At 48.2% G+C, this 144179-nt stretch overlaps 1 protein-coding gene and 2 long non-coding RNA genes across 7 annotated transcripts; 2 read left to right on the top strand and 1 right to left on the bottom strand.

Moving 5' to 3' along the window:
• Nucleotides 1–13271: 13271 nt before the first annotated feature.
• Tbx5 (T-box transcription factor 5) lies at nt 13272–70069 on the bottom strand. Of its 5 annotated transcripts, XM_039089491.2 has the most exons (11): nt 69925–70069; nt 69310–69730; nt 67037–67211; nt 65539–65723; nt 63795–63889; nt 61708–61827; nt 60703–60850; nt 57370–57522; nt 49826–49917; nt 31239–31462; nt 13272–19424 (listed from the first exon to the last, which is right to left on the bottom strand). In XM_039089491.2, the coding sequence occupies exons 4-11, from the start codon at nt 65683–65685 to the stop codon at nt 18850–18852; spliced, it is 1554 nt and encodes a 517-aa protein (XP_038945419.1). In that variant the 5' UTR covers nt 65686–65723; nt 67037–67211; nt 69310–69730; nt 69925–70069; the 3' UTR covers nt 13272–18849.
• Nucleotides 70070–70181: 112 nt separating this feature from the next.
• Nucleotides 70182–71327, top strand: LOC102549962 (uncharacterized). The gene is made up of 2 exons (XR_358701.5): nt 70182–70465; nt 70579–71327. It is a non-coding gene; the product is annotated as an uncharacterized LOC102549962 (long non-coding RNA).
• Nucleotides 71328–88947: 17620 nt separating this feature from the next.
• LOC134481193 (uncharacterized) lies at nt 88948–91056 on the top strand. Its single transcript, XR_010056538.1, has 2 exons — nt 88948–89271; nt 90778–91056. It is a non-coding gene; the product is annotated as an uncharacterized LOC134481193 (long non-coding RNA).
• Nucleotides 91057–144179: the final 53123 nt, after the last annotated feature.

Here is a 144179-nt window from a genome sequence, read left to right on the forward strand (position 1 = left end):
ACTCCTGGGCATAGGACCTGCCCTTAAGGGCAGTTTGTATACCTAGCGAGACTCCCCTGGAGAAACTAATTTCCCTCTTGTCAATGGGTGTCAATTACAGATAGCTTCTTGGTTAGCTCGCTCCGCTTCCTCTACTCAGTACTGGAACCCCATTTAGCTTGAACCTGTGCAGGCTTGTGTGTGTTTCCACAGCCTCTGTGAGTTCGCTCGTTTCCTTGGAGTCATCCGTCCTTTCACGTATCAGATTAGAACCCCCCCCCCCCCCCCGTGACCTCATGCCTCTCATTGTTGCAAAGGCCTGTGAGATGAGGAACTCACTTGTTCTCTGCTTCAAGCACTCGGGACTTACAGGATAGAGAGTTACAAGGAAATTCACCGGAAGTTGCCAGTATCCCCCAAGGACTACAAAGATCTTCAAAGTCCCCACAAAAGAATTGGGCAGCTCATGTCTGCGATCCTAGAGCTTGGGGGGTTAAAGCAAGAGAGTATCCTGAGTCCAAGGCCAGCCTGAGCCACACAGTGAGACCTTGTCTGAAAACAAAACAAAACAAAACAAAAAGCAAAACAAAACAAAAGGCACTTAGAAAGAAGAGCGGGGTGCAAAAAGCCCCAATTCCGGGAGTCTCGGGAGTCTTGATCTCTCAGCAGAGCATGTGTGAATTAAGCCTTTGGCACGGATTTGAAACTAGATAGACATTTGCTGAGGCCAAAAGGGTGGACCGGGGCGAGCGCGGAGGCCTCCTGACACGTGATCTCACACAGGAGACCGATCATCCACATGATGAATGTGAGGCGTGGACATTCAGATCCCTAGAGAAGAGCTCCCACAGTCTTGTTGCCAGCTCCCACTCCTCTCTGTGGGCTCCTCCCACTCCTTCCAGAATGGAACCCTAAGTACGTCCCTAGCCTTATGCGTTCCTCCCAAGCAGTCCACACACCTTGGTCACAATAGCTCTACTCCATAAATCACACAGCCGCCTTAGCTGTCTCGCAATCAATCTCTACCAGGTGTTGGCTCCAAGGTCTCTTAAGAAGAGCATCTCGCCCCTCAGAGGCTTAGGCGCTAAGAGCCTGCTGTCTGGGAGCGGTTTAAAGCCAGATTTTCTCTCTCTCTCTCTCTCTCTCTCTCTCTCTCTCTCTCTCTCTCTCTCCTCTCTCTCTCTCTCTCCTCTCTCTCTCTCCTCTCTCTCTCCCCTCTCTCTCTCTCTCCTCTCTCTCTCTCCTCTCTCTCTCTCCTCTCTCTCTCCTCTCTCTCTCTCTCTCTCTCTCTCTCTCTCTCTCTCTCTCTCTCTCTCTCTCTCTCTCTCTCTCTCTCTCTCTCCTCTTTTCTCTCTCTTCAGACCCAATACCGCCCTGCTCTAGCCAAGACTCTTCAAATCAGAGGGTGCTTTAGAAAAATCTCCCCATGTGACTGAACAGATTCCGGGACTGTAGACGATCAGGTTAGCCCACCCCAAAGCTTGATAAACACAACCAACGTTTGATTCCCCCACAGCCCATACTTCCTACGGACAATCTAACTCCCAACAGGAACATGTAGTGAGAGTATTGGGTCTAACCCATCTGTGAATAGATTTGTTTCAGACAGCCATTTCATGTGGACCATCAGCCCCGGTATTGATTGGTTGCACACTTTGGTGTCAGAGATAAATCTCGAATTCACTGGGCGGCAGGCAGCAGCACGTCACTCCTGAAACAAACCGGTTCTTACAGTTAGACCCCAAAGTTTTTTTCATCCTTGCATGGGGTTACAGACTGACCATGACCTTCTGTGACTTTTCCTTGGTGGGGGTGGGAGGGGCTATGTCCTCTGGGTAGAATAAGTCTGGATTATTCTATTCCTGGTGTGGAACTGGCAGGCAGGACTACCCGACTTCAGCTGGTCTACGATGAAAGCAAGAGGTTTGAACGACTGAGTTCTAGGGATATCAATCCAGTGCTACCTCACGCACCCTAAGAGAAGACAGTCTACCACCTGTTTCTGCGTGCTGTGCATAGAAGCCATCTTCACTCGTAGAGTCGTGGCGGTGTCAGGAGCAGTAGGTCTGTCTCTGGCAAGAACTTTTCTACCCAGCCATGCACTGAATCCACCTACCCTTCCACCATCCCATTTATCTACCCATCTATACAGTCACTTATCCATCTACCTATCTCTCCACTCCATCCACCTAGCCTTCTCTCTATCATCTGTCTATCATCTATCTATTCAACCATCCATTTATCTATCATCTGTCTATCAATCTATCTATCTATTCAACCATCCTTCCACCCACCTAGCCTTTCTCTATCACCTATCTATTCTTTTTTTTTCTTTTTTTTCAGAGTTGGGGACTGAACCCAGGGCCTTGCGCTTGCTAGGCAAGCGCTCTTCCACCGAGCTAAATCCCCAACCCCTCATCTATCTATTCAACCATCCATTCATCTGTCTGTCTATCTGTCTGTCTGTCTATCATCTATTCAACCATCCATCCACCTACCTAGCCTTCTATTATCTATCTATCTATCTATCTGTCTATCTATCTATCTATTCAACCATCCTTCCACCCACCTAGCCTTTCTCTATGATCTATCTATTCAACTATCCATTCATCTATCTGTCTATCTGTCTGTCTGTCTGTCTATCATCTATTCAACCATCCACCTACCTAGACTTCTATTATCTATCTATCTATCTATCTATCTATCTATCTATCTATCTATCTATTCAACCATCCTTCCACTCACCTAGCCTCTCTCTATCATCTATCTATTCAACCATCCATTCATCTATCATCTGTCTGTCTATCATCTATTCAACCATCCATCCACCTACCTAGCCTTCTCTCTATCATCTATCTATCCAATCATCAATTTATCTATCATTCATCTATCTATCTATCTGTCTGTCTGTCTATCTATCTATCTATCTATCTATTTATCTCTATCTATCTATCTATCTATCTATCTATCTATCTATCCATCCAACAATCCATTCACCCACCCAGCCATCTTTCTCTTCATTCATGCCTTGAATCTATTCACTCATGTATCCATTTATCCATCAATTAGATAAATTACAATTAGCTTTATCACAAAACAACCCACCTGTTCATAGCATCAAGAGTCTTAAACCTCACTGGGAAATCAGAGAACATAGACATAGCATGGGTACTGGGACCTGGGCAGGATGATGACTGAATCATTCACTCGTGTGGACATGGATGAGACTTCCCATTCCACTTTTTCACAGAGGGGTGGCTTCTGTCATGTCTAATGCTGGCTCCATATCACTGTATAGCTGTATGCCTGAGTTGTTTAGGAACTTCCCCTTTAGGAAGGAGAATGAGAGAATGAGTGCCCCACTAAAAACATCCTCGGCTCGCAGCCCTCAGCTGTCAAGCTGTCAGAGATGGCCTCATCAACAGAAAGTCATCTCTTCTTGGGCCAACATCTTTTTATGCAGTGGCTCACATCCAGTGATAGTTTTATGGGGAGATGTGAATGCAATTCTGTCTCCAACGTGGATCAGCTTAGAATAGCCACCCCAGCCTCACAGATGGTAGTGGAGTGATCCTAAGGAGGTCACCCATTATTCCTGTGCTCTTTCTCTCATGTCCTTATAGACTCCCCTTCTCATGAATGTAAGTAGAACCTATGACTACTCTTGGAATGTATAAGAGGGGCTTAGAAGATAGCTCAGTCAGTAAAGTGCCCGATGTGATGCCCAGGAGCCATGGAAGCAAGCAAGCCAAGGGTGCTGACACACATTTGTGATGACAGTGCTGGGGAGGCTAGGACTTGAAGATCCCTGGGCTCACCCACCAGTCCTGTGAGCCTGTTTGGAGCTCCAGGCCAGCAAAAACCCCATCTCAAACAAACAAACAAACAAACAAGTAAAAAGCCAAGGTGGACAGTACCTGAGAGATGAAAACCAAAGTGAGCTTTGGCTCTCACAGGCATTGCGTGTGCACGCACACATGCATTAAGACAGAATGCAGAAGAAAATGATACAACTGTCACTCTGGCATCCTGTCATATAAAACTGGGACAGCCAACCTTCTTAAAGTGTTTTATTGGCTTTGAGGAAGCCAGTGACCATGTTGGGAAACCCATGAACAGGAAACTAAGTGTGACTTCCATCCACGGCCGACAAGAAGCTGCAATCTATAGTTCTGTAGCCTGAAGGAAACTTAATTCTCCCAACAGCACTGGGGTTTTAGAAGTCTACCTTTCCATGGCTCATTCTTAACATGGGACCCACACTTGGATCTGAAAATTGTGAGTCCCTGAATCACAGGATGATCTCTGGACACCTGATCCTCACAAGCTATAAGGTGCTGAATACATGCCAAATTCATAACTAGGTACAGAGATAGACAACTAACCCAGAAATGACTGTGGGGTCTGCTCCAGGGAAGTTTTGTCACAGCCCACCCCTCCTCTCATCTACTCCTTCCTTCTCTCTTTTGTACCCCAGATGTATCCCAAGAACACCCCCTAATAAACCTATCGACACCAAATTATCTCAGAGTCTAATTTCTGAAGAAGCCAGTTTGAGACATAGCCGCTACTTACATATATTCCCTTTTCTGTTTTTGAGGATAAACCACGAGTTTTGATTATTTGACCTCATTCTTCCTGAGAGGCAGATCCTGGCCTTTGGGTCAGTGGGTGGGGTGGGTGAGTGAATGAATGGATGGGTAAATGGATGAGTGGCTGTAATGGATGTGTCTATGGGTAGAGGGAGGGTGGGAGGATGGGTGGATGGTTGGTTATATGGATGGATGGTTGGATAGATAGATGGATGGATGGATCAGTTGATGAATGGATGGATGGATGGAAGGATGGATGGATGGATAGACGAATAGGTGGATGGATAGGTGGATGGACAGACAGATGTTATGTATAGATGTATGTATGTATGTATGTATCAGTGGGTGGACAGATGGAAGGATGGATGGACAGACAGATGTATGTATAGATGTATGTATGTATTATGTATGTATGTATGGATGGATCAGTGGATGGACAGATGGAAGGATGGATGGATGGACAGATGGATGGACAGATGGATGGATAGATGGATGGACAGATGGATGGATAGATGGATGGACAGATGGATGGATAGATGGATGGACAAATGGATGGGTGGATGGATGGATAATAGGAATGGGTGCATAGATGGGTGGACAAGTCAATGAGGGATGCAAGGATTAAAGGTAGATAAATGAATGGATGAGAGATTGGAATGGATGGGCAGATAGGTGAATGGAGGATGGATGGATAGATGTGTGGGAAGATGAGAAATGAGTAGATGGGTGGGGGGTTTACTGGTGGGTGTGTGTGTAGAAGGCAGCACTTCCCCCCTGCTTCCTGCTGTTCTCCAAACACCCACCAGGTGACTTTCCGGCCCTGGTCTGCAGACCTTAGCTAGCACACCTGATCATTTTAGGATGTGTTGTGCACTCTAAGTCAGGGGCATCAAGGCATAGGATTGCTCCAGCTCTTTCTGTAATGTGCCTGGTGTCCATGTTGAGTGGGAGCAGAGGAACAGCACATGTCCCCTGAGCATTCCTGTGACCACCCTGCCAGGGACTTGCTGTGTGATTTTGGTCAAGCCAGCTCCTTCCCTTCTCTGAGCCTTAGTTTTTGCTTTCGAATACATTGAGCGACCTAATTGCTGAGTTTCCATTCTCACTGTTATTCACTATTTTATCCGAGTGTTACACAAATGAGAGAAAGATAAGCATGAAGGGAGACGAAGGAGACAGAGGAAACGGAGGAGAAAGATGAAAGGACAGAAGAAAAGGATGGGAGGGAAGGACAGAGGTCAAAACTGGATTTCTAGATAAAGCCATGGGCCCCACCCCTTCTTGGTCCCCTCAAACCACCTAGAAAGGCACCATTACTAACGTTCTACCAAGTTACATCAGAGCCCCAAGAATTTTATAAGAGGGTTTGTCCTGTTGGGAAACATTCTGCCTCTTTGTCTCTGTGGTTCTAGATTTAGGATTCAGTCTGAAATTGTGAATGTCCCTCTACTTCCCCACTGTCTCCTGCCCCAAATCCAGGAAGGGTGCTTTGCTCTGGAATGCAGTTCTAGAGTATAGAGTCACTGTCTCAGGGGTGGAGGGGAGGGGCTAGCCAGGTAGGAGAGGTGCTGTCATCTCCCCTCCTCTTCCTCCTCTTCCTCCTCTTCCTCCTCTTCCTCCCCCTCCTTCTCCTCTTCTTCCTCTTCCTCCCCCCTCCTCTTCCTCCTCTTCCTCCCCCTCCTCCTCCTCTTCCTCCTCTTCTTCCCCCCTCCTCCTCTTCCTCCTCCTCTTCCTCCCCCTCCTCCTCCCCCTCCTCCTCTTCCTCCCCCTCCTCCTCTTCCTCCCCTTCCTCCTCTTCCTCCTCCTCTTCTTCCTCTTCCTCCTCTTCCTCCTCCTCCTCCTCTTTCTCCTCCTTTTCCTCTTCCTCCTCCTCCTCTTCTCTTCCTCTCCCTTTTTCCCCTCTTCTCCTCCTTCCTCCTTAAAGCCTCTCTTTTCTTTTTCCTATTCTCTTCCCCTCTTTCTCTCCTCTATCCTTCTCTTTCTGCTCCTCCTTGGTCTTCTCTCGATCTCCTCCCCACCCCCTGTCTTCTCTCTCACCTCACTCTTTATTCAAGTTTCCAGAATCTAGTCTCAGCCTCTTCGAAGTCAGAATGGCGTCCTGTTTTATGAGCAGTTGAGAGGAAGGCAGGTTAGCCACTCTGCCAGATGCGAAGAAACTACCTGGGGTGCATGCGTGGAAGAACACACACTGCTGCGAGCCTCTAGAGAGGAAAAGCACAGTTCTCAGGCTAGGATGGAGGACGGGGAAAGCTGTGTCTCTTTCAGCAAGATAAGCTCACCCCATTAATCTTTCCTGACACTATCTACAGGACTGTCTGTCTCCTCCTGGGGGAGGGGAGAAGCAGGGCTTTCGGAGCAGGATGCCCTGGCTAGCCAGCTTCCTCTGAAGAATGGGATTTCCAAGCTGAGAAGGTCATGCTGGTCACTCAGCCCTCCTTAGCCTAGGTACTGGGTGCTGGGTGCTGGGTGCTGGGTGCTGGGTGCTGGGTGTTGGGTGCTAGGTGCTGGGTACTGGAGATGCAGACTTTTCTAGTCCTTTCTCCAAATCTCCTCCTAGGGGACTGGAAGCACTTGAAACTGCAGCTTGTCTCCCTCAAGTGGGAAGGGAAGGGTGAGGCCCAGAGAGAGAAAGTGAGGGAGAGGGAAGTTATGGTGCAGGCAGTCACTCTAGTGATCTCTAGATCTCCCAACATGCTTGCGGCCATTCATACTGCTGTGAAGTGGGTAGACTAATTCTCCCTGTCTCAGAGATTGCAAAGTAGAGACTCAGAGAAGTTGGGTAAGTTGTTTGGGATCACACAGCTGATCTGAAGACTTCACAAGCCAGAAGGAACCTCTGATGACCTTAATAGATCTCTTGGGAGAGATCACCCTGGGGAAGGACTGAGTTAAACAATGGCTAAGTCCAATGAAGGACACTCACCTGTCCACATATCCCTGCCCTCCAATCATCATTTGTGGTCCTCCTTTTTCCCTGGGGGTTGTCCAGACACTGGCTACCTTCAGTAGGCATCCTAGTGGATAGGTGTGTCCAGTGGCCCTTGAGGTTCCATTTTATCCATGTCTGTCCATAGATGCTGCCACCCCTGGACTGATTGCCTGCCTCTGCCCCCCAGCCCCAGCTTGTACTGAGCCCAGCAAATCTGTCATTCCCCACTGCCTCATCCAATCACAGGCTCCCTTGACTATCATTATTGCTTCTACCTTGAATAGAGCCCGCAAGACTAGCCTTTTAAAGTACCATAATTCTAATTCCCCTCTCTCTCCCCTTCTATGCATGTGTGTGCGTACATGCATGCATGTGTCTGAATATGTTTCTGTATGAGTATGTTTGTGTGCGTGCATGCATGGGTCTGAATATGTTTTTGTGTGAGTATGTGTGTGTGTGTGTGTGTGTGCATGCATGGGTCTGAATGTGTTTCTGTGTGAGTGTTTGTGTGTGTGTGTGCATGTGTCTGTTTCTGGGTGAGTGTGTGTGTATGTGTGTGTGTGTGTGCATGTGTCTGTATGTTTCTGGGTGAGTGTGTGTGTGTGTGTGTGGATGTGTCTGTATGTTTCTGGGTGAGTATGTATGTGAGTGTATGTTTGTTTGAGTGTATGTGTACATATATGTGTCTGTATGTTTCTGTGTGAGTATGTATATGAGAGAGAACGTGTGTGTGTGTGTGTGTGTGTGTGAGAGAGAGAGAGAGAGCGAGAGAGAGAGAGAGAGAGAGAGAGAGAGAGGACAACCTCAGCTGTTGTTCTTCAGAAGTCATCCTCTTCGTTTCTTGTTGCTTTTATTTTATTTGAGACACAGTCTCTCACTGGAACCTGGGACTCACCAATTCAGCTAGACCAACTGACAAGTGTCCTCAAAGAATCCACCAGTCTCTGCCTTTCCAGTGCACACTACCATATCCATACCCCCTTTAAAAAACTGGATCAAATTTAAAAAGGGGATCCTTTAAAAAGAAGATCGAATTCAGATCCTCACACTTGCAAGACAAACACTTGACAATTGAGCCTCGCTCACTTTTAATGACACACAACTATATGCCATTTATTGGTGCCACAAAGAGGTCTGGACCTTGCACCTGTGCTGCCCTGGGTGCTGGAGATTGGGTCCTCACTGCTTTCTGTAGCTTCTGGAAAATGTCTTCCTAGATCCAAGCCAAACCTGTGAAGTCTGCAGCGGCTCAGCATCACCGTGTGACCCGCCTGATGTTTGAAATCTCTAAATCTTTACTTGCGTCTTTTAGTACAGCGAATGGACCTCAAAAACACTGTCCTGTCCTGAAGTGAGGGGCCCCTGGAGACACTGTTCTACAGTGGAGGGGGTGGCTAGGAGACACAGTCCTGCAGTGAGGGGCCCTAGGAGACACAGTCCTGCAGTGAAGGACCCTCAGAAGCACTGTCCTGCAGTGAGGACCCTAGGAGACACTGTCCCAAGGTTAGGGATCCTAGGAGACACTGTCCTACAATGAGGGATCCTAGGAGACACAGTCCTGCAGTAAGGAGCCCTAAGAGACACAGTCCTGCAGTAAGGGACCCTCGGAGACACTGTCCCAAAGTGAGGGGCCCAATGCCTCCCTGGACTGAGATCTCTTCATGGGCACAACCGTGAGCTTTGGCTCTATAGCTCATCAGACTGGAAATGCTCCACATCGAGGATGAACGTGACTGAGTTGGTCAACAACTGCCTGACATATGGGAATCCCTGGGTTCGAATCCCAGCCCTGCTGCATAAACCGAATATGGTAGCAGATTCCTATTGACTCTAGCTACTCGGGAGCCTGAGGCAGGGAAATCACAAGTTTGAGGTCAGCCTTGGCTACATACGAAGACTCGGTCTCAAAATTAAAAAGGAAAAAGAGGGTTGGAGGTGTTGCACAATGAGTAGAGCACTTGCCTGGCATGTATAAGCCCTTGGGTTTAATTCCCGGTGTATACACACACACACACACACACACACACACACACACACACACACACACACACCTCCCCTTTAAAAAGCTATTTTTGCCAAACTTTGATCCTCCAAGCCAAGGTCTTTTGGCCAAATGTTGGAGTTGGCAGATCTACTGAAATGCAATCCATGGAGTGCAGAGGCTGAAACCCTGGGAGTCACCCCTCACAAATAGGTGCTGGGTGGTGGTGAGGGTGGCAGAGAGGAATGGAGGCCTGAGGGAAGAGCAGGTGGACTTCTATCTCCCTCGGACTAATTGGCGCTGACTTCTGTTTCTGCCTTTGATGGTGGACGTGGGTGACTCCGGGAGACAAAGAGCCTTGTTATCCGCTCCCTTCACCGCTCTTGGAAATACTCAGAATGCCTGGCCCTCCACTCCAGCCCCAGCTTGGAGCCCGAAAGCTAAATCCAGATATGTCATATATTTATCCAAGGCAGCCATTGGCCAGGAAATGACTATAAAGCACACATTTTGAATAAAACGGGAGATTTATGGGGCTTTCTGAGCCATATCTCTCTGCCTCCCCCAGGCCAAGATCCCCTTAATCACTAACATACCCCCAGCTTGGACGCTCAGTGGGCACAGAATTGCTTCCTTCTGGTTCTGTCCCAGCGAAGGATGTGATGGGATGGCCCTAGTTTAGCTGACAAGTCTGCAAACGTATCGCTGGTTCATTTGCAGCTCTGGCTGGGGCTGGTTTTTTTTTTTTTTTTCCTTAGAGGTCACAAAAAAAAGAGGGGAAAGCCTTTACATGGATCTTTGATCAGGCAGGACTTGAAAAATTATTTTCTAGGAGATTCTCTACCCTTAATGCCACAGGGATTACGGGTGGGAATAGGGGCGGGGAATGGCCTACCAAGAACAGCCTGTGTCAGAAGTTAGAATACAGTACACTACCTTGCCTTGAACACTGTCCCCAACCCTATGTGCCTCCATATTATCCAAGGAAAAGAGGTGGGCAGCAGAGAGGGTTGGAAGAAGGTAGGACAGCTGGACTTCCAGATATTCATCTCAAAGGAAAACAATGACAGACGCTGAAAAAATGACCAACGAGTCTCTAAGGTCTGCCTGCCTTGGCCACCAGCACTGGGTAACAGGCATGTGCCACCATGCTCGGCTGTTATGTGGGCGCTGGGGACCTGAACTCAGGTCCTCACATGTGTGGCAGGGTTTGGCTTTGCAGCTCATCATAATAGGTAGATAATGACTAGCGTCTTCGTGTTTCTGCAGGTAGTTCCAGACTCGGATGGGATCGTTTTTACTGGTGATGCCCTATCTGGAGTGTATAGACATGTCTGTGCGCATGCACACACACACACACACACACACACACACACATGCATGCACACTCGCACACACATGCACACATGCATACTTAGGCACTCACAAACACACACCTGCACACTCACATGCACACATGCACACATGCACACACGCACACTTGCACACACAAACTTGCTCACATACACTCACACACAATCACACACAGACACACACACACACACAGAGGTCATATGACAATAGATAAATCCTAAGACAGACAGAACCCTTCCCAAATGGTGGAATGTGTCCTCTGAGGAACTCATCTGATGTGGGGGCAAATGTGGAATGCTCATGCCTCTGCACAGCCCTCCTGGCCCTAGACACCTGCAGTTCTGGGCAAGAAAGGCCTCCAAACTGCCTTGGAGAAACATGGTAGTGGCTGTGATGATCACAGAGATGGTGGTGGTGAGGGAGAGGATGATGGTAGAGATGGTGATGATGGTGATAGGGAAGATAGGAATGGTGATGGTGATGATGAAGATAGTGCTGATGGTGACGGTGGTGACCATAGTGACTGTGCTGGCGAAGACACCGCCAGTAATGCCGGTGGTAACGGGTAACAAGTGTGGTGTTTCCTCACTCCCACTGGGCTTATGTCTACTGTGAAACCAGTAGACGATCACGGGGTGGATTTCTGAGAACAACAAAGATGGGGAAGAAAAAGGAGGAGGATAAAGAGCCACAATAGCAGAAACCGATTGCTCCTTTATCAACTGAGGGCTCCCTGGCATTTCCTCACCACTGGGCTTCTGTGTTGAGCGTTCCACACTCATGGCCTCACTGATTCCTCACCACAATCAGCACTGTCTGCGATGAATGCCTGGAATTGTCCATCCCAAGGACGATTAACTAGAAGGTCAAAGAGGTTAAGGGTCTTACCCAAGGGGCAGCAAGGGATGGGGCGAATTTAATAATCCAGGCCACGAGAGAAAGGAAAGTGCCCAATACAGAGTGAGTGGGCGAGTGTGTAAATGGATGTGTGTGAGTGTGTGAGTGTGTAAATGGATGTGTGTGAGTGTGTGAGTGTGTGAGTGTGTGAGTGTGTGAGTGTGTAAATGGATGTGTGTGAGTGTGTGAGTGTATGAGTGTGAGTGTGTGAGTGTGTGAGTGTGTAAGTATATGAGTGAGCATTGTGAAGGTATGCTGAGTGTGTCTGAATGTGTGTATGAGTATGTGTGAACATGTGACTGTGTGAGTGGGTAAGCGGGTGATAGTGTAAGTATGGGTGAAGGGATGTGAGTGTGTCAAACTGTGAGTGTATGAGCATGTGAGCATTGTGAAGGGATGTGAGCATGTGTGATTGTGTGAGTGTGTGACTATGTGTGAATGTGGGTGAAGGAATGTGAGCATGTGTGAGTGTATATGTGCATCTGTGAAGCATTGTGAGTGTGGCTGTGAGTGTGTGAGTGTGTGAAGGGATGTGAGTGTGTGAGTTATATGAGTGTGTGTGAGGGGTGTCTGTGTGAGAGAGACTCTAAGTATTGTTGTTAACAAGGAAAGTATATCTCAGCCCAGGACAACAGCTTCCCCTGACTATGAGGACCGAGCAGCTGCACCAGGCAGTGGAAACGCGCATGCGCATCCAGGCATCTCTGTGTCTGAAGCAGAACACTGACTGACAGCTGGGACTGGCTCCAGCTATGGCGCTGACTAGACAGAGCTGCCACCATGAGCATTTCTGCCACGCATGATACAGTCTCGACACAGGTCTGTTGATGGAATAAATGATCACGGTCAATGCCTCCCCCTGTCTACCTGGGTCTCCCACCCGTGTCTCCCTTTCAGCTTAAAACACTAATCGCCAATCGTTTACTTGCCTAGTTCCCATTCATTACTAGACCCAGGTCAAATGCCTACACACAGACACACACACACACACACACACACACACACACACACACTACACATACATGCTCATTCACACACATATATACACACTCAAATTCATGTATACAAACTCACGTGCATGCACACTTTCTCAAACATATATCATACCACACATACACTCACATTCACACACACATGCACACACTCACACATATGCACACACTCACACACATTCAAACACATTCTCACACACATACACACACTCACATCAGACATGTACACACACCCATGTACACACACTTTCTCACACACATGCTCACACACATACATACACACTCACATACATACACATACACTTTCATGTACTTTCTCACACACATGCATACATACAAACTCACACATATGCACACACACACACATGCACACGTGCTTTCTCACACACAACCACCCATTTACACAGCACCGTAGACCAGGTTTGATCCTTGTGCTATGGCTCATGATGTGAACTCTGCCTTCGTAATTCCCCAGCACTACAGTCCACCCATGAAGCAGACTGGTCTTTTTTAGCATTTCTGAAGAAACGTCATGACCACATCAACTCTTTTATTTTTTAAGATTTATTTATTTTTATATAAGCAGACACACCAGAAGAGGGCATTGGATCCCATTACAGATGGTTGTGAGCCACCATGCGGTGCTGGGAATTGAACTCAGGACCTCTGGAGGAGCAGTCAGTGCTCTTAACCACTGAGCCATCTCTCCAGCCCCACAGCAGCTCTTACAGCAGAAAGCATTCCATTGGAGGCTGGTTTACAGTTCAGAGGTTTAGTCCATTACCACCATGTTGGGGAAGCATGGCGGCATGCAGGCAGACTCTGAACCTGCCTGGAGCTTCTGAAATCCCAAGACCCACCCCCAGTGGCACACTTCCTCCGACAAAGCCACACCTCCTAATCCTTCCCAAGTAGTGCCATTCCCTATGAACCTATGGGGACCATTTTCATTCAAAACGCAAGACTAAAAACTCTTTATTTTACTAAGTTATAAGCACTGTGGAGTACTGGGTTCCTATCACCTTATTTGTCCCAATGTTCTCAACAGTTCCAGAGAGCCCAGATCAAAGTGAGCACTCAGTAGATTTAGAATCTGTCAATGTCCTTGTACCCTTGACAGCCACACGGTGAGAAGATTTGGCATCTGAGTATTAGACCCCAAATCTGCTGGTTTAAAGAAAAACTCCATGGTAGTCATCGTTGATGTACAAAGAGAGATTGAGTTGGGTTTTTTGTGTGTGGGTGGGTTTTGCTTGTTTTGTTTTTTTATTTACAAAGCTTGGGAACGTGCTCTTCATTAAAACTCTTAATGATTTTAGGACGGCAGCAAGTGTCCGCGGGGCGAAGATGGAAACCCAAACTCTCCTTCTTGGGCATCCCTAACCAGAACATATGTCACCCAAAATGTTCCGACATCCAAAACATCAGGAGCACTAATCTGAGTAGGAGATTCCCCTTCATACACGCCGGTGAGGCTTAAAGTCAGAGCGCAGGTGCGCTGAAAACAGCACACAAAATTACTTCCACCTGATGTACGTAAAGTGTACAGGAAGTGTACGTTTGTACCTGAGTCCCACTCCGACACCCCAAGGTTCCTGTCCATTGTACCCTTGGCAGCCACACAGTTCAAAGACAGTGGAAAAGACAACTGTCCCCAAAACCAAATTTCCAAAACATGGTCCCAAGCACTTGGATAAAGGATGCTCCTCCTGTGTTTAGATGGTCCATTTGGCCAAATGAATGGGTCAAATGGTCCAGTTTGTCTGAAACTAATGCTTAAGATTAAATACGTATCGCTGGTCAGTATTTATCCTGTGTAACCTTTGTAATTCAGACCCTCGGATCCAGGAAAGCCATGGACCTGGTTTCTCTATTGTAGGTGGGAGACATGGGATTTTGTTTGCTGTTTCTTCATGATTAATTCACACTTCTCAAGAACTCTGTGCTCGGGGCTGGAGAGATGGCTCAGCGATTAAGAACACTGACTGCGGGGGCTGGAGAGATGGCTCAGAGGTTAAGAGCACTGTCTGCTCTTCCAGAGGTCCTGAGTTCAATTCCCAGCAACCACATGGTGGCTCACAACCATCTATAATCAGGTCTGGTGCCCTCTTCTGGCCTGCAGGCGTATATGCAGGCAGAAAGCAGTATGATGTATACATAATAAATAAATGTTAAAAAAAAAAAAAAAAAAAAACACTGACTGCTCTTCCAGAGGTCCTGAGTTCAATTCCCAGCAACCACATGGTGGCTCACAACCATCTGTGATGGGATCCAAAGCCCTCTTCTGGTGTGTCTGAGGACAGCTACATGTACTTATATATAATAAATAAATCTTAAAAAAAAAAAAAAGAACTCAGGAAAAAGTACCAGGTAGCCTGTATTAAATGAATAACATGTGTGTAATTGGCCTGCCAATTGCTCCTTTTCCTGGGTTGGTGAAACACACATTGATGTTTTTGGTCATTTGAAGGGTGTGGAAATCAAAACCTGGGTGTTTGAGCAGTAGGCTTGGGGCATGGCTCATTACCACAGTGAACATGTGTCTAATATTCATGAGGTCCTGCGTTCCAGCCCCCAGTATCAAAAGCGAATTGAAAAACAAACACAAACAAAAAAGCAACACTGGCTTGTTTTTGTTTTTGGTGTTGTGTGTGTGCATATGTATGTGTATGTGTTCCTGTTCACATGTACCTCTGTGCTTGTGGTCGTGCATGCCCGCACGTGCCTATTGAGGCCAAAGGTCAGCATGTGGTATCTTCCTCAATCACTTTCCACCGTACTGTTTTGAGGCAGGGTCTCACACTGAACCTGGAGCTCACTGATTCAGTAGGGCTGGCCAACCACCTACCAGGATCCTCCTGTCTCCACTTCCCACCACCCGGATTATAGGCGTGCATCCCACACCTGACTTTTGATGTGGACACCGGTTGGGGATGGAGGTAGGTCCTCATGTTTGTAGCAGCCACTTTTCTTGCTGGGACAGCCCCCAGACACCGGCCAGCACTAAACTTCTGTAGTGGTTTGAAAGACAATGGCACCCACAGGACCGTAAGAGTCTTACTACTAGGGAGTGTGGCCTTGTGGTGGGTGGTGGGTGTGGCCTTTGTGGTGGTGGGTGTGGGCTTGTGGTGGTGGGCGTGACCTTTGTGGTGGTGGGCGTGGCCTTGTGGTGGGCATGTCGCCGGGGCGGGCTTTGAGGTCTCAAGCGAAGCTCAGTGGCTCACTCTCTTCCTGATGATCGGTCCATACGTAGAACAATCAACTACCTCTCCAGCACCATGTCTGCCTCCCTGCCACCATTCTTCCTGTCATGCTGATAATAAAGCAGACCTCTGAAACTGTAAACCAGCTCCAATTAAATGGTTTCCTTTATAAGAGTTGTCATGGTCATGCTGTCTTGTTACAGCAATAAAACCCTAATTAAGTCAGCCTCCTAGCTAATCCGCCGCTCCATCTATTGTGGGTGACAGACGTACAAAACTGAAATTCCTGGTGGTGTTGTCGATTAACTGCTGGTCCATTTTAGATGCAGGGGCAGAGGCAAGAGGCTCTCTGTAAGCCAGCCTGGTCTACATATGGAGTTTCTATACAGTCAGAACTAAATAAGAAAGAGACCCTGGCTCAAACAAAATATCGACAAAAATACCAGTCCCTAAGCTGTCTACATGGGGAGCCTCAGTGCATCCTATTTCAAAACAGTTCGGGGAAAGACATCTCAGAGAACCCAGGCCAGGATGATATCTACAGTGAGATAGAACCAACTTTTAGACCAGCTCCTGTTATGGTTTGATTATGATGAAACGTCACCCACAGGCTTTCTTTGAGACCTTCTTCCTGGCTGGCTTGCTATCCTGAAAGGGACAGGATGATGGGGCGGGGCTAGCTGGAGGAAGTAGGTCACTGGAGGGGCGGGCCTTGGAAGGTTATACAAGGTGCCCAGACCTCTCACATCTCTCTTCCTTCAGTCCACCATGCACTAAAGGAAGCCTCTTTATCCCAGACTCCAATCACGGCGATATTCTGCTCCAGCACAGGAGGCCAAGCAAACATGGATAGAACCCTGAACGGAAATCAACCCCTTCCTCCCTCAATTTGTTTCTATCAGGCAATAGGCAAAAGGGAACAGGAAGGATTCCTTAAGGCCTTTGATCCTAATGCCCACATAAATTCAGTTTGAAGACGTTGCATCCCAAGGTTCTACTCCTGTGGACCATATTATATTCTTGCTCCACTCTACTTGGGAGTGGTGGGTTTGAAATACCAGGGGGTGAGCAGGACAGAACACATGGTGGGAAAAGTCAGCCACAAGCCTCCTTGATTCCTCTTCCCAATAGCCATCCCTCTATTCAGTCAGAAAGAGAGAGAGAGAGAGAGAGAGAGAGAGAGAGAGAGAGGAGAGAGAGAAAGACAGACAAATGGTATCCACTTCTCATACACTGTTTTAAGCACATGGCATTTATTAGGCATTAATGGGCGCACAAATGTAAGAAACGAGTACTTGATTTTTCACCCACCCACCCCCTTAAGCGACATAAAAAGACGAGATCACATAGGACGCTCACGTGCAAACACACTCACAAGCTTGCGCATTCTCAGCCACATAGATTACCCTGTTCTGTTTATTAGGGTCAGTTTAAAAAAAAAAAAGAAGGAAGCAAAAAGAGAGAAAAAAGAAAACACAAAACTTTAAAAAAAACAAGAAAGGAAAGAGAGAGAGAGAGAGAGAGAGAGAGAGAGAGAGAGAGAGAGAGAACACAAATGCAGTTTTGAGTACCAAATAAAATTAAAAGGTTTTGGTCAGCCCCCAGGCTGGGTTTCATGTTACTACTTAATTAGAATTCCTATTTATAAATAAATAGTACCAGTAAAATATTACATCTGAGGAAACCCTACAATAACGTCGTACTTACACACTTTTTTTTAATACTGTTTTTCTGCTTTTGATGCGTGTGGTTTTGTGTCCCAGGTGAGTGGCGCTGGGGGAATTTCTTGGAGGCCGAGGCACTGGTAACAGTTTCCTTTCCTGTGGCACCTGGAGCTGTTTTGCTCTACATCCGGGGATCACAGAGGAGGTTCGAGCCAGCCTGGGGCTGACGCTGATGTCACTGTTCTTTTTTTCTTTTTAATCACAAAGTGTGCTTATTTTCACTTTCTTTTTCTCCCGGACAACAGGTAAGCGGGGAGTTTGCGCCCCTGCTCTGTGTCACAGTTCTGTTCCTGTGTCACCCAGGGCTCTTTCAGTTTAACGAAGCAAGGTTTCAGGCAGAGGAGTTTAGGTCCCATTTTAGCCGCAGATGGCTGGAGAGACCTGGAGCTGGGAGGAAATGGTGCTGAGGAGACAGGGTGCCAGACCGAGCCCGACATCCTAACTCCATCCGCTCAGTAGAAGGCAACTCGGAATCCCATGATGCTGGGGAAGGCAAAACCAAACCGAAAGGAAAAAAAAAAAAAAAAAAAAAGGCAAAACCCAATCCAAAAACTAGCAGGTTAACTCAACCTTCGTAGACATCTCACATGACGGAGGTAGGTATTTTTGTTAGAGGAGGGTGGCCGATGTACATTTTAGCTCATTTATCGGAGGGAAGCCCCAAAAGTACGTGTTTTGAGACATCTCTGTCTCTGCTCTCCCTCCATTCAAGGGACTGGGTCCCAGTAAGAAAATTTCAAAGAAAAAAATATATTATTATTTATTTTATAACAAAGTCAACATTAACACCGAGACAGAATGCCTCTCACCGTGCGCTGGGGTCAAACACTCAGTGAGGCCATATGGTCTAGAACCCAAGAGAAACAATCGGGGAATGCGTCTGGGGCGCTGTGTGTGTTCCTGTTCGATGAGAGTGGACGCGGGGCAGGATGGGACTCGTCTCTCTTTCTGTTTGTCCTGTCGGTTCTGAGACGCAGTCACGGTTTTGGAATGGTGGCTTCGGGCCACTGATCTCATCAGTGGCTGTAGGAGCTCCGGGTACGGAGGTTAAAAAGGGTGATATGAGCTTCGCAACTGTGGAGTTCTCGTCGCTACTGTCCCTCACTTCTCTCTCCTCTCCAGTCTCTCTCTCTCTCTCTCTTGCTCTCTCTTTCTCTCACTTTCCCACCCCCCAACCATTCTCTGGCATAGGTCGGCCCTTAGCTATTCTCGCTCCACTCTGGCACCATGCCGACGCCGTGTACCGAGTGATACTGGTGGGGAGACAGGGTCCTGGGCACGCCGTGAGTGTAGAGGAACTCAGGGGGCTGGAGGCTGCCTGGAGACTGAAGGCCAGTCTGAGGCCCGCATTGCCTGACCACAGGCTGATGGGTCACTGAGGTCTGGTGCTGGAACATCCCTTCACCAAGCTGGGGAGAACCATGGTTGGCCATGCCAGCTAGCCGAGGGACCAGGGGCCCCGAGGTGAAATGAGCAGAGAAGTGCTGGTAGGGGAGACGGTCCATGGGCTGCACGGTGGTAACTGTACAGCTGCTATAGGAAGGCATGCTGGGCCATGTGTTACAGCTGATGTCCTCCAGGCTAGGCACGGGCTCGCTGGGTGGAGCGGAGCTGGCATACATGCAGGCCTGCCGCTGGGCTGACTCTGTCCTGTACGAGGTACTCAGGCCCTGCTGCTGGGGGTAGCCAGAGCGGTAGAAGGTGTCCTCCTCGCTGGGGGAGGTCTCCATGTACGGCTTCTTATAGGGGTGCTCGGTGCTGGAACATTCTTCATCTGCAAAGACAGGAAGGATATCAGTTACCCCACGCGATGGATAGAACCAGTGGACAGCCACTAAGCCTGAGAGTAGAGGCTGTCGGCTCCAGCCTCCATTCTGACAAAAAGAAGACAAAACAAAAAGTGTCATGGGCACACCCTTGGGCTGTGAGTTTTAAGCCAAAATCTTGACCTTGAATGAATTCAGTTTCCCCATCTGTAAAATGTAACAATGTCCTCTGCAGCACTTCCTACAGGGGGGAACATTGAAAATTAAATGGGAAAATATGTCCAATAACCAGCTGATTCAGAATATGGTACCAAAAGAAAAAAGCTATTAAACACCTTATCATCATCCCTGACACTACCACCACCATCACCACCATCATCATCACTATCACCATCATCACCATCATCATCACCACCCCCACCACCATCATCATCATCAACATGTTCTTATGTAGCTCAAGCTAGCTTTAACATCCATATGTAGCCAAGGAGAACCTTGAACATCTCACCTCCTGTTTCCCCTTCCCCTGAGCCAAGATTACAAACACTCACCACCATACCTGGTTTTTATGTGGTTCTGGGAATTGAACTGAGAACTTTTGGCTATACTAGACAAGCACTCTACCAACTGACTGCATTCTAGCCTTCTTATTAATGATAATAATTGGTAGTACATTACCTCATCCAGCTGTCTATCATTCCAAACCTGGCATTTAGGCAGCAGTAAGACAGATAAACATAGGTCCAGCAACAACAGTAAAATCAAATGCACACAGTGTTGGTGACGCCTGGCTGTGTTCTAACCACATCCCACAAGGTGACCCACTCAGTCCTCACAACAACTGTTCGAAGTGGATTAGTCCCATTTTACACATGAGAGAAAAGGAACACAGAGGTTAAGAAGCTTGCTCAGGGACTCCCACAGTGGCCGATAATGGAGGTGGTGAACCGGCTGTCTCAGTATGAAGTGTCTGCTCATCAATGTCACCATACACGAAGCAAACATTAAATACCCATGTAGTGGGTAGGTAGATGAATGGTGGATGGATAGGTGGGTTAGTGGGCAGGGTCATGGTAGCTATAGGTGGGTAGATACATGATGGATGTGTGGATGAGTGGACAGATGGATGGATGGATGGATGGATGGATGTGTGGAGGAATGGGTAGATAGATGGATGATGGATGAGTGGAGGAAGGGTGGGATGGATGGATGTGTGGATGGGTAGATGAATGGATGGCTGGGTGGGCGGAGGAATGGATGGAGGATGGATAGGTGGATGACTGGCTGGATAAATGATCAATAGATGGATACATGTGTGGATGGATGCATGAATGCATGGATGGGTAGGTGGATAGTTGCATGAGTGGATGGATGAATGACAGGTGGATAGGTGACTGGATAATGGGTGAGTGGGTGGGTGAACAGCTGGATGCCTGGATGGATGAATGCTGGATGGGTATTTGGATGCTGGTGGGGTAATGAGTGGATGGAGAGGTGAGAGATGAATAGGTGGATGTGTGGATAGATGGTTGTAGACTGGATGGGTGATGGATGGTGGACAGATGGAATTTGGAGCAAATCCCCTTCACTAGCTGTTGAGTCAACACTGCCCCCTATGCCACTATTTCCTGTGAATTGGGCCATGCCCCTCTTCTGCCCATTCATTGGTCCTGGTACAGGATAAAAGAGATAACTTCATGGCCAGAAGAGTCTCCCTTAGGCACTCTGGGGCCACTGGCCCTCTTGGGAGCTAACCAGTGTGCTAGGGTAGGTCATTTCACAGACAAATTTCCTGAAATGGGACATTTTGAAAAGTATGCACACAGCCATTTCCTATCACTCTAAAGGGGGACAAAAACTTCCTAAGACCCAGCACCCAGGCTAAGAGCCCTGGGCACGTTTGGACAAGGATTTTTCTGTCACTGTGTTGCCTGTGGGGAATCCACTCTCCCAAGCCATAACCACTGACGCACATTAGCCATGCGGATGCCATTGGATGATAATATTAAATTAAGGAGAAAGTCAGGGAGGGGATTTGGTCAAAACACATCACATGTATACCTGTAAAGCTCTCCACAAAACCAGAAGAAATATCGGTGCGGAAAGTCCTCTGGTAGCCTTCAGAACATCTCTCATTGCTGGGACAACATGGCCCATTGTTCTGATGGAAGACCTGGTCTCTAACTGCTACCAGCTGCTTCCTTCAAGGAGGCCATACTTGGATATGTCTGCCAAGGCATCACCTCACACACACCCATTCCTCAAGGGGAGTTTGACCTCCCCAGGGACTGAAGGTCATCTTTTCTCATTTTCTGATCTCTTCCTAATCAACACATGTAGAAAAATTACATTCGAATCTAGGGATACACTCTAGATATGATCTCATGTGCGTGCGTGTGTGTGTGTGTGTGTGTGTGTGTGTGTGTGTGTGTGTGTGTGAAGAAATGAGAAGGGGAGGGAAAGAAAGGTGGGGAGGAGCCAAAGGGCCTTTGTCAGGAAAAGAAACATCTGCCAGCCCCTTTTGGGAGCCAGAACCACCATAGTTAACATGAACAGTGTGGTTGAGTTTAGCTTATCTGAGCATTAGCTTGTGTCTGTGTGTTTTGACACAAGGTCTCCATTTTTAGTCCCGGCTGGTCTATAGCTTACAATCCTCCTGCCTCAGCCTCCCGAGTGCGTATCTCCTTGGGTTTCACACTTTGTAAATGGGGACAGGTGTCACAGAGCACCTGATACCCCATCAACACCCAGCAGGCTGCAGCTGCCCCGAATAGGTGGCATGTAGTCACTGTGGGTACTGAGCCCCTGGAAGACATGAACAGATGGTTGCTGTGAGGCACACCCAGGGTGGAGATAGCTTTCACCCCACGGCCTTCAGGGTCAGATATCAGGGGTGCAGCTCACCTTGGGAGTTGGGAACATTTTTGTGTATATGGGCTCATTATTCAACCTCTATCCTCTCTGTTTTAAATGAGACTGTCATTCAAGCTCAGGGTGGGCTGTGTCTTGAGGCTTTATGTAAAGGGGCAGGCCGGTGCGTATGCTGTATGCTTGTCTTGAGTGGACTCAGTTTTTGCTTTAGAAGACCTAAAAAGAAGAGAGGAGAGAAGGAGGGAGGGAGGAGGAAGAAGGAAAAGGGGAAAGGGAAGAGGAAGAATGGGAATGGGAGGAAACTATTGCTGTCCTTGTGGAGTAGATATAAAAGGGAAGTCGTCTCATCCATGTGTCTTTCAAGGATGGTCAGAAGTCATGAAGCTGGATGTTGGACTACACATGAGGAATGAACTACTTACTAAACATTTATGGTGCGACCCCCAACTTCATCTCACAGCGACCCCTCAAAGTGTCTGTCCTTGCTCCCATTTCTCGGGAGCAGGCAGTTAACCCCCAGAGGAGGGACAGGGACAGGAAACCAAGCGAGAGTTGACTTCTCGAGCCTATGATGCCTGCTTTGCAATGGCCGGTGTTCTCCACCTGGCTACCCGACTGGTATTCCCTGAGTTCTTCCCAGTGCCAGGCAGTGTGCCAGGGGCTATGGATGGAGCTGTGATAGATATAGGCAGATAGATACATGTCCCCTTAGCCATCTGGGGGCAGCACATGAAGAAAGCTAAGTATCTTGTCACTCAGAGAAAGCACCGGAACATAAGGCTTTGAGTGAGCATTCACACATCCATGAAGCCTTTGAGTTGGTTAATAAGACAGACCCTCAACTGGATAAGTGTAGATCTGGCTTCCGCCACACAGCGACACAGGTAACCGTGTTCCCCGGGCTGACACCCGCCTCCCCCTCCCCCACAGTGTGGGTTGTACCTGCCTGACAACATGCACATTTGTTTTTAGCTGGACATTTCTGCAACACATCTGGGAACCCTATGGGGTACCCAAACATTTATACCAAAAAAAAAAAAAATAAGTCAAAACACCCCCACCCCCAAGAAAAGTGCAGTCACTCTCACAGGTGCCCTGTGCACAAAGTGCCAGTCATGCAGATGTTTGAAGACATCCAGATGTTTTGCGATGTTTTTGTTTTTCTACCACCTTTCGGCTAGTTAAGGTTTTGGGGCTCTTGACAGTGCCGCCCCCAGACCATTTCCATGTCTGCCACCTTGATTCCTTCCCTCCAATTCTTCCTTCTGCCCACCAGACCTTGTACCCAGAGATCTCACTGTTGCTGGGCTCACAGCTTTGGGCTTTTTATTATTATTATTAACTAGGGCGTTCCCCTTTCCGACAACAGAAAGTACAGCTGCAGGGTACTCTTGGCAGGAGAAAATAAAATAAGGAACTTTTTCTTTTTTTTTTTTTTTAAGTTTCTGATCCCTTCCAGATTCATTACAAATTTAAATGGGGGGTGTGGGAGAATGATAAGAAAAAGGTCAGAAAATCGTAAAATTATACATTCCAGTCTGTAATACCCAGAAATATCTGGTCCAGAATGCTCAGACAAACTGCAGGCTGGCTTCCTGATGAAGGCTCAACCTGAGGATCCTCGGATTCCTCCCAGGCCTCATCCCAGGGTCTGACTTGAGGTCAGACGTGATCAACGCACTCCATGTAATCTCTGAGTTTGTCTGGGGAAGGTGCGGTTTTAGTCTTTTAATAGTCTGGGTCGAGGGGTTGGGGATTTAGCTCAGTGGTAGAGCGCTTGCCTAGCAAGCACAAGTCCCTGGGTTCGGTCCCCAGCTCCGAAAAAAAAAGAAAAAAAGAAAAAAAGAAAGAAAAAAAAAAGGAAAAAAAAAAAAAACTCCAATAGTCTGGGTCGAGTTTAGCTTCCCTGGTTGTGCAAAAAGCCATAACCAGGAGTCAAGTGTTCCAGAGGGGCTGGCCAGGGGCCTGATAATTCTGCTTCAGAGCGTGTGTAGGAAAAGTGGTCAGCTACACTCACCACTCTGCTAAGTCTCTTGAGTAACAGGGAAGTTCTTCCCTAAGTCTGGCCACCCAGTCACTGTAGGAAAAACTCTGCTTCTTTGGAATTTTCTAGAAGTATGTGTTTGTTTTCTTTTTTCTTTTTTAAACTGGATAAAAATCATTCAGTGGTGAACTCAGAACACTGGCTTTAAGGCACATGCATCATGGCTCCAATGCTTAGGCTCCAAGTAGCTGTGGATAAAGGCCTGAACCGCTCCAAGCACAGTCCCCTAACTGCACATGGGGACAATCCCCAAACTCCTCCTTAGGTTTAATTAAGGAAATACCAAGTCTGTCTGCCTTGCCCTGTGAGTCAGCTTAGTGCTTGTAATCTCTTACTTCAAATCTTATCTCTCGGCATAACCTACGTCTACTCCCTCTCTCCAGTTTTCTCTCTCAGCAGACTAGGCAGATGGCTCTCTGAAGGTCATCCAACGCTCAGAGGTATTTGGGTGGATTCCAGCCAGAGCTGGAAGCTTCTCAGAGCCGCTTTTTAACTCCCTGATCCCATTGAGCAAATAGGGTCACAGTTCCCAAGTGGGTCACACATCCCTCGCCGGCTGAGTTCACACCGGGAAATGTTGTGGTGGCTCCACAGACAGAGACTCTGGAAGCCAGAAGTATGGAGTTCTCAACGAAGGGGTATGCAGGGAGTCAGCAGATGGCTGTAATTCAGACCTACTGAGTCATGAAACAGTAAGGACGGATAAATGGGTGAAAGGATGGATTGATGGATGGATAGGATAGTTGGGTGGATAAGAATGAAGAGGTTGGTGGGTGGATAAATAGGTGGATGGGTGGGTGGGTGGATGGATGGACAGATGGACAGGTGAATGGATGGGTGAGTGGGTGAATTAACAGGTAGATAGATGAATGGATAATGGATAATGGATGGATAGATGGATGATGGTGGATGGGTGATGGATGGATGAGTGAGTGGGTAGATTAATGGATGGATGGATGGATGGATGGATGGATGGATGGATGGATGGATGGATGGACTGATGGACAAGTGGATGGATGGGCAAATAGGTGGGTTGATAGGTGGATGGATGGATGGATGGATATATGGGTAATGGATGGCTGGATGATGGATGGATGAGTGAGTGAGTGGGTGGATTAATAGGTGGATGGATAGATGGATGGATAGGTGGACAAATGGATGGATGGGTGAGTGGGTGAATGAATGAATAAATGAGTGAATGAATGAATGAGCACATAGATGCCTAAACAGAATGATGGTTGGATAGAGAGATAAATGAATGGATGATAGATCCTGAACACTTATGCTCCTAAATGGAGACACTGGGTCTCATGGGAAGCCCTCAAGTTAAAATGGAAACACCCTGGCTCAGACCCCATGACCACCACACTGCGAGTTACTTGCCTTCCCCATGAGAATACATGTTTCGTAAGAGCAGGTCTCTCTCCTGCTTGCTTTCTCCCTACAGGGCCCAGGGTATAAGTGCTGTTAGTATTTGACGTCTTCACCCGGCTCTGTCACTCACCACTCTAACCTTAGAATCTGATATTAGTACAGAGTACATCATTTGTCCCCTAAGGGGATTGGGCATTCACCAACTCAGGCTGCCCTGAATAATTCAACTAAGGGAAGACCCTGAAGTTGCTTTTAAAAACACACAGAGTCAGGTCAGGTAGGTAAAGGCACCTGTTGACAAGCCTGGCAACCTGAGTTCAAGCCCTGAGACCTTCATAGTGGAAGGCTTGATTGAGTTCACTCCTGCACATCTTTCCTTGAACTTTACAGGCTTAGCTTTACCGTGATATATGTGTACACACACACACACACACACACACACACACACACACACACACACACACACACACAAAATATATGTAAAGTACTCAAAACAAACCTCACAGCCTGGGGAGAAAAGCACACTGTAGAACCATTTCTATTATCTCCCTCTCCCCCTCCCCCTCCCCCTCCCCCTCCCCTTCTCCTCTCTCTATAGATGACCTCCCTTTGATAGCCAGTGCTGTAATGCCTTTGCTACATCTTTATTTGGGTCAGTTTGTTCACTAATGAAAGGATGGTGAGAGAGTCAGGGTAGTCAGAGGAAGGACACTGCAGTGCTCCCTCTGGTCCTCAGATCCTGGGTTTGATTGAGTGCCATTGATAAAAGACCTGCCCAGCTTTTTTCACTCCATCCAGTAGGAGAGATAGGCTGGAGACAGCCTGGTCCTAACAGGAGAGGAGGCCGCTGGCCCACCGGACCCTTTGACATTGCTTGGGGCCTGGCTCCTGGGCTGGCTGGAAGGCAGACAGACAGACAATGAGAGGAAGTCAGATAGCAGGGCAGGCTGGGGCCAGGGGGGAAAACCACCCACAGAGATATCACTCCTAGGGAGTCCCAAACTGGAAGGAAGCCTCCCGATTTGTTATCTCCTCACACCGTGGGGACTGATGATGAATTGCCTTGTGACCCCATTGGCTTCTCTGTCACCCAGGCTCCCTTTGGGGGTGGAAATGTGGAAGGTGGTGAGGAGAGCAGAGGTTTCTGGGAAGACAAGAGGCTTTCTTCAGAGCATACGCGCACACACACACACACACACACATATACATACACACACACAATACACACACATACAAACATGCACACACGGGGTTGGGGATTTAGCTCAGTGGTAGAGCGCTTGCCTAGCAAGCGCAAGGCCCTGGGTTCAGTCCACAGCTCCGAAAAAAAGAAAAGAAAAAGAACAACAAACACGCACACACATACAAACACACACACACATACAAACACACACACACACACACACACACACACACGTGCCCCAAGTCCATTGACTTCACTGTGGATCTTGGGCCAGGACACTCAGTAGTTAGGGAGCTTTGGGGAAACACCTGCATCTGTCTGAGTTCTAGCATCCAATCTGAAAGTACAGAGGGGAACATTTTTTTTCACATTCTCATCTCCAGCCAGTCCCCAAACCCCCTGCTTCCTCTCACTTCTGCAGCTGTGAGTCATGGTGGCAGCCCTCACTACCTACAACAGGTGTCTGGTATCATTTCTGTCCCCTCCTATCACAGCAAAGTGGCACTGCTAAACAAAACCACTAGCCGTGACACTTGCAGGCTGCTGACCCCCTGATGGTCTCCCACGGCTATTCAGATAACACTGGAGGCTCTAATGGAAATAGATTAGGGAGCATCCAGCTAGCCCCGCCTTTCTCTCCAGTCTTTGCCCTTCGGTCTGGGCACCCACATGCTAACCCTTCCCCGAAAAGGGTACATACCCACCCAGTCTCTTACCCTTCTCCTAGCTGCCTCCCACTTTCCCCGATTCCACACCCAGTCTGTTCTTACAATTTGATACTTATTAGCAATTTGTGGCTATGTAGGCGTGTGCGTGCATGCATGCGTGTGTGTGCGTGTGTTTTCTCATATTTGCATGTGCCTTGTACATGGAGATCAGGGGACAGCCTGAACTGTAACCCCCTCAGGTACCATCCATCTTGGTTTTTAAGACAGGGTCCCTCATGAACCTGGAACTTGCTGGCTAGGCAAGGCTGGCTGACCAGCAAACCCCATCACCTCTCCAGCACTGGGACTATAAGTGTGTGCCTGCCCACACACGTGACTCCTTTTATACCTGGATTCTGGGGAGTCAAGCTCGTAAGGAGAACATTTGCCGACTGAGCTCTCTCAGTCCAGACCCCATTCTCTCATCACTTGGGTGATGCTCAGCCTGCTTGGGACAGACAGTGTGCTGCTTGGGACAGCATGCCCCCTGTAGAGGACAGGGAAGGGAATCACGTATTTTGGGGGTGCTCAGCCATGCCAGTAGCAGACCAGGTACTTCCCATGTAGTCGCTCATCATCTCCTCATCAATGTAACTGGTAGGACTCACAGTTATCCTCCAACTGCATCAGAGGTACTCAGGGCTCAGAAAAGTAAAGCTATTCCCCAGGGTCACCTGACTGCAAACTGCCAGGGGTCGCAGCCCTTTCTGTGGCAAGAAGACCCTTACTCCAGCCCTGCCGTGATGATTCTGAATTCACCTCAGGAGTCTGAAGGTCACCTAACCAAGGAGGCTACCTCACTTGGCATTTGTGGCTTTCCCACCACATCTGTACAGAGAGGGCGTGGCTGAGGACCATGCTGTGACTATTGACCCTAAACAGGGTTTTTTGTTCTTTTAAACTCTGCCCCTCCCTTTGGTCTGGCATTAATTTAATCGACAGGGCTCCCTAATGCAAACCTGCTGATCTCTTTATGGCCATGTAGGACCTATCCCTGCCACGATCCCCCGCAGGAGATGACACGTTGAGTGTAGTGACAGTATCACAGAGAAGGACGTGTGGCAGTGAGCATCACAGAGTACAGAGTGCACGAACAGGGCTTTTTTTAGCTTCTGATTCTACCTTCAAGAACCACTGACCAAACAGGTACGGTGGTGTGTGCCTGCACCCTCAATGCTTGGGAAGCTGAGGCAGACGACTGGAGATTCAAAACCGGAATGGCCAGGCGATGAGTCTGAGGCCAGCCTGAGCTACACGGCAAGTTTCAGACCAGCCTGGGCTACAGAAAAAGTCTGAGATAAATGGTGAGGCCCTGTCTTAGAAGGAAAAACCCACGAGTCCTTTTCCATTACACCTCAGTCTAACTCATACCTACATTGGGAGACGACTTGCTCAGAGATCAAGCCAAGCGAAGACCCTTTTAGCTGTCACACTAGGTAGGACATCTGTACAGAAACTCCTCCTTGGATACTCTTTCCCTCTCTGAGAGTTGAGGGAACAGACGAACTTGGCGCATCTGGTATCCAGCCCACCCCGGGGCGGATGTGGGGGGGGAGCCGGGCTGGGGGCTGTTGGGGTGACATTGTTCAGGCCTTGGAGATCCAAGGAGTTTGAATGATTTTTGGGTCCATCTGGAAGTCAGACATCATCCCCAGGCAACGACCAGTGCCAGCATGTCTCTCCTCCCAAACACGGGGATGGGGCAGCCGGGCTAGTCAGTCAAATCTTGCTTCCTCCCTCTGGGAAGCCAGGCTCCTGAGAATTCTACTACGACATTTTTGCTGGTGGCACCTGGGTTGAAGAGCTTAACCAGAAGTCCAGAAACAGGTCACTGGACTTCTGAAGGCACAGAACTGGTGCTTGCGGAATGAGGGGCAACGAGCCAGACTATGACTTAGGTGTTTGAGCATAAAACAATGGCCACGGACTGAGCCCACCCCGGACAAGCAGACAGCATACACATAAGCCTGCACCTTCACACCAAGCCACAAGACACACCTGAGCTTGAATGACAGTCTCATTTAAAACAGAGAGGATAGAGGTTGAATAATGAGCCCATATACACAAAAATGTTCCCACCTCCCAAGGTGAGCTGCACCCCTGGTGTCTGACCCATGTATATATGTGTTATGTGTGGGGTGAAAGCTATCTCCACTCTGGGTGTGCCTCACAGCAACCATCTCTTCATGTCTTCCAGGGACTCAGTACCCACAGTGACTACATGCCACCTATTCGGAGCAGCTCATCTGCTGGGTGTTGATGGGGTATCCGGTGCTCTGTCTCCATTTACAAAGTGAGGAACCCAGGGAGAGATACACACTGGGGAGGCTAAGGCAGGAGGATTGCAAGATATAGGCTGATTGGGGCTACAGATGGACCTTGTGACAAAACACACAGACACAAACAAATGTTCAGATAAGCTAAACTCAATCACACTGTCCATGTTAACTATGGTGGTTCTGGCTCCCAAAAGGGGCCGGCAGATGTTTCTTTTCCTGACATAGGCCCTTTGGCTCAGACAGCTTAGGGAAAAATCATTTTCTCATTTGATAAAGGAGTGTGTTCTGTATGAATGGTATGTGTGTGTTTTGTGTGTGTGTATATGCATGCGTATATGTTTGTGTACATGTATATGTGTATACTTGTGTTATGTGTATATGTTTATGTATATGTATGTGTATATACATGTGTATTATCTGTATGTTTTTGTGTATATATGTGTGTGTATGTATGTGTGTATATATGTGTATGTTATGTGTGTATGTATATATATGTATGTGTATGTATGTGTGTTATGTGTATGTTTTGTGTATATGTATGCATGCATTATATTATGTATGTGTATATGTATGTGTATATATGTGTGTGCTTGTATGTGTGTTATGTTGTTATGTGTATGTATGCATGTGTATATGTATGCATGTATATATGTATGTGTTGTGCATATGTATGTGTGCATGCATGTGTGTATATATGTGTGTGTTATGTGTATATGTATGTATATAATATATTGTTATGTGTGCATTATATGTGTATGTATGCATTATATGTATGTATGTGCATATATATGCCCTTGAATGTCCATGTTATGTGTATATGTATGTATGCATGTATATCTGTGTGTTATGTATATGCATGTGTGTATGCATGTGTGTTATGTGTATTTGTATGCATGTATATATGTGTTATGTGCGTATTATGTGTGTATGTATGCTTATATGTATATATATGTATATGTGCATGTATATATGTATTGTGTGTATGTGTGAGTATACACTTGTGTATATGTATGTACACATGTATGTATGCATGTATGTGTGTATGTGTATATGCATGTATATGTATGTGTGTATGTATGTGTACATGTGCTACATACATGCATGCTTTATAAATAAGTAAAGTAAATCTGGATATTTTACATCCTCTCCAAGGAGAGGCTGCACTGAGAGACACACTAAATAAACCTCTTACTTTTACCTACATGTTTTAAGTTTCTTATCACCTCTATATTTCCGTGTTACTTACTTAAAAATAAATAGATAAATAAATAAATAAATAAATAGCAAGTGGATGTCACTGTTCGCTCCCCTCCCCATAGTGGTGAGCAGTAAGGGCAGAGCCCCAGCAGGCCTGCCACACTCACCTTTCCTCTTGGTACAGTGGTAAATTTGGCTGTGCTCCTGGGCCAGTGGGTATGGGTTAGGTGGGGGCAGAAGGTCCTGGGAGGGGCCGGAGACACCATTCTCACACTGGTACTGGGACCCTAAGTTAGACGAAGTGGAGAGAGCTCGGGTCTCGCTGCTGAAGGGGCTGTGGTTGGCCACTTTGTGCCTCACGGTGCTCCTGGGAACCACAGGATACTCTTTACTGAAAGGAAGAAGACAAATACATATTTGCTGGGCCTTGTGTCCATGAGTCCACCAGAAAAGTCAACAAAATAAAGACCCGAGAGGAGAGGAGTCTTTGATGATCCAGAGACCAGTGACTCCTGGCATCCCAGGTTGTGTATATATCCAGCACTCACTTCTCACATCTTGTACATCAGGCAAGTAGGTCTAAAAACAGCCCTATTACAGTCAGAAAAGCCAAGGGGGTCTCAGACTCCCTCTCCACCATTGTCTCATGTGAAATTATTTCCCCCATCTGCATATCTTTGAACTATCCAAATCAAAAGCCAGAGGCACTGCCTAGAGGTTTAGACTTAACCTCTGAACTTTTTTTTTTAAGGCTGTACTTTTGCCCAAGTAGAACAGACCACTCTGCCAGTTGGGTGCAGCCTTAGGATTAGTCATTCTAATCCAGACAGATTCCCTGATTGTAACATTTTAAGTTGATGTCTTTGTCATGCTACCATATCTAACTGCTTTATGGCTTGGATTTTCCCTCAGGCAAGACGGCTTAGTGGGTAAAGGTGCTAGCTGCACAAACATAGAGACCTGAGTTCAAACCCTGGAACCCATGTAAAGGTGAAAGGAGAGAGCCACCTTTTGAGAGATGTGCTGCTCTGATGTCCACATAAGAGCATACTCCACATACAAATCACATTCACCATGTGTACACACACATGCACACACACACACACACACACACCATCGTCATCATCATCATCATCACCACCAATAATAATAAAAAGAAGAAGAAGGAGGAGAAGGAAGAGGAGGAGGAGGAGGAAGAGAAGAAGAAGAAGAAGAGGAAGAAGAAGAAGAAGAAGAAGAAGAAGAAGAAGAAGAAGAAGAAGAAGAAGAAGAAGAAGAAGAAGAAGAAGAAGAAAAGGAAGAAGAAGAAGAAGAAGAAAAGGAAGAAGAAGAAGAAGAAGGAGGAGGAGGAGGAGGAGGAAGAGGAGGAGAAGGAGAAGGAGAAGAAGAAGAAGAAAAGGAAGAAGAAGAAGAAGAAGAAGAAGAAGAAGAAGAGAAGAAGAAGAAGAAGAAGAAGAAGAAGAAGAAGAAGAAGAAGAAGAAGAAGAAGAAGAAGAAGAAGAAAAGGAAGAAGAAGAAGAAGGAGGAGGAGGAGGAGGAGGAGGAGGAGGAGGAGGAGAAGGAGAAGGAGAAGGAGAAGAAGAAGAAGAAGAAGAAGAAGAAGAAGAAGAAGAAGAAGAAGAAGAAGAAGAAGAAGAAGGAGAAGAGCAACAACAACAACAACAACAACAAGGAATCCTCGAGAGGGCTGGAGAGATTTCTCCATAGTTAAGTTGGGTTCCCAGCACCCACATCATAACCAACTATAACTCTGGCTTCCAGGAAGCCAACGCCCTCTTGTGGAGTTTGTAAGTATCTGCGCTCATGTGCCTATAATCCCCTCCTCCCTCACATATACATAATTTAAAATAAAATTTAAAAATTAAATAATTTTCAAGGGACTATAGTGTTGAGAGTAGAATGAAGGGGTCGCTGCTATTGGGTTAAGTAGGGAGAAGAGAGACAGGGAAAGGGGGCGGGAACAAAAGGAGGATTAAAAAGATGGAAGCCACAGAACCAGATGAGGCAGAAGCAAATGCATGGCTCACACAGCCCGCCGAGCCTCCACCCTTCCAGGTTCTAGGAATCTGGCCCCTCCGAAGCTGAGGATGTAACTCAGTGGAGAGTTCTAGTGTGCATGACGTCCAGCATTTGATCCCCAGCACCAAACGAGCCTGCGTGGTGGGTCACACGTCTCATCCCAACATTTGGGAGGCAGAGGCAGGAGGATCAGGGGTCCAAAATAATAACAACAATGATGATAATAACTTGATAGCCACTTCAACACGATTAGTCTCCTGTCTAGAGTGTGTGTTCTAGGAACTTAATCGCAGTATTTTTTGACACTCGGCCAGAGACCCTTAGCACTAGACAGGCTAGGGACATATTCTGACCCAAGGCACCTATGGATCAGGAAACTCCTAATGTCAGAGTTTGCTTATGCATTATTTATTTCTTTAGTCATGATCTGGAATCAAATATCTTTCCAGGCATTTTTTCTGCAGTGATTTTTTGATCTGAACAGGTTCAGTCCCACTATGAGCAATCACATGCGTAAGACTAGGTGCTTGAGGTGCTAACGCAGCTCCTCTCGTGCAACTAAAATAAGTGTTTGTTGGTGGAAATTCAAGTGTGCAACTGGGACTGGAGGTGTAGCACAGAGGTAGAGCACTCACCTCACATGCATCAGGCCCTCCGTTCGATCTCCAGCAGAGAGAGAGATAGAGAGAGACACAGAGAGACACAGAGACACAGAGAAACAGAGAGACAGAGAGAGATAGAGAGACAGAGAGACAGAGAGAGAGACAGAGAGAGATGGAGAGAGAGGATAAATAGATGATAGAAAGATAGATGATAGAATGATAGATTGATAGAAAGATAGATGATAGATGATTGATAGATAGGTGATAGATATATGATAGATAATAGATGATAGATAAATAGATAGATGATAAATAAATAGATTGATAGATGACAGACAGACAGACAGATGTGGATGTGGCTCAGTAGCAGAGTACCTGCCTGGCAAGCTTAAGGCTCTGGGCTCAATTCCCAGCACCCCAGTTTGTTGACTAACTAATTAATAACAGGGTAAGGGTGCAGCTCAGTAGTAGAGTATTCCTGTGGGACATACATAACCCTGAGTTTTAAAACCCGAATGCCATAAAAAAAATTGAAATAAAATAAAACATAAGGCATACACTACACAAGTCCCCATATGCACTTTCACCAGCAAGAGCCCATGGCACCCTTCCCATGAAGCTGCCATGAGTTTATGATTGCTGTGCCCATTTTACAGACCAGGAAACGGATCCCAGAGTGATTAGACAAAGATCCAGAACTGATCTTTAAGTTCTGATCTTAAGATGCAGCCAGAAAGAATTCTAACCCACCTATTCCGTAAACGCTCCTTTCAATGTCTAAAGCAGGGGCCAGGAATCAAGACCCACTTCTATGCACCAGGGATGTACCCTTCTCTGCTCTCTGCACCTCTGCCTCTGTTATGAGGAAACACATCACAGTGACCAGGCAAGGGACACACGGGAGCTGCCAAGTTTCCATGACACTCAGACCCACCACTGATGACACCCAAGAGCCTCTTAGCTATGCTTCCCCGGGGGCCTATGCCATCTCGGATCCCAGCTGGGATGTGCACCACGCAGCCACCAGTCAGCCAGGAGGCTAAACGAAAAGGCATTAGCTTAGGAGCACTGGCTTTGTGGTTCAATCCATGTAATGGAAAAAAAAAAGAAGAAGAAAAGAAAGAAAGCACAATAATAAAACAGCACCAAAGCCATCAAACCTCACCAGCAATTCAGCTTGAGTCTGCTGAGGTCAAGTGCTGGGCTGTCAGCACTCCAGGAGGAAGGGAGAAATCGTTTGGGGTTTTATATGTTTAACGGTGATGGTTATTTTTTTTAATTAAAGAAAATAAGCTTCCAAAAATATTGGCTGAGGGAATTTACAAGGGAGCGTACCAGCATGCTCCGTGGAATTCTCCCATCCAGCCTTGCCAAACTGCAGAATTACTCACCCCAAGAAAGGCCAAACCCTGTTTTATAAACACTTCCAGAAGTGGAAAAGTGATATTATCCCCAATAACCACATGTCCCTCACAGCTTGTTTCCCTCTAAGGAGCTTCAAACATCTTCTCCAGCATGTATCAAGAACATCTCGTTTAGTGCCTGAGATTCTTTGTCCTGAGGCCATCTGACAGGTGTCAGGCTGTGGGCAAGAGAAGGCGGTGTGCCTCCTCTGTCCAGTGAGGGGAGAGAGGGAAAGAAAGAGGGAGACAGAGACAGAGATAGACAGAGAGAGACAGACAGAGAAACAGAGACAGAGACAGACAGGCAGAGACAGACAGGCAGACAGAGAAAAAGAGAGAGAGAGACAGGGAAGGAAATGTCTGAAGTATACCACAGCAGAGTGGTCCCCACGGAGCTCCTCATGAACCAATCAAAGGATCGATCAGTCAGAGGGGCGTTAACATCTCTCTGGTGGTATCACCATGGTGCCTTGGATGGGAAGGAGTGTGGTTTTCATCTGCAACTTAAAAATATACACGAAGAAACCAGAGCACTGCAGAATTACAGTGAAGGTTGAAAGGGCCTGTGTGTGTGTGTGTGTGTGTGTGTGTGTGTGTGTGTGTGTGTGTGTGTGTTAGCCATGGAGAGCAGGTTTTCACCATGATTAGCACCACCACCATCCCTAGAATCGTCATCGTCGTCAGCATCACTAAACACCACCATCACCAGCAGCACCGCCACCTTCATCATCCACCATCATCACCATCTTCAATGGTAGCAGCAACATCACTACCATCCCCCACCATCATCACCCACCGCCGCGATCCGTGTACCGGCCACCGTACTGACCGCCTTCAATGTCTTCCCTCTTTTGAGCCCAGATCATCCCTCATTTCATGGAAATAGTTAAGCATTATCATACGGATAAGAAAACTCACGTTCAGAGGGGCTGGGCTGAAAAGAGACCACAGTGGGTGTTATTCAAAGTCCATTCTACTCCCAAACACTTGAGGAGAAACTTGGAGGCGGTGAAGCTCCGCCTGCACACTGTCTGTGTGGCAAGCACCTTCCTATAAAGCAGGCTAATGAAGACAGGATTGGGGGCCTGCTACAAGAGGGCAGAGTCCGGGGTCACTGGGCAAGGCACACTGCTCATGACGGCCTGCTGCTTTTGCGGTTCGACTGTCCGTCCATCCGCCATTTCCATCCCTGACCGCACCGACCAGCCTGATCTGAGGCACCAGACACAGCCAGATCTTGAGTTCCTTGGCTCTCCCTGGGTGCTATAACCCACAAACCAGACCCTCCCTGACTCAGGCTCCCTGACATTCTGTTCCCCGCGAGAAGGAGGGTGGTGAATGACGCCATTATCCACGGGTCTGGGTCGTAAAACATTACAAGGGAATATTGAAACCGAGGGCCAAACTGCACCATCAGCCGCCGCCAGCTAATGAACCTTCCCGCTACACCGCAGCGGGTTGAATCGGCCTTTTCACGAAAGCAGGTGGCAGGGAGCTGGTGTGGCGGGGAAGGGAGGGGGGGGGACGCTTTTGTTCAGTTTTGTTTTCTTCACGAGATACTTTACCCAGTTTCTGGCAGCATTTTTTAAACAACCAAAGAGGGGTGAAGGCTGTAAAAAGCCCTGTTCTTGTGGGGCAAATCCCTTTCCTTGGCTCTCCATTTCCCCCGAGACCCAAATTAAAACGGGCCAGGCAAATTCAGTCCCCAAGGAGCTGAATTTTGATCTGACATACGTGGGCACCACGGGACCCAGAAGGGCACACCCCAGGTGACGTGCAGCTAACAAATCCATTTGGGTTCTCATTTCTCATGATGGAAGGGCAGGAAATCCGCTCACTGGAAAATAGGCACAAATACTTCACAATAGATTTCCCACCGGGGCTGTGTGGTTGAGATGGACCAAGACTCTCCTAAGGACTTCTCCCTTCTCTAGTATTAGCCTTTGCTTCGCAGCTGTGAGGCTACGGGGCTATACATCTCTAGAAAGAGTAAGAGCAGCAACTGGTTCCTGGTTCTGACACTGGCCTGGTTGAGTGGGTGCCCTGTACTCAAGCACCCAGCCACAGACCTGGTGGGTAGCTTCTTGGATTCTTCTTTCCTCCTTGCCCCTGTCTCCTTCTGCAGAATGGGATCATAGTGGCAGCTGCCTCTAGGAGTTCAGAAATGGTAGGTGGATGGGAAGGCTTATCGAGTGAGGACACAGAGCAGCTCGGTAAAGGAGAAGAGAGGAGGAAGGGAGCCCAGGCTGTCCTCAAACTCCATATATAGCCAAGGATGACCCTCAACTTTTGTTTTTGTTTTATTTTGTTTTGAATATGAATGGGTGTTTTGCATGACTGCATGTCTGTGTACCGTGTGTGTGTGTGTGTGTGTGTGTGTGTGTGTGTGTGTGTGTGCGTGCGTGCGCGCGCGCGCGCGCGCACGCATGCACGTGCATATGTCTGATCTCTATGGAGGCCAGAAAAGAGCATTGGATCCGCTAGGGACTGAACTATGTTGGTTTTGGGAATTAAACCCAGGTCTTCTGAAGGAGCAGCAAGTGCTCTTAACCACTGAGCCATCTCTCCAGCCCCATTTCATATTTTAAATTTGTTTAAAAATTAGATCTGTTTATTTTAATTTTGTGTGTATGAAACTTCGTGTGTGTGTGTGTGTGTGTGTGTGTGTGTGTGTGTGTATGCCACATCTGTTCCTGGTGTGCAAGGGGTTCAGAAGAGGTCACAGGATCCCCTGGAACTGGAGTTGCAGACAGTTGTGAGTTGTAGGTGTTAGGACCTAAACCCAGGTCCTCCAGAGGAGCAGCTGGCGCTCTTAGTCACTAAGCCATCCCTACCCCAAACCTTCATCTTCTGCCACTCCTTCCTCTGCTTCCAAGTTCTGGGTTGATAAGCTTGCTTGCCAGGCCTGGTTAATGTAGTGCGGGGCATGGAAGCCAGGGTTTTATGAATGCAAATATTCTACCAACTGAACTTCTCCCCAAGTCTCACTTTTTGGAGACTTCACTATATAGCCAAGGTGACTTCCAACTTCCCATCCTCCTGTCTCAGCCTTCTGAGTGCTAGAAGGATAGGTGCACATCACTCCATCCTGGACACATATATGGAAACAGTGCTTTGCACCCAGAAAGATCTGAACGGGCTCTGAGCTGCTACCTCATCTCAAAGAGAAGTACTCAGGCTGTCAGTCTTCTAGGGAGAGGTGTGAACTCCCGCCCACTACCTGAAAGGAGCCCAACGGTCCAAAAGAGGTCTTAGCAAATGCTACTGAGACAGCTCCAATCATGGGGGACCCTGGGCCCTCACAGAATGTCTTCCTTTGTCTCTTGACCCTTTGCTGTATGCATTTATAGGAATGGAAGAAGAAAGCCTACCCTGCAGGGAAGCAACTCCATGAAGAGCACGAACATGGGACATGAATGTGGCTGAGCCTTAGTGAGCTCTGGCTGTCTGTCCCTCAGACAGTCTTCCCTTCTGTCTGACACCCTGCACTGCACAGAACAGACTTACAGTCAATTTAAAGCCTACAAACTTGCCGGCAGGAAGAGATAAATGACAGATGACTCAGTGAGCAACCCACATGCTGGACAAGACGGAGGACCAGACTTTGGATTCTCGGCATCCACATACATAATGTTGAATGGATGTAGCATCCCCACCTGTGACCCCAGTATGAGGGAGACAGAGACAGGGGATCCCAGGAGCAAACTGGGTGCCTAGACTGGCTGAGTCAACGGGCTCTGAGTTCAAGCAAAGGACCCTATGTCAATACATAAGGTTGTGTGTGATTGAGGAAGGCAGCTGACATTAACTTTAAGCCTACACACACACACACACACACACACACGCGTACATACATATACACACATATACACATACATGCACATATACACACACAGACACATACATCCACAGATATACACAACATAGACACATACATACATACAGAGACACATACATACATACTGTCACATACACACATACACACACATACAGACACATACATACACAACACAGATACATACACACATACAGAGACACACACATACATACTGCCACATACACACACATACACACACATACACACACATACATACTGTCACATACACACACATACATGCACACACATATACACATACAGACACATACATCCACAGACATACACAACACAGACATACACACATACACATGCACACATACATACACACAGAGACACACGCATACATACACACACATACACATACAGACACATACATCCACAGACATACACAACACACACACATACGTACACATATACACACACATACATGCACACACATACACACATATGTACACATATACACACACATACATACATACACAACGCACACACATACGTACGCATATACACACACACACATACATACACTCACATACACACCTATATGTGCTAATAAAAGAATAGGCGGACTTTACAGAATGTTCTAGATTTTGGCAGGGATTTAGGTTTCACGGTTCTGCACATTAGTCAAGAAGCGAAAGGTAAACTCATAACGCGTGCGTCTCACTCTGCAAATCTAAGATAAAAGGAAGAAATGTGAGCAAAAATCGGATACCAGTTGATGCTGTGCACACTGAAGGTTTTGAACTAAAATGGCTCACTCCCGTGATTTAGTTTAATTTCGTCTGTTACAGTAATGATTATAGCTAGATGGAGTGGATGGGGAGAGGGTTATGTGGACAGACCAATAGATCGCCTGAAAGAATGGACAGACAGACAGATGAACACGTGACAGGGAAGACACACAGGCAGAAATTTTGGTCTAATTCTTCTGTGTTTACTTGATATCTTAAGTGTTTAGTGATAAAACGCTGGTCAGGGCTTGTGGGTGACTTGAATGCTTAGCCAGACCTGAGCGCAAAACCAAGAAAGAGGTCATCTTTCTATAGAAAACCCACACAGGGGCTCAGTCTTCAGAGATCAGGGTTACGAATCTACCTGTCTGCTCATTACTAAAGGCCAAGGAATAAAGCAGGGCTGGCCAATGAATCCGAGGAAGCTTTTGTCCCATCCTAGAGTCACAGGCTATTGGAGACATGTAGACATCTGCTTTCTAACAAGCTCCCTTGGAAGTATAAATACTGCTGAAAGGTAGATGAGGGTACCACACACAATGATGACGACGACGATGATGGTGATGATGATGATGGGTGATGATAAACATGTAGAAGCCTGGAATTAATTATATAGCTGAGTAGTGAGGCACACTTGGTGAGATCGAAGCATTGAGATCAACCAACAGCACCCCGAAATAATTAACTAAATAAAAATATAAATTCCATGAAGGACCTGAGCAGAGATTTCTCCAAGGAAGGCACCCGTGTGGTCAACAGGCCCATGAAGAAAGAGTCAACTTCACTTTCTGGGGAAATGCAGGGCAATCTCACCCGGGGCTGTCACCTCACACCTGCTCGGATGGCCGCTATCACAATGACATGAGATAACAGGTGCTGGAGAGGAGGTGAAGAAAGGGGAACCCTCTCGGCCTCTGGTGGGGATACGGTTTGGCACAGTCATCATGGGAAACATCGCAGAGTTCCTTCAAAAGCTAAAAATAAAAGCACTGTGTGGCCCAGCAGTCCCTTGCTGGGTCTGTATCCAAAAAGAATGGAATTGGTGACTGGATTCCCATGCCCAATGGGACCAGAGCCTAGAAATTGAAACGACCTAAGCCTGTGGGTGGGTGGATAGATAAAGAGAATGTGGAGTGCGTGTATAGTGGAGTACTATTCAAACTTCAAAAAGAAGAGACATCCTCTCGTTTGAGACACCGTGAGTGAACCTAGAGGGAAAGAAGCCAGACCCAGGAAAATAGACTGTAAGACATCACTTCCTAGGTGGAGTCTAAAATGATCCAACTTCCAGCTGAGAGAATAGAGTGGTGGCTGCCATGGGCTGGAGGAAGAGGAGCAGAGAGATGTTGGTCAATGAATAGAGCATTCTAGACATGCAAGAGAAATGGGCTCTGGAAAGACCCAGACCAGCATGATATAGAGTTGGTGGGAGATGCCCAGGGTGATGGCGATGAGCAGAGGGTAAGAACTAAGTGTTCCTAGGGGATCAAGGGGTGGGGAGGGAGGAGCAGAGAGGGGATGGGTAGAACAAGGGAAGAGGAGAGGAGAGGAAAGAGGAGGGGAAGGGGAGGGAATGGGTAGAACAAGGGAAGAGGAGGGGAGGGGAAAGAGGAAGGGGAGGAGAGTGAGGAACAGAAATGAGAGGATAGAGTAGGAGAAGGAAGGTGGAGGGGAAAAGAGAAAAAGAGAAGAAAACAGTAGTTTGCACAGGCGATGTGTTGACTGTCTTATTGGCCTGTTTCATATTCTATTTATCAAAGCTTTATGTTATACACATCTATATATGAACATCTTGTTAATTGCACCTCAGTGAAGATGGTAAAAGTGTAGATGGATGAGGAACAACTCACAGCGTCCTCTCAAGAAGGCAAGTGCCCAAAGGCAGGGGTAGGGAGACAGGAGGGGGTGATTCTGCAGGTAAGAAAGAGGGGAGCTATCGAAGGATCCCATCTGCTCCCCAACATCCCAGATGGAGTCTCTGCAGACGACCTCTGTTTAACAACATCAGTCGCAGCTTGGCTTTCCTTTCAGAACCTCACTCTTGTTTGAGATAAACATGCTTCCCCCTGGGGCAGCTGGAAATGGAAGGACTGCTGCACAAAAAAAAGTCCCAGGTCCCTTCTCTGTAACCAGGCATTCAGTTGACCTCTAGCCACAAGCAGAGAAAGTAAGAGTGCTAAGCCAGACATGTGTGGTCAGAGGCTGAAAACTGATTTACAAGCAGTAAGAAAAGAATAGAGGCAGGAACTCTCATAAAGAAGAAATGAAACATTGGAAGTGCCCAGCCCAACGAATCCCTTGAAATTGTTGGATTTTCCCCTATGTATATACTGCGAGTATTTCAGATCTTTCTTGGTTTCATTTGAGAGGGGGGGAGGGAGGGAGAGGGGAGGAAGGGAGAAAGGGAGAGAGAGAGAGGGAGAGAGAGAGAGAGAGAGAGAGAGAGAGAGAGAGAGAGAGAGAGAGAGAGACTGATTTTATGTGCCCTGGCTGTCCTGGAACTTGCTATGTAGACCAGGCTGGCCTCAAACTCAGAGATTTGCCTGCCTCTACCCTCAAAGTGCTAGCATTAAAGATGTCCACCTGTCACTTTCATTGGTGACTTTAAGAACTGGTAGGGACACTGGAAAGCACGGCCAAGCAGAGGTGGAAGACAACAGTCCCATATAATGTGACCAGGCTGAGTGCCTCCAAGACTGTCACTGGGATGGGAGCCAGGGGGAGGGTTCTAACTTGTCTACGAAGTCCTAAGCTACAAACTTCCCCACTCTGTCTGGCTGAGGACAGCTCAAAATCTCCAAATGTCTACCTTGGGGAGCACTTCCCATTAAAAGAGCAAAGAAACTCAGGTAGTGTCACTCCTCCAACCTGCTCTCCGAAGACACCACAGACCCCAAAGTGTCGACCCACACAATTGGCCAGCTCCTGGTAAGACTCCATCGACACAAGCTGTGCATCCTGAACTCCCAAATCCAAAATGCTCCACAGCCTGAAGCCTTCTGAGAGCTGACAAGGTGACACCCTGAGTAGAAAGTCACACAGTCCTTGCAATCAAATGTACAAGGTACAAGGCCAGCAAGATGGCTCAGCAGATAAAGGTGCTTGTCAAAGCCTAGAGACATGAGTTCCACCCCTGGAACCCACATAAAGGCAAAAGGGAAAAAATTGGCTTCTAGACGTTGTCCTTAGACCATCACACACAAACATGTTGTGGTATGCACACACACACACACACACACACACACAAATTATTATAATAATGTTTTGAAGTTGGTAGAGCTCAGAGTGTGTCACAATGACAGAGCACTTGTTTAGCGTGTGCAAAGGCCCTGAGGTCAGTCCCCGGGAAACAAACAAGACCAATTATGTAATTAAGTGTGTAAATTAATAATACAAAGAACCCACAGCCACTATGAAAATACTATGCGGTGTTCCCTTCGGGCTACATGGACAAGGCATTGAGACACAAATGAATCTCGGGTATGGAGTTGAAATCTCTTAAATACGTGCAGTAAACCAAAATGCACAAAACCTCCAAGCCTCAAGGGCTTCTGGACTTGAACATTTTGGGTGAGGGATATTCAATCTAGACCTCTGTGGCAGAAAGGCCACCAGTGCTCAGGGACATTCTGTAGAAGAGAAGCAAGAAACACAGGGGTATCGTGCGTGCGTGCGTGTGTGTGTGTGTGCACGTGTGTGCCTCAAGTTCAAATACCTGTAGAAAGGGGTTCCTCATCATCCCATCTCACCCTATAGAGATTCTTCTTCACCCTCACCTTGCCTTTCAGAGCAGGAGTTCCTCTTTATCCCCTGTCACCCTATAAAAGTGGGTTCCTCTGCACCCCTTTCACCTTGTAGGCGGGGGACTCCTCTCCATCCCACTCATCCTATAAAGGGGGTTCCTCTGCACCCTCTCACCCTCTAGAAAGGGGTTCCTTTCCATCCCTCACTCTATAGAAGGGAGTCCCTCTTACCTCCATCACCCTATATAAGAGGACTCCCCGGGGGAAACCTTGGTCACAGAGAGGATTCTGCATCTCAGTCATTTCTGGGACCCTGACAGGTGCAATGAGGCTTCACTGAGGTGAGCACCTGTTTCATCACCCGGCACAGTCAGCCTAGGACATCACTGTGGCTCGGTGCTATGCTGCCTTTCTGTGTGAGTGTACACCCTGGGAGCCTGCCTTTCCTTCCTTCAGTCACGTGCCTCAGCTGCAAACCCGGCCCAGATCCGACCTAGGACTCACATTGCAAGTATGCAACATTACATGTGTTTCCCTGAACTATATGCCCTAGGGTTCCGCCTTGCAACAGGCCCAAAGTGAGGTCTTTAACTGGCTGTGATGGGAAATAAACTTTCTCCTCCCTAAGGTGAGGGAGTTTTGAGAGTGCCAGGTTTTTTTTGTTGCAATACCGCAAAACGGACTTAAAACATTTCACTGTAGCACTGGCCCTGGTCAGCCGCAAATATCTTCCCTTCCAAAGTCAAGACAGGTATTCCATGAGCTAGGGGAGCCACAGGACTACCCAGGGCTCCCCCAGTTTCAGTGTCTGTCATCTATACTTGAGCCCCAATTCCTCTGTATGTTGCCTCATCCTTACTTTAATTAAGGCGGAAGAAGAATAAAACGACAGATCAAAACCTTTCCAGAAAGAGTCCATGGACCTCAGTGTCCTCTTTTGCAATAGGGGAAGGGGGGGGGGAGGTGGACTAGAAGCTGTCCCCCTGCTGTCTCTTCTATCTCAATAGCCAAGCTCCAGGAGCAGTTCTCACGATGTCACTCTGCTCCCCCACCCCCACCCCCCTACTCCTCTCAAGCTTACTCTTCAAGACCCTGCGCACCGCTTCCCTTCTCAAAACACATTCAACCCCTATCCTTCCGGAAGCTACTGTGACCCCCTCCATAAAACCTCCCCTGACCCCTGTCATCCCAGCCCCGGACTCTTCAATTCCCAGAACTTCCCAAGCTGTCTGACTATTCCATGGACACAGAGGCCAAGTTCAAGGCAGGAACCGCAGCGAAAAGCAGGGCATAGGGTTGTCTCTGGAAGCAATGGAGTCCCAACCCTTCTAGAGGCTGAGCTGGCATGCGCAGGCACAGAATAGCTGCTGTCTGTGCACGGTCTCCATCGTATCACTTTTTCCGGAGGCCCAACCAAGTGCTATGTGGCAGTCATTTCTCTTCAGTCACCTGGGAATTAACCAGCTTTCCTCCTTGCTAATCTCCTTCTTTCCTTCCTTCCTTCCTTCCTTCCTTCCTTCCTTCCTTCCTTCCTTCCTCTCCTTCTCTCCTCTTCCCTTTCTTTCTCTCCCCTCCTATTAACTTAATCTTATTCTCCAGCACCAATAACATTTCTGAGATCATAGCACCAGCACCTAGTGTGAGTCCGTGCATCCTCTAAAATCAGCTCCCCAGCCGCGCTCACTTCTTAGGACTTGAGGAACACTGACTGTGAGAAGCTTTTGTTTTGTTTTGTTTTGTTTTGTTTTGTTTTGTTTTGTTTTACTGAAGTCCCCGCCCCTTTCTAAGCCACCTTGGTGATGTGCGCACTGTCACAAGAAGCTGGAAACAGGCAGTTTACATGGTTTAATTTTTTTCCCCAACTCTCCCATATTTATATAAGCGGTGATGGCTCCTGTAACAGGATACCATAAATGAATACCGGGGATCAGCTAAGTCACTGTCCTGTTTTTCCAAACACAGAATCAGAGGAGAGGGAGCAAAGCGGCGTGGGGAGACAGTCCAGAAGCAAGCTTTGTGTTAGAGCTGTGCAGCCCTCCAGAGCCCTGCCTCTCTCTCTCTCCCTTCTTCCAGAATTCATCCCTCCTCCTCCTCCTAGAGTCAGCTGTCACCGGGTGTGTGGAGGACAGGAAACAGAATTACAAGATTAACAGTGAGCCGCCCTTTATCACAGTTGACTCCAAGAGCCACAGTCCTTGCTTGTCACTACCTACTGCGACCTGGGGGCTGGGACAACAGCCCAAAATAAATTCTGAACAAACTTAGAACTGACAGTGCCAGGGAGATTTCCCCTGGATCAGGGAAAGTGTCCTGAGAATAGACTAGGATCCAGATTCCTTGCCTGTATTTTTCTCAAGTAATTTTGGCAAGACCCTTAAAACATGTAGGCTACACTTATTTGTGCCCATTTCACAGGTGGGAACATCGAGTCTCTGGAAGGTTAGCTCACTTTCCCAGAGCCTCACTGTGACTGACACAGGGCCAAGGATAACCCCGGCTTTGATTGACCTTGAAACTGTCACTTCGACCATTTTGCTTCCTCCATCATAGTCCCTAATCCCTCAGAAGGTCTAGCCTTCTCTCAGTTTCCCAGCAAAAGTCCTCATGTGGCCACAAAGACCTGTGGCTCTTAGCTGAGAGACTGGCTCCAACCCAGAGGTGACCAGCCCCTCCTTTTCCCTCCTTACTCCAACCTTTCTCTTCTCACCCTCTCTTTTTCTCCCCCTGCACCCTCTCTTTCCTCCTTTTCCATTTGACAGCTGGACAGACAGAGACCCAGTCAAACAGGAATAAGAGTTGTGATGAGGACTGGTTGGGGTATCCATGTGTCCTAGCTTTCAAACGTCTGACCCTTCCCCCACAGTCTGACACCTGTCCCCACGAGCTTCCAAAGAGTAGGTCCGGCAGGGGAAGATCCTTAAAGGAAGGAAGAGTCATGAGAAACCCACTGATGTTGACAGCTGGCCAAGGGAGGGAGGGGAAGCGTCAGACACAAACTGAGCACAGGTCCCAGGGCTACAAACAAGAAAAAGCAAACAGATTCAGAGCAGACAGAGACAGTGGGGAGCAGAGCCTGAATGGAAGGGTATTGCCTGTCGTGGTAAGAGGGCTGGACCTCCCTCCATGGTGATAACAATCTGGAGAGTCCCCAAGTGTGCAGTGAGATCTTGTGTGTTCATGGTTTCCAAGCGTCTCGGTGGGACTGTCTGGAGAAGACTCCAAAGGAGAAGGGGACTGCATGCAGTATAAGCCAAGAAGCTCCCGCTGTCAAGGAGGACCCAATGAGAAGAACCTGGCCAGAAGGGGAGCTTGCAGTAGAACTGAGCTTTATCATGTGCGAGACCCTGAGTTCTTAGCACAGAAAGAGATACACTTGGTGGACCTGGTGAAGCTGGAGAGGAGGGTGCCTCCTGACCCTTTCAATCCACCGTGCCCCTGTAGGAAGAATGGAATTGGTGGGAGATAGATGCTAGACCCTCTGGTGACCCGTGCTTTACAAGGTAGCCCAGTTTAGACCTTCACCTTCTCAGACACGGCTTCAGCAACGGCTGCGGCTATCTCTACAGCGAAGTCACCATCGGTGTGGAATGTGACTCTGAACTTGGCTCTCGGGGGACCCCAAAGGGTTGTACCATTTCTGCTTCGACGGGATTTTTGTCGGCACTGACTCCTCTGTCCCTAGAACTGCAGGGACTGTCAATTTCAAGATGCATTCTTGAAAATACTGAGTTTAAAAAGCCCTGGGGCTGGAGAGATAACCCGGCAGTGGAAAATATCCATTGCTCTTTACGGAGGACCTGGACTAGATTGAGAGCACCCACATGTTGGCTCACAACCTTTTATAACTCCAGTTCCTGGGGATCTGATGGCCTCTTCTGGCCTCTGAATGTACACAGTGCGCATGCAGACTTATGTGCAGGCCAAATAGCCATGCAAACAAAATAACATTTTTAATTAAGTTAATTTCACAACACAACAGTTCTGAGCACCGTGTTTAGACCCCAAGACCATGGGCTTCCATCTCTTCTCCTTATTTGGTCTCTTACCCTTCTTGGAGGGCTGTATCCTGTATCTATTGACCCTCTCTTTTCCTGTCATCCAGAGCATCATTAATGATTTCATTTTATTTCGAATCATTAAACCCAGAGACAGGGAAAAGAGAGACACACAGAAAAACAGAGAGAGAGAGAGAGAGAGAGAGAGAGAGAGAGAGAGAGAGAGAGAAGAGAGAGAGAAAGAGAGAGAGAAAGAGAGAGAGAGAAAGAGAGAGAGAGAGAATGGGTGTTTCCATGTGTGTGTGTGCCTCTGTGTGTTCATGTGTATATGTGTGTATCTGTGTGCATGTGTGTTTACCTATGTGCCTACGTGTGTTCTTGTGTGTATGTGTGAGTGCCTGTGTGTGCCTGTGTGCATGTCTGCCTGTGTGTGTATCTGTGTGCCTGTGTGTGTACCTATGTGTATGTATGGGTACCTCTGTGTGTGTGCCTGTGTGTATGTGTACCTCTGTGTGTGTATACCTGTGTGTGTGTATACTTGTGTGTGTGTCTATACCTCTGTGTGTGTGCCTGTGTGTATGTGTGGGTACCTCTGTGTGTGTGCCTGTGTGTATGTGTGGGTACCTGTGTGTGTGTATACCTGTGTGTGTGTATACCTGTGTGTGTGTATACCTGTGTATGTGTATATACCTCTGTGTGTGTGCCGGTGTGTATGTGTACCTCTGTGTGTGTATACCTGTGTGTGTATACCTGTGTGTGTATACCTGTGTGTGTGTGCCTGTGTGTATGTGTGGGTACCTCTGTGTGTGTGCCTGTGTGTATGTGTGGGTGCCTCTGTGTGTGTATACCTGTGTGTGTGTGTGTATACCTCTGTGTGAGTGCCTGTGTGCATGTCTCCCTGTGTGTGTATCTGTGTGCCTGTGTGTGTACCTATGTGTGTGTGTGGGTACCTCTGTGTGTGTGCCTGTGTGTATGTGTACCTCTGTGTATGTATACCTGTGTGTGTATACTTGTGTGTGTGTATATACCTCTGTGTATGTGCCTGTGTGTATGTGTGGGTACCTCTGTGTGTGTATACCTTGTGTGTGTATATACCTCTGGGTGTGTGTGTGTGTGGGTACCTCTGTGTGTGTATACCTTGTGTGTGTGTATACCTGTGTGTATGCCTGTGTGTGTGTGTGGGTACCTCTGTGTGTGTATACCTTGTGTGTGTGTATACCTGTGTGTGTGTGTGTGTGTGTGTGTGGGTACCTCTGTGTGTGTATACCTTGTGTGTGTGTGTGTACCTTGTGTGTGTGTGTGTGTGTGTGTGGGTACCTCTGTGTGTGTGTATATACCTCTGGGTGTGTATACCTTGTGTGTGTGTGTGTACCTGTGTGTGTGCCTGTGTGTGTGTGTGGGTACCTCTGTGTGTATACCTTGTGTGTGTGTATATACCTCTGGGTGTGTGCGCACACACACACACATTTGGCCAAGGGCATTGAGATGTGGCTTCTGATTCTCTTGCCGTGTAGCGGGTCACACTTGGAGTTGAGAGAGCAACTGACAACCTGACTGTGCTTGCTCAGTCCTCTCAGTCAGACCCAAGCGTGCACAAGTTTCTTCCAGCCCCCACCCCCCTTTATTTGTCAAATCAGCGGCTGCAACCACAGGATATGTAAAACTAGAAAATGACTTTTAGCACAGGCTCCCAACCCGCACTCCCACTTCCACCCCCAGGAAATGGAGTTGTTAACTTCTCTCTCGTTTATGGAGAGCTGTTGCCGAAAGAACAGCCTTCATCGGCTGAGATGGATGGGAAGGAGAAGGGGGAAGGTCTCAGGAGGAGGAGGGGGTGATGGGACATGATAAAGGAAGAGGAGGTCCCTAGCAGGCTAGATTCCACGGACTCCCACCCAGACATTCACACTGCAGGCTGCCTGAAAACATCCTTCCAGATCCTAAGGGTTATGAACGGAGGGGCTGGAGGCTGGGAAGATGGCTCATTCCACAAAATGCCAGCTTCGTGTGCACGAAGACATGAGTTCAAGTCCCCAGAGCCTGTGGTGAATCCAGCATGGTGAGACTCGCTTGCAATACTAGTTGTGGGTAGGTGGACACAGGAGGATCCCTGCAGCTCAATGGCCAGCCTGGCTGAGTCAGAGAGCCCAGGTTCAGGGAGAGACTCTGTCTCAAAAATAAGGTGGAGAAGGGATTGAGGGAGGTACCTGTGTTGACCCTTGATCTACGCACACACACACAAAGTGAGAGACAGACAGACAGGCAGACAGACAGGCTCAGAGAAGAAAGACCGAGATGGGAATGAGAGATCTCTTTCTCTATTGGATGTCAGGGATATTGGTGGGGGGACTTGTGGGGTGCATTGCACCCCGATTTCTCACCTTTGCATCCGAGACATCCTGTGTAACTCCAGGTCGTCACTGCCCCGAAAGCCTTTGGCGAAGGGGTTGTTCTCAATTTTCAGCTGTGTGATCTGAGAGGACGAAGGAGAGCAAGTTGGTTCACACTTGATTATCAAAAGGAGGGCCTTGGGACAAAAGTGCATAACAAGAGTCACGGGAAAGAGACCCCCGGACAACCCAGGGGATGCGACGCAATCATCACAATGATGGGCACACCACTGCAGCCGAGGCTTTGGAAATGCCTTAGATCAGACCGTTGTTGAAAGGAAGGGGAAATCTGGATTTTGTTTACTCGTTAATTGGAGTCATATTCTACACTATCATCATCTGTGTGTGTGTGTGTGTGTGTGAGCGCGCGCACACACACACACACGCACTAATGTGCACATGTGTGTGTTAGGCATTTTGCATTTCAAAGAAAATGGAAGCCTCAACATTTGGCCCCTCTTCCGTAGGAAGCCGTGAGTGTTGACATAGCGACCACACATCCCGCACAATGTGGTAATCTCCCGACAGCAGAAAACACATCTTGATCGAAGCTTTCAAAGGTCCAGCCGTGCCCCATTTCACCGTTTGCAGATAGCACTGACTGGTCCAGGTGTGTGTAAAACAGTCCAATAAACGCCAACATCTGAGGCTCCCACAGATGGTCACCGCCCCGTTTCTCCGACCCTCTGTGGTTTCCTAGGCAAGGAGGTGGGAATTCTGTCTCCAAACTCTGTGTCCCAACCCTGCGGCGGAACTGTGTGTTTCTCCGTATTTTGGTTCAAGGCCCAGCACTCTAATTTAAGCCGTCAACACATATTATATTAGAGTGAACGTAATAGCGGACCCAGGTGGTGGGCTGCATCCGTGTGGAATTTGCTAGAAGTGCTGTTTCCTAAAGGTTGTGCGTGAGCTGAGCTGTCACGTGAAGAATCACATGACAGGCACCAGCGTGTCACAACTGCTGTCAACAGTCCAGGCTTTCCCTTTAGAGCCTCCGCCTCATCTAAGAGGATCTGAAGGCTGCTTGACTTTAATCGACGTCTGTTTCTTTTTGCCTTACGTGCATATATGTTATGTATGCTATCCCGTGTGCATGCGTGCTCGTATGTTTAGGAGCATGCTTGTGGAGGCCCAAAGTTGACACTAGGTGTCTTCCTGGGTCTCTCTCCACCTGACATGCTGTGGCAGGATCTCTTCCATGAGCCTGAAGATTCAATTAGCCTAACTTCTCTGATGCTCCGGTCTCCACCTCCAGAGGGATGTGATTAGAGGGCACTCCCCCCACCACGGCCATGCAAGCTCAACATTTATGTGGGTGCTAGTGACCCAAACTCTGAACCTCTGCTGAGACAGCCCTGTCCCCGCTTTTGTTTTTCTGAGACAGAATCTCACTGTGTAGCCCAGGCTGGCCTCTAGCTGAAGGTGATTCTAACTGATTCTAACTGCTGGGATTACAGGTGTGAGGCCCCATGCCCAGCTAGGTGTCTTATTTAAATCAACTCCCCTTTTATTCGTATTTTATTAAGTATTGTTCGTGACTCTATATGACAAAGGAGAATCCAAGTGTGCCAGCGTCACTTGGTATTCAATAAAAGATGACAAACTCTCTTGGCCTCCACAGGAAGTTCTGAACCCGCCTCATGGTTGGAAAGAGAAAGTCAGTACCGCTAGAGAAGGTTCTAGAACAAGCTAGTCCTGGGCTAAAACTCCCTCATGGTAAACCAGAGAGTTCAGTGCACCCGCTTTGGAAAAAGAACTTTGCCTCCAAACCTGATAAGCCAACTTCAATCCCCAGGACCCACATAGGTGGGAGGAGAGAACTGATTCCCACAAGATAGCCTCTGCCCTGGCACATGCCATACCCAGCACACACAATAATAATAATAATAATAATAATAATAATAATAATAATAATAATAATAATAAAAACAGGTGGCCAGGTGTTAAGAGCACATACTGCTCTTGCAGGGACCTGAGTTTGGTTCCCAGCCTCTCACAGCTACCCATAACTTTAATCCCAGAGATTCAGTATCCCCTTTTGGCCTCTGTGGGCACCTGCAGCCATATGCAGTAGTCATAGTAGAAGCAGCAGCAGCAGCAGCAGTAGTAGTAGTAATAGTAGTAGTAAATTGGACTGGGTGTGCAGCTCAGTTGACAGAGAGCCTGCCTAGCATACAGAGATGTCCTGGGTTCAATTGCAGAAGCAAAAATGCACATAATGGCAGGCACCTGTGATCCCGGAGCTCAGGTAGTGGAGGCAGAAGGATTAAAAAGTTCAAGGTCATTGGCTGTATACTGAGCTGAAAGCCAGTCAAGGCTGCATGAGAGCCTATTATAGACAAACAAAATAATAATAATAATAATAATAATAATAATAATAATAATAATAACAATAACAACAACAACAACCAGATCATTTAAACCGGATGGAACAAGTCCTCTGTCCCTCATCCCCTCCCTCATCCCAGCCACTGAAGCTGACTCCCCTACCAGTTCTTGCAATGCTGAAGACAACTGAGACTGTAAATCCAGGACTCAGCCCAGAATATCACTGTCCCTTTAAAAACTTGGGACCCAAAATTGGTCCAAGAAAAAGTGAAAAACGTGGGCTTTATTTTGTCTGGGGGGAAAAAAGAGCTTCTTGCTAGACTGGAAAAAAATGGCTCAGCAATTACAGGCACTGGCTGCTCTTCCAGAGGGCCCAGGTTCAGTTCCCAGCATCCACAAGGTGGCTCACGATTGTCTGTAACTCCTGTCCCAGAGGATCTATGTCTTACTCCGAACCTTATGGGCACCAGGCAAACACATACGCCCAGACATACAAGCAGGCAAAACACACACACACATGTGGACACACCACACAGACACATACATATACACACTACAGGTATGCATGCACACACACATGCACACACACATATATGTACGCCAAACATACAAGTTTTTTCCCCCTCACACGGATGGTCTCTGTGTCACTTGAGGTCACTCACAAGTTCATCATTCCTTAATCAATACAAAACCACGATGGCAAACAGGTGTGTGGCGGTTCACACCTGTAATCCCACCATGTTCCTGAGGGGGCAGGATCATGAGACTGAGGTCCCTTACTGAGACTTGGTCTCAAAAAATGAAACAAAGAGAAAAAAACCTCATTGCATAGAATTAAAAAAAAATAAGTTAGTTATAGATATACCCTCAAACATTGATTTTAAATATATCTCCTTTCAGGCAGTGCTGGAAACAGAATCCAAGACTTCTCACACACTACTCCAGGGCTGGGATCTACGTCACGCCCACCTTACTTCTTTCAGGGATCGCATAGACCCCTCTGGGTTCTAAGTGTAAAGTATTTCTGTGGAGGGCTGGGGTGATGGGTCAGGGGCATAAGGTGCCCCTAACACAGGCATGAAGACCTGGGTTCAGATCCCACTGTTCTGGGAGTCCAGCGACAGGAGGATCCCCAGGAACTCACTGACAGGCCAGTCTAGCCAATTGGTGAGCTCTGGGTTTGGTGAGAGGCCCTGTCTCAAAGCTAAGGTGGAGCCAGTGGGATGGCTCAGCTGGGCATGGTGTTTGCCATGAAGCCTGGACACTGGAGCTCCAACTCCAAGACCAACAGGAGAGAAGGAGAGAACGGGCTCCCTCAAGTTATCCTCTGACCTCTACCTGTGGGCATGGTATGAAAGTACACACACATACACACCTCACACAGGCATACACACACAGGCATGTAAATTTGTATACATACACACACACACGTGGACACACCACACAGACACATACGTATACACACTACAGGCATGCATGCACACACACACATATATGTACACATACATACATATGTATACTCACACATGCTCCACACACACCACATAAGCACATACATATACACACCACAGGCATGCATGCACACATGCACATGTACACACACATACGTACACATACATACATAGGTGTGTATACATATGCTCCACTCACGTACACACACCACAGACACACATGCACACACACCACACAGACACACAGATACATACACACACTACAGGCATACACACACACACACACATACACACACCAGAATCATCCTTAAGAAATCCTTCTAAACAGACTCATCTGCTGCTAAAACACACTTTATTTTGCACAGAGCCTCTTACACTATAAACCACTTTATAACACACACACACACACACACACACACACACACTATAGGCTTCATGCCAGCTTATGAGCCCCCAAATCTGCACACCTGGAAGCCTACGCCTACCAGAAAAACCTCTAGGGAAACCTACTATTTACCATACAAATGCACTCCCTTCCAAAATCAGCATAAAACCGGATATCCGGGGAAGGGAGAGAGTGGGGTTTTTAGGGGGGGGATGGGGAAGGCAAATATAAATGCCAGCTCCAACCGGTGAGACAGCGGTTGTAAAAATTAATGAAAATAATTGTTGCAAATTCTTGCTTTCGTGGGGGAAAAAAAAACAACTCGTGAGGGCCAAAAACCTTAATTATGTCTCTCCATTTGGGGCTTCATTTCCTGGTCCCAACCAGAGAACTTGTACCTCATAAATATGGACTCCCTACACAAGGACTTAAGCTGCACAGAGATCCTTGGGATGGAAAAGTCAGTTAACGTTGAGGGACAAGAACGCTTGCATACACGGCCATTGTAGTAAGGACCGGGAAATGAAATGCCCCAGTGACTTGTGTTTAACACCTACATATTTCTAGGCAGTGTGCTGACAACTGCTGTAAAACCGAACAAAGACGCGTTTCCCGAGTGAACGTCGGACCTGGGGAAGATTCGAGTTTTTAAATATCTCCCCCCCACCCTGCCCGCCCGCCTCCAGGCTGTCAAACATCTGGGGAAATAACTCCCAAATCCAGCTTACAGGTCACAGCTGGGCTGAGGAAATACAGCTCATCGTTAAGGGCCCTGTGTTGGAAGGTCACGTGCCTTATCGTCTAAAAAAGGAACACTGCCACCTATGCACCCTACCTGGCACCTGGCTCCGTGCAGAATGCACCCTGAGCGCAGTGAGCTCTGTGAAACCCTTCCCAAACAGGGGCTTGCATTCCCCCAGGTATGGCCGCCTGTGCACTCACCCGGGATACTTCCCCCAAACTCATTCATCCAAGACAAAACAAGTTTGCTCTTGATTGACAAGGAACCAGGGGGAGGAAACACAAAGACCAGTATTCCTGGTGATTTTTCAACAGCAGTAAGAAGACCTAACTTTAAAGTGCTGGCCGTGAGGATTTCAATACACTCAAGGAGTGGTGCTGAACAGGCTAAGAGTTTTCCAAAAACACCACAGTTCTGAACAGAGCTGACCTGAGAGCAAACTGACCCGTGGCTAGATCCAGGCCATTGCCCTGCCATCTAGGATGGTTCTGGGGATTATCTGGGGGTAATCCTAGCAAGGACCCCATGAAATCCCCAAGGACCTCATAATGCTATTGTGATTTCCATTTTACAGATGGGAAACTGAGTTAGATCCTGACTCTGAATCTGAGTACAAGTCCCCCAGTGGTGTCCAGCCCTTAATCCAAATGATGTTATCATCTCAGTGGGCTTACCTATGCCCTCAGCTGACTCAACACCGGCTCCAGCTGGGACAATAAAGGGAGAGACGCTGTCCACAAATCATAAGAGACCATGGCCCACTTATCTAAGGCACAGGTCCTACATCCACTTGAGGAATGTTTTCAAGGGTCTTGACCTTGACTGGGAAATGTATCTCTTTAGGGCTCTTCCCACAGAAAATTAATGACTTTGGGGGCTTGACAGGTAAGAAATAAGAGAGATCCTGTGGGAGATGGAGCAGCAGAAACTCATCTCCCGTTGTGCACGTACAAAATCCGCCCACTTGCCTAAAAAGGCACTTGGACTACAGTCCCAGACCCAACTAATACTGAAAGTAATTCCTGTAGGGCTTCAATGGACTCATCAAACAAACATGTGCAGCTGGAGACCCACACTGACAGGCCTGTGACAGTTTAGACCCATAGACCCTTAGACTGTGCTGAAAACTCATACATGGCTCAGCAGATAAGCCTGAGGACCCAAGTTCAATTCCCAGAGTCCCCCAAAAGATAGAAAGAACCAGCTCCCATGAGTTGTCGTCTAAACTCAACAAGCACACTCTAGCATAATGTATGATCCCCTCCCCTGACACACAGTCCACATACACAGAACTATGGCAGTGTTGGAGGTATGTCTGTATGTCCCACATGATATAGCAGTCAGTCGTCAAAGGGCACCAGAAATGCAGCTCAGAGGCAGGATGTATTCTTAGCGGTATTCCAAGCTATAAGTTCCAACCCAAGCATGCTCAAAAAACAAACAAGCAGTAAGTGCATACTGTATAAAGCAAAAAGCAAAGAGGACAGGAGGGACAGGGACAGTGGATGTCTGCTGTCCTGCATGTGTGTGTGTTATTATATTGCCATGACACAAAACTCAGAACATGCCAAGTCATTTTATATGTACACATATACACACACCGCCGCCGCCGCCGCCACCATCACCACACACATCCTCTATGAACTTAGGCTTGCCTGAGGGCGAGGTGGACCAGATATTTGTGGCTCTTGTGTCTGCCTTGGGATCCTTTAAGGCCACAGCTAAACAAGGGCTTGCAGAGCCGGCGAGGAAGCCAATATCATGGCGCGTGTGACATATAGTTTCCCTAAATCACAGCAACTGACCTCGCCATTTTGCCCTTACTGGGGTCAGCTCTGTTCCTTCCCTTTAAAAAAAAAAAAAGTAATCGTGTTTGGGAGGGGGCAGGGGTTTCTTCGGAGCCAAAGAAGGAAGCTCTCCCTAGATCTGGAAGGGATCATCCATCACACTTCAGTCACCTTCGGTCTGACTTCAGGGACTACCCACAGTTGGTTCTAACGAGGACCAGTGGAGGTATTGTCTACCACCCAGCCAGCACCAGGATGACCTCCACCGGATGACTCAGAAGGAAACCTGCCTGTGGCCCTTCACTGGCCTCCCATGTCAGCCTTAGAAACTTTACAGCTAACTTCACTCAGATGAAGGGGGAGGGGACAAGCTCTACTGAGCTCACGTGGGACGCTCACGTGGGTTCTCCCGCCCCCAATTATCCTGGGCTCTGCTACCTGCCCCGTTGCCACTTGAGGTGCCTCTAAAGACCATGCTCCCGTTCTCAACAGAAAAGGCAGTCCTCACCAAAGGTAGAACCAGCCACACATCCCAGCACAATTGTCACCTCCCCACCCCCACTCCTTTCTGTAGACTCTCCTGCGTGTAAGTGGATGACTAGTTTTGGTTCTAACTAGAAAGGATAGGTGAGAGAGATCCTTCCCCATCACGAATATAATGCAAAAAGCTCCAACCTGGCCCCTGCCCAGCCCCCTGAAGGACAATAGCAGCTGAGGCTGTGGGACTGTGGACCCAGCCTGGGCCATAAAGGGCTGCACTCCGGTAAGGACACAGCGCATGCGCTCATGTAAAGCAGCAGGCGGCTCGTGGTGCAGGCGGGTAGAGAGACTCTCAGGCTTACCTTGTGATTCTGGTACGAAGTCACAGCGATAAAAGCCGTCTCCGGAAAGACGTGGGTGCAAAACGCAGTATTCTTTGAACCAAACCCATTATTTTCGTCTGCTTTCACGATGTGTAATCGGGGCTGGTATTTGTGCATGGAGTTCAGGATAATCTAAAAATAACAGAGAAAATGAGATTGTCAAAAGAAGAAAACAAAATCAAAACTTCCTTTGTTTCCAGCTAGATTCTCGCTCCTCCCCCATCTACACTGCCAATTAGCTTTATTATATGGGCTCTCGGAAAGAAAGGGAAAAAAAAGTTCTTTTTTTTTCTTCTGTTTTGAAAAAGGGCCAGTGATTTCATTTAAAAGAAACATTTCAAAAATGACAATTTCCACATTAGAAAGTCAAGGTAATATTCCAGGAACCTACCCAAAGCACACAGGGCAGTAAATCAGAATTCTTAATAAAGTTTGCTTAATAAATTAACTCTGTGTATAAGGGCACTTCCCGCCCCCAAATGGAACCTGGCAAGTCTGGAGGTAGGGACCGGCGGTGGAGGGGGGGGGGGGCTGGGAAAACTGGACAGCAGTGTGTGGTAGCGAGGGACCGGAAGAACATATGTGCATATATACAAACAGTCATGGCACATCTCCTCCTCAAACATTTTCTGAGGAAGGCCAAGGGGGACCCTGCCAAATGCTCATAGCAGTTTCAGTTTTCTGAGTCGTGGTGGCTCTTAATAGAACTCAAACCTGGGTCCCTTGTTTTGAAACATAAAAAGGAGTTGTGGGAGGGGGAGACATATTGGTATAGGAGAGTTGGGTCTGTGTTCCTGAGACTGTGGGGTGAGGGGAGAGCCCCCACTGAGGCAGGGACAGGCTGATCCAGAAGTTTCCTTTCCCTGAGTGCCAATGTTTAGGACTCAGAGATGGATCTCTGCATCTACTGGGAAAAAAATGACTGTGTTCTTCCCCCTACTTGAGATACTCCGGAGTAGGACTTACTCCAGCTGCTGCTGGTTATTGCTACAACCACATTATTATTATTATTATTATTATTATTATTATTATTATTATTATTATTATAAGACTGAGGAGAGGAAGGAGGGGGAGCAAGGAGGTAGGACTCCTACACATTCATTCATAGTAATAAAACTGGGTTTGTTGTCCAGATGATGCCCATATTTTGATGCTGGGGTGACTGTTAAAAATCACTCAAAACTCTATAATGCAAAAGGCCACATTTACCCATTCCCCAACCCTGCTTTTCCCACAGGATCCTGAGCCCTAGTGGTAGCAGGATTTGGCTCCCCGTCTCTGATTGTTTGCATTGCTGACCCTGGCTTGCAGAATCCCTGGCCCAACTCTGAAGAAAGGCCCTCAAAGTGCAAGATTCGACCCCTTAGTTCCTGCCTGGGGGTGTCCAGCTGTAATTACACACACACACACACAGAGAGAGAGACAGAGACAGAGACAGAGAGACAGACACACACACACACACACACACACACACACACACACACACACACACACACACACCGTCCACCTCCCAGGCTTATAATAATGATGCTGACTAACCAGCGGTTTGGCGACAGAAAGACGCACTGGGGCCCCCAGCTTGACTGCCACAGCCCCTGGGCCAGCAGAGCTGTCCTCTGGGCTTAAGCAAATTGCTTTGACAGCTGGGGACAGTGCGAAGACTTCAGAATGAGGGTGATCTAATGGCCCCTAATTCCATCAGGGTGACTCTAGATTCAAAGTCGGGGGGTAGAGTACTTCACTCTTTGTCTGTGAGTTGCTGAGAGGAAACTCAGGAAGGGGGGAGGGGACAGCTAAGTGGCTCGTATCTGTTGATAGGGCCAAGGACCTCTCCTGGAAGTCTACCCCAGAGTGACCCCCAAAAAAGTACTTTCAGAAAAACAAAGGTGCAGCTTGAAGCTGAAATGAGGCTGTGAGACACTCAGTTGCCTGTTGGAGATTACATGGAAGCCCCTACTCAAAGGTCCCAGAACTCATGAGGAGGGAACCAGAGGAAGGAAACAGACAGGGAGGGCCTCCCAGGACCTTGAACCTATACAGCAATACCCCAAGTCTCCCACTCCTGTACCAGAAGAGCCTCAGGACATTTCTGACTGGGATCACTATGAATTCAGTGATCCATTAAGAAGTGCTCAGGATAGAACTTTCCACCAACAACCCAGCCTTCTCCTTTTCCCACATGCAGAACCCCTCAGTGGACCATCCTGAAACCCTCTTCCCTCCCCAGGTCCCAGTTGTCCTCTGTCACCATCACCTAGAAAGAGCAGATTTCTCATTTGAACTTATTTCCAAGTCTAACCTAGCCAGATCCTCCTTTCCCTAAACTGGAAAATGTTTGCCCCCCCCCCCCCGGTGAAATTCCTATCCCCAAGCAAACTGTATGGACTTGGGCATATCCTCTAACCTCTCCCCTGCCCCCAGACTTCCCTTTGAGTATCGGATGTCCAAGGATGACCATGGACATCTAGCAAAGGGTTCTAAATGGAGAATTCGAAAACCCAAAGTAACCTAGCGTTTGGGTGTATTTCTCCAAAAGCCCGTGTTTTGTTGTTCTTTGGGGAAAGAGGTATGAAACTAGACTGAAAGCACACTGAACAATACACAGCTGGGAGAGGAGAGGCACATGCTCACTGTACCCTCACATAATTTGTGGGATTCACAGGACCCCTCTCCTAGAGCCAAAGAGATGCCAGGCTTTAGGATTCTGATCTAGGTTCCCCCTCTCTAAGCATGAAGGGAGAAGGGAGACTGCAGAGTTAGATAAAATCAGAAAGCACTGAGCTTCAAGGGGGCAATGCAACCAGAGGTCACTTGCCACCTGTAAAAGATGAGACCCGAGCGCTCCTTACTGAGGAAAGTTCAGTTATAAAGCTTTAAAGGCTGGGGCTTTAAAAGAAGGGGAGTCCTGGAGCCCCATCTCCAGCCACCCAGAGAAAAGGAAAAAACAGATCCTGGGTTAGACCACAGGATGGGCAGAGGAGAAAGTGTCCTCTCGCTCTGAGAAACGTGGAGAGCAAGAAATGGCTAGGAGGGAAAAGAAGGCCAGGTACAGAGCGACAGAGAGGCAAGCCAGGAGCAAAAAGGTGAGCTGGGATAAAGTCCCAATTAGAATAATAAAGAACTGGCAAACACAGCCCAAGGGGTGGGTCCCTACTAGTTGGGGAACTGCTTGGGGCTAAGTAAATTGGATTCTGGAGAGAGAGCCCTAGGGCTGTGGGGGAAGCAGAAGGGCGTGCAGAAGATGAAGACCTGGAGAGAGGTAAGGAAATGGAGGGGGACGTCTCACACAATGATGGAAGGCAGAATACTCACGTGTCCGAATGGGTCCAGGTGGTTGTTGGTGAGCTTGAGTTTCTGGAAGGAGACAAGTTGTCGCATCCAGTGCGCTCCGGTTGCTGGGGAGTCCGGATGTACATAAAGGCGACCCGGCATAGCAGGCTCGGCTTTACCAGTTACGGACCTAAGGTGTAGGAGACGAGAGCTGCAGGACTTTCCTGGCTGTCCTGTAGAGGACTGCTTATGGGGGCAATGTTCTGGGTACATTCCGGTCTCCTTCAGATATTTGCAATCCCCACGCCCCCCCCCCCAGCACCCCACACCGCATCCATGGAAACCCCTGGCCTGGCTCGCTCTTTTTCCCACCTTCCGTATCTTCCCCAGCCTAGTGCCAGAGAGTGTGTGGGGGTCTCAAAGTCATTGCTACCCACCCATTATCGGTGGTATCTGAAAATGGCGCACACGCAAAAGTCTTGAAAGGCGCGCGCGAATGCTTTAAAAAGGAGCCAGCCTCTTGCAACCCCTGTGCTGTGCGCGCTGCCCACTGACTGAGGAGCAACGGAGCCCAGGCACGAGTCTCTTCTACTGACTGTTTTACCAGTAAAGCCATTGGCCAGTTTTGCAGTTTCATAAAAAAAGTCACATTCAAAGCAGGTAACTCATAAAAAATAACTGTAAATGATTTTATGCCCCCCCCAGAAATATATCCAGTACTTGGTTAAAAAAATATTCTTTTTTAAAAAGAATTTTTTTTAAAAGGGCAGCTCTTGTGAATGTAGAAGTACACAGGGTTCCCTCACTTCCCACGGCCTCAGTTTTTAGGTCTATCAAATGGGAGCCAGGGGCTGTGGTCCTTTTACATGCAACAGAGTAGGCACAAAGGCCTTGAGCTTTTAATAATAATAATAATAATAATAATAATAATAACAACAACAACAACAACAACAACAACACTGCACGTTCTGTTGCGGTTGCTGGGGGTGAGATAGGCATCTCAATTTCCTCCCAGCCCTCCCTGCCCTTTGGAACCCTGGTACCTACCATTTGTTATCAGCAAATTTATATCTGTGGTCGTCTGCGGGTACAATATCCATGAGAAGGATGTACTTCGTCTTGGGATTAAGGCCAGTCACCTTCACTTTGTAGCTAGGAAACATCCGCCTGGGACCGAGAGAGAAGGAGTTGAAGGGTGAACGCGGGAGAAAGAAGGGGGGAAATACGTGCCAATACTCAGAAGAGCGGGTCCCTGATCTCAGCCATTTTCCCTGAGAAAACGAAGCCCACTGGCCCCACTCCATCCTCGGTGAGATCCAGGCCGGGTTTCCTCCGAAGTTACCCGGAGGAGAAAAGGGCGCTGAGAGGCAGCGGCAGCAACTGCTGCAGGAACCTCGGAGGAAAGTTAGGGCCCGGGAATTGTTACCTAGAAGCTTCTAAGTTTAAAGAGACTCGCTTTCAACTGGATAATCAAGCATCAGGGTGAGGAGGAGGTTCATTCAATAGGAAGCTAGCCACTTGCTCACTCAAGCCTGAGGCCGCCATCCAAGGTGGCACCCTAGGGGCACCTTGAATACTACTAACTTTAGTCCTCTGCCCTCAGAGGCGCAGCTTAACCGTGGCTGCCAGAGCGGTTCCCAAGTTCTCTGGGTTAGTGACCAGTCCCGCATCGCCAGCATGCGGCCACTCATAAATGGTCTGCAACTTCTCCACGGAGCTTGGCAGGTTTCCCTAGGGAGCTTAAACTCCCAGGCACTCAGGAAAGAAATTCCAAACCCTTTCATAGTCAGGTTTAGAGAGAGCCGAAGCCAGAACTAGGAAGCTGAAGGCATACAACTGGTACAGAACTCAGTTTCCTAATGGCTTCCCCCATGCCTCGGCCCCACTAGAATTTTTTCCTCAACGACTGGTGAGGACTGCGCTCCAGAAAGAAAGGGATTCGGCTGGATTTGTGCACCGGGACAAGTCGTTGGGCCTAGGTTGGCGCGGCGTGAGAAGAGGTGAGAGAAGGCCTCTCCATCGCAGGCCCGGAGCCCGGACCTCCTCGTGTTTATCTGCCCCAGCAAGAGGCACCAGAGACAGCGCAGGCCTTTTATAGTTAAATCCTCTTGGCTCCAGCGAGGGGGGAAAGGCAGCCGGCTGGGACTTTCCCTCCTGGGCAGGATGGGAAAGGGGACCTCAGATGTCTGATATAAACAGACCCACCGCCTTCTAGTTCTCTAGGGCCTCGGGCTGAGCGGGGGAGCCGACATTGTTTAATTTCAAGAAATAATAAACGTCACCGTTGTCAGTTTATTGAGGGCGGCTTGGGCTGGAGAACCCGCAGAATCTGGAAAAATCAACTCCACCCTTTGCCTTTGCGCACCCGGCAGCTTGGGCCTACTGCCCTGGCCCCTGTCTCTTCTCACGCTTGCACTGGGCAGACTCCTGGCCTCTTAGACGGTGGGGACCCAAGTAGCTCAGGCTGGCCGCTGGGGCAAATGAATAGATTCCCCAGGCCGGCCACACACAAACGCACACGAAAGTTTGAACTGTTCTGTCACCCTCCAACCCCAGGCCTAGCCTTAGCCTCTCTAGCTGAAACTCCTGCCGGCCATGAAGAACAGTTTTGGGCCCAGCCGATGGTTGGATGGTTGGTCGGCTGTGTTTATTCGTGTCTGTGTACAGAGCTCGGAGGAACTCCCCGCTCGGTTTCAAAGACTTCACCCGCTCTCTATAAACAATGAACGAGGTAGAGAAGACATTCAACAATCCCGGGTTTGGCAATCATCGGGTGGGACCCTGGAACTATTCCAAGGTCAGAGAAGGTGGGAATAGGGGTGGGAGCAAGGGAGCAAGTCCAAGTCTAACGACTCAGTTCTTCTCCAGTCTCCCTGTCTTCACCTTTTCTCCCTGCGTCCCCCCACTACTACCTTTCTCTGTGCATTTAATCTTCCTATAAGATCGGGAAGGAACATCCTACCCAGAGGTAAGCATTTGGGGGTAGGTCCCCATCCTGCTGAGGACTTCCTAACCAGAATGAACTCTGATTAAATATTGTCTCTATTCTATTTTTTTTCCTCCCGGCCTCTTCTTTCTTTTTTCCCCCCTTCTCTCCAATGGCCGCCCTCCTTCCGTGCCAGGAGCTGGCTCACCTCCCTGCCTTGGTGATGATCATTTCTGTGCCCACTTCGTGGAACTTCAGCCACAGTTCTCTTTCGTGAAGAAACACCTTGATTCCTTCCATGCCCTTGACAGACAGAGAGAGATTTTTCAGTGATAGGTCTTAGGGGGTAAGCCTTTCTCAAACCGCCCCCCCCCCACCGCGCATCCCCGTAGGCAGAGACTAAGTACTCCTCCAAAGCCTGTGCATTCAAAGAACAAGGGCTCTGACCTCTGACAAGTGATGGGAACTCCTGAACAACCTATGGCATCTGCCTACAGCTCCCTAGGCAAGCAGAGCCTCAGCTCTCAGTACCTGTTGTCCCCGCCACCACTCTAAAGCCTAGGAATTACCTCCCACCATAGAGCTCCTCTCTAGAGGACCAGGCCATCAAATTGGGTCCATTTTTAGCTGAGATATGGTTGGGGGTTGTCAATCCAGAAAACTCCACTAGGATATTTTTGTATTGATCCCCCTCAGACAGCAGAACACACAGCTATGCAAATATACTGCTTTCCATCATCTCTGGGTATGAATACGAACATGCAAGAATTTTCAGTTTAATTGTTGTTATTATTATTGGAGAGTCTTACTCTGCAGCCCAGACAGGCCTGGAATTCACTAGGAAGCACACAGAAGGGTATCCGAACTCTTGTAATCCTCCTGCCTCAGCCTCTTAAGTGCTAAGATTCCAGCACATGTAGAAAAATTTCAATTTAAAAAATGTTTTTCTTCTCAAGGATCGAAAACTAAATCTTTTTTCTCAGCGTCTATATGAACAATCTTTCCAGTCTCTTGTGGCACCACCGCCCAGCCTTACTTTGACTTGGGGCACCACTGAAGCCTTTTAACGTTTTCCCTTTCAACCGGAAGTTATTTCTTTAAAAAAAAAAAAAAAGCAATGCCAAAACAGTCAGACACAAATCTTCGCTTTGAAACAATTATCAATCGACTAAAAGGCGGACTAGTTTTTCCCTTTTTAAAAAAATGTAAATTTCCCCTCAGCTATTCATAAGCCTTTTTGCTTTTGTTAAAAATTACACACACATCTATTGGAAAGGATTTAGAGATCAAATCCATCACTGTGGTCAAGCCTTCCCGATCGATGCCCAGTGGCACCTAGTTTTAAACCTACTTAGCCTTAGTGCACCCAAAGCGCTGGGCTCTCAGAAAGCAGATCACAGAAGGAGGCCCCCTCCCTACACTCCGGACCAACTTCCAGCCCGCTGGAGCTCCGTGCTCCGGGTGCCTTGGTCCCAGCCCCCCGTACGCTCTCCTCGGCGGGTCAGGGAGCTCCTCCAGGCCCCGGAGCAAGATAAATGGTACTGAGCGGGATGGGCGAGGCGGGCTGCGCAGAACTGGCGAGCCGAGGCGAAGGCTAAGAAAGATCTAAGGAGGGTCAAGCCATCGCTCATGCCGGCCTGAAGCGGCCGCTGACCCGACCCTTAATAAGGCATACCCAGGGCAGCTGGGAGAGAATTATCTGGGCCGTTGTTAGCTGACCTCAAATAGTCAGATAATTGAGAGCTCTCCAATAATGTAAATAGGTTTCTAAAATACACAGGCCATAAAGATAAACGCCTCGATAAAGTGGATTGAAATAGAGCCGAATTGGGGGTGATTGGATGAGACTAGTCAGGGAGTGGGGGTAAATAACTGGCCCTGCTGCCCCCCTGCACCGCTAGCGAAGAGCCGGGCTCAGGCCTCAGTCTACAAGCTCGGCCGGCTCTCCTTACCTGCTGGGTGAAGGCGGCCTGCGGTGAGGATGGAGACTTGCTGGGAGCCCCCAGCGCACTCTCTGGTTTCGAATCGCAGGACCTGTCTTTGGAATCAGGCTCCAGAGGCGTGCGCGCCAGGCCGAAGCCCTCATCTGCGTCGGCCATGGTGCGCCCGGGTTCCTGTGCCCGCGCGAGGTTCTATTCTGAGGACAAGAGAGAGAGAGTTGGAGAGTGTCTAGAGACTTAGGGGACAGCTGTTTGACCCTTCACTCCAAGCTGAAGGAGGCTTCGGAAACTTTTTTATTGTTAAACTTTCTGACCACGCACCCCCGCTTGCGAAATCCCCGCTTCAGACAGGGAGGAGGTGGCAAGGCCCCCCGCATCTCCCCTGCACAGGCTCTGAGTGATAAGAGAGCTGTCTGTCAAATTTGTCTGAACTCCTGGAAGAGCCAATAAAGATAAGGCGTCGGTATTTTTGGAAGCCATCGGGTAGAAACCCAAAACAAAACAGAAAACAAAAACCCTGTGCCCCTTTGAGAAATGGTCTTTGTCAAATCCAAGAGGCCATGCCAGCAATTTTTTTTAATGAAACCCCCTAAGAGACATTGTTTTTCCACAATAGACAAGAGGCCCAGAATAACCCGCATCTTGCAAAAATAAAAAACACAGGGGAGAAAGGACTGGAAGAGATATACCCGGAGAATAAAGGATAGTAATCCTCTCATTTCTTATAGGCCTTAAGATGAAACAGAGTTTAAAATTATGTCTTCTCCTCTTCCCAGCCCTAAGCAATACCAATTGAAAATAAAGAAGTAGCCAGGGAGAGCTGGCGGTAGACCGACGTCAGAGAGGCCTGTGATTCCGTGGCTGGCTCTCCGCTGGCTGCCGGCAGCAGGCTGTACCCCTCCGGATCTTTCAGACCGCTGGCTGCAGGGGAGGGGGGGGAAGGCTTTTTTTTTTTTTTTTTTTTTTTTTTTTTTTTTTTTTTTTTTTGAGTAAGCAAGCTAAAGGGAACTTCTTTGAGCTTCAGTGGGGCTGGCTAACTCAAACTGCCGGTCTGGCTCCCAGTTGGACAGCCTAAAATCAGTCCCAGATAAATCCTGGGCTGCAGACATTCGGTGGGCTGCTAGGGACAGAGGTGGTTGGTAGGGCAGCGCGGGGATTTAGACCGAAAAGATGAAGCAAGCAATTGAAATTCTTAGCTCACCCTCCTTTCCACCACCGCCTCTACCTCAAAACACCAGCAGACCTCACGTAAGAAGAGATGGCTCCCCACAATATTAGCAGCTTCTTAGGCAAAAAGCCTGAATTCCAGCCTTGTTTGAAGCGGCCTGAGACCTAAACCGAGCCACGGTTAGTTTTTGAGGCCCAATTCTGCCTTATCTTTCTTCCTCTGGCCTTAAGAGCTTGGGGGAGACTGCCATGGGAGCCCCCATAATCGTCTCACAACAAAGAAAAACAGGGCTGGAACCCCACATGCTCTCCAATTCACGGCCAGCCGTAGGGAGAAACCCACCGGAGCCCTTGCCAGAATCCCGGGAAGCTCAGAGACTGGCGGAGACGAGCAAGATGTGGTTTGACAGAACCAGGCCGTGTGCCTTGCAAGCCTCAACGCTGCTTCCCGAGTCGCGGCAGGCTCCCGGCTTCCTCTTGCCTTGAAAGGCTCGGGTAAAATCTCTGCAAGTCAGACTCTGCAGAATGCAAGACAGGGCTGGAGTCCGCCATTCTCCGCTTTCCCGGCCGACTGTTGCTGCCTGCTCCCGCCCAAGCCTCCCCGGCCATCTGTTAGTATGTTAGTACGGTTACCTCGCTCTGTACAGCGGGCTGCATTCGCCACCGCCCCTCTTTCTCTTAGCAGGAAAGCCGGAGGCCAGGTGGGGGTGCAGGCATGGTGTCTCTGGAGTTTGTGCTGGGGACTGCTTGCCCAAGCTAGCTGCTACTGTGGCTACGGAGAAGTACCCACCGCTGGAGCCTCCCAGCGACTGCCCACCTCCAGCACACACCTCCTTCACAGCTTGCTGGCTGTTCGCTAGCCCCAAATACTTTTAAGTTGTCGGCTCCAGAAGGGCTTAGAAGAACAAGAAACTAAATGGCAGATCTGGGAGCATCCTTAAACCCTACAATCCCAGTGTCCTGCTCTGCCCTTGCACCCCCCAGAGAAGAAAAGCTGGGAGAGTTGAGAGAGCCTTGGGAATCAGCCAGCTGTTTTCAGAGAGACGCTTTCAGGGGTTAAAGTTCCAGAATTTGAAGTATGACTCTCTCTCTCTCTCTCTCTCTCTCTCTCTCTCTCTCTCTCTCTCTCTCTCTCTCTCCCTCCTCTCTCTCTCTCCTTCTCTCTCTCCTTCTCTCTCTCTCTCCCTCTCTCTCTCTCCCTCTCTCTTTCTCTCTCTCATTCTCTCCTCCCCTCTCCTCCCTCCCTCCTCCCACCACCTTTCCCACTTTTTCACTAGATATCCCCCAAACTCTTGAACGACTACAGGACTCTCTGCTCTGGACCTGCTGATTCCCCACCCCCACTCCCTTCCTATCCCCTTTATCCTCCTCCCATCTCAGTTGGCTGCTCTGAGCCAGTGGCTTCAGGGAAGAAAGAAAGAGAAGGAAGAGAGGAAGGAAGGAAAGAAGGAAGGAAGGAAGGAAGGAAGGGAGGGAGGGAGGGAGGAAGGGAGGACGAACTACAGGAATCAAGACAGAACTAGCCAGTTTCTCTCTGGGAAGCCCAGCAATTTCAATGGCCCAGCTTTACAGAGACCCAAGACTGGATGCACTAGGAGTGTGCACACCCCACGGGCCTCTGCAGCCTCACCCGATTTCTGTCTCAGATGCTGATCTCAGACAGAGAGTGGTGTGACCCTGCCTGGCCCCATAAGGAGCTAGGGCTTGCTGCCTTGACGTCGCTTCTCCACCTCAAACTCATTACCCCCACCCCTCCATCCCAAGCTCCCTAGGACTTGGGGGAGAAGGTGCCTTAGGGTGGGGGAACCAAGACCAAAGATGGCAAGAGATCGTTGTGTGTGCCGTACCCCACCCCAGCCCCAAACACACACTGGAGTGTACACGAAGCAGTGCCCAGTTTTATTAAAATAATCAGTCACTGAAGGCTGGCTGGGGGTTTCAGCTGCCAGCACTCCTTGGCCTGCAAAATTTGCAGGCCATCCCTGCAAAAAAATGTCTCCAGTGGACTTTTCAGTTGTAAACGTGGGGAAGCGAGGGCAGCCCCACCCTCTAGCTTCCAGGTCTGTTTTCACACAGACCCTGGCCAAAGCCAGCTATTTATTTGTGCAAACACCTTCTCCACGCTTCAAAAAGTCGGCTAGGAAGCCTTTGGGGTTGAGCGGAGGCAACCTCAGCCTCGGGTGGAGGACGGAAAGCCGGTCTGACCTCGGGATGAGAGCCTGCATCTCTGGTTAAAGGAAGGGGAAATCCAGACAGACCTCGCCAATCCTTTTTACATTCGCGGAGATTTGAGGATAAAATTAATCCCCATAAATAATCAGCAGGCCCTTCCCGAGAGGGAAAATCTGGCCTTCCCCAAGCAACAGCCCAGCCAGATACATATCCTTCACTGAGCTGAGATGGTGCACGAAGCCAGCCACCAGGCAATGTTGTTTTGAGTAGTTTTCTTAAAACCTGGGCGCAGAGGATCCAGTCTTGCAGGTGATAGAAGATAAAAGCCAGTAAGGAAGGGGTTTCAGCCAGGCTTAGGTAGAATAGGAAGCAGGGGCTCTGGGGAACATTAAGGCTGCCCTCTAGATATCTGTCCCTCCCTTTCGTTCCCACAACAAGACTCACCTCCAATAGCCTCACTCTTCCTTCAGCCCAGAAGCCAAAAGTGTTTGCTCAGTGAGGCAGGGTAGCTCTCCAAGAGTTTTGAAAGGACATTGCCCCCAGAAAAGCCCCCTTTTAAAACGAAGACTTCTTCCAGAGTCTGTCAAGAAAAGCAAGTACCTCCCAGCTTGTCGATGGTTTGTGGTCTCCGACAAATTAAATATTACTGTTTATTGCCAGGCATACCCCAATAAAATAAAGAGGCAACCAGGCGATAGCGACTATCTCACCAGCCGCTGCTCCTATAGGGCTTGGAGACGTCACGAGTCACGCAACCAGCCCGCGCCGTGTCACGCTTGACTGGGGGGCAGTGGCGGGAGGCTGATTTCTCTTGGTCTTCGTTTATCAAGGTCTACTGTAAGACCCATGTCCAGCATTCCTGGACCTTGGGGAAAATAAAGAAATAAATAAACCCAGAGCCCCCTGGAGTAGGGAGGGTGAACAGGAGATACAAAGAGAAGCAAAAATCGATTCTCTTAGAGCAAGAGAAGCTAGGACCGAGACCACCTTAGCCCCCATTTGTAAAGAAACCAATGTTTCCCAAGGTTTGTTGCAAAAAGGTAAAGGCTTCTTACTTACACAGTTTTATTTTTCTGATGAGGAGGCCTTTTTAGCTGGTTACACTTTGGGTGCCATATCTTATGCCCAGGTCTGATTCAGTACTGAAATAATTACTAGGGGCTGTCTTAGTGTATATCTTAGATGTCTGCCAAGGTTCCTTGTAGAGAAAAAAGCCATTCGGTATGCCGTTCCTTCAGTGAGATCCGGGGATGCAATGGGTCCCAGAGTGGCCAGACGGGGGCGGGGTGCGAGTGTGGTGGGGCGGGGTGGGAGAAGGGGTAGAGACGGGTGCACTGTGCGGAGGGAAATTTTTTTTCCCCCAGCGGCCGGATCCTGCAGAGGGGCGAGGCGCTCTATTTTGTTTTGTGGAAATCGGCAATTATTTCTGGTTGGATCAATGGGCATAATTTCTAAGTGGTCGGGTGGGTCTGCGTAAGCTTCTACGTGCATTTGGAAACCCATTGAGTTTTGAGTTACGAAACCGTGCAGACTTTCTCCCACCCCGGCGGCTCCCGGCAATAAGCTAGGCCTGCCCTACCCCGAGCAAGCGAGCTCCAGGGTAAGTCCCCGCTCCCACCCGCTAGCAGGCCCTGGGGAGCCGAACTTTTCATCTGGACTTGTCCCCAACTTCCCGGGTGTATCCTGAGGTTTTTGCGATCCCCGAAACCTTAGGATCCCCAGAAGCATGACCCGGTTTTGGTCGCGGTCCGCAGAGGATTGGAGCAGCAGTGACACGGGCGGCCCAGCAGCTGCAGAGCCAAGGTCAGGCCCCAAGGGACAGCGGGCAGTAGCCTGCAGCGAGGACGCCGGACACCAGCGAGCATCCCTGCTCTCCTCCCCAAGAGTCCAGGCTGCCCGGTCTGCTGCTCCAGCTTTGCTTTCGATTCCCAGGCGAATGATTCTGACCCCAAACCCACGTTTTTGGGGTTTTTTTTTCCAAGAATGCTATCCAGAATTCCTGTCCCCCTATTCGAGTAGGGTGGCCTGTAGGGCCGAGGTGGACGGGGAAACTCAGACCGAGGGTATACTGCGAGTGGGCAAGTTCCTTTCACTTTCCCCCTTTGCTCCGCAATTTCGGGTGCAACTACCTGGACCAAGCCTCAAGGGTTCCACCACAGAACCTTTCAAGGGTTCATAGACTGACCCTGTGCTCTGGAGAAAGCAACCGCCACGGGAAAACACTTCAACCTCAAAATGGATCTCAACGTCTCTTTTACCCTCATCCTCCGTGCAGAGATTCTCGAGAGGGCGGCAACACACCTCGCACCCTCCCTTCTTTCCAAGAGTTGTGCTTCCTCAGACCCGCTCCCGCTGGCTTTTCTCCCCTGCATACTTCCCCTTTGCAAAATTTCCGCCTTGATCTTAAATACCTTGAAAAGATAGGAAGACTTGGAATTCGATTAAAACAAAACAAAACAGAAGGAGCCATTGCTGCTATTATTATTATTATTATTATTATTATTATTATTATTATTATTATTATTATTATCTCCCCTTTCATTTTAGAGTAAGGGGAGTAAGTAAGAGAGCACGTGGGAACACAGGCTCAGTTCAGTATGGCTCCCCAATGTCCCCCATCCCTCCCTCATTTGGGTCTCCTCTGGGGTCAGAAAATAGAGAGGAGAGCTTGCAGGCCTGGGAAAGTTAATAAGAATTCTAATGACAATAGAAATGACGAGAAAACTAAACTTTGGCCAACTTAGATGCAGAAGGAAGACTCCTGGGGAGGGTGGGAAGGGTTTTTTTCTTTTTCCTCAGGAGGTCACTTTCCCTCTTGCCTAGTGAAATCTGACGAGTGTGTGTGTGTGTGTGTGTGTGTGTGTGTGTGTGTGTGTGTGTGTGTTTTTCCAGGACTTCAGGAGTGCTCTTTCCAAAGTTTTATTCAGCTCCCAGCCTCCCAGCTTTGGGCCTTCAGGGAAGAGCGTTGGCTGTGTTCATTATTATTCAATATTCTTCTAATATACCACTGGTTATGAGTATTGCTCTTGACTCCACGGGTGGATGGGTTGTTTTGTTTTTCAAATCAAGGATTATGAGATAAGATGTGGAAATGTGTCTCCAGACAACCAGCTGTTAGGGGAGTCCTCACTCCCTCAAAGTAACAGAAAGATGACAGGAGAACTCTGTGGTAAAGGGCCTCCTGTCCAAATCCCCCCTAATTTGGGTGGTCACCAGTCCTAAAGAGTGCGGGTCTGAAGTGAGATGACCCAGAGTCTCTGCGAGCTGCGGGGGGTGGTGGAGCTGCACAGAACCCGGAGAATTTGAATTCTATCTGCAAGCCCGAAGTCGATAAAAGTTCTGCGGTCGGTCCCCAGCTCCGAAAAAAAGAACCAAAAAAAAAAAAAAAAAAAAAGTTCTGCGGATGTAGACCCTGCTTCTACACCACCAGAGGCCCCCAAATGTGTATGTGGTGACCTTGTGGCCAGAGACTTAGGCTAATAACTCTAGGGCTGGGGTTCCCCCTTGAGTGAAAAGGAACCTGTCTGGATTGCCCCTACACCCCGACTGAAGGGTGCCATGGAAACTTGGGAGCGCACTGTTCTCTGGGGCTCTGGAAAAGACAAATTTTCTTTGGCAGAAGGAATGGTGTCGCGCTGTCGACACGAAAGACTATTTTTCTTGTTCCCTTTGGGGGGGGGTGCGTAGAAAGAAAGCAAGAAAGAAAGAAAGGAAAATTAAATCCACACGTGTTGAGCTTGCTCAAAGACCCAGATTCAAAACCAGAGATGAAACTGTACCTCTATCCATCGCTGGCGGCCTCCGGGGGCCCTTTCCAGCCAGCCTGCCCCAAGAAGTGAGGCGCGCGTCCCACCAGAGAGAATCCGACCCCAGTTTCATAAAGGGCCCTGCATAGGCCAGGGGGAGGGGAGGCGATACCTCGGCCTGGGCCGGGGAAACAAAGGAGAAATTGGGAATGGTTACTTCTGTACATCAGCTCAGTGTGATATCTCCATATTCAGTTCACATGCGCACAGAGGCCAAAGCGGGCCAGGCCCATGGCTTAGGAAATTATGAAGGTCACATTAGACTTTTGAACTTGGGCCTACACGTTCAAGAAACATCAGTTTACCCACACGGATGCAGCAGGCACCCCGATCTGATCTTCCAGGATAATACGTTTGGCCCTCCCTAGCTTTTCTCCTCCCCTGAGGGCAGTACACGGTTCTCAGCTGGGGTCCACTGAGGAGGCCGGAAGCGGAGAGAGTTGACACTCCTGCCTGGAGCTGTGGGTTAAAAACTCTGGTAATGACTTTAGAGAGGGGAAGGGAGGTGGGGTGCGGGCAAGGGTGAGGAGGGGAGCCAAACCCCAAAGTGGAAGGATCAGTCACCACGATGATTGCTTGGTCGAGACCTCTAATTTTTCTTTCCCATCCAGCTGGGGTTTCGAGCCGCCCCCCAGTCAATCCCTTCCGGCACCCTCACAAAGTCCTGATAGAAGGCTCTGGAAGCGGAGACAGATCACCCCTCTCTCCCAATCGCTACAGGAAGAACACTGTTGAGAAAATAGGACTGGTCCGGGTTGGAGAGCTGTGTTTTGTAGAAGACTCCAGGTTTCTTTGATCTCTATAGCAACCAGGAGTCACCTATACCTATTAACAGTGAAAACGGAGGGACACTCCAGCCTTGTGTCCCTCAGTGTCCTGAACTACCCTTCAGTGACACTCAAATGGAAGCCTGAGGAGGCTTCCACTAGTGCCCTTGGCTTTCTGGAGAAAAGTGATATTTAGTATCAGCTGAAAATGGATATTTAGTATCAGGCTAACTGGGAACCCTTTTGGATGGTGACCCTTGGTGGACGACAGCCAGGTCTGGGATTTGAGGTGTCCACCCTTAACCCTCCTTTCTTTCCATGGCCTGGAGCAACCTCTTCACAGGGGGAGGAAGTCAGGAACTAGAAAATTTGACATTTATGGTAAATGGCACCCGACTCTACGTTTAGAAACAGGAAAAGAGGAGTCTGATGATGGGCTGGGAAGAGGAAATGTTAAAGGAATATTCTGGTTGAACTGTCCCTTAATTTTCAGTGAGAGGAGAGAAAATGTTCTTCTTCTGGGGTTAGGGGAGGGTGGTGGACAATTTCTTGAGTCCTCATGAGAGGCAGCAAGCTTTGAGAAAGGAGATACTGCCCTTCCCTTTGACAGCCCAGCCTGGCAATAAGCCACCCAGACAGACAGAAGCGTGAGGGCCGTGGGGAGAGAGGTCCAGGCCCACTGGTGCCAATAAAGGCCTTAGCGCTGAGGGGTGGTAGTTTTGCTGCATGCAGTGGATGAGCCCCGTCCCTCTTGGAACTGGTCAGGGAAGGTGAACAATTAATTGCTCCTCTCTTTCCTGACTAGGCAACTAAGTCAGCAAAGCCCCTAGCCATCTGTGGGGCCTACACAGCTTCTCTAGCCTCAGGCTGGTGAGGGAGGTAGGGGTGGGGGACCACTACAGTGTCTTTTATTTCTCCAGATCTCATCCGCTTCCTTTCTGTTCTTGTTTGTTTGTTTGTTTGGTTTGTTTTTTGAAATGGCTCTCATGTAGACTAGGCTGGCTCCAATTCCCTGTGTTTGCCCAGGGTAGCCTTGACTGTCTCCTCCAGCTTCTACCTCTCCAGTGCTGGGTTGGGGGTGGGGGCTACTGAGAACTGAACATCAAGCATTCTGCTTTCCCAACTTCCATTGCCAGTATTTTTGTGTTCTTGTTTTCTTAAGACTGGTGTGTGTGCATAACACACACACGCACAAAGGCACGAGTGCATGCACACACACACACACACACAGAGAGAGACAGAGACAGAGACAAAGAGAGACAGAGAGAGAGATTTTAGGCTCATGAATCTGCCAGCACTCAAGGTTCAAGACTAATGAACTTCTGTGGCAGGGCCAGGACTCTGCCTTGATGTGAGTCCCCCTGGCTCACTCAGCTCTACACAGTCCCTGCCAGAGCGAAACATTCCCATGTGTCCTTTACTTTGCGGAAGCAGTTTCTGGGGGGCACTGACCCAAGTCATGGTCAGGCTCTCTGACTACAGAGTCCCCCACCCAGCGCCTTCATCATTAGCTCCTCTGGCTTCTGTACAGAACCAGGGGTGGGCTTCCTGAGCAAATCTGTTGGGTAAGTTCAAAGGCCATCTTGTTGACCTCAGAGCGCTCCTCCACCCCCTGAGAAAAGTTCAGAGTTCTTTGAGTACCCGATTTCTCTCTGCCTCTCCCTTTGACAGCTAGCAAAAGTAGAGGACCCTGGTTTGCTGATCCTTAACCACTGGGGGCTTGGGGGGGGAGGCTGAAATCCTGCTTTCCAAACCTGAGGGTTTTGTTCCCATACCCTAAGGCCAGTTCACACTGCCCCGGAGGCAGGAGGAAGTGCCATACTCAGGTGTAAGGACACAAGACAGGTGCAGTAGCAAAACCTCACATCCACATCTTAGTGTCTGGCACCCCAGGTAGGAGCTGAAAGGGAGCCTCACTCCCCCACATCCTCCCACCCCTGCGGAGGAAACTGCCTGCCCCCAGCATGCTGCCCAGTTGTGGGCTAGCCTGCTGAGGGAGCCTGTGTACTGGGCTAGCCTGTGGGATCCTTAAGTCCCCCTCCAAATCACTTTATTTCAGGAGAGAGGCAGTTCTCCGTTGGCCTCTCCGCTGTGCTGACACCCTGGGGCCCAAGTAGCGGTACTAGAAGGGGTCCTACATCATGCTCAAGTCTGTGCCCTGTACTCAAGGCTGCCTGAGTCCAGAAACAGAGGGCTAATCCTTAGAAGGGGGGTTGAGAGTTTAGTCCAACTCAGTGCCTGAAATGGAGTCCCCACTGTCAAGTGCTGACCCCTCTGTCCCCTGCACCTAAGGCTGCCTTACCATACTCTACAGGGAATGCCTCCCTGGAAAGACTTCTATATCTCCAGGATTGGGACCTCCAAATCTTCCTCTATTTCCAGAGTGCTGGAATTGTAAACGTCGCCAGCACAGCCCTTGTATGCTGTGCTGGGGTTGGAACCGTGGGTTTTATGCTCAGTGAGCAAGCTTTCTACTGGCCAAGCCTCAGCCCCAGCAACTGCTGTCTTGCTCGGCATTTGTTGTTGTTGTTGTTGTTGTTGTTTTGTTTTGTTTTGTTTTGGTTGTTTTGGTTTTTAGGTCTCACACTCAGAGATCCATCCATCTGCCTCTGCCTCTCAAGTGCTGGGACTAAATGTGTGTACCACCATGCCCAGCCTATCCTTGGATATTATTTATGATCGTATGTCATTTGGCAACAGGTTTTGTGTCATTGTGTGGGCTCTCTTGGGGTATTTAAATATATACATTTAAATACGTGTCAATTTAGAGTCATGCAGATGGTCGACACCTCTGTCTCCTGCGCAGGATATGTGTCGACCCGGAGATCCCCATAATAGATCTCCGTAATAAACCTCGCCTTTGCTTATTAAAAAAAAAAAAAAAACATAATAGAGTCATGCAGATATGTCATTATGTAAGCTTCCTTGGAGTATTAAAACATACATCCATCTGCAATGCATGCACACATACATTTGAGTATATAGTTATTTTCCATTTACTTCCTTGCTTTTTTAAAAACAAGAATATTTCTTTTTTAAAGATTGTATATAATATACATCATATATATACATATACATATATATACATATACATATACATACATATACATATATATACTATAATTGTCTACAGACAAACCAGAAGAGGGGCATTGGGTCCCATCAGAGATGATTGTGAGCCATCATGTGGTTGCTGGGATTTGAACTCAGGACCTCTGGAAGAACAGTCAGTGCTCTAACCACTGAGCCATCTCCCCAGCCCTCTCTCCTTGTATGAAAACACCTGTGACCTATAGTGTACAGGACCATGGGGCACAGGCAGTGTAGAATGGTCATATATATGCCTGTAATCATGAAAGGGCCATGTATGTATATGCATGTGTATGTGTGTGGTGTGTGTGTGTGTGTGTGTGTGTGTGTGTGTGTGTGAGTGACTGTGCACACCTATATATGTATGTGGGCGTCAGAGGTCAACTTGCAGGAGTCATGTTTCTTCTTTTACCATGTGGGTCTTGGGGGATTGAACTTAAATCATCAGACTTGGCAGCAAGCCCCTTTACCCCCTGACCCACACCCCCATCTCCCCATTTTAACCATCTACCTTTATGATCAGTGAGTCACCAGCCATTCCAGGTGTGGGCCTAAAGCTGCTCTCTGACAGTCAATTCTCTTAAGGCACAGCATTCTATAGGCCAGAAGGGGTGTCTACAGACAGCCAGGGGCCACCCCTGTCTATATTTGGAAACAAACTCCACAGCCCCTTCCTGGGAACTGGGCAAAAGGTGCCTGAGGAGGAAAAGGAGCAAGTATGGCTGAACATGCTTCTTCCTGTCCTTCCATAGCCTCCCAGGCGTCCTGGTCCGGGGACCAGGGAGTTTCCTTTAACTCCTACCCCTGGCCATTTTCTTCTGGCTGCCTCCAGTGCTCAGCTCTGTGTAAGCCTCTCACCTTGTTCCCAGTGAGAAGACCCGGGGGGTTCCAGGAGCCAGTAGCTGCTGGTGGCAAACCAGTGTTTCGAAGCCTCTCTGGCCTGACCCTCCTCGGCTCCATGGTGTTAGAGAAGGAGGCTGTCGGGGTTGGGGATTTAGCTCAGTGGTAGAGCGCTTGCCTAGGAAGCGCAAGGCCCTGGGTTCGGTCCCCAGCTCTGAAAAAAAAAAAAGAACCAAAAAAAAAAAAAAAAAAAAAAAAGCAGGAGGCTGTCTCACCTGCTCCCATCAGCCAAGACCTCCTATGCCACCAGCCAGCACTTCCACAGCAACAGGATGCCAAGGACACTGCTACGTGTCACTTAGAGCACACACAGTACGTGTAGAGTCGTAGCGTGTCTCATGAAAACATTAACATACGAGCAGGACAATGTAGTCACGCCCGTGATTGCTCCTAACCAGCCGCAGATGCAAACCTGCGACTTTATGGTTACACACTCAGGAGGACCTTGCTCCTCACCCGACCTCACGCCTGGTCGGCCCCCTCACGGTCCAGCACACCGCATAACCCTGACGCGAATCAACTGTCGGCCGTATTAAATGTCTACAGCAATATGGTGCAGGTGAGTTAGCTCACCCACCCCACACATAAGTTCGTGCACACACCGGATCCCGCCCATACCCATTCATTCATGATTGACATGTCTATGTCTGCCACACATGGGCCTAACCTCTTCCCTTACTCGCCCACCCTCCCTTGATGGGCACAGGCAGGGTTAGTGAAGCCCCCCTAAGGGAGTCTGTTGACTCAATATATCTTGTCCAGCCTGAGAGTTACCCGTGGGGAGGAAAGACAGATATGTGGACTTGGAGCAGACAGAACAAGCTCAACTCTAACCACAGCTCGACCCTCAGCCAATTTTCCTTGCCTTCTGTCAGCCTCACAGAAGCCCCAGGACCTTAAAGCAAATCAACCACTGGTCAAACAGATTCCTTAATTCTGCTCAAGGAGGGATAGGTACACAGAGAACCAGGTTTTCAGAGCCCAGCTGAGGCTGGGCCCAGCATCCTCTGACCACTGTGCAGACCACACCACGGTGACTCCTAAGGGAGGACCTTGCCGTGGTTCTCCACACATCACCCTCATATCAAGTGACCAGCAGGCTCCCTGAGGAATCTCTGAGTTGACTGTTTGGTACAAACTTGAGATGGCATATGATTCCCACCTCCCTACCTATAGCCCTCCGAAGGGCATCTGAAGGTCTTTGATAAAATCCCACCTCCCACCTCTGAAGGCTGTGCTTGGTTTCTGTCTGTAGGTCCCACCTCCCGCCTGGCTCCCTTTCTGCCTCCACCTCCCGCACCTTCTGTTACTTCCCCAGGACTTCACACACGTGGCTCCTCTGTTCTTTCCCTCTGCCTCTGCTGTTCCCCCTTGTTGGTGGTTGCTGCTATCCCTGACGTTCGAGTTTATTCGTTTACCGTGCTTTTCGCATAAAGGGCGCTAAGGTAAACACAGGTGCAATCAAATATATCATGTTCATATGACAGATGGACTCGGAGCTGGGGTGGGGGGCATGTGAGACGCTCTCAGATCAGATAGGATGAATGCATCAGGGATGTGCAGGGTTGTAGTGCCACACACACACACACACACACACACACACACACACACCATACACACACACACACGCACCTCATATATATATGTACATATATACATATACATATATACATATACATATATACATATACATATATATACATATATGTATATATATGGAAGGAGAGGATGTCCCAAGATCCCTCCCTCTGTTCCTCTGTGTGGCCTCTGTCCCTCATCCCTGGCTCCTTTCTTCTACCCTCTGTCTCTTCCCAGGAGAAGAAGGTTAACTGATAGGTGAAAGTGGTATTTTTATAGGCTGATAAGCCCTCTCCTTATCTAGAAAGTCCTGTCTCATGCCCACCCCGTAAGTGTCCCTACTTGACTGTTTATTCACTGGAGCTTCAGGCATCCTGGGAAGAGTGACCCCAGCCACCTCCCTGGGAGTTCTCAGCTCACTTTGGCTCAGTCCCCTCTTGCTCCCTCCCCCATGGAGGACTTACCCTCCCCCAAACCTTCACCCCAGTAAGATGGCAGGTGACAAGAGATGGGGAGATGGGGGGGGAGCCTGCCTGTCCCCACGGGTTCTCTGTACCATTTTTCTTTAATAACACCAGCTATATTAAATTCTGTACTCCGAAGTCTCTTAAATTCATTTATGGCCCATACTGGACCCTGAGCCATAAGAACAATAAAATAAAATAAATCAAGCATTTATACATCCAGGGTGTTGCCCGTAGCTGGTAGAAGACATTGTGCTTCTAGCTGCTTTTGCTGGCCGGTCACCCACACTCTGACCTTTTGGTCTCACTGAGTGGGGGCTTGAAGGAGCGGAGGGAGTCGAGAAAGAGAGCCCGCTGAGCACAGGGATTTAAAAGCTGGAGGGCAAAAGGAGTTTTCTGGGCTCAGCTCAACTGCAGCCTGTCTCTCTCTAAGCCACGGTGGGCCTGGGAATGGGGAGAGATTACTGGGGTGGGAAGCCAAACTGCAGGGCGAAGCTCTTGGACATGGCTGTGAGTTCAAACTTCTGCTCTGCCACTTCCCCGTTGCCTATGCCCAGCAAATGTTTTCCCGTCTCTCTTGTCCTCTGTTACTTGCTCTGTGCAATGAGTCTCATTCCTTAATGGGTGGTTGTGAAAGGAAAACAAAGGAACAAACAAACAAAAACAGACAAGGGTAAGACAGGTGACTGGTGCATAAGCAGGGCTTGAGACAAGTGTTGTCGAAGACCTCAGAACCTCAGAGACAAAATGGAGACAGAAGGAGAATTCTGCAGGTCAGTGTGTCCCTGGTCCCCTGGGGAAGAAATGGGTAAAAATCTGTAAGAGGTTGAGCATCCTCTGACACAGGCTTCTAGAGAATGAGATACTGTTGTGGGCTGGAGGAGGAGGCAGGAGATGCTCAAGGCCCCAGACACGCTGGCCCCAGCTCCCAAGTGGGGCAGGGAATAGCTGATCTTTGTTACTTTGTTATCAGGGGCCCAGCTGCCCTCAGCTGCAAACTTTGCCTCTATTCCAATCAGCACTTAACAGCCAAAACTAACCCCTGCCTCAGGCCCTCTTCCTATGGGGACAGACTTTCGGAGGTATGAACTATGAATCTGTTCCCCAGACCCTAAACGACCAGATGCTTACAGTAGACTCTGGAGTGCGCATGTTCCGCAGCAGAGTGGTTGCCTAGTGTGTTGGAGGCCCTGGCTTCCAGCCCTCAGTGTGGAAGAAGGGAGGGAGAGAGGGAGAGTAAAGAAAAGAAGGTAGAAGACATGATGAGAGCGGGTAACTTGCCTGCAATCCCAGCACTTGAGAGGCTGAGGCAGGAGGATCACTGTGAGTTTGAAGCTAGCCCAGGTTACACAGTGAATTCTTAGCCAGCCTGGGCGGAGGTCCGAGAGCTGTCTCAACAGCAAATAGACAAAGCACAAACAAAACAAACAAGATGGCCTTGGGCAAGGCCTCAGGCCTACTGTCCTGGGATCCAGTGTTACTTGAGACACCAGCCTCTGAGCCTAGTGATGTCAGTTCCTGCTATTTCTTCTTTGTTCCTCACTTCCTGATTGCTCCCCGTCCGGAAAACACAAAGGAAACCATGAGGGCTCTGAGAGACTGGGTATACTGGATGACCTCCACATCACACAGATGCCAAGCTAACACCAGCAAAGCCATCTCATCTGGTTCATAACTCCTGTCCAGCAGCTCCCCCATATCACCCAGTAAGTTCAATGGTTAGACCCATCCAGCTACCCACAGGCTCACAATCGAAACTAAGCCCCACATGGCTACTTGTTAGGAGATAGCTTTACACCCAAGATAGCAAACACAAGGCCTTGAGGTGAATCAAGCCCTGACTAGCCCCACATCCCAAGTTTGGGAATGGAGTCTGAACCTCCTGCTGCAAAACTTCAACGTTATCTTGAATTTCTAAAGATATCAAAGGCACCAGAAACCATCAAGGACTCTGTGCTTAATAGCACCAGCAGGAACTGCTCTCCCGAGGGGGAAGTCCTTCCCTGTGATGTGTGGAATAGATTTGGAAGGACCACCCCAAACTAGTGATCACCCACACAGAGCACCCTCCCCAGCCCATGTCTCTCCTTCAGGACTGACTGGATTTCCTGGGGCCGGTGTGGCTGAGTAGCTTCAAGGAAAGAAACATATCCTCCTACCTTTAGCTGGTCAGCTCTTTCTGTGTGGTGAGGAGCTGACCTTCCCTCTACCAGGCAATGGCGACCACTCCAAGCATTCCATATGGAATTCTGTATCCAGTGGATGCATGGCCCTCTCTCTGCTTCCACAAGGACGTGGCCCTCTCCCACGTGCCTATGTGAACATTTGCTCTTTTACAAGGGTGCCAGTCAAATGGGGGGCAAGGAGGCAGGGCCACCCTAATGACTTTATTTCAGTTTAATTACCTCTATAAAGCCCTTATTCCACCACCACCACTCCCCCCCCCCCGTGAAGTCACATTCCAACAGATGAATTTTGGCGGTGGCGTATTCAATCCCCAACAAGAGGTTCCTGTCATCTACCCTGGCTCAAAGAGAGTATCCAGACATGCGGGGCCCATTTCCAAGGTGGGAAGAGTTGACATCCACAGCCACGGGCCAGGGGAACCTCACAATAGTGAGGCTGATAGGAAAGACAGGATCTTATCTAGTCCAAGTTGGACTTGAACTCAGCCTGTAGCCACCTCCAGTCAGGCATCTTCCTGCCTCCTTGCCCCCCATTTGACTGGCACCCTTGGGTGCTGGAATCTCATGCACGTACCACCATGGATAGTGCCGTGTGGTGCTGGGAATCAAGCCAGGGCTCTATAAGTGACAGACAAGCCCTCTCCCGGCAAAGCTACCATAGGAACCCCCATGATAGGGTTCTTCAGGCACCTGATGCTCCTAACCTGGCTGTTCTTTTCTCTTCATGACCATTGGATGCCAGCCAGCTGTCTTGTAGCTGGGTGGGAGAAGGAGGGGGGGTTTCAAGAATTGAGGGTGCTATAGGTAGAGGTGTTTCCATGTAGGTCTGATCCAGCAAGATGTAAGAAGGAATCAGCTCCCTAGAGCAGCCTTCTGACCTACACACACACACACACACACACACACACACACACACACACTCACACGCACACGCACACGCACACACTCACACACACTCACACAATATACACACGCATGCTATACACATTCACTCACACACACATACTCTCACACACACACTCACACACACACCACACATACTCACACATATACACACACATACTACACACATTCACTCACACACACACCACACATGCTCACACATATACACACTTATGCATACCACACACAATATATATACACACATGCTACACACTCACTCTCACACACACACATACACACAAATACCCCACATACTCACACAGCACACACACTCACACATGCTATACACACTCATACAATATACACTCACGCTCTTGCACTGGCACACCACATGAGCTCACATACGTGCATACGTGCACACACGCACTCTCTCACACACACACATTTTCTAACACACAATTAAATGAAGTCAGGCAAGGGAGGCGTGAGTACCTGGTCATGGGTGAGAGAGAGTGGGCCATCTCCAGGGTTCTGGGTTCAAATTCCAGCACTGATATCTGCATAGCCTATGGTCTTGTTGGTGGGCAAGCTCTTTAAGGTTTACTTTTACCTCTAAAGCCAAGATAATTACAGGCTTCTCCATCTGCCAGGGATGTATTCAGGTGACAGGCAGGGTGCCTTGTGCTTGGTAAGTGTTCCATGAATATTACTCACGGCCCCGCTTTGCTTTTCCTTTGGATATCTTTTTTTTTTAAATTCTAATTACCTTGTTTTGTGAGGAGTCTCATCACATGGCTAAGGCTGACCTTGAATTCACCATCCTCTTTCTCCCAAGTGCTGACAACTACAGGCACACGTTCAACTCTTTAACCCCGATTTGAAACCATTATTTAAAATTGTGTGTGTGTGTGTGTGTGAGTGTGTGTGTGTGAGAGTGTGTGTGTGAGTGAATGTGTATAGCATGCGTGTGTATATTGTGTGAGTGTGTGTGCATGTTTCTGTGCATGTGAGTGCAGGTGCCTTGGAGATCAGAGGCATCCACCAGATCTCCTGGAGCTGGAGTTACAGACAGTTCTGAGCTGCCTGACGTGAGTGCAGACATCAAACTCAGTTAATTCGGAGGGGCAACGCGTTCTGTTAACCTCTGAGGCCTCTCTCTAGTCCTTTCATCTTAATTTTAAGGACTAGCAAGGTATGGCTTTACCTGAGTGCTGGTCTTCTGGGCAGGGTTGTAATAAAGCAAGGGGAAATCACCTGCAATTATTCACCATGGATGACTTCCACCCAATTCTGGAGGCCAGGGAAGACATTTCCAAAGAAAGGAAATTTCCCACCTATTTCCTAGCTAGACACTAGCTTAAGCAGTGCTGTTTCCAAGTCTGGCCAAGAAGGTAGCTGGGACTGGAAATGGCTTTGTCACTTCAAACCTTCCGAGGCAGACCTGCTGGCTAAACACATGGAGGTGGCTTGGGGAGTATCTGTCAGCTGACCTTCCCAGTTGGGTTTCTCCCCATCCCACAGATCATGAAGAAGCCATGACTGAACGTTGACCAAGCCACAGTGAATAGATACACCCACTCATCTCTTTCAAGATCCACATTCAACCAACATTCTTATCAATGGAAACATTTGCACAGCCCACGTGGACCCAGGAACTCCAGTCCCTCCCATCACAGCTCATTCATGTCAAAGTCCTTCTTCCCTTCCCAAGTCCTTAAGAAGAGAGCCCAACTGTGCAAATATACTATGCATCCAGACTATTAGACAATGACAGAGATTGGAGCTGCTCAAAGATGACCTCATCCTCTTCTGAGGGATGGAGGGAATTCAAGGGTCCTCCAAGCCAAAGGCTTGGTTCGCATGGGGCCCAAAAATGTGGGGCTGGGTAGCAGAGGGTCCATTCACACGCAATACACCCCTGGCAGAAGTGACCCATAAGTAACATAAGAAAACTTCACCCACAGGAGAAGAGTCTTTAGGCAGAGAGGACAAAGGCCAACCTGTCGAAGTTGGTCTAGTGAGAGTCCGCCACTGCATCTGGAAGCATGAAGTTCTGAACACCCACCTCGGACAGCTTTTGCAGACAGGAAGGGTTTCTGACAGATTGGCACCTTGGAGGAGCCCACTCACTGGACATGGAGGATAACTACATCAGAAGAAGAAAAACCAACCGGGAGCCCTCAGGACTGGGTATGCTCAGCTTCATTCACACCATTCCCTAGCACCTTTCTCACCACAAATGCCCACTCTGTGTCATTGAGAAGAAAAGTTACAGATGTGGGAGACTATAGAGACAGCTCCGTCAGCCAAGTGCTTGCTGCATGAGCAAGACGACCTGAGTTTAAGCCCCTGAAGTAAGGGCAGCACAGCACATGCTTGCAATTCTAGAGCTGAGGGGGTAGAGACAGGTGGATCCCTGGGCCAGCCTTGACTATTCGGTGAGCTCCAGACCAGTGAGAAAGATCCTATCTCAACAAAAGAGGAGATAAACAACACCATGTACACACACCCATGCATGCACACACACACATACACATACACATGCACACACATATATATGTGCTTACAAATGTGTGCACATACATGCACACACACATGCTCATACATATACAAGCACACATATCCATACACACATATACATACACACATACACACATATATACATGCTCAAACATACATGCACATACAGGCACATACACATGCATACACACATCCACGTCCACATGCACACACATACATACCAACATATAAATGCTCACACATACACAAGCATGATGCACACATATACTTGCACACACATATATACATGCTCACAAATGCATACACATACATGCACACACATTCACACATACACATGCATGCACACAAATATACATGCACACACATATATACATGCACACATACATGCACAAGAAATTTAGCAGATGTGGATCTGAACTATATGCATTCATTTAATTCTCTGATCTCATCTTACTCCAAAATCAGCCTCCAGGGTACCAAGCAGGGACACACAGCTCAATTCAATATTGGCCACAGCATGCCTGGACCTATTGGTGCTGAAGTTAGAGCAGAGACTGAAGCGGATGAAGGTCCTGCCTCACCCCACACGTATTCCATTAGCTGGGGGCAGCTCCTCTCTCAGTCCATATTCAACACGTGTGAGACTCTGTGTTCAGTCCTCAGCACAGACCAAAAGAAAGGCAAATTAAAAGCAGCTTATATTATAAAGTGGGAGCTGGCTGTATGGAATCAAGAATATACATATGTGTAGCCAGGTGGTGGTGGTGGTGCGTGCTTTTAATCTCAGCACTTGGGAGGAGGGAGAAGGCAGATCTCCGAAGTTGAAGCCAGCCTGGTTGCCAGAGTGAATTTAAGGACTGCCAGGACTACACAGAGAAATCCTATCTCAAAAACAAATTTACATCTGTGTGTTCATCATGTACGTATGTACAAAATCATACTTGAGATACGGACCCCTCAGGGCTCCAGCAGGCCCTTTTCCAAATGTCTACCTTACTTTAACTCAAATTTAAAGTCACTACAACCTGTCATTGTCTCTATCCATGAGAGAAAATGGTGGAGGTGCAGCAGATAAAACCGGCTTTATAATATCTTTAGATTTCTTATCATTATTTTTATTTCTGTGAACATCTATGTGTCTGTGTGTACGATTACAGGAGCCCTTAGAGACCAGAGGCATCAGATCCCCCTAGAGCTGGAGGCACAGGTAGTTGTGAGCTGCCCAATGTGGAACCCTCCGGAAGAGCAGTATGCTCTCAGTTCAATAACAATCCCTTCGTAACTCCACCACACTGTGTGGGTCAAGGCGCTTGTGGGTAAAAAGTCAGGTGCATGAAATATCTTTAGGTCAGTCCCACTCTGGAATACTGGGCATGTGAAATGAAGGGCAATCAGAACATCTCTGTTTCTGCACAAAGGCTGCCTTCCTGAACATGCCCTTTCAGGTGACCCAAATCCAGAAGCAGAACCATGGAAATATACCTGACTGGAGAGAACTCAAGTGAACCCTCCCCGTTCACTCTGCAGAGGCAGGAGGATCACATGGATGGGAGACCAGACTGAGGTGGCTATATAAGGTGATTCTGTCTCAGTAGACAGGTAGGTAGGTAGGTAGATAACTAAATATATAAACAACAAACAAATACAAATTCACAGAGTAACATTGTAGAAACTCAAATCTCTAGATGTTTCACAGAACAGTTAAACTGTATTCTTTCAAATTGCCAAGCCAAGGAAACTGTCTTCCACCCACGTAGAAGGAAAAGACTGAAAAGCTGTAGGTGGGAAAATCCACAGTAATGAAATGCAAACTGTGGTTTTGGTAAAAGACAGAAGATGGGAAGATGTCTGGCCAGGTGACTGTGCTGGGGATCAGGAAGATGCCTTCCTCATTCTCAGTAAACAGCAGCCCTTTCTTTAGAGAGAAGAGAAACAGTGTCTTTAGTTTATGTGCTTCAGTTAGAAACTGTACGTCTGAAGAGCTAGCGCAGCAGTTAAGAGCACTGGTTGCTCTTTCAGATTAAATTCCCAGCATCCACACGGGCAGCTCACAACCATTTGTAACTCCAGCTCCAGATAACCAGCGCCCTCTCCTGGCCTCTGCCGTCACTGCCTTCACACATAGATGAACGTTCACATAATTAAAAAACAAGTTTTGTATAGTATATGTATCATTTAATTTTTTTATTTGTTGCTACTGTGTGTGCACATAATGTGGGGGGGGGGAAGTTCCATGGTGCCCATTTGTGGGCCAGAAGACAGCTAATGTAGAGTCAGTCCTCACCATCCATTTTTAAGTGGGTTCTAAGGATTGAGCGCAGGTTGTCAGGCTTCTGTCTTCTGAGGGCAAACACCTTTATTACAGAAGTACAGATCAGCCTCGGTGTTGATGTATTATGTAAATCATATAGTGTGCTATATAGAGGCACTGCCAAGTTTCTTTGATTTGGCCTGAAGCCAGCACCTTGTAAGATTCCTCAATTTCATGATCCGATTTAAAAAAAAAAAATCCTTCTCTTTAATTAATTTTCTTTCTTTCTTAATTTTAATTTTATTATTATTGTGTATGTGTGTATGTGTATGTATGTGATGTGCAGGTGTGTGTGTGTGTGTGTGTGTGTGTGTGTGTGTATCCTTATGTCTTGGTGAGCATCAGGTCTCCATTATTTTTTTCTACATGCTAGTTCTGGAAGTTGAACTCAGGCAGTAAAAAAATCTCTCTCTCCCTCTCTCTCTCTCTCTCTCTCTCTCTCTCTCTCTCTCTCTCTCTCTCTCTCTCTCCTTTTTATCCAGGTAGGTTCCTATGTACTCTAGGCTGACCTTGAACTCAACTACATAGCCAAGAATAACCTTGAACCTCCTGATCCCCCTTTCTCTGCCTCCCTAGTGCTGGAATTACAGGACGTGTTCTCCCACGACCAGTTTATACCTCTCTGGGTTTTGCTCATACTAGGCAGGTGCTCTACCCACTGAACTACAAGCCGGGTTCCCTATCTGCTGCCCTTTTTAAATGTGAGTCAGTTGGGGGTTCTGAGAGCTGAATGAAGCAGGGTCTTGCTAAATACTGCCAGTGTGATACCAAACGATCACTGCTTGCTTCATGAAGTAGGTGTGCAAAGATCAGTAAAACCTGGTCCTCTTGATAGTCCCACCAACACAAGACCAGGCTCTCTGACTCTGAAGCTGCTTGTGTTCCCAGCCTCCCTTGGGGAGTGGCAGTGTCATGGCTACTAGGAAGTGGTGTTCTCACACTAAGAGGACCTTTGTCTGTTTTCTTACACAAAGAGCACAGAGTGGTTCCATCTCCCCTCCCCTGTCGGCAGCATCCGGAGCTTCAGGAGAAGTTGTGTATCAAAGACTGCTGTGAAATGGTGATCACTGGGACGTGTGCGTGGGACTCATTAAACTTTATAAATAACCTCCTAGTGACAGAATGAAAGGTGTGGGTGGGCACTCCCTGGCTATGCTGGGAATAACATTTCCATTTTCCAAGAGAGAGTAGCTGAGAACAGATTCACAGGCGAGCACTCGATTCCCATTAGAACCGTCTGACAGCGTTTGCCACATCTTGCACCATGCACACGGACCAGAAGCTCTTTAGAACGATTTTTGCTTTATAAAAAACTGACTGCATTCGGGCTGGAGATTAGATGGCGGGAGGTGTTTTCTTATATTCCCGGAGAATTTCTGTGAGCTCACCCGGATGACCCTGGCGCTGCTCCTGCCCAGGCCCTGTCATCACCCCCAAGGTTTCTGTCACCCTCTGAAAGTTAGATCTAAGTACACACTGACCCCCTTATGTGTAGGGAGGCTGACCACCATGCGCATGCGCATGCGCATGCGTAGGGGGTCAGGGGACGCCAGGGCTCTCTCACACTGAGCCCTCACAGGGGGATTCTAGGCAGACTCTACAGCTGAGTCACACCCCCCACGCTCCACCCTACCCCCACCCTGCGCCCAGCCCAGAAGCATTTTTTTACCTTCCAGGCACCTTACAGATCTCAACATGGCCAGTCTTCTTTTAAGTCTTAGGATTCCATCATCAAGGCGGCATTACCCCACTTACTAAAGCTCACACAGGTTTATGAGATCACCTGGACATAGTCACACTGTTGTTGTGGAAACCAAGCTTTTGGTCAGGTCTCTTCAGAGCCAGTCCTCCGTTCTTAAATCATGACCCTCAGGTGTCCCATGGGATTTCAGTTACAATCAGGTAAATGGTCAAGGAAGATGTTTACAGTATATTTACTTTGTATCTACTTCCTTAGAAATTATGTATATAATTATAATATATATTACACACGGGTGTGTGTGTGTATGTGTGAGAGAGAGTTGTCAAATGAATCGCGCTTCAGAAGAGTCCCAAGTAGATGTTCAGTTTCAGAAAAATGAATAAAAACTCGGACAAAGCCAAGTGTAGGTGTCGTGACACACACCTGTAACATTGGCACTTTAGCGCTCAGGAATCGGAGGCAAGAGTTCAAGGTTAACCTAGGCTACATACAAAGCTCAAAGTTAGCCTGGTCTAAAAGAGGCCCTGTCTCAAAACAGACCGTGAAATGATTGAACAGAGCTTGAACATGGCAAAAATCACAAATAGGGTCCACTGTTAAATGGGTTCTGCAGAACAGCAGTTTCTCCGACGTGGAAGGGCTCATGAATGGTTGAGGAAGCCATCACAGTTTGTCTTGGGGACACCTTATGTCAGCGCATCTCACGCTATATTTTTAAAGAAGACAAACCTACTTATTTTATCTGTGTATGCCTGTGTGTCAGAGTGTACCACGTGCACCACGTGCATGCGGTGCCCTTGGAGACCGGAAGGAGCAGTGGATCTCCTGGAATTGGAGTTGTAGGAAGACATGAGCCATCCCATGTAGGTGCTGGGAACCAAACACAGGTCCTCTGAGCCATCTCCTGAGTCTCTCCCTTTGTTTAATCCCCACCCAAATAAAGTCAGTAATAGAACCAGGTGCGGTGGTGGCCCTCAGCTCAGGATCCCAGTACTCAGAAGGTTGAGACATGATGACTCTGTCCCTCACATAGCAAACGAATAAAGAAAAAGAAAAGAGAAAAGAACAGCCAGGTTCAAGCCTTTAATCCCAGCACTCAGAGGCAGAGGCAGATCTCTGTGCGTTCGAGGTCAGCCTGGTCTAGGAAACAAGTTCTAGGACAGCCAGGGCTGTTACAAAGAGGAATCCTGCCTAGGAAGCCCAAGGCCCTGGGTTCGGTTCCCAGCTCCGAAAAAAAGAACCAAAAAAAAAAAAAAAAGAGGAATCCTATCTAGAAGAAGGAGAAGGAGAAGGAGGAAGAGGAAGAGGAGGAGGAAGAGGAGGAGGAAGATGAAGAGGAGGAGGAAGAGGAAGAGGAAGAGGAGGAGGAAGAGGAAGAGGAGGAGGAAGGGAGGGAGAGGGTGGGGGAGGGGGAGAGGAAGAAAGAAAGAAAGAAAGAAAGAAAGAAGGAAAGAAAGAAAGAAAGAAAGAAAGAAAGAAAGAGACAGTAACAGTAATAACAGAGTCATACTTCTGCCCAAGGTATATTTTTTATCATTTATGCTGAAAAATATGCCCATTCCTCTTGCCTTTATCATTCCCCAGATTTTGTCATTCATTCCCCCCCACCCCTACAGCTCTGGAAATGCAAACCACCCATTACACCCTCAGGACTTGTCTGGAAGCAGGTTTGGATCACTAGCCCTCCCTCCCTCCCTCCCCTCCAGGACATGTTGTATTGTTCCGTTGCCACTGAAAGCAGCCAGCATCTTTCATCAGGTCCTCAGCCTGGATTCTGGGGGCTTTATTAGCCCAAGAAAATGGCCCAACTCCAGCTGACATCAATGGGGTCCCATCGAGGAGTAAGAGCCGAGTATTTCCTGTGGAGGCCCAGCCTCAGACAAACCAGTTTGAAGAGAAGCCAGTTGGCTTGACTGGAGCTACCAGCAAGCTATTTTTGACATAAAAAGAAGCTGATAACTGATTAAAGAAAATTTTAAACACAGTGAGTTGGGGGTTTTACTATCTTGGCCTTAGTGGCCAATAGACAAAGAAAGACACCGAAGCCAGTCGGAGGGAATTATTCAGAAAACAGCTAATTGCTTCGGAGGTTGGAGCCAGCTGTTTGCAAAAACAACTGTCTGCATAGTGTTTCTTTCCTTCATTTCTTTCTTCGACCCACATCCGTTTATAGACGAGAATAAAGCCTTCCAATTTTCAGGGCTTCGCACCCCCCCAAAAGTTGGCACAGCAAGGAATAAAACCCCATTAACACTAGCAGAGTATGTCCCCTGCCCCCATCGAAAGTAAACTGGTTTCAAAGGTAGAACTCTCTGAGTGGCTGCATGTCTGGCAAAATTAAACATACAGAAAAACAACACCTTGAAAGTTGAGTTTTATTTTGATTTTGTTTTTTCTTTTTTAATAAGTGTGTGTGTGTGTGTGTGTGTGTGTGTGTGTGTGTGTGTTTGCTAGGAATTGAACCCCCAGCTATACTATGTGCACGTGGGGTATGGGCCTGACTGCTGAACCACACCGCCAGCCATTGGTCCCAAGGTCTTGTCTTTTAAGTAATTCAGTGGGAATTCACGCAGACCCTCGCCTCCACCCGTGTCCTATGTGTTTCTTCCTTACAGATTGCTTTTGCAAGGCAGGAAACTATTGATATTTTTCCTTTTGGACTTCCTGAGATAGTCAAAACTTCTGAGGCACCTGCAGCTAACTGCAATGTCAACTCCAGAACAGGCCAATCCTACAGTTCAAGTCTCTGTTCCTTTTCTCTGAGTTGACTGGGGTGTCAACAGAAAACAAACAAACAAACAAACAAACAAACAAAACAACCAAAGAGCCTATTGCTTATTTTGAGTCTGTGAAATAGACAACAGCAAAGAATTGTTTGTCTTGGTGTCAAAGACTGGGATGTGTTACCATAGATTAAGGGCAGTTCACAGTGTCCCCGCCTAAGTACCAGAAATGGCCTCTCTCTCTCTGTGTGTACTCCACCGAATAGCTCAGGGTGAAGCCTCCTCCCTTTCTGCGTCAGCCAGTCCTTACCAGCTTTAGCCTGCACGCTCCCATTCTGCAGGGGAAGACGCCTAGACCCAGCAGGGTGGGGACAGCTCAGGTGAACACACACAAGTGCGGACATTGGAAATATAGTGAAGGGGCCTATGAGAGGGGCCAGCCAGTGAGAGTGCTTGTCACCAACCCTGACAGCCTGAGCTCAATCCCTGGGACCCACATGGTAGAAAGAGTCCAGATTTCTTTGAGCTTTCCTTTGACCTCCATACACATGTTCTCTCTCTCTCTCTCTCTCTCTCTCTCTCTCTCTCTCTCTCTCTCACACACACACACACACACATACACACACACTAAATGAATAAATGTAAAAACAAACATATTTGAACATGCCTTGTGCTTTTTTTCTATCTAGGTGCAAGAATGTAGGTATGTGATATGTGACTCTGTATTTTTCCATATTTAAACAGTTTTAGGCATTAAAAAACTCTGCAGAGTTTGTGTTAATGTTGCTACAAGAGGCATACTTATAGTCTCTCTATTTTTTTTTTTATTTTAGAGGAAGGAGCAATTTTAGTTGCTAATGATCACATACAAGAATGTTGTGTAAAATCTAACTATATGGTAACTTGCAAAGGACTACTAAGTCATTTGCTCTGTCCATCTGGTCTACCTGGAGAGAAGAGCCCCACTCCATCCTGCAGACCCAGGAGAACACAGCAACTGGACCACAGAAGAATTCTGTCTTTCTTTGTTCCATGCAATACTAACAAATCTGGTTAAATACATGGTGCTAGGAGAAAGGGAATGTGCTTTTTTTTTTAATGATTTGTTTTTATTTTATGTGCATTTGGTGCTTTGCATGCATATGTGTGCAAGGGTGTCAGACCCCCTGGAACTGGAGTTATAGACACTTGTGAGCTGCCATGTGGGTACTGGGAATTGAACTCTGGTCCTTTGGAAGACACCTAGTGCTCTCTTAACTGCTGAGCCATCTCTCCAGAGCCCTTGGGAAGGCACTTTGATGTCCAAATACTCATTTAAAAGTTGACTGAAGTTCATGGGACAGCATTACATTTGCAGATGAATAGCATCAACTTTTTAATGTGACCCCACACGTTCTTGAGCTTAATATAAACTTCTCTTCTTTAAAAAAATATTTATTTATTTATTATGTGTATGAGTGCCTGGCACTAGGGAGGCCAGAAGGAGGCATTGAGTCCCCTAGAACTGGAATTACAGGAAGTTGGGATCTGTCGTGTGGGTCCTGGAGAGTGAATACTACAATAGCACCGGGTGCCCTTGACCACTGACTGAGCTGTCTCTGCAGCCCCTCTCCTTCCTGAAAGTCTACCCACACACAAGAAGTCAAGTCCAGGTACTTGTTCTAGCCACTGCTCCAGTGACACAAACAGAATGGAGTGCTAGTGGTAATCAGAGGTCTAGGGTGACTGTTTTTGAGCTGGTTAAAAAAAACATCCTTGTTAAAAAAAAAAAAAACACCTGTGACTGTACTCAGTCTTCAAAGGAAAACTTTAAGGCTAGTACCAAGAAAGAAAGCCCATTTTACAGATTTAAAAAATAAAATAAAATAAAAACAAGGCAGAAAGTTTGAAGCCCTCACTAGGATCACAGAACTAAACTGGAGAGATGGGCGTGTGGTGCTAGCCATTGGTACTCAGGCTTACAGTAAGCCGTGATTGCACAATGAATCTGAAGGCTCGGGATTCAAAGAAGACGAGGCTACCCCAGATCGGATCTGGAAAGTGCACCCCCAAGGAGCTATTAAGGAAATGACCTTGGAAGAAATTACCTGGGGACTGGGAGTGAGGAGATAAGTTCGTTGAGCAGAGCTTTATAAAAGAATTTGAATCTTGCAATAAAGAAATATAGAGGAAGGGGTTGGGGATTTAGAGCGCTTGCCTAGCAACCGTAAGGCCCTGGGTTCGGTCCCCAGCTCCGAAAAAAAAAAAAGAAAAGAAAAGAAAAGAAAAGTAGAGGAAACTAATGCACACTGGGTACCCTGGATTCTCAGTGCCTTGGACCACTTGCCTCTCTCTGGGGAGGGACAGAGAGATTGCTAGCATTTTCCTGGGGTGTTGCTGAGGCAGCAAAGGAATGCATTTGAAGTTCGAAGGTATCACCTGCCGAGGCGAAATCCTTAGATAAGGGGAAATTTGGTGAGAGGGGAGGGCCTGCGCCTCAGGGCTCCCTGCAGGAATCTTGGCTCCATACCCGGATCTTCAGCAAAAGGTTTTTCCAAAGCTCAACTCTCTTACCCCAATCAGGGTTTAGGGCCGAGCCGGGGAGGAAGACCTGCCAGGATTTATGGGAACTGTTAGGGAAGCCGGAGAAAAGGACAGGACCGGGAACCTGTGAGGTCCACAGGAGGGCTTCCTGTGAACAATCGAGAGTCGGACGTGTCTGATTTAACCCGCTCCATTAATCCCACCTTTCAATCCACGGTGTCTCTCCACACTTTTTGCCTTTGACTTTCTAGGGGAGAGGTTGGCCCACATCGATCTGGGCTTGGCTGTTCTGTTTCCAGAATTTCCTTTCGTTGCTTCTGTTGTGAGTGGCGAGAGATGGGGTGGAGATTAACCGCTGGCAGAGGAGTTTGGAGAAGTGGGAGGAAGGGGAGCCCGAGGAGACTTCGATTGTAATTATTTGGTTTGAACAGATAATTTGAGTTCGAAAACATCTGTACTAAGTCTGTGAACACCGTCAGGAGACCTGCTCGACGGGCCTCGGTGTGCACACCTGTACGATGGGACTTAGGATATTTCTCTTGCGGGTGCCCATACGAGGATGGATGAACTGTCTTAAAACGATTGACGCAGCCCAGGCACATGATGAGTGTTCCTGAGTCTGTAGCTATTATTTTGAAAGGGAGAGCAAAAGGGATGGAAGGCGGAGATGTGGGAAGGCCAGGGAAGGGCCAAGAGGGCAGCAGCCATTTCCTGCTAATACACACACACACACACACACACACACACACACACACAATTATTTACAGTGTAGGTAAGACAAGCATGAAACAAAGCAAGCAATCTTCCAAAAATAAACTTCCCTCCCAGACCATGTAGAGGGGATCATGGCGGTAGCTGTGTGTCTTGAACACCTTCTTTGATGTCTCCATCACACACACACACACACACACACACACACACACACACACATCACCACCACACTCACTCCTTCACAATATCCAAAACCATTCTGCCCCCTTGCCTTCAGTCCAATCATCTTTTTACTCCTTTCCACCACATCCTCGACAAGTTGAGGATGCTCTTTTTTTTTTTTTTCTTTTCTTTTTTTCGGAGCTGGGGACCGAACCCAGGGCCTTGCACTTGCTAGGCAAGCGCTCTACCACTGAGCTAAATCCCCAACCCCGAGGATGCTCTTAAATGGTCTACCATCTGCATAACAATATGCCCCTGCCTAGTTTGCATAATTAGCTTAGCCAGCCTGCTGTTAATCCTAACATTCTAGATCAGGAAGCTGCCCCATGGGTCATTTACAAACGAGAGATCATAGCAGGATAATCACCTCGAGTCTGGATGGCTGGCCTCTACTGCCCCCAATAGTAGAACTACCTGCCCTCTACACCTTCAACAGCGCTGAACGTGACCTTCAAATATCCTCTACACCAATCTTCTTACCAGATCCATACTTCAAAAGAGCTGGCTCACAGTGGGTTGAAACAGGGCTCAGTAGCTTGTGGCCTTAAGTTTTTCCTGGAAGTCCGAAAATGAGCCGTGCGGCTGTTACCAAAAATTCTCTCCTTAAATTACCCCTGGATGGTCATATACAGGACCACCTGGTTCTACCCCCCATCTCTAGAAGCACATAGCCCCCATGGATCTCCAGGAAGCTTCTGCACATTGAGGGTGAAGGAACTGGTGTGCTTTGGAGGGTCACCCTACCTCAGATATGCCTAGGTCTTCTTCCAGTATCATTTGAATCGCTGGCTGTGATTAGAGCCTTGGGGATAAAAAGGCCTGTGGTAAAGAGAGGTTAGGAAAGGTGGATGGGGCGGAGGCTATTCCTGGGGGGGGGGGCACAGTGGTCAAATGTTAATATTCTCATCACTTGAGGGGAAAGGCCAATCGTGTGGCATTCCCACACTCTTTGTCAAAATTTAAAGGAGTGAGGCTGTTAGGTGAATGTCGGCAGCTCCCAGCAACGCATTATGGATCACGGGGCTTTTCATTCACGGGTATTTATGGGTTTATATTTGCCTAATAAATGTGACAATGAATGGACAGCTGTTGAGAAGGGGAGACCCTGGACTCAAAGTTTAAAAAAAAAATTATAGAAATCTGTCATCCAGGAAGGGAACTAGGTGGTCTCAGAAGGAGCTCAGTCCTGAGTGGTTTGTTGGAACTTGAAACTTCTGCTCGCGCAAACTCGGGACCCAAGCAGATAACTGGTATCGGAGGATGCTGGTATGCACACGGGTGATAACGCACGGGGTGGACCTAAGCTGATAAACAGCTTCCAGGGCTCCAAGTGGGCAACCGTGGAAAGTAGGGGGCACTTAGTTAGCTTTTGTACCCCTCCCCATTCTCTCTTGTACTTCCTGTCCTGGGAAGAATGGTAGTAATCCAAAACAAGACTTCTTGATATAGTTATTAAAGACTTCTCCTCCTCTTTTTTTTTTTTTTTTTAAATTTCACCAGGCCTAGGGGTTCTGTTTCTAGTCCAATTTTCCACAGTCGAGAAAGTTTAAGCTCAACTTCAGCACGTTCTGGGCCAGAAAATGGAGACCAGACCATTGAATGGGGAAAGGAAAAGAGGTGTAAACTATTGTAAGGGAGCTGAGAAAAGATATGTTTGACCTACAACCAATGAGGAAAGGAGAGAGAGAGAGAGAGAGAGAGAGAGAGAGAGAGAGAGAGAGAGAGAGAGAGAGAGAGAGAGAGAGAACCATCCGGGAGAGGTAGCTAGGGAGTACAGAAACGCCTGGCATTTGTGAGGCCTCGGGTTCGATTCCCAGTACAAGAGACGTTTAAATTAAAATAGTGTATACGAGGAAGAAATAAAAGCGAGCATAGACTGGGAAAGAAACGAGCAGGGCGGGAAGTGGGAGAAGAAAAAGAAAGGAAAAGGCTGAGAAAGAAAACGGAGACTGGGGTGGGGTGGGGGAAGAGAGGGTAAAGAAGAGAGAGAGAGAGAGAGAGAGAGAGAGAGAGAGAGAGAGAGAGAGAGAGAGAGAGAAATCTAGGAGCAAGAAGAAAACCAGAGGCTCCCAAAAGGCTAAAGAGAGAGGTAATCAGAAAAGCGCTCCCAGTTTCTTAAATTCTTCGCCTGGAATCCCCGCTTCGGAGGCGCGCACACTCGACCTCTTAAACGTTGTTTTGCTCCGGGCTATCCTTATAAACAATATTTTTCGATTAAACTTAATTAGCCAGCCGGAGCTAAAAGGCCGGCTGGCTGCAGGCTGGAGGCCAAGGGTCCCCGTGTCGCTGTTCTTTTTAGGCGGACAGGCTTGGCTAGGTCCTCTGTTGGTGTAGCCGCCAAGCCCACCGGGTTAGGGACGGAGCCCCAGGCCTGTGCTTTCCTGTACCGTACCGGAGCTCGGAGGCTTCCCAAGAGCGGGGAACAGGCGCACATCAACTCGTGGTCGCAACCCTCCACGTCGCCGTCATTTCTTTAGCCGCCGGACTTAGGGTTTGTTTTATAAGGCAAATCTATAATTTACACATTTTTGATTCTGCCTGTGATTCGGCCCTCCGAGATCTCAGGCCGTAAAACTCATGGGGTCTGGCTGAGGGACCCCCCACTTCATGCCCCGAGGCTCCCGGTCTCCCGAAGTTCCTTATCTGCTACAAATAACAGTGAGGAAAGCAGCCAAGAATAAGAAACCAAACACAGCTCTCTTGCCTTCCCAGTCACTGGTCCCTCCCGAGCCAAGGGACAACAGGATGCTGCGCCGCGGAAAATCCGCTTAGCGTGCTGTAGCGCACCCAGGGTTCAAAGCAAACGCGAACAGTTTTGTCTTTTAAACTATAGAACGCTCCCGAGTAGAGACCCACGCTTTTCACAACCTAGATCCAGGCAAGTGGGTGTGTGCTGAATCACTAACCGCAAGGGCGCCTTTACCGCGCTTCCCATAGGAAAGCGACGAGACCCATGCGAATCACTGTGCGCGCGTGAACAAGGGTCTGTTCGCAGACAATCACGGGTGAATTATCCACAGCCTGGAAAGTACATACAGCACGCGCCTGAGATGAACCCGTACTCAGGTGCCCCAGACTTCGGGTTTGCGAGTCCCCTCAGTGTGCACGACCTTCGGGGTAAATTGCTTGCAGTGTTCACTGGATTCGGTGCGGCGCGCGCGTCTCCCACGCTGCTACCGGATCGGGTAGATGCGTTGAAAAGTGTTCGAGTCTTTTATTCGCTGTCCGTTTGGTTACTGGGCAAACAAAGCCTTTGTGCGGTTCCGGGGCGGAAGGCATCGCTGTTCCTCCGCGCGGAGCAGAAAGGGAAGGTGGAAGAGCGTTGCTTTAAGGTCCCCATCTTCTACCCTTTCTAGCTTCCTCTAGAAGATCTATACGGTGTGGTTTCCACCGCCTCAGTCAGCCGCGCTAAATAGCTTATTCCCAGCACGGCTTCTTTCTAGTCCTGTTTGCTGTTAGCAGTCTCTCCGAAGTGGTAGAACCCTGGCGTCTCCAAAGCTCGGAGCCTTCAAATACCTCCCCTCGATGGCTTTAACAGACCTGAGGCCGAGCCACCGCCCCCGGTGAAAGAGAAAGTTCGGCCGCTGGGGAGCTCGAGCTGGGGAACTGCAGTCCGCAAGCTCTGGGGAAGAGTGGCCTTACAGAGGCAAGGCGAGTCCCGGCTACCGCAGGTCTCTCTCAGCGCGCACGTGTGCCCAGAATTATAATACAATATAACACGTCGTAATATCGGGTATTATACGCACCGCGTTTACCTTCCTTTAGGATTTGTATGTTGTGTTAGGGTGTGCTTATGTGTTTGTTACGACGTGCCGGGACGATATAGCATTCCCTGGCCCCAGTGCCCCGCACCTACTCGCTTACTCGACCTCACGTCTCACAACGAAAGAACAAGCGACAGTATTCATTTCTTAAACTGTGCACAGAGAGGGGAAGGCTCTTTCCTAAAGTCGCCCAGCAAGAAAACACGGGGCAGAGCTTGGATTGGAACTCATAGTCCAGAGACTAGCCTAGGAATAAAAGGAAGCATCCACCCACACAGCCCAGAGGGGAATATATCCTGTACCACACACCGCAGTCTCTGGAATAGCCTTGCAATATAGATTTATTTTATTACATGCTCACCATCTGGTTCAGGAAAGAAAGCCAGCCTGCATTCTACAACTTTCTGGCTGGGAACTCAGCCTGGACAGGTCTCCAACTCTCAGGGAAAAGATTCAACTGGTCTCCAGCCTTCCACTCCTCCTCCCCTCCTCCACAGCATCTCCTAAAAGTCACCTTCGCTGGATAGGAACGGAGGTCGGAGAGATTAAAGCAGTGATTCTCACCCTTCTTAGTGCGGTGTCCCTTTAATACAGGCCCTCACGTTGTGGTGACCCCCCCCGCCATAAAATTATTTTCATTGCTACTTCATAACTGTAACTGTGCTACTGTTATGAATCGTAAATATCTGTGTTTTCAGACGGTCTTAGGTGAATGAACCCTGTGAAAGGGGTCCTTCGAACCCCCCAAGGGGTCGCGACCCACAGTCTGAGAACCACTGGGTTAAATTGTTTGTCCAAAGTCTCTCGACAAGTAAAGGGTTCGGATCCAACATTCAGACTCCAGAGCCCCATCTGATTAGTCAGGAACTCCAAGGGGGTGGGGAGGGTGGTCCGTGGCTGAGTTCTAAATTGGGGACTCAGCTTTGGAAGTTGGGAGCATCCTTGGGATGTCATAAAGCTCCGAATCTCCTTTCCCAAGGAGAAGGTCTCATAAATACAAACGGCAGCTTCTGCAACTGAGACCGTATTCCAGGTTTCCCTCTGAGACCGCCTGGAGAGCCACAAGCTTCCCTGTGGATAGCAGAGCCTTGGCTGGGTCCTTCACCTCTCTCCTGACCTTATCCCATCTTTGTGTATCTGAAAGGGGGGCAGGGGTGGTACCCTCAGAGGCTACCACAGGACACTTGTTTAATCTGCTCTTCAACTGCAGAAGCCAGAAGTCACTGTTGCCCTCACAGGATGACCTTCACAACCCACCAACCTCAAAGTGGTTTCGGGGAAGACTTGGAATCTTCCCTCCTCCAGCCTTCCCTTCTCCAGCCTTCCCACCTCAAGCAGAGGTTTGCACTGGGAAACAGGGAGCAGGCAGAAAAACCAGTGTCCAGCCCTGTGGGGCTATTTTCAGCCCTTACCCAGGATGCTTGAAGTCTTTCTGTCCATGTATCAAATTTGTGAGGGGACTCCCCAAACAAATTTACTTTGTGTCTGTGTCATAGATCCAGAAGTCCAAGAGAAAAACATTGATAAATAATAATACCGCGCCCCAAAGGTTGCAAATCACACCTCTGGAGATAAGTGCATCCAATCGTACCCTAAACTGGGAGGAACAAACAACCCCATGCTAATTGATGCTTTTTAAGCCTTTTTTTAAATTTTTTCTTGAAAAAAATTTCTTTTTTGTCGCCTTTCCAGAGAAAACGTATGCATTAGGTCTGCCATCAGAGGGTGGCAAAGGCCTAACCCAAGAAGGTTCTTCACTCCGTCATCCGAGGCCCCCTGGAGTAGTTGCAGGGATGGGGGGTGTTGTGGGGTGTGGTGTTTTCTAAGCTTAACTTACAGATCAGCCTTTGGAAGGCTCCAGTGCCTTTCTGTGTGTATCACGGTGAGTGCTGTGGGCATTTCCATTTGGGAACTCCCACTAGGTGATCTTAGAGCTTTTACCCCAGGCCACCCAAGGACCCTGAATCCTGCAGAGTTCTGAGAAGAGACCAAGGTGACTGACTACCTTCCGGCTGGCCACCACCAGCATCACCGTCCTACCTCTTTCCCAACCCCACCCCCAACCCCGACTCCCTTCCAGCCCCAGGAGCAGGATGGAGGTGTAAAGAATCAGAAAGTAACGAGAAATTTCAAGAGAGAGCGGAACCTCTTGGGTCTTGAAGGAAGGAGACACTTGACAGACCTGGGTCTCCATAAAATCAGATTTTAGCTGTGGGACGAAATCCAGAATATTTAGAATCCAGAATATTTAGAATATTCCTCGTTGCTTCTAGATAATTGGCTAATTGGCATATTCGGGCAGGGAGTTCACCTGAGGGGCAATGTCCTGCCCTTGAGGCCAGTTCATGCCATTCTAAAGGAGTTGATATCAGCTGACTTTTTCCTTTTGTTTTAGTTCAAAATGCGGCGGGTTTAAGATGGACTTTCCAGTGGGCGCTGGTGGTCCCTTGTCTCAGTCAATCCCTGGGTGTGCGGCGGGGGTCCCCACAGTGAAGGGGAGGGTCTGGGGAGCGCAAATGGGGCGGTATGCCCCCTGCAAGGTGACGTAAGTGACGCTGATGAACGCTGCCCACTCCATCAAGGGGTTCGCCCGGCAGCGTGGGCCGCAGGGATTGCTTCACACGCTCGAGTCAGGCCCAGACACCTTCAGAAATGTTTTACTGAGCGCCCTCCCCGCGATGGCGACAGCAGCCTCGGCGAAGCTCAGAAACTGGCCTCAGAGTCCCCACCCCCACCCTGCTTGGCCTTGTTTTTGCTTTTCTTCCCAAAGCAGTTTGTGTGGCTCCTGGGGACAGGAGCCAGCCTGCAGCTGCCCAGGCAAGAATCAGGAATTTGACAGGGAAGAGTCACAGTGGGTCTCTCCCACACCAATCCTGGGGATTCCCGGTAGCAGAGAATTGTCCCAATCACCCCTGGGTCTGCAGGGTCCCTGGTAGGACCTGAAACTGTATAAGCAAAGAATTAGTCTTGAAGTGATGCTTCCTTTGTCTACCGGGCCAATCTCTCAGTACCAGCCAGGTGTCTCAACTCAGCCCTACCTGATAACCACAAGACGTCTCTAACATCTCCCAAACCCTTTGGTTCCTGAGCTTGACACTGTACCAACCTCCCCCACCCCCAACTCGTTTTTTACAGACAAGGCTTTGGGAAATGCCCTAGTGCATGCTGGGATGCACTGCCTGGCTAGAGGTGCTGTGGGGAAGGGTGCCCGCTGAATGCAAGGCCCCAACTTCACCAGGCTCTGCGTCCTCTCAACAGCTGGAAGAGGCCATTTTAGTCCCCTCGTCTCTTCCCCAGTCGGGAATCTAAAGTCAAACAATAGAGCTAGACCATTTGCACCGAGGCCAGCAGGGAGGCAGCACCCACAGGGGCATCCCACACCCGTGTCATTTTACTCTGGGGCCTGGGGAAAAGGGATTTGCCTGTAATCCCACTTAAGACCTTAGCATCACTAAGACGCTAGGTGAGATGTAAAAACACCAAAGAAACCAGAGGCAGAAGCCATAGAAAAGTCACAGCCATGGTGTCATTGCAAAGAGACAATTGCCCTCGGTTAGATTGCAAACTTGGATCTCTGAAGGATGATATCTGGTTCCCCAACAGTCTTTTGGCCACTACACCACCAGTCGACATAACAAATAGAGAGGGAAAAAGAAGGGGGTGTAAAGAAAGAACTTGGGGGTGAGGGTAAGATATCTTGGAAATAATACACCAAGAGGAGGAAACAGGACAGTTTATCTGCACCCCCAACCCTCGCTGCATGCCTGTTTAAAACCCCTAAGTAATTTTAGATCCTGTCTTCAGTTAATATATCTCTCTCCCTTTCCTGAAGGCTGACAGGGAAGCATCAGGGCTGCAAGAGTCGTTGGAAAAAGGGGTCTTTAAGAGTTTCCACATTGTTTAGTGACACAAAAGTGTTTGCGGTTCCCGGGGACCCTCCCCCTCCCCCACCCCTTCTCCAACTCATTTTGCTTCAGAACGGCAATTGTTTGAGGGGGCCTGCGCCACATAAATCCTGCTTCCAGATTAATCTCCCTGCTCGCTTGCTTTGGGAGCAGTGATTTTTTTTTCTGGAGGGGGGGTCTTTAAAGGGCACAGTGTAGAGATTTATTAACGAGGAAAAACGGTTTATTTTAATAGCTGACCTTGAAAAGGTGGGGGTGGGAGGGAGCCAAGGAAGGGAAGAAACTTAGTGGCTCAGAGAGCTTGGTTTAGGGGTGCTGTTAAAGATTCCTGCTGAGGGTTTGAACTTTTCTCCTGCCCATGCTTGGCTGGGCCAAGAGTGAAGGCAAGAGTTGGAGGGACTAAGCCAAAATGTGTTAAGTGTTTGGGACTGTCCATGGCTTGTATGTGAGTGCACACTCGAGTGTGCACGTGTGTACCAGTGGACAAGCCTCTTCAACCTCAGGAAGCCAGGGATTGATCCCCCCCCCCCAATGACTATGATCTTTGGGAAGGTGTAGACACATTGTTTGTGTTGGTTTGTTCCTGTAGACAAAATCCACAGTTTCCCTGAAGCCGTCTAATGAAGCAAAAAGTTAAATTGGCCCCTTTGGCTGGCCCAAACCCGTCGGGGAGGGGTGCACATTCACCTAAGTTTTTGGCCTTTTATCTGGGTCTAGCACAGTGGTCCAGCACTCTGGAGATCTCAGTGACCAGTTTTGGACACATTTTAGACTCATGAGAGGGTTATCAGGAATACCCACTCAAGAAGCAAAGAGGCATGCTATGACTTTGAGTCTCGGTCTGACCTGACCTTGAACCCTTGGCTGAATCTCTCAGGGACTCAGTTTCCCTTGAGACCTTTGAGTGGAGACTGAGTCTCATCTTGGCAGTCCAAGCTGGCCTCCAACTTGATTAACTTCATTAGCCCCGGGAACGTTTGGATCATGGAAGATGTCACCAGCAAACTCTTGGAAGGGTGTGTTTTAGGATCACATAGATGACTTCCCTGTCAAAGATGACTGCCTTGGAGTGCCCAGGGACCAGTACACTGTCCATAATGATTCCCCCCTTGAATCGGGTGGCTGCTTTTTTTTTTTTAAATGAGTTTTCTTGGAAAACATTGTATTTTATTTTTTTATTCTAAGGTGATTTTGCAGCAACCTGGAGGTCTTGGACAGGGGAAGGCATTCGGTTTAAAGCGAACAGATGGCGCTTAAACTCTGGACCCCAGAGAGCCAGGAGGCTATCCTGGAAGTCAAACTGGTCAGGCCCGCCTGGTGTTTCCCCTGCGAGCAGAGCGGGGTGAGAGGGCGAGAGAGGAGAGTTCCCTTTGATTGTGGGCATAGACTGTCCGACTCCGTGGCGTCTGTCTGTCTGCGCATCTGCTCCCGGGTCCCTCTGCCCCCAGTGAACTCTGTGCGGGGGGCCCAACGCGTACAGCAGAAAGCAGACTCCGGGGCTCAGTCGCGGGGAGTGAAGTGCCGGCCACTCTCTGGCTGGACAGACCGAGGTCTTGGTCCATTAGAGCCGCGTGTGGGGTGAAGCTATTAAAGGCCTCACTGGAAGTTTTGGAGACTTCTGCGAACCCTGGCGCACAACAAGCTCTCACTTTCCGAATGTCTCCCCTGAGTGTCAGGACACCTGCTCAGAGCCTGAGCCAGCCGAACCCCCCACCAGTTGGAACCTACCTGGGATTCTTCAGTCTCTCTAGACAGTATCAAAGTTTTCTTTAAAAAAGTGATTAGTCATCCAAAAGAAGGCTCAATTTCATAATGATCACTCAATTCCGCAGCACATTAAGCTAACGATTTTCTCTGTGAAAATTCCTCTCTCCCTGTCGAGGAGACTAGGACCAGAAACTTCAGGCAACCCACACAGTAGCAAGGAGGAGAAACCAAGAACTCCAATCCACTGGCATTAGACTCAAAAATCTTATCACATACTTCTGCACCACAGGTAGGTCTTTACAGGAGCACCCCTTTGAACAGGAGGCACCCCGATAAACACGCTAGTTTCACGGAGATACAAGAGTGCACATCCCTTCAGCTCAGCCGGCTGAGATGCATGAGCCTGTGACAGGTGATACATCTCATACCATTTCTAGCAACTCGAGCACAGGCCAGCGCCCTCTTCTCTGAATGGGGAGAGCATCCTCCCACCCTTTGGGAGACGGTGCACTTTCCGAGTATGCCTGCCGTTGCTCTCACTCCCACTTGCCCGCCCTAGGGTGCCCCTAAAATACTAGACTTGTACCTGCTAGCGTGGGTAAGAAAGGTGCAGATTGACCCCGGCTGCCCAAGGCTCCCCACCCACCTGGCGACTTACCTGGTGATGGCGGGATGGACACTGGACTGTGCTCAGAGCCTAAGCATTGGCGAGCACGCACCGGGGCTCGAACCCCTCCAACAGGTCGGCTGATAAGCAGGAGGGGAGGGCAGCGGCCTGCCGGGGCAGCTGGGGCCGGTCCGAGCTCCCGGGGGCCGGCAGCCTGCCAGCGGCCGCTCAGGACAGCGACGAGATGCCTAGCCAGGCCGTTCTGGTTACAATCACCTCACACACCGCGGCATTCCGCCCCCACCCCATCCTTACCCAGAGTCTGAAGTCACACCTTCTCAGGCCAGGGAGCTTCGCCCGGCGTGGGGGCGATGAGTGAGGGCGAGGTTGTTAATCCGAGGCGCTCAGGCAGGTCCCTACAAAGGAATATTTTTGGTGGTAGGGGTGGGGGTAACACCCACCGATATTGAGTAGCTCCGCCGCCCCTCCCTTATCGACCAGGAATTAATTTTTTTCTACTCAATTAACGGGGACGGTTGTGTTTCTCATTATTTTCTACAAGGGCTTTTCTCTCTTAGATGTGATTAAGAGGAAGAAAAAAGTTAATTTCATCTGTTTGGAAATTTTTACCCATTGCGTGGAGAGCTTGAGAATTGGGTAGTTTTAATCATTAAAAAAAAAATTCTTTGGAGGTGATGGCTGATTTTGCACACAAATAGTTACAGGTTTCTATCCTGTTTTTGGTCAACAGTTGTTGGGACATTTGTCTTTAAGTGGGGCTCCCTGGTTTCACCGATCAAGGTTCAGGGTAGGTCTGTGGTAAAAGGTGAGCAGAAGTCTGACCCTGATCATAGAGGGCAGAAAAAGCCCCTACTAGCTTGTCCTGGAAAGTAGTCTGTCACCCAGAGGATAACACTCTCGACCTCTTCAAACGGCACCATTCCCTCCGTGTTCAGGGCACACTTTGTGCCAGGCAAGAACTGCAAATGCACCCCCTAGAAAGGCATTGTCTTGCCCGGCCCTGGTGGAGACTCTAGCTAGGATGACCCCCAAATATTCTTCAGTATCTGTAATCAAACTGTATTTCCTGCCAGTCTGGAGACCCAGAGGTAAAAGCTTAGGGGTCCCAGGAGTCACCCTGTTCCTCTTTTCTCTCTCTCTGAGTGAGTCTATTTCCCTCTCAGGAGCCCCGGGCTGGAGCCAGGCTCTGGGGTCACGAAGGCTGTGTGGGTCCTCCCCTCATCTGGAGAGCAGGGCCCAGGATCTTCAGCGCAATTAACCTCACCCACCCTCTCCTTACCAGTTTCCTTAAATAAATGTGACAGACATGAACCTAATGATCCGCACAGGGGAAGATCTATATGCTTCTGGGCCCTAACACATGGCTGCCCCCTCCCCAGGTCGCCAGGCAGCCGGACTTCAAAGCACAGAGAGTTGGTGCCATTCAGTGCTTCCTGGCTTGCAGGAAACAAACAAGCAATCAGCTCCATTATTTAGATGATAACGACCGAGGACAAGCACACTAATGATGATGATGATGATGGTGATGATCATGATGATGATGACGACGACGACGATGATGTTGTTAGTGGTGATGCTGGTGGTAGGGAGTGGGGCAGAGGCGTCTATGGTGATGGTGGTGATGGTGGTGGTGGTGGTTATGGTGATGCTGATCACAGTGGTGCTGATGGTGTGCATTTGTTTGTTTTTGTTTGTTTGTTTTTAACACCAGTTGTCAGGTTCTAAGCACGACTTACACGCATGCATCCTTCCTTCCTTTGCAAAGTCCGGGGAAGGGGCGAATCCACTGATATCCTCCTTTTAAGATCAAGCACTGCTGAAGTCATAACCTTTGGAGCTGGTTATGGTCAAGTGAGTTCTGATCCAGATCGACCAGGCTTTTAAAACAATACTATAACCAGATTAAAAACAAATTTTTAATGCACATGATCGGGAAGGGGGAAAACCAAACGAACAAAACCCAGAAAGCCAAGCATAGTAGCATAGACCTGGAACCCCAGGGGATCACTGCTTCGAGGCCAGCTTAGGCTACAGGTAGAAGCACTGTCCCCCAAAACAGGAGAAAAGAAGCAGGCAAAGGAAGGTGCAGTGACCCCCAACCTCTACTGTCCTCAACTCTCCTGTCTCACAAGCCCTTACCCAACAGTGTATTTTCGAGTCTGCATTCTTCTCATTTATAAATGAACCAGGAGGAGCCCTCCCTGCTTGCTGTATTTTTATTTCCCACCTTTGGCGGGATGGGGCTTTTGCGAATGTACAGAGAGATGAGGGGTTTGGTGAAGCTGCCCTACTGGGGACAGTGGCAGGGGCAAATTTTGCTCACGGTGGTAGGGGCTTAGCAACAGAAGGTGAGAATGACAATGAGGGAGGAGAGAGAGAGAGAGAGAGAGAGAGAGAGAGAGAGAGAGAGAGAGAGAGAGAGGAGAGAGAGAGGCGCAGAGATATCAGAGAATCCAGACATCTGTCGCATTCCTATGGGAGATAGCGGATGTTCCAGGGACAGAGAAGCTCATCTTCTCTTGGCACGGGTGACACCAGTTTGTATTTCAGGGCACACTCTTAAAGCCTTAAATGGTCTCCCTCAGCGAGGGGCAGAGCCAAATTCACTGTGAGTTTCTCATGGAGGGGCAGGAGGGCCTTTTTGGCCCTGAAGAGCAGGACAGGACACAGAGAGCCTTGCCTATTTTGGTCCTTGCTGCTTCGTGTGCTCCTTGGCCAGGATGCAGAAGGGTGTCAGCAAGCACGCCTCACCTCTGTGCACTTCCCTCCTTGCCCCCAACACCTCGTGGCTTCCTAGTCTTGAGCAGTTCCCTCTGATGTGTTTTACTTCCAATCATGGCGGAGAAATTTTTTTTCTCTCAAAGGCTAAACAGGATGTTTTCTTAAATCAGTGAGGCTCCAGGTAGAAGCTTCCAGGCTGCCGTGCAGGTGGCCTGTGCGATTTTCAGAGGAACTTCAGAATCACCGTGGAGCAATTGGGGTGGATGGAACAGAATGGCAAAGACTGTGGGTTCAAGAAGGAGGAGCCCACCATGACCTTCAGAAATCTGAGAGCCTTCAGAGAGGCTCTCATTCCCCCCACTCTGACCTCCCCTGCCCCCCCAACACTGCCCAGAGTCCAACAAGAGGGACAACGCCCCCTCAGTGTTCTGTTTCTCTTTGATTGCCCATTTCCCATCATCCATATCACCTGCATTTCTTTCTGCCTCCTCCTGTCCCCCTCCCCGCTTTTCCCTCCTGTCTGTCTGTCTCTTGTCTGACTGCCTCTCTCATTTCCTACTTTATCCCTCTGCCCTCTACAGCTCCTTCCCTCTTCCCCCTTTCCCTCCCCTCTGTCTGTCTCACCCTCTGTCTGTCTGTCTGTCTCTTGTCTGTCTGACTGCCTCTCTCATTTCCTACTTTATCCCTCTGCCCTCTACAGCTCCTTCCCTCTCCCTCTTCCCCATCCCCCCTTTTTCCCCTCTCTCTTTAGATCTCTGTTATTTTGGGGAGGGAAAATTATAATGAGAAATGCATGCCAAATCTCTGGGGCCTCCCAATTCAAAGGATTTGGGGAAAGGGCCCTCAACAGAGACAGCAAGTTCCGTTGACAAAGGGAGGGGGCAGAGTGCAAATTGAAGCCATCCCACCCCAGGCGGTTTGCAGTTTATTTTAGAGGTCCATGCATGCCTGTTTCATGTCTAGAAGAGTTTTTCTAAAGAAATAATCAGAACCACAGGCAAATATTTTATCTACAAGAATGTTCACACCACCAAGGCATCTAATAACAAAGAAGCTAGGCACTTAGGGGCCTCAAAGTAAGAGGCGGGTGCAATTATATTCTGTGTGGAGGTGGAATACTATGCAGCCACCAAAAGTCCAGTCTTCTACATTCCATGAGAAAAGTCAATGAAAGAGAGTATGTTTGGGGGTTCCTTTTGTCGAAAGTGTGTGTGTGTGTGTGTGTGTGTGTGTGTGTGTGTGCGCGCGCGCACGCACGTGCACATGAGTTTGTGGTACACACACATTAACAAGATGCTAAAGTATGCAGGATACTAATGCTGAAAATAGAATAGGAGAGAGTTTGGGAGGTTTGGGACCAGAGTTGAGACAGGAGGAGAGGAGGAGACAGATAGACAGACATAGAGAGAGAGAGAGACAGAGACAGACAGAGACAGAGAGATACAGAGAGACAGAGAGCAGAGGTAGAGAGACAGACTGAATAACATACAAGGTCCATCAGACAGACAGACAGACAGACAGACAGAGAAAGAGAAAGGCAGAGACACAGAGAGACAGAGTCAGGGAGAAAGAGAGAGAGAGAGAGAGAGAGAGAGAGAGAGAGAGAGAGAGGGGGAGGAGAGGCAGGCAGAGGTAGAGACAGAGACAGAGACAGACAAACAGCAGAAGTAGAGAGCTAGAGAAACAAAGAGAAACACAGAGAGAGACAGAGAGCAGAGACAGAGACAGAGAGACAGAGACAGAGAGACAGAGAGGAGAGGCAGATATAACCATCAAAGCTTAGACCCCACCTCTGAAAGGCTCCACAGCCTCCCAAGCGTCCCCAGCTGAGGAACGAGGTTCATACAGGAGCCTCTGGGGATGTATTACATTCAAACAATAGCAACAAGAGACACAGTGCTCTAAATTTTGTTGTTTGCTCTTTTATTTTTCACATAAATGTGGGATGGTGAGATGTAAGACAGGGCCTCGCTTGTTTGCCCCACAGGGTAGCATCAAAACTTCCCCAAAGCCACCCTGTGGCAAAGGCTCTCGATTGATCTCAGTAACCTGAGGTGAGCCCTGACCGAGAAGCAGGGTGTGGTGGTGAGCTTCAGCAGCAAGAGAGGCCAGGAATTAACATGAGTTCACTGCCCTTTGGAAAGAGTCTTTGGGCCTGGGGGACATTTGTTTGCTATTATCAACGAACAAATCCAGCTACAGTGGGAAAATCGCCAAGTTGGGTGTTTCAGTGGAGAAAAGCCCAAGGGCCCTAGGCTAAGTAATTACAGAAGCCTGGAAGCGTTCCCACAGGGAGGCTGAGTCCTGAGGTAGAGGAGCTGAAGGCCCAGAGGCACCAGCAGCCGATGCATTTACTTATTCCAGGCTACTGTACACCAGAGCAAGAGACGCATCGCCTGTGTACTATCTCATTTAACCGTGTGAGCAATGCCTCGAAGTAGTGAGCATGCAGGAGCTGGGTGGAATCCACACCAAGGGCAGATGTGATGGCTGAGCGCACCCTGGGCTCTGGGCGCTCTAGGTTAATCGTGAATCCTCAAACATTTTTATTTAATCCACGTGTGTTGGTTACGCTTCTCGTGGCTGCAACAAGATGCCTGGCAGAGACACGGAGAGGGGGAAGGATTTGAACTCACTGTTCCAAATTGTTCTGTCCGATATTGCTTGGCTCTATCTGCTTGAGCAGAATATCATGCCTCTGGGTCTGCCCTCTACTTATTGACAGACAAGAAGCAGAGGAAGGGGCGATAGGAGGGGCTCAAGATGAGATGTATTCCCAAGGATGCTGCCCAGTGGCATACCTCTGACAGCTAGATCCCACTTCCCTCCTCCCACCCTCCTCCTCCCTCCTCCCGTCGCCCACCATTACCTCCCAATTCTTTCCTCCCTCCTCCCATCTTCCACCTCCCACCTCCCTCCTTCCTCCTCTCTCCTCTTTCCTCTCTCCTTTCTCCTCCCACCTCCCTCCTCCCAACCTCCCATCTTCCAATAATGCCATCAGATTAGCAATCCATCAAGGGGTTAAGCCCCAGTTGGGTCACGGCACTCAGTATCCAGTCACTTCTTGAAAACCCATCACCTGGAAGTTCAGAGCTCCCTCTTCCACAAGGTTCTAGGGGACCTGCATATTCAAAACACACCGCCTCGTACTGTTATTTTCTGTGGTTTTTTAAAGACTCATACTTCAGAATTTGTAAAGGTACATGGATGCCACATTTATTTTTGGTGAGAGTAAGTTGTAAATGCACTTATTCTAAAGTAACTCTTTTATATATGCTTTTTATCACTTGTCAATTAAAGAGAATTAGCATCCTGATGACTTGTATCCATTTATCTTTAAATAGAGAATTACATTAAGCTAAATACTGGATAATGCAAATTATAGGACAGCTTTCCTGTTTTTCAAAACTGGCCAACACTTTGATTGTATTCTTGCCAGTGCTGAGTGCCTTTTATATTAACACTTTTTTGAGTCAGGGTCTCATATAGACTGGGCTAGCCTCAGACTCACTCCGTAGCTAAGGATGACCTTAAACTCCTGATTCCTACTGACTCTACCTCCCAAGCACTGGGATACATCTGTGCAGTAGCACCCTGTTCTTGCTGTTTGGAGTTTGAAGCCTGGGTTTCCTGGATGCAAGTAAATACTGTACCCTGTCTACAGCCCACTGGGAACCTCCGACCATCAGAATCGCCCTCGTCGTATAGATGAGAATGGGAACCAAGAGCCATTCTTTCTAATCATTTGAGACAGTGACATAGGCTGGGGCCACTTTCTGGCTGCAGTCAGAGCCTGGCCACCAGCCTGACACAGCCAGATATTTTTGTCACGCAGATCCTCATATGCGTGTACATGTGTGCACACCTGGTCTCACGTGTGTATGTGTCTGTGCTTGTGTATGGACATATATGTGTACATGTGTGACTATGTGTGAGTGTGCATGTGTGCCTATGTGTGAGTGTGTGCATGTGTGTGCATATGTGTGTGCATGTGTGTGCATATGTGAGTGTGTGCATGTGTACTGTGCATGTGTGCATGTGCAAGCGCGTGCGTGAATGTGTGTGCTCACGTGTGTGTGTGTGTGTGTGTGTGTGTGTGTGTGTGTGTGTAAGCTTCAGGTTAGGGAGGAGGCAGCCACCCTGCTATTTCATTTTACTGTATTTTTAAGATTGTATTGTATGTGTATGGGTGTTTTGCTTTCACATGGGTCCATGCACCACATTTATGCCTGGTGCATGAGGAGGCCAAAAAAGAGTATTGTATCCCCTGGAACTGGAGTTACAAATGACTGGGAGCCATCATATGGGTGCTGGAAGTCAAGCATAGAGCCTTCGGAAGAGCAGCCAGTGCTCTCAACCATAAATCATCTCTCTAGACCCCAAATCTTCATCGTTAAAAAAAAAAAACTTAAGAGGATCTGGAGACATGGCTCAGCTGTTTAGAGCACTGACTGTTCTTCCAGAGGTCCTGAGTTCAATTCCCAGCAACCACATGGTGGCTCACAACCATCTGGGAGGGGATCTGATGCTCTCTTCTGGTGTGTCTGAAGACAGTGACAGTGTACTCATGTACATAAAATAAATAAATAAAAAACCACCAACATTGCTGCGCTCTTACATTGCCAGCAACTCCAGTTCCAGGAGATCTGACGCCCTCTTCTGGCCTCTGTGGGCACTGCACACACAGGGTGCACATAAGAACCTATAGGCAAAAGACTCATAAATAAACACACATTTTTAAAAAAAAAAAATGAGGATGGGGACATGTCCCGTTGCTGCTTGTAAGTAGGGAAATATCCATAGATTATTGATGAAGGGGACAGTGGTCCCTTAGGAAATGCAAACTCTACTGTCACTGCAGCCTGGGTTCTCGATGGAGACTCTGGTGACTTCAGAGCTGGAAAATCTAGCATGCACTTCAGTCTTACCCCGAGTCTTTCATCGGAGTGAAACACCACAGACTCTTTTAGACCCAGGAGCTGAGGCGGGGGTAGTGGAGGGGGACAAAGCCATCTGAGCAAGCAGGAGAACCTTGGAAGTAAGCTGCTGGCCTCCACTCTTCCTCCCTTTCACAGGCTAATCAATGTCCTGGCCAGGCTTACCGACTAATACGTCTGGACTCTTACACTTTTGACCCAGCTGTTAGATAACGGCTCTTCAGCTCTATCTTGGGGGGAGGGGGCGTTTTAGCCTTTGAGAGTCCATTTGATAAATAGATGACATTTTATTTATCTAAATTTCTGTAGGAGTGGTGTTTAGTTTAAAACGGAGGAATGTAATTTTTAAGCCATTTATTTGCCGACGATGAGTTCAGACACCGAGTCTGTAGGGGCAGAAATAGCTCAACGGGGGTGGGGGTGGGGAGTGAAAAAGAAAACTAGACCTCTCCGAGCCTGGGACTCTTCCCATCTTTCTCTGTTCTTCGGACTTAACCAGGTGTTGTTTTTAACTGACATTGTTATATTTCGCATCTGATCCAGTGCCCCACCCTGCCCATGATCATTAAGGAATACGATAAAAGGTTAAACAAAGTTGTACTGAGCCCGTCGCAGTCTTGACACTATGGTGAAACCGGAAAAAGCCATTTAAGGATGGAAAGGTTTACTGTGGCTCACAGTTTGAAGGTGTGGGCCACTGTTGAGGGAAGCCACGGCACAGGACAGGAAGTCACACCAGATTTGCTGTTAGGAAGCAAAGAGGCAAGGACACAGGTGCTTGCCTTGCCTCCTCTTTTTATGCAGTTCATTCCAGGTTGGACCCTCATTAAAGGTGGGCTGTCCTGTTGGCAGCCGTTAGTGCTGCAGAGCCGCACTGTGTCTTAAAGATGGCGCCGACATCCGGTGAGTGAGTCAGCAAAACAAGGTTGTTGTTCACCCGAATGGCAGCAACACGCATGCGCCTACTTGTCCTAGCCTACGCCCGAGGCATGCTAATTGAGTATTGCACTGTGCACCAATCAGGGGGAGACACAAGTCTTCCAAGCGTATATAAGCCGCACTCTTTTCTCAGTCGGGGTTCCCCTTCTCACAAGAGCTGAACAGTAAAGGCGTGACTGCAGAAGAATCCTGGTGTTCCGCGTCGTTCTTGCCGGCGACCGCGCGGGACACTGTCCTTTATTAATTAACTCAATCCTAGACTCCTTCAGGCACATGCACATGCTTGCTTCTAGGGTGATTTTGAATATCCTCAAGCCTGTGACTATCAAGGTTAACTACCACAATTGCATTTCTTCAAAACACCCAGGTAAGGCCTACGAGATGGCTCAGTGGGTAAAGGTGTTTGCAGCCAAGTCTGATGACCTGAGTTCAATCCCTGGGCCCCACCTGGTGGAGAGAGTGAACAGATGCCTGAAAATTTGTCCCCTGACCTCCAAACCCATACTGTGTCATGTACACATGCATGTGTGCACAATCAATCGATAGATGTAAGAAAAAGTGTTAAAAATTAAACCAGGGTAGGCCGTTCAAATAGCAAGAGCCCTTACCCATATACGCATGTATGACAGAGCCCTTACCCAATGGTTCAGCAGCCCCGTTTCTAAATGCTTAATGAAACAGATTTGCACAATGGACTGGCCAACAGGGTAATCATTGTAGCATTTGAAATAGGGAAAGACTGGAAACCTTTAAAAGCCTAGCCATTGGAATCTGGTTCAAGAAATCAATGATTGAACCACCACAGAATACGACACAGCCATTAACAGGAAGAGGTGGGGCGCAGGGAAGGGGGGGACCCTGACAAGCATTGCTAAGGGACAGCTAAGAGTCATCACGGTCTGGCATGTGCCCAAATTTGTGTGTCTAGGTTCACAGGGAAAGGACCCACTGTCCCCAACAATGAGATAATGGGGGCTGCCCCGGGGTGGGAAGCTGTGCTGTTGGCACCAAAGGCAGGGGTGGGGGGCGGAGCAGAGCCTTCTCCACGTACATTCTCACTTATACTTTGAGAACTTGACTTACTAAACCCCTGAGATTATCAGTGTTCAAAAGGAGAGCTAGGCTCTTCCTGGAAAAAGAATATTTAAAGAGACCGGTGCAGGCTCAACTATCTATGGGCGTCGTCGAGCGCTTCACGCGCTTCGATTCCTTGGCGTAGATTCCCTATCTCCGAAGCGGTCATTCGAGATGGATGGGGGGTGGTGGTGGCAGGGAGCGGGGAAGACACTAATAAAATAGAGGTTTATGGGCATCTGAAAACTAGGAAGGGGATTTCCAGATGCACAAAGACCCAGACAGGGAGCATGAAGAGGCTGCTGGCCCAGGATGCAGGGGGATGCAACTCTGAGGTTTACTACTTCTGTCTCCAAGTTCTCGTTGCAGACAGACCCTACACGCCCAGCACTGTCAAGATCACAAGACTTGAGTTCATCTTCCCAGGACAGATAAATCCAGACATTTAAATCCCCCCACCCCGATGGCTCAATGATGGTTTTCTGTGATCTGTTAAAAAAAAAAAAAAAAAAAAAAAAACTCGTAAGTTTTCTTGAGGATTGAGCTAGAAGAGATCCCCTAAAGTAGTCGGCAAGTCATTCTAAAAGCATAACTGTGTCCTTTACTGAAAAGTCAGCACCTCTGATGATCATGGTGTGTCCACGGTGGACTGTTCTAGAAGTGAGGTTCCGTGTGTCCCTATCTGTTTGTGGATCCTTTTGTCAGCAGCCTAGCCAAACTTCTAGAGTTTCCTTATCTGGGGGCATTACCTAAGCACTAGTAAAGTTCTTATCTGGATATAATAGAAGATGAATGTGTTCCCTCCACCCAGAAGCCAGGTCTGGGTCAATGACCAGTGGGACACTGTGATAAATCCCATAGCTTTTACATCAGTGGGGCATGTCACTGTGAGCTCTTGTGGGTCTGTTGTCCCCCATTCCCTGTGGGACTCAACATCAGAGACCCACAGATGCCACCACTCTGCTCCTCAACCTTCTGCTTTCTCTGCTGGCCTCGCTCCGTGCTCCCCACAACCCTCTGATCATCCAGTTAAAATGTTCATTCTGGACCCTGGTTTCAGGATCTGATTCAAGGGAACCAGTTCATAGCGTCCATTGTATCTGTCTCTTGGGTCGTTCTTAAAAATCCCATTTCCCTTGGCACTGGAGAGATGGCTCAGCAGTGAAGAACATTGAAAACCCAGGTTCCCTTCTCAGCACCTGTGTGGTGGTTCGTTAACATCTGCAACTCCCGGTCCAGGGGATCTGCCGCCCTCTTCTGGCCTCTGGGGGCATTACACACACATGGTGGACAGACACTTGCACATAAAATGAAAATGAAGAAATCTGTTTCTCCATAGTGTTCGTCGGACTCCCAGGGACTTATCATTACACCCGTAGATCAATGCTCAGTCCTCATCAGAGGATTTCTAATTGCAGTTGACGAAGTAGGCCTACATTCTCACCCAGCCCTAGCCCAGGAGCGATCAATAACTGATAGCTGCTGGGAGAGGGAGTGTTCATTTTTTTAAAATATGTATTTATTTATTATATTTGAGTACACTGTAGATGTCTTCGGACACACCAGAAGAGGGCATCAGATTCCATTATAGATGGTTGTGAGCCATCATATGGTTGGTGGGATTTGAACTCAGGGCCTCTGGAAAAGCAGTCAGTGCTCTTAACCACTAAGCCGTCTCTCCAGCCCGGGAGTATTCATTTTTTAAAAAAGATTCTATATATATGGGAAGAGTTTAGGGAGGGGTGAATCTGGTCAAAACATGTTGTACAAAATTCTCAAAGAAAGAACTAATAAAAAAAACATAAAGATCTGCTTCTCAGTCTGGAGAGACGGCTCAGCAGGTGAAGCAATTGCTTACTGCACAAACATCTGTGTTTGAATCCCCACATCCAGGGGAAAATCCAGGCACATGGAGAGTGTGCCTGTAACTTCAGCTCTCAGAGACAGAGGTGGTCCCTGGACAGCCAGTCTTGCTGAAAGGGAAGTGCCAGATTCAGTGAGAGACTCCATCTTGAAAATAAAGTGGAGGGGATATTGAGGAAAATAGGCCAACATCTCTCCCAGCCTCACTCCACATGTACCCACACTGGCTCACCCAGGCTCACATACACGTGCACATGCACACATACATGCATGAGCACACACACATGTGTGCACACAAGCAAGTGTGCACAAGTGCATATATAAAAGAAATCTTTGCTTTTTCTTGCATACAGTAACATATATCCATGGAACACCAGATGGGTTTCAAATTTGGTCAAGTGTCACGGTCATACCTCAGCAGAAAACTTCCTGCAACTGTGGGCTGGGATAGACATGCAAACCCATACACCTCAACATTCAAGAGAGAGGATCAGAGCAGCATTGTCATTTCCTCAAGAACACACAGCTGGGAAGGCAGAGGCTGGTGTTTCTCCACCTCCCCAATGCTGCGACCCTTTAACACAGTTCCTGATGGTGTGCTGACCCCCCAACCAGAAAAGTATTTTGTTGCTACTTCATAACCTTAATTTTGCCATTGTTATGAATCATGATGTAAATATCTGATATGTGAACGCTGATGCCTTGGAATTTTCCAGAACCTTCCAAGATAGTGCCATAACCAGGACGAAGCACACTTTTACATGACAATGATGATAGAGCTTGTTTCTCAAAGGAGGTTGACCTGGGTGTCCTTCAGGGAGAAGTGGTGTGTGTGTGTGTGTGTGTGTGTGTGTGTGTGTATGAGTGTATGTGTGTATGTATGTATATGTGTGTGAGTGTGAGTATGTGTGTATGTATGTGTATGTGTGTATGTATGTGTATGTGTGTGAATGTGAGTATGTGTGAGTGCATACAAGTGTGAGTATGTGTATGCATTTGTGTATGTGAGTTCACATGTATGAATATGAGCAATCTGTGTGCATGTGTGTATGAGTATGTGTGTGAGTGTTTGTGCATGTGTGTATGAATATGAGTGTGTGTGTATGTATGTGTATATGAGTATGTGTGTGAGTGTGCATGTGTGCATGAGTATGAGTGTGTGTGTAAGTATGTGAGTATGAGTATGTGTGTGAGTGCAGATGAGTGTATGTGTGTGTGCATGTGTGTATATGTGTGTGTGATTGTGAGTGTATGTGTGTATGTGTGCATGTGTATGTGATTGCAAGTATGTATGTGTGCATGTTGTGTATGAGTTTAAGTATTGTGTGAGCATGTGTGTGAGTGTGTGCACATGCATGTGTGAGTGCGGACATTGTGTGTGCATGTGTGTATGAGTGTGAGTATTCTGTGTGCATGTGTGTGTGTTCATGTACGTGTTTGTCTATTGGTATTGATGTGTATACATGTATATGTATGTGAAGACCAGAGGTCTGGTGCCCTCCTCAACCCCTCTCTATCTTATTTTTTGAGACAAATTCTCTCACTGGACCTGAATCTCCCTCATTTGGCTAAATTTCTGCCTCTCCAGTGGGACCCCAGTCATTATACCTCTCTTTTACGAGGGTGCTAGGGACTGAACTGAAGTTACAGATGGTTGTGAGCTGCCATGTGGGTGTTGGGAATTGAACTCAGGTCCTCTGAAAACACACCCAGTGCTCTTTACCACTGTGCTACCTCTTTGCCCCCTTAAATGACATGGAAAGTCACAGGCTATGTTGCATTGATTTTGACTCTGTGAAGACATCACATTAAGATGCCGTTCGTTGGGGATGCCGTGGTGGCTCCCAAAATCCCACCTTAGAAGCTACCACCTTAGAGCTGGTGTCTCTGTCACCCTTGTGTGGCATCCGATCCGAGTTGTCTTGACCTTGACGTGGCCACGCTGGCCACTGCTTTCCAGGTGACAACCCACGGTAGGTTTCACCGCCGTCCACACCCAGCATGCCACACATTTCACACCCTCCTTCAGTCTCCGCTGAGTCCATTGGGAGTCATAGCCTGAATTTAGGACCTGGTGGCTTGTGGTCAATTAGGAGTCTGGCCAAGGGGAGCCAACTGTTTACAGTCCCTGCCTTGATTGGCAGGTCCACCCTTCTAGGCTGCCTTGAATCTTGCCTGTGTTTTGAAAGCAGCTTGGAAACACCCAAAGCTCTGCCAAATACAGCTTCCGATGTTTACTGTTTGTCATGGTCACCACCATCCCCACATGGTGGCCTCGCGAATTCTCTGAGAGGGACAAAAACCAGATTTGAGGTATTTCCCTACTGAACACACACCCTAAGAAAGAATCTACATTTGGGTGCATGAGTCTACCTTTTAAAAAAAATTATTACATTTATGTGTGTACACGTGTGTGCATGTGTGTGTGTCTGCATGTGTGTGCATTGCGTGTGAGTGTGCATGAGTTTGTACATGCACGATGTGTGCTCACCTGCTGAGGGCACTCAGATGGGGGTCCTAGGACAACATGCAGGAGTAGGTTCTCTCTTTCCACCAAGTAGATCCCTGGGATTGAACCTAGGTTGTCAGCCTTGTCAGCAAGCACCTGCTTAGCCCTCTTGCCAGTCCTTGGCTTTTTAACATCTGCAAGCCTCATTAGGTCATCTTTAAACTACCACAAGTGACAGCATTCAGGCTGGAGAGGTGTCAAATTTGTCACCGAATGGCTGCTAGGAGAGCCCTATGCCTTGGATGGCACGTGGATGTTTGAGGCTGGAAGCAGACACATGTGGAGAGCCTTCTGGGCGTGGAGAGATAGTCAAAATTTGCCTGTCCTCTGTCCCCTCTTCCCAGGTGTGACAACTCTAGATACATCCAGACATGATCCAATGCCTCCTCCCACCAGCCACACGGAGGACCACTCACTACCTTTGCCTAATGCCTTGGCTGTTGTAAGAACTCAATAAACTCTCCTTTATGCTAATATTGCCGTTATAACAGAGTCACACATTTACTGGACATAAAATGTTCAATTGCTCAATTAACGTAGCTCTTCTGGCATTTTAATTGTCGGCAGAGGGGTCCGGTTTCTTTTTCTACCCACAGGCCCTGTGTGTCGCATGCTCCATTTAACCTCCGATGCAAACGTCTTCATATTAAGAGCCTTCGAATTTGTCGAATATCAAAACGCTGATGAAATTTGGCCATCTTTATTACCCCGTAACTCCTCACTTTCTCCTCTTTCTCCCCATTACAGCCTCACACCGAAGGGCTGCAGCAGATCCTCCCCCCTCCTTTTTTTCTTTTTTTAAAGCCCTCATTTTGCACCAAGGCGTTTTTGCACGGAGCCCCGGGAAGACGGCAGAAAACGTGCAGCCGTTCACTGGTGGGCACGTTTGGGTTTAGACCCCAGGGGAGTCGCTTGGAAAACGATGGAATTATCTGATCTGCATCCATCCCGAATTGTCTAACACGGGCACAATGCAGGCACTGTCCCCTGCTTTCTATATTGAGTCCCTGCAGCCAGCCTCAGGAAATCTGAGAGCCCCGTGCACCTGGCTAAACGCTCTCCCTGTCTCTCTCTAAATAATCCGAGTCTCCAGGTTTTCGAGGATCAACCTGAAATGACTTACAGTCTCCAGAACGTTTTTAAGTAGGGAAATAAATTAGAGCAGTAATAATCATGACAATTATACAATAAGTGTCCACCGTTGTGGGTTTCCCGGTGGACTTAATAACGTTATTTTGGTGGTGGGGGGAGATGTGGAAATTCCACACACAAGGCAGCTGGTGACATCATCAACGTCAGTGAGAGACCGGTTTCTACTCACAGGACTGACGGTCGACACTGAGGCGCAGGGCTAGTGAGGTGGTACTTGGGCGTTCTGGTTGCGTTTTCGAGGCTTGGATAATTAAGATCGGCATTTGTGAAATAAATCTAGGACTTTGTGAACATTCTGGCCTGGCTTCTTTCTCCTCCCCTCCCCTTCCTCCTCCTCACCTCTCTTTGGTTCTCTTTCTTCATCCTCGTCGTCTCTCTCCCTCCCCTCTCTCCTCTCCTCTCACTCAATCCAAGACAACCACAGCTGGCCAAACCATCTCCAAGTCCTCACTTCTAATAATCCCAGCTGCAGACTGAAGAAAAATAGGTCCGGACCTAGGAATGACAGCCGGTCCCCAAACAAGACCTTTCCAGGAAGGCTGTAGGCTAGAAAGATCATTAACATCCCCCAACTGGGTGCTGGGGTGAAGGCTACGGTCTGGGATTCTTCCGAGTCATGTGAGGGGAAAGGAGGCAGCCATGAACCAGCCAGGCCCAGTCTCAAGAGTGCCATTGGCCTTTGGTGCTACGTGGTACTAAACCCATTTATTCACCTGTGTAGCTCCACTGGTGCCATCGGGAACCATTATTTACCCACTTTACAGTTATGGAAACTGAGGCCCAGGGTGCACAAACATGTGCTTGAGGTCACCACAGCTTTTGGATCAGGAGAAGTAGGAAGGCATGCTCAGATCAGGTGACCACAGAACTCACACTCTTAACCTTGATCCTGTTACCAAGGCAACACAGGCAGAAGGGGGTGTGGTTTGCTGTCCAGCTCTGCCCAGACCTGCAGTGAAATGCCTTACCGCAGCCCTGTGGTGCAGGCCTCTAACCGTAGCTACTCACATGGCTGAGACAGCAGGATTGAACGTCCAAGATCTAGTGGGTCATAGTGGTGCAGGCACTTGAGAGGCAGAGGCAGGAGGATCTCTGTGAATTTGGGCCAGCATGGTCTACATAGTGAATTGCCATACAATCAGGGATACAGATTGAGACCCTCTCACAGACAGACAGACAGACAGACAGACAGACAGATGGATGGACGGACAGATGGACAGATGGACGGACAGACATGGAAAGAAAGGTCTAGATCTCTCTGGGCTACAGCATGGGTTCAAGGCGGGCAACCTGGTTGTCTCAAAAACAGAAAATTAAAAATCACAGGGAGTGACTGGCAATGTCCATCAGCAGCAGTAGATCATCTACCTACATCTTCAGGGAGGGGCTGGGGGCGTGGCACAGCAGGCCCAAGTTCAAAATTCCACCTGTTTGCCCCATGCTGAAAAGCCAAACCAACCAACAAACCCAACACGTAAAACGCATGCTCCAAGGCAGCCAGCACAGGCCACACTCAGCTTTGCCCCCAAACAGACTCGTAGTGGTTTTTATGTTTCTTTTTTTCTTGTGGGCGTTTTCTCCTCGCCACCAGGCCGACAAAGTCTCCGTTCCTTTCCAGGTGTGACTGAGATGAGTCTCCAGCGTCCCTTCCACCATGGACCCAACTCCTTCCCCTTCTCCCCCCAGCCTCAGACCACCGTGAGACACAACTCAGTCTGAAAAGTGGGCTGACCGATACCCAAGCAAGGTGGTCCTGAGAAGGGTCCCACTTTCCTTAAACTCAGGGGTCCCTCGGTGAGGTGAGCGAGAGGTGCTTTCTTCGCTCCCGCTCCCGGAGCAAGCGGTCCACATGCCTTCCTAGGCAGTAAAAGCTGCCAATTTCATTAAAACAAGACTCTTGGCTGCCATCTCCTGGAGAACTGTTGTAATGAATAGACTTAAATGTGAGAAAGCCAGGAAGGGTGTGGGTGGCACGTCCCCCACCCCCTTTTTTTTGTGGTGCCCTGCCTGGACCGCTGAGCGTAATTACCCTGATAATTCTTCATTAGATTATTGGGAAGATAATCTGGTCTTTCCCAACAGTAAATCCTCCGCAGTTCACAGCGCACAGCCTACACCGCACAAGCTCTTTAGCATTGCCCCGGTTCAAGCACAAGGGGGGCCGCTGTCTGTTGTAGCCAAGGGACAGTTAGTTACTGAGAGACATCACAGGATTCAGTCCCTCATCTCAGCCAACCGCAGTTCATTCCTTAGTAAGTACTCATCCCCTCTCTCCCTCCGTGCTTCCGGGCAGCGGTCCTGGTCATTCAACCCCTTTCTTGTCCCCTGGCTGGGAGAAGAGACAGAGCTCATTACGAACCAGTTTCCCAAACTCGCTCAGCCTTTCTCAGATACTTTGAGCTTCTGAGACTCCTTGGGCAGTCTTATAAAAATGTTTAACGTGTTTGATAAGCTTTGTCCTCTGCCAGAAAGTTCTGGAACAGGTAACGGACAGGATGTCTCGTGTTCCACAAAAATCAGGTTAGACTACTATTTTGCTATGTATTTATTTTTTGATGTATTCGGTATTTATTATTTGCTGCCGATCGTGTGACTTGAGCAAATCATATGATAGGACTGTACTTAAATGGCTTGATTGGTGAGAGGCTAATATTTTTTAACAGATCACTCACTGCTAACTCATTCTCTTGTGGGAAGACACACTCCACCGCTCTACTACATCCTCAGCTAATTAGGACCCTAATCTCATAAATGGATCAACGCCTCCCTTTTTAGATAGGGGCTCACTATGTAGCCCAGGCTGGCCTCAAACACGCAATGCTTCTACCTCAGCCTCCCAAGCACTGGGGTTACAGATGTGTACCCTGTGTCCAGTGTGGTAAGGGAAGGGAGGGAGAGATGGAGAGAGGGAAGAGAGGGAGGGAGGGAGGGAGGGAGAGAGAGAGAGGAGGGAGTTTGAGAAGGAGGGAGGGATGGGTGCCTGTGAGCACAGAGGTTCAGGGTCAACCTTTGACATCGTTTCTCAGGATGTTTTGAGGCAGGCTCTCTCCTTGGTCCCCAGAGCTCTCTCTGAGGAGGCTAGGATGGCCATGGGGTTTCAGGGGTCATCTGTCTCCTCCACTCAGTGCAGGGATTCCAAGCCACCATATCTGGCTTTTCCCATGGATTTGGAAGCTGACACTCAGGCCCTTCCTTTTGCAGAGCAAGCAGTGTTACTGATGGTGTCGACTCCCCAGCCTTTCCGGTCTACTTATAAAATGGCCATTTATAGAAGCAGCCGGGGCTGGTCCTGTTGACTTCTGCATGGTAGGCATCACCCCATGTCACATGTGTCCCGGCTTCTGTGGGGCATGGTTGTGGCCCTTGAGAAATGTCCTGGGTTCCACAGCTGTTGCATCTCCAGAAACAAATGCCTCTAAAAATGAGTCGAGATGTTAAGGGCAGCTGGAGGAGGTGGGGCACTGGCAGGCTGGGCTTCCTCTGGAGGTCCTTCTGTCAGTCACAAGATTTTCTCTAACCAACAAATCTTCCTTGCCTTTAGAATCTGAAGCAAAGTCAGGGCATACCGCTTCCCAGCTTCTCCTCTGAGGGTTCTGTTCCTCCCAACTCTGTCCCTGGCTCAGGACTTCTGGAGCCATCTCTGTCCTCAGGAGATCTGTAGCTCATTGGCATGGCTCTGGAACATAGAGTCCAGGCCTGGGTTGTTACTGGCTAGCAAACAGTTGTTTTTGGAGCAGTTTGTGCTGGGGGCTGGCAGAGCAAGGAGTCAGTTCCAAATGCCAGTCTGAAGGTCGGCAATGCAGGTCCAGGGCTTGGTTTGCAGCCTGCAGAGGGCCTGTGACTGTGCACACGGGGGAGGGGGTGCACTTCACTTCTCCAAATCTGTCCAGACTTCCAGTCTTCAACTATCTCTAAATGCGAGTGGGACAGGAAAGGTCTTAGAATATGAAGTTTTTGCGGCAATTCTGAATCTCTGAGCTTTGAAACCTATCATTTAGCTGAAATACATGAGGATCCACCCATTCAGGGCATCGATTTCTGTTATCTGTAGAATCAGAATGGAAATGGATCTTGAGGGATTGGGAGAAGGCTCAGTCAGCAAAGTCCTTGCCCTGAAATATGAAGACCAGAGATTAATTAATAGAAACTATAAGAAAGAAAGAGGGGGAGGAAGAAGAGGAAGAAGAGGGGGAAGAGGAGGAAGAGGAAGAGGAGGAAGAAGAGGGGGAAGAGGAGGAAGAGGAGGAAGAAAAGGAGGGGGAAGAGGAAGAGGAGGAGGAGGAGGAAGGAGGAGGAGGAGGAGGAGGAAGAGGGGGAGGAGGAGGAGGAGGAGAAGTAGTAGTAGTAATAGTAGTAGTAGTAGTAGTCGTCATCGTCCAGGCATGGTGGTATACATCTTAACCTCACCATCATCCCACAATTTCTGGATTCCTGGGTCCTACTGATCAACTAGCCTAGCAGCGTACTCCAGGTCAAAACACAAAAAGCAAGTTGAATGACACCTGAAAGCGACTTCTGGCTTCCACACTGTAGTGGCTATTCCTGGTTGTCAACTTGACTATATCTGGAATGAACTGCAATCCAGAATTCAAGGGCTCAAGTGTGATCCAGATCTTGAGACTGGAAGACATAAGTTTCTGACCTGGATCTTGGCATGGAGATCTTGAGGAATAGCCACTATGAAAAGCTTAGGCCCAGGCAAGGTAGTATACACCTTTGATCCCAGGAGACTAAGGCAAGGAGATCTCTGAGTTCAGGGTCAGCCTGGGACAAAATAAGTCCCAGACCCAGGCATGGTAGTGCACACCTTTAATCTGGGCCAAACCTTCTGCTGGAGACCCACATAAGGACATTGGAAGAAGGAAGAGTTGCTCTTCTCCTGCTTGCACTTACTTGCCAGCACATCTGTTGGAATCTACTTCTACAGAAGACTAGCTGAAACAAGTAGCCTTGTGGGACTGAGCAATTACTAGATTCTTGGCCTTCCAATCTGCAGCTGACCATTGTTAGGGAGTTGGACTATAGACTAAGTCATCATAATAAATTCCCTCAATATAGAAAGACATACATTCTATGATTCTAGAGAACCCTGACTGATACACACCCATACATGCACATACATGTATGCATGTTCTTACACATGTGCACAGGCATATGCACACTCTAACACATATGCACACATCTATGTGCCATATAACACAGGTGCATGTCCGGATGCAAACTCACACATGCAAATCACATGCATACGTACTCACACATGAGAATTTTCCTGTGCATGCACACACACACACACACACACACACACACACACACATGTCTGAGTTGAGTGTGGTGGCTCACATAGGTAATACCAGCTCCTATAAGACAGGAGGATTGTGAATTCAAGACCAGCCTGAGCTGCCTGGTGAAATCCTATGCTGAAAGACTAAGCATGGGACAAAGAAAGACAGGGTTTTTCTTTCAGGCTGGCAGCAAGGATTCGAGGAGATAATGCTCTGATAATGCCAAGCTGTGTATCTGGTCTGCTGAGCACTCTCTGTAAATCTGAATCATTATTATAAGACTGTCAGTGAAGAAGAGGCTTTGGGGCAGAGTCAGACCATTCATAAGCCAAGAAAGCTCTGTTCTTTCTTGCTCTAGAGCAGTGGTTCTCAACCTTCCTAACACTGTAGCCCTTTAACTCAGCTCCACACATCGTCACCCCTAACCATTACTTTCATTGCTACTTTTTTAACTATAATTTGGCTACTGTAACAAATCATAATTAAGTATCTGCATTTTCCGATGGTCTTACTGTAACCCTTGTAAAAAAGGAGTCACAACCCACAGGTTGAGAACCACTGCTCTGTCATATTCCAGTAGGTCTCTCCCACTAGAAACCTTTCTCCACGGAAGGCACATCCCAGCAGCCCAGTCCTCCCCAGGACACAGGACATGCTCTATTCCCAATCCCAGGAATGACACCCAGGATGGCTGAGCCTCTCTGCTCAGTCACAGCCAAAGATGTCACAGAGAACCTTCTCACACCTCCAGAGAGAAAAACAAGGCTCTCTCTTGCCTGGCACTGACCTGGTCCTCTAGTTTGAAACCACTACCACATCCTTAAAACACTCCCCGGAAGTTCTCAAAGTGCCTGTGACTCCGGTCGATAGCCCAGCACCCATGTTTGCTGATTTAGTCTTGTCCTTGAAGGCTCTACTGGCCTGGGGTTTGAGGACTAACCAGGGAATGCAGGTGCAACGTTGAAATGATACCAAGAGAACTCAGTTATCAGAACAAATAATATCTGGGGCATGTTTACAGATACATGTATCCACATGTGTGTGTACACGTATGCACGTTGTGTGTGGAGGCCAGAGGTGAAAGTCACATGTCTACTACAATCATTCTCCACCTTATTTTTTGAGGAAGGGTCTCTCACTGAACCCAGAGCTTACAGGTTAGGCTAGGCTAGTCCATGAGCCTCAGGGATGAGCCTGTCTCTGCCTCCTTAGTGCCGGGGTTACAGGTACAGACTACCCTGCTGGGATTCTTTTTAAATGGGTGTCACAGGGGTTCACACTCAGGTCCTCACACTTGCATGATAAATACTCCTACTAAGCCATCTCCCCCAGCCCTAAGACAAAAGTTACATTTTTAACGTAATGTATTTACTAAATCAATACTGATGTCAGAGAAAAGGAAATCCAGGAAGGAGGAATAGCTCCCATCCCTTTCTCTCTTCTTTTCTCCTTTCTCTTCTCTTCTCTTCTCCTCTCCTCTCCTCCCCTCCCCTCCCCTCCCCTCCCCTCCCCTCCCCTCCCCCCCCCCCTCTCTCTCTCTCCCTCTCTCTCTCTCTCTCTCTCTCTCTCTCTCTCTCTCTCTCTCTCTCTCTCTCTCCTTTCCTGTCTTCCTCTGGCAGCCTGGAAGCCCAGGAAATTGAACTTATACACATACCAAATGCTCTACCACGGAGCCACGCCCCTCAGTCAGCCCCATCTACTCTGCAGCCCACACAAAACCAAGAGAGAATGCTGGGTCCATTCTCTGAACCTCACGGTCATGGAAATTCTTTAAGGACCACAACCGAGGACATGCCCTGGCCCTGGAGGTGAGCTGGGGTGAACCCTTGGGGGCTGTTGCAAGGTCCTTCCAATTTCTCATCCTGGCTCTAAGCTCCATCCACCTACATGCACCCTTAATCAATAAAATAAGAGTGTTAGCTCTTTGGGGCAAAGTTTTCTTTTTTCTCGTCTACTTTATGACCTTGGCAAACTCACAGCCTTTAAAGTTGACAAACTGGCTTCCTCGAATACCTGAGGTTGCAGGACCAGGTGGTAAAGAGCTTCGGCAAGGTGGGAGGGGCCGGGTGGGAGGAGCCAGTTCAAGGCCTCCATCCCCTGCCGCCCTCCACACCAGGTTCAAGACTCTGAGCTCACGGAGAATGCTAAGCTTTCCCCTTTGATTTCCTCCTCTTTTTAAAGAGGGGTACCCTGGGAAATGAGGTGCTGAATGTCTGCAGCTTCTGACTCTGACTCCCTCTCCCCCAAGCCAGAGGACGGAATGGCAGACCTGGAATTTCTTATTTTTTTTTCTTTTTGTTTGAAATTGATCGATTCTATCTGGGAGCTTCAAATCGAAACCAGGAGAGGAGCTTTGAAATGTCAAAGGAAAGTTGCAAAAGACAAAATGGGAGCAGGCTGAGGAGGAGGGGAGGGAGGAGGGCAGCTATAAAAGTAAAGTGAAGGGGCCCTGCCCTTCTCTTGCAAGACGCCCCCCTACTCCCAGCTTCCAAGGCACTGGGGGCCCCTCGTACCTTTTTAAAACTAGAAAGCTAGGGTCTATCCTTGGAGACCGGCAAACCTCCATATTGGGTTTCAGCAAGCCTCAGGAACAGGAAACAAACCTGGGCTTTTTGCATAGTTCGGTAAAGGCTTTGCAAAACTCTGCTGGACCATTTACACGGGTACTGAATCATTCACAACGTAAATTAAATTAATTAAAATGCTTTATACGGGGCTGGAGAGATGGCTCAGCAGTTAAGAGCACCCGACTGCTCTTCCAGAGGTCATGAGTTCAATTCCCAGCAACCACATGGTGGCTCACAACCATCTGTAAAGAGATCTGATGCCCTCTTCTGGTGTATCTGAAGACAGCTACAGTGTACTTATATAATAAATAAAATAAATCTTTTAAAAAAAATAAAATAAAATGCTTTATACATTTATATATAAATGTGTTGCATGTGTATGTGTGTGTGCACCATGAACAGGCTTGGTGCCAGTGGAGGCCAGAAGAGGGAGTTGGATCCCTGGAACTGGAGTTACAGGTGGTTGTGAACTGCTATGTGGACGCTGGGAACCAAAGCCAGTCCTTGCAAGAGCGACAAGTGCTCCTAACCACTGAACCATCTTTCCAGCCCCACAATGATTTCGCTAAATTGTTTCCCAGCATTATCTGGTTTAAAATTTTTAAAGTAGGAGAGAGAGAGAGAAAGAGGGAGAGGGAGAGGGAGAGGGAGAGGGAGAGGGAGAGGGAGAGGGAGAGAGGGAGAGGGAGAGAGGGAGAGGGAGAGGGAGAGAGGGAGAGGGAGAGGGAGAGGGAGAGGGAGAGGGAGAGGGAGAGGGAGAGGGAGAGAGGGAAGGGATAAAAGGCAGAAGGATTACTATGTTTTGGAAACCAGCCTGGGCTTCCCAATGGATTCAAGGCCAACCTGGACTATATGGCAAAGCCTTGTCAACAAACCATTATCTAAAGTAGACAAGATTCCCCCTGCAGGGCTGCCAGCTAGGAACCGAAACTCTCCCAGGGCCACCTTATCCAGACATGGCTAAATGCCATCCCCTGCCCTGTCCTCTGGTTTGCAGATCTGCTCTACCAGAGATCCTCAAGGCTTTCAGGACAATGGTCTGATTGGGGTGACTCAGAACACACCGTGCATGAGGATAAACAATCCAGGGAGCACACAGTGGGTTGGCTTCCAGGAACTTCCTCCGCTGGGAACCAAAGTTGCCTACTTGGTGATAAGAAGTCCTAGGGCTGGTGGGAGACATGGGGACCTTCGAGGCAGGCTGAGTTCAGTCTTTCTCGTGCTCCAGCAACCGCTGGGGAGAGGAAAAGGCATGAGCTGGGGTCTTTGATGACATTGCCCCAGGAGGCCCTGTGACCTCTTTCAACCATGCTGCCAAGTGGTGGCTTGGTGGCCTGTGGCAGCTCACACGACTCTGCTTGGGCTGAGGAACCCCAAGTGTAACAGAGAGCTGTTCCAAGGGTCTCCTACTTCCTGGATCTGAGTGGCCAAAGAGCCCTTGGATACTCCCTGGTAACTTCACAGATTATCCAAAACCCAAAAGCATTGATGGCTGCCAATCTCCAGGGAGACTTGCAGGAGAGGAACCTCTGATATCTCCAGAGAAATTAAGTTCTCTTGTAAGAACCTGCCAGATCTCTCAGTTGGCTGAGGGCCCTTCAATTCTCCAAGGAGGCCTAGTGAGGGTCCCATGAGAGATTGAGAAACATAAGGCAGTGATGAGTTCAAGAAGATATCTCATGTGGACATGGGTGTGTGAGGAGAAACATGTGGAGGGCAGAGGTCAACCTTGAGTGCTATACTTCAGGTCCATCCGCTAGTTTCCTTGAGACAGGGTCTCACTGTCCTGGAATTCACCAGGTAGACTCTCCTGGCTGTCCACGGAGCACCAGGGATGCTCCCGTCTCTGCCTCCTGATTACCAGTCTCCAGGATTACCAATGCACACCATCTGCAGTTCTTCAAGTGGGCGCTGGGCATCAAACTCAGGTCTTCATGCTTATACACCAAAGGGTTTACCCACCGCACCGTCGGCGAATCTTTTTTGAGCCTTTTTCTCATTGGTGCCTCCTAGTCAAGGCCTCTGCTGGCTCATGGTCACATCCGAAAGCACCAGAGTTCCCAGTGAGGGAGCCAAGCAGGACACACAGAAAGTTAGGAGAGACTCAGGTTGGGGTGCCAGCCCTTGTTTGGGAGGTGATGGGAAGGACTCTAGTAGATTTCATGCCCAAATGGCCTTGGGGCTTTTCTTTGGTGCCCCTTTCCTCATTGAGTTAGTGTGTCCAACCCCCACTGACACCATCAAAGAGCTGCAAAAAAAAATGTCTTCACAGGTCCCCCAGAAAGACCCTTGGCTAACAGGAACTCCCTCGTCTAAAATATTACATAGTCTCTCTACTATCAGTCTCTCCAAAATGTCTATGGGGGACAGAGTGGCAAGCTTGTCCCCAGGTGGGACAGTTCTGTGATGTAACCACAGTTCCACTGTGGACCAAGCCCAGGCAGGCCTTTGCTCCAAACCTACCCTGCGACTCTCCTTGAGTTTGGATTTCCCCCAGAGAACACTTAAAAAGACATGTACACACAAATCCCTCTGCTTGAGAGGGTGGCCAGACCAGGAAAGGACAAGACTGACCAGCTTGCTCCTTTGTCCCTCCCTGACTTTGGAGATGCGAGAGTCCTGTCCGCACTCTGTATCCTGGGTTTCAGCAAGGGAGTTTGATGGGCTGAAAACAGGAGGGTCTTCTCCCAAGTTGCCACTTCTGGTTCTCTCTTGAGCTCCTAGAGAGAGACCAAAGAACGAACCAAATTGTGTCAGGCCCATCCTGAGTACTGGGGTGCTTGAGTTCTTCGGTTAGGATTCCAGTTAGCCAGGCGTCAGACGAACGCACACTAGCATCTGGCACTGGTGACTGGAACCTCCCGTTTAGCTGAAGACAGGGGAGGATTTAAAATCTGGGACGTGGTGAAGTCATCGGCTACAGAGATGGAGTTGTGACCCTCACAGTTAAAGGAATTCCTTTCATCTTTTAGGAACTTTGACTCAGGTAAAGCCAAGTCATTGGTTTGGCAGTGAAAAAGAATTTCATTCGGGGTGAGGCCATACAGAGAAGAGCGGGGGTGGGGGGCGGGGGGGGTTCTTGTCTCAAAGCACGAGTTTGGGAGTCTCAAAGAAGTCTTACAAGTGTTGCAATGCTTAGCGTATAAACCATTTCGGTGGCTCTCAAGTTACATATCAAAGGTCTGCTTAGAACCTTTTTATTCCTCTCTCCCTGGTTTATTTTGATTACTTGTAATTGCATGTGTGGTTACTTTTAATTATGTGGGAGGGGAGGGAATATGCACGTATGGATGTAATGTCTCCAGAGGTCAGAAGAGGGCGTCTGATCCCCAGGCAGGCACTTGTGAACCATCCCGTGTCAGTGCTGGGATTCCGGCTTGAGTCTTCAGTAAGAACGGGAGACTTCCTTAGCTGTTGGCCTCTCCAGCCTCTTCTCCCCCTCAGTGAGATTATTGGGTGTCTCCAGCGGAGACTTGAATGGGATCGGTACCTTGAGAGGTAAAACTGGGAGCCTCTAGGGTTCCTCATGGGGTTTAGGACGTTTCTTTGACTGTACGTGGGGCTTCTGGTGAGATCCCTAGACAACTAAATTTACAGCTGGAAAGGAAAAAAAAAGTTTAGTAGTGACCACCTCGGGGAGAGCCCAACCAAGGGTGGGGCATTTTACCTCTTCAAAGTTGCACCCAGAAAATAGCTTATCAGGGGCCGAGTAGAGACTACAGTCCATTTGGGCGGAAGGCTCCGGATAACGGAAACATGCCTCCTGAAAGGATGAGCCAGGAGAGTCAGAACAGAGTCCTCCTGTGTGGGACCAGGAGTGGCCCCGCCCCAGGATGGCTGGACCCGCGCGATCCTCACAGCTCCACAGTGTGCCTATCCCATCCACACTTCCTTACCCAGTTAGCGTCTTCAACCAACTACGATCGACTTGTTTCTGGCAGATCCTTCTGGGACTGAATTCTGCAAGCGACTGGGCCCCTGTGTACAGAGCACTGGTTCATTATCTGTTGGCTCAGCTCGGCCACCACCTTCGGTACAAACACAGCCTTCTGCATAGCTCAGAGGACCTTGCAGAAATAACTGTGGGCTGGGCGTCAACCCAGGAGATCCACCTCCTCCTCCCTTGCTGGGACCAGAAACCTCCCAGCAAAAACACGAGGAAGCAAGCCTGGACGGAAACCTTTTTTCTTTCCTCTAGTGGTCCCCAAAGTTGCATCTGCTCCAGTACCAGTAATACCTCCCTCTCCCTTCTCAGCTAGGTGGGCAACTTGAGGCGGCCTGGAGTTTGCTCTGGAAAGAACCGGGAGTCCTGCGTGCATCCACACCTCTGCCTTGTCACGTCAGTGTGTGTTTTCTTATGCAGCCATCTGTTTCCTTTCTTTTTATTCTATTTTTATTACGTGTGTGTGTGTGTGTGTGTGTGTGTGTGTGTGTGTGTGTGCGTGCGCGCATGCTTGATGTGTGTATAGTGGAGTGAGCTCTCACCAGCCACCTTTACACTGGATCGGGGATTCTAACTAGTACTAATATTCATAAAGAAGGTTTCATGTGGGGGCTGGAGAGATGGCTCAGCAGTTAAGAGCACTGACTGCTCTTCTAGAGGTCCTGAGTTCAAATCCCAGCAACCACATGGTGGCTCACAACCATCTGTAATGGGGTCTGGTGCCCTCTTCTGGTGTGTCTGAGGACAGCTACAGTTTGCTCATATTCATTAAATAAATAAATATTTTAAAAAAGAAGGTTTCGTGCAAGAATATAGTCTATATTAGTTATAGACTATACCTGGGTCCAACTGGACTCGCCAGGTTAACAGAGCAAACAACTCTACCCCCTGAACCATCTGGCCAGCCCTCTCTGTTCTGTTTTTTGATAAGAAGCCTGACTTCCATCAGCTCAACAAAGATGTCTACGCTCCAAAAGAGCCTTGAATGCCGGGTCTAGGGGGCTGGTGATTCCCTAGTCTTTTTGAAGGTCAGATGACCGGTGTGTGTCCATGTCCACCGGGTCTGTCAGTGGACGGATGGATAATAAAATGTGATAGACACGGGACGGAATAGCCTTCAGCTGTAATGAAGAATGGAGTTGTGTTGTTTTCAGAAAAAGGAATGCAACCAAAGGGAATCACGTGGGCTGGAGAGGTAGCTCAGGAGTTAAGAGTGCTGATTGTTCTTCCAGAGGACCTGAGTTCAATTCCAGGTAGCCATATAGAAGTTCACAACCAACTGTAATGGGATCTGATGCCCTCTTCTGGTGTGTCTGAAGACAGCTACAGTGTACTCATATAAATAAAATAAATAAATCTTTTTTTAGAAATCATGTGACTTAAATCAACCCCAGAAAGACAAATGTCACGTTTGCATTTGTAGACACTAAATTTTAAATGGTTACACAAGATGCTGTATATGTTCATGACAGAGAGGTCAAAAAAACCTAAGCGGGAAAGGCATCTGGAGGAGGGGAGAACATGGATGGAGAGGAACCTACCTAATATAGACTATATTCTTGTATGAAACCCTCTTTATGCATCCTAGTACTAGTTAGAATTAATGCAACTAGTACATGCCAATTAAAATATTATCATTAAAAATTAAGATTAACTTAGAAAAAAGAGCATAGAAATTCAAAGCAAGCAAACTTCATGTGCTAAGACTGTGGTTAGGGGTCTTGACTTATAACAACCAGCAGAGCCTTCACTGGGTTCAAATGAACCCATACATTGTAGCAAATGGGTTCAAACGAACTCATACATTGCAGCAAATTTCGATTAAAACTCCTAGGGCACTTCTGGTAAAGTGGCACAAACCTTTCACCCTCACTCTAGGGAGACATAGGCAGGCAGATGTCTGTGAGTTCAAGGCTTCCCTGGTCTACATAGTTTCAGGACAGCCAGAGTTGGAAGTGAGATCCTGTCTTGAAAGCAAAACCAAACCAAACAAGAACTGAGATGATTCAATGGGTGAAGGTGATGCCTAGAACCCTTGTTGGAGGGGCGCGCGCGCGCGCGCACACACACACACACACACACACAGAGAGAGAGAGAGAGAGAGAGAGAGACAGAGAGAGAGAGAGAGAGAGAGAGAGAGAGAGAGAGAGAGAACACGAGCCTGGTGCTTCCTACGTCCAACGCTCTTCTTTTTGCACCTGAGGATTGGATCAAACTTGGGCAAGGGTTGTCATGAGCAGAGTGTAGTAAACTCTTTAAACTCCTTGCTAGTCTAAACATGATGGTTGCACGCCTTTAATCCCAGCACCCAGGAGACAGAGACAGGTGGGGCTCTGTGAGTAGGCCAGCCTGGTCTACAGAGAGAGTGAGTTGTAGGTCAGCCAAGGCTCTGTAGTGAGATCCTGTCTTTTAATAATCCTCCCCAAACTCATAACTATTTGGCTAGCAGAGATCTTAGAATGGTCCCAAGTTTCAGGGGACCCCTTCATACAGCTGAAGCAGGCAAGGAGTGGAGCACAGAGAACAAAATTAAATGGTACCCAACCAGGTTGGGAACAGTGCAAGCAAGGGGGGGGGGGGACCCTGGAGCTTGGAAAGTAATTATTTCCCAACCTGTGTTATTGTCCCTCAAAGCACATAAAGATTGAAAGTTAATTCTGACTGTTCTAAGAAGGGTATTTAAGGGTCTGGCTTTAACAGCGTTAGTCTCTTCTTTTTAAAAACTCATTTAAAAAACATAAACAAAAACAAAATATTACAAGCCCCCACCGACCTCTGTACCCTTTATACAGATATAAAAAAAGAAACCCTCAGTACAAAGATCCAAGCAACACTCCCAATCACAGCTTGCCCAGGGAGGTCACCCTCCAGGTCTTTGAAGTCCACATTTTTTTCAACCTTTTCAAACATCCCAAATAGCTGTGTACAGTTCCCTCTGGTTTGCCTCTCGTTAAATTCCTTAGATGCGGGAGCCAGAGGAAGCCTCATACAGAACCAAATTATCTGTGTTCCACATGTCTGCATTTTTAAATAATAAAAACACAATGAAACAAACCCCAAGGCCACAGTATTCCTGGCCCAGCTTTTACTGCCTAATGGGAGTACATGTCCTGGCCAAGCTAGGAGGAAGGGAGACCCACAACCAGGGTTTTGGGCTCAGATGAAGCCAGTCTATTGACCCTAGACTGCTCCTCAGTCCTCCTCATCCAGGGCTAGTTGGGTGGGTCCAGCTCATGCTTCTGCCTCGACTTACCCAGGTGCCTCAGCTCTCCCATCAGTTAAGCCAACAAACATACGGTATTTTGCTTTTATTCCCTGTTGTAGGTATGTTTGTGAGGTCAGAGGAGGAGACATCAAGTGTCCTGTTCCCCATTCTCTGCCTTTCTCTCTCTCTCTCTCTCTCTCTCTCTCTCTCTCTCTCTCTCTCTCTCTCTCTCTCTCTCTTCTCTCTCTCCCTCCCTCCCTCCCTCCCTCCCCCCCTTCTCTCTCTCTCTCAACCTGGAAACTAAGCTGGTGGCCAGAAAGTCCTAACAATCCTTCTTTTGCCATCCCCTACAGTGGAACCTTGCCTGACTTTTTAAGTGAACTCTCCTGGCTTTTGAAGTGAAGGCTGGGGTTCAAATAAGAATAAGTAGGGGCTGGAGCGATGGCTCAGCGATTAAGAGCACTGACTGCTCTTCCAGAGGTCCTGAGTTCAATTCCCAGCAACCACATGATAGTTATAACCATATTTAATGAGATCTGATGCCCTCTTCTGGCATGCAGGTGTATATGCAGGCAGAACTCTGTATAAATAATAAATAAATAATAAATCTTTTTAAAAAAGAATGAGTGAACAAAATTTTATGTTTTTAAACTTTCTTTTTCATTTATGTGTACATATGCATGTCTGTGTGTGGAGGAGCACACATACATGTGCACCCGAGTGCAGTACCTGAGGAGGCCAGCAGGGGGTGTCAGATTCCCCTGGAGCTAGAGTTACAGGCAGTTAGGAGGTGCCTAGTGTGGGTGACAGAAACCAAACCCTGGTCATTACACACTCTTAACAACTGAGCTATTTCCAGCCCTGGCAAATAGTGTTTTTTTTTTAATTAAAAAATATATTTCTCTCTCTCTCTCTCTCTCTCTCTATATATATATATATATATATATATATATATATATATATATACACACATATATATATACACACATATATATATATGCACATACATACACACACACACACATTCCAGGTATTAGATATCATTACAACATTTTCAAACAAAGATTCTCCTAAGATTATCTTCTCCCCTCCTGCCCCTGCTGTCCCTGACTCTCCCTCCCATAACCCCTCCATGTCTCTTTTCTGTTTGCCTGTTCCATTGTCTTTTTTTTTTTTCCGGAGCTGGGGACCGAACCCAGGGCCTTGCGCTTCCTAGGTAAGCGCTCTACCACTGAGCTAAATCCCCAGCCCCAGTCTTTTTGCTTCCCCTTCTTCCTCAGCACCTTGTTTAACCATCTCTTGGTCTCCTTTATACTTTAAGCCATTACCCACACTTGCCTCCCCTACACACACACACACACACACACACACACACAAATGCACGCACACACACATGTTTATATTACAGGCTGGGATCCACATATAACAGAGAACATTTGGTTTCTGTCTTTCTGAGCCTGGGTCACCTTGCTTTTCATGTTATACTTTCCAGACCCATCCATCTTCCTGTAAATTTCAGGCTTTCATTTTTTTCCTTTATAGATGAATAAAAACTCCCTTGAGTACATGTGTACCGCATTTTCATTTTCCATTCATCTGCTGATGAACATCTAGACTAGTTCCACTTCCTGGCTATTGTGTATAAAGCAGCCATGAGCCTCGCTGGGAGGGTAGAGTGGCCTTGGGTGTAGGCCCAGGAGTGGTGACATGGTGATTCTTTCTCAGCATCCTGAGACCCCTCCATACTGTCTTCAAGAGTGGCTGTGTTAGTTTGCAATCCCACCAGCTGTGAACAAAGTTTCCTCCCTCCTCAGATCCTCAGAAGCATCTGTTGACAGATCCCTTAATAATGGCTCTTCTGACTAGATGGTATTCTGAAGTCCTTTTATTTTCCAATTGCCTGAGGATTAAGAATGCCAAACGTGGACTGGAGAGATGGCTCAGAGGTTAAGAGCACTGGATGGTCTTCCAGAGGTCCTGAGTTCAATTCCCAGCAACCACATGGTGGCTCATAAACTATCTATAATGAGATCTTGTGCACTCTACTGGCCTGCAGACATACAAGCAGGCAGAGTGCTGTATATACACAATATATGGTATATGATATATGATCTGTGGTATATGGTATATAGTATAAGGTGATATATAATATATGATGATATAAGATTATGATATATGATGATGTGTGATATATGATGATGTGTGATATATGATGAAGTATGATATATAGTACGTGGCATATGATATATGGTATATAGTATATGATATATGATGATATATAACATATGATGATATGTGATATATAATGATATGTTATATATAATGATTATGATATATGATAATGTGTGATATATGATGATATATGATGTGTGATATATGATGATAAATGATGATATACTATGTATGATATATGACATATAATGATGTATGATATATGTTGATGTATGATATATGTTGATGTATGATATATGATGACATATGATGATAAATGATGATATACTATGTATGATGTATGACATATAATGATATATGATGTATGATATATGATGATGTAATAGATAATATGTAATGTGTAATATATATAGTAGATCTGTTAAAAAGGTCAAACACTTTATAGGATTGCTTATTAGCCATTTGTGTCATTCTATAGAGAACAGTCCACTTACATCATGGGCTTATTGGCTGAGCGGCAGGATTTCCTTGCTGTGTTGTTTTGTTTCTTTCGATGCATAACTTTCTACAGTTCTTTGTAAATTCTGGACATGGGTCCTGTGTCTGAGGTTGTGGCAGTTTGCATGAGAACTGCTCCCGTAAGTTCACAATCGTGAATGCTTGTTCTACAGTTGGTAGGGCCGTTTGGGAAGGGTTAGGAGGTGTGGCCTTGTTGGAATCAGTGTGTCACTAGGGTGGGCTCACAGGTTTCAACAGACCCATCCAATTCCAGGTCTCCCCTTTCTCTGCCTGGCAGTTATGGATCAAGACATCTCTCGACTGATCTCCTACTCTGCCATCATGGATACTAACCCTCTGGAACCATAAGTCAAATTAAACACTTTTATAAGTTGCCTTGGTCATGGTGCTTTTACCACAGCGATAGAGAAGTAACTAAGGCAGAAGGACTGACATCTTTCAGCTGCCAGCTGTCTCTGTTAATAGTGTCCCTGGCTGTGCACAGTTAAATTCAGCTCATGTACCCACGTTTGTTGCTGGAGTTTTGATCAGAAACTTGTCTAAACCTATATAGGTATATATCTCTTAAAGTTTTATTTTATTTTTAATTGGGTATATTCGTGTATTTGTGCACTTGGGTGTGGATGCCCTCAGAGGGCATCGGTGTCAGATCTCTTGGAGCTGGAGTTACAGGTGACTATAGCTACCGAATGTGGGTGCTGGGAACTGAACTCAGGTCCTCTGTGAGAGTAGTACTACCCTTAACCACTGAGATCTCTTTCCATCCCCTAAATATATATTCTGAAGTATATCCTTTGGTAATTTTTCCCTTGTAGTTCTAGCATCTTGGGTTCTAAATTAAAGTCTTTGACCCGCTTTGTGTTGGTTTCCGTGCAGGTCAAAGATATGGATCCAATGTCTTTCTTTTGTTTGGCATTTATTAAATAGGCTATCTTTTCTTTCCTACGCATATCTTACCAACTTTGTCCAAATTTGGGTAACTACAGCATTGCTGATTTATTTCCAGATCCTCTGTCACGATCCACTGGTCCCGCTGTGGTCTCTTTCTGCACTGGTAGCTATCTGACTTTGTCATTATTGCTCTGTGGTATAATCTGAGGTCAGGTTTTGGGGTTCCCATAGCCGTGTCCTTTCTCCTTAGCTTCTTTGGATATTTGTGGCCTTTTCTGGGTCCATAAGAATTCTTGGATTGTTACCCCACCCCAAGTTCTACGAAGAGTGACACCAGAATTTTTTTGGGAACTACACTGAGTCTACAGATCCGTTTTGCTGACACAGGCACATTCACAAGGCTAGCCCTACCAGTTCTCTCCTCCCATCCTCTAGCATCTTCGATCCTCCTCCGTGGTGTCTTGAAATCTCCTTTATTGAGATCTGCTGCTTCCTCGGTCAGGTGTATTGTATGTCCTTAATACTTTTTAGATTTATTTTTATTTTTGTGTAGGTTTCTGTCTGGGTAATTGCCATGTGTGTGTGTGCAGTACCCCAGAAGGCCAGAAGAGGGTGTCAAGTCCCATGGAACTGGAGATAAAACCAGGATTGTTCTCTGGCGTCCACAGACACCTGCAAGCATAAACACACACCTTACACAAAACTTCAGAGTCAAAGAAAGTGCCTGGCTGCAGCTTTGAAATGTCTGAGATGTGTGTAGCACAGATAGTTACTTGTCCTGGTTTGGTTTCTGATTCTATGCTAGGAGAAAATGCTATGGCCAAGGCATATAGAGAAGGAAGGGTTTATTTGGCCTTGTGTTTAGTGGGTTCCAGAGGGATGTGAGTCTGTCACCACCACAGCAGGGAAGTGTAGCTGGAGCAGCAAGCTTAAGAGCTCACATCTTAAACAACTGAAAAGCAGAAAAAGGAAGAACTGGAAAGGATCCATGGCTTTGTAACATCAAAGACCACCCCCAGTGACACACGTCCTCCAACAAGGCCATACCTCTTTTTTTTAAAATTTATTTATTATATATACTGTCGCTATCTTCAAACACACCAGAAGAGGGCATCAGATCCCATTACAGATGGTTGCGAGCCACCATGTGGTTGCTGGGAATTGAACTCAGGACCTCTGGAAGAGCAGTCAGTGCTCTTAACCGCCGAGCCATCTCTCTAGCCCCAAGGCCACACCTCTTAAACCTACCCAAACAATGCTACCAACCACCAATTGATCAAGTATTCACACCACTGATGGGGGACATTCTTATTCAAATCACCACAGTGGCTCAGTGGCTCAAAGCGCTTGCTTTGCTTGCAAGCTTGAAGACCTGAGTTCAGATCCCCAGTCCTACATAACCCTGGAGAAACAGCATGGGTTTGTAATAATGTTGGGGGTGAGGATAATTCTAGGGCTTGGCTGGCCAACCAGCCTAGCCGAATTAGCAACCTCAAATTCAGTGAGAAACTCTTATCACAAAACTGAAGTTTGTGAAACCAAACTGAAGTCATCGTACTTAAATCCCAGCACTCGGGAGACAGAGGCAGAGACAGGCAAATCTCTGTGAGTTCAAGGCCAGCCTGTTCTACATAGTGAGTTTGGGGACAGTTGGGGCTACATAGTGAGACCCTGTTGCAAAAGAAAAGAAAATGGAAAGGCGGAGAAGAGAGTTTGAGGAAGATGTCCTGATGTCTACCTCTGGTCTCCACACATGTTGACACAGGCAACACATGCTCTGTCTCTCTGTCTTTGTCTCTCTGTCTCTCTCTCTCTCTGTGTTTCTCTGTCTCTGTCTCTCTCTCTATGTGTGTCTCTCTCTGTCTCTCTCTGTCTCTCTCTCTCTGTCTCTCTGTCTCTGTCTCTGTCTCTGTCTCTCTCTCTCTCTCTCTCTCTCTCTCTCTCTCTCTCTCTCTCTCTCTCAATGGTTCCAAGAGCAGAGCCCTGTCACATCTGTTGAGAAAAGAGGCTCTTTCTGGAGCCACATGTCTTAGAATCTTCTTCTACCCCAAGGCACACTCCCTGTAACTCCCCAAACTAAAGACCAACCTAACAAGCCCATTTTCCAGATGAGGTAACCCAGGCCCAGAGACAAGGAAGCAGCCACAGTTTGCATAGTGAGGAAACAGGCTACAGAGCCAAGGGTGAACCCAGTGTGGTTCGCTGGGCAGGTGAACTGAGGAATCCCCACTCCCCTCTGGTCCTCCCTACTCCTCCATGTTTGCATAAAATGTATCCACATGGCGATCATGGTGTTATTAGCATTGTTAAAATTAGTGCCTCTGTAAACTCAGCCTTGTGGGTCCCCTTGCTTGTCTCACAAGGAGCTGACCACACTCGCTCCTTCTCCTCACCAATCCCACCACAAACCCTCATAAACCATCGCCCCGCCTTCCATTTACACAGGTCCTCCAGGCCCCACGGCCCCTGAGAATTTAACAGATCCTCCACGGCATATCATAAAACAAAACCAAATGCTCGACCCTCTCTCCCCCCACCCCCCCGCCGCCGCCGCCACCGCCCTTTCCCTGAGTATCTGTCAAAGCCGGTGGAGAAATAAAATCCAGAATTTCCAAACAATATACTTTCCCACAGATAATAAATAAAATCTCTAAAGCGGGTGGGGGATGGGGACGGGGAGCAGAGCAATGCTGCGGGGGCTTTGGGGCACCAAGCTGCGGCTACCAGCAGACTCTGGGTAAGGATGTGATTGAGATTAAAGAAAAAAAAAAACCACAATAGATGTCTGCTTCACACGCACCGTGGGTGCACATGGATGTGGGTGCCAGCCGGGTGTGTGTACACATCAGCACCCTGTCCTCTTGTGCCTGAATAAACTCACATTGCTTCTCAAGGGGCAGGCGCCTAATGAATTTTTTCTGTCCCCCCACACCCTCCCACCTAGTGTATTCTTAATTAGTCAAAGTTCCAGTATCCACCCATTGGTAAATTTTCTAAGTCTATGTATTTACAGAAAATTCCTTCTCTCCTCTGACAAGCATGGAGCTGGGGGAGTGGAGGCGGGGGGGGGGGGAGAGAATTGCTTAAACCTTAGTGTTTATTGCATGCCTGAAGTTAAGCTGCCCGGCCAACCTGCATATGAGAAAATGCAAGCCATGACCCAAAGCAGAGAGTAAGTATCAGAGGAAGAAAATTATAACATTGAGTGTCCTCCCTCCCCGTCTCCCTTCCCCTCCCTCTCCCTCTCCCTTCATCCCTTGCCCTCCCCCTTCCTTCCCCTCCTCCTCCCTTCTTTCTCCTCCCTCCACCTCCCCCTTTATCCCTCCCCTCCCCCTCCGTCCCCCTTTCCTTCCCCCTCCCTCTCCCTCTCCCTTCATCCCTTGCCCTCCCCTTTCCTCCCCCCTCCTCCCTCCTCCCTTCCTTCTCTTCCCTCCACCTCCCCCATTATCCCTCCCCTTCCCCTCTCCCTTCCTCTCTTCCTTCCTTTCCCTTCCTCCTCTCCCCTCCTTCTCCTCCCCTTCCCTCCCTCTCTCTGTCTCCCTCTGCTCCTTTCTTTTTTCTCTGTTATCTCCAGCTCCATTTTCATTTTCATCTTCCCACAAAGTCTTAACTTGCCAAGGTCTTGAACTCACTCTAGCCCAGAGCAAGCAGTGAAACCTGTTGACCTTCCCGCTTCAACATCCTCAGTGCCGCGAGACCTGTCTTCCATTCCTGCTTCTTCCGTGTTCATACTGATAGTGGTCATCACCAGGAAGGTTTCGACAATTCTCGTTCAAAGAAACTGGGTGTTTCCTCATGTTACCAAGAACTTCATGATGGCCTTGAGCCGTTAGGACCTGGCGGATGCCCTAACCAGTGTCCTGATGTCTGTTTAGCTACTGACCTGGAGCAAAAGGGTCCTGCCTGGAATGTGGGCATCCGAACATCCGGAGTCCCTTTCCTCACATCCTGAGTTGCAGGGAGGGCTTGAAAACCTGGTCCATGGGATGGAGAGATGGCTCAGTGGTTAAGAGCACTGACTGCTCTTCCAGAGGTCCTGAGTCCAATTCCCAGCAACCACATGGTGGCTCACAACCATCTGTAATGGGATCCGATGTCCTCTTCTGGTGTGTACAGTGTACTTAGATGTAATAAGTAAATAAATAAATCTTTAAAAAAAAACTGGGCCAGAAAAAAAAAAAGAAAAGAAAAAGGCTATCTTTCTCATTCCATATAGGAAGGATTTCCTGGTATGCCAACGGCATGATTATATGTAGTAAAATCTTTTAATTTGTGACTTGAGATGTTTTGTGCATACGAAGAGAAAGAGAATGCTCAAATCCATGGGACCATTAGTGAGTTTCAGAGAGAAAACAGTCTCCTGCCATGGGGAGCTGCTAAGCTGCCCTTCTGACTGGCGAGCCTTCACCGTCCTCCCAGGGCCACGCCCAGCACGATGGCAGCTCGCCACTGTGTGCACAGCATCACTTTGTGCTGTGTTTGTGTGCAAGCTCATCCTTACATCGCATACAGCACGTGTCTCCAAATAGACAGATGGCTCAGCACTGGCTGCTTGCTGTTCCAGTGGACCAGAGTTCAGTTCCCAGCACCATGGTGACTCACAACCGTAGTGTGTAACACTAGTTCCAGGGAATCTGACGCCCCCTTCTGGCCTCTTCCAGCACGAGGCACAGCCATGCGTGCAGACAAAATATCCATTCACGTAAGGAATAAAAGATGCTTAAAGAGGAAAAGAGTTTGGTCTGGAGAGATGGCTCAGTGGTTAAGAGCACTGACTGCTCTTCCAGAGGTCCTGAGTTCAATTCCCAGCAACCACATGGGGACTCACAACCATCTGTAATGAGATCTGATGCCCTCTTCTGGTGTGTCTGAATGTACTCATATAAATAAAATAAATTTAAAAAAAAGAGTTTAAGAACAAGACGCCAAGGGAAACTTCCTCATTCATTCATTCACTCATTCATTCATTCATTTATTTTATGTTCATTTAACTAAAGCATGGTTGTTCCATGTTCGGCCCACAGTGTCTATCTTTCAGAACTCCATCTGGTCTTAACTTGTAATATGGTAGATTCCCTGTCAGGGACAAGTGTGGGAAAGATTCTGTGGCCCCTGTGCAGGCAGAGGGCTGCAATCTTCCTTCAAGAGTGG

The sequence above is a fragment of the Rattus norvegicus genome, chromosome 12 (genome assembly GCF_036323735.1).
Source record: "Rattus norvegicus strain BN/NHsdMcwi chromosome 12, GRCr8, whole genome shotgun sequence".
In the NCBI taxonomy this organism is placed as follows: Eukaryota; Metazoa; Chordata; class Mammalia; order Rodentia; family Muridae; genus Rattus; species Rattus norvegicus.

What these genes read in the sequence shown, in the direction of transcription:
- Tbx5 (XM_008769230.4), bottom strand. Translation starts at nt 65,685, where the DNA reads ATGGCCGACGCAGATGAGGGCTTCGGCCTGGCGCGCACGCCTCTGGAG. An exon ending in CTTCGTACCAGAATCACAAG is followed by an intron (nt 49,918 to 57,369) that starts GTAAGCCTGAGA and finishes TCGTCCTCTCAG; the next exon opens with ATCACACAGCTGAAAATTGA. An exon ending in CCACTGTACCAAGAGGAAAG is followed by an intron (nt 19,425 to 31,238) that starts GTGAGTGTGGCA and finishes CTGTCTTTGCAG; the next exon opens with ATGAAGAATGTTCCAGCACC.